Source organism: Podarcis cretensis (genome assembly GCF_951804945.1).
Source record: "Podarcis cretensis genome assembly, chromosome: 14".
In the NCBI taxonomy this organism is placed as follows: domain Eukaryota; kingdom Metazoa; phylum Chordata; class Lepidosauria; order Squamata; family Lacertidae; genus Podarcis; species Podarcis cretensis.
In genome coordinates, this window is record NC_137183.1 from 38,034,920 (window position 1) to 38,139,959 (window position 105,040).

At 46.3% G+C, this 105,040-nt stretch overlaps 3 protein-coding genes and 1 long non-coding RNA gene across 5 annotated transcripts in view; 2 read left to right on the plus strand and 2 right to left on the minus strand.

Moving 5' to 3' along the window:
- Positions 1–3,572, minus strand: part of METTL26 (methyltransferase like 26) — a 12,687-nt gene extending 9,115 nt beyond the window's left edge. The window contains exons 1-2 of the mRNA XM_079953608.1: positions 3,119–3,572; positions 273–435 (exon numbers count right to left, since the gene is read on the minus strand). Coding sequence (XP_079809734.1) covers positions 273–435; positions 3,119–3,324 — 369 coding nt within the window. The 5' untranslated portion in view covers positions 3,325–3,572. The remainder of the gene's footprint in view (positions 1–272; positions 436–3,118) is intronic.
- Positions 3,573–12,452: 8,880 nt separating this feature from the next.
- MCRIP2 (MAPK regulated corepressor interacting protein 2) lies at positions 12,453–20,901 on the plus strand. The gene is made up of 5 exons (XM_079952461.1): positions 12,453–12,912; positions 13,288–13,375; positions 18,219–18,346; positions 19,311–19,412; positions 20,440–20,901. Exons 1-5 carry the CDS (start codon positions 12,858–12,860, stop codon positions 20,508–20,510), a joined length of 444 nt encoding a protein of 147 aa, XP_079808587.1. The 5' UTR covers positions 12,453–12,857; the 3' UTR covers positions 20,511–20,901.
- Positions 14,287–18,082, plus strand: LOC307202492. The gene is made up of 2 exons (XR_013832913.1): positions 14,287–14,500; positions 14,703–18,082. It is a non-coding gene; the product is annotated as an uncharacterized lncRNA (long non-coding RNA).
- Positions 20,902–21,983: 1,082 nt separating the features above from the next.
- ABCA3 (ATP binding cassette subfamily A member 3) lies at positions 21,984–94,724 on the minus strand. Of its 2 annotated transcripts, none has more exons than XM_079952296.1 (31): positions 94,590–94,724; positions 73,060–73,153; positions 69,288–69,546; positions 68,812–68,939; positions 68,079–68,244; positions 63,310–63,569; positions 62,531–62,647; positions 62,256–62,376; positions 57,312–57,485; positions 52,774–52,955; positions 50,966–51,112; positions 50,726–50,855; positions 49,595–49,749; positions 48,875–49,030; positions 48,155–48,365; positions 46,237–46,387; positions 45,693–45,791; positions 44,708–44,900; positions 43,278–43,581; positions 42,252–42,525; positions 40,684–40,888; positions 39,310–39,529; positions 37,767–37,925; positions 36,349–36,521; positions 35,913–36,047; positions 34,752–34,946; positions 33,773–33,960; positions 33,180–33,350; positions 32,684–32,871; positions 31,504–31,577; positions 21,984–28,660 (listed from the first exon to the last, which is right to left on the minus strand). In XM_079952296.1, exons 2-31 carry the CDS (start codon positions 73,111–73,113, stop codon positions 28,529–28,531), a joined length of 5,121 nt encoding a protein of 1,706 aa, XP_079808422.1. In that variant the 5' UTR covers positions 73,114–73,153; positions 94,590–94,724; the 3' UTR covers positions 21,984–28,528. The 2 variants fall into 2 exon arrangements, with proteins under 2 accessions (XP_079808422.1, XP_079808423.1); XM_079952297.1 differs by lacking the exon at positions 94,590–94,724 and adding an exon at positions 90,123–90,243.
- Between the last annotated feature and the right edge of the window lie 10,316 nt (positions 94,725–105,040).

The window sequence follows — 105,040 nt, forward strand, 5'->3', positions numbered from 1 at the left end:
TGGAAGCGCAACGGAGCGGTCGTTAATAAGTCCTGGGATGCAATCAAATTCACATAAAATCACACTTTGCAAGAACTTCCTGTAGCACCACATTTCAAACTGTTTTTAGCATGGTGTTTCTGTTGTTCTAACCCGCCCTGGCACCTTAGGGTGAAGGTTGGGTAAATAAATCAGAACAATATGAAGTCCCAATCAGCTCAGTGGGCTTGACTTCCCAGCAGACACAGTACAGGCTTTCACTGCCAAGCGGGCTGACAGGAGTGTGGCCTCACCTCCGTGCAGCTCATGTCCGAGATATGAATCATGTTGATGTTGACAATGAGGTCCAGAGAGTCCGGGCGCAAGCCGCCCCACGTCTCCCAGCTGCGCGATGCATCCAAGTAAATGGGTGGTTTGACATTCGGGAGGCGGTACGCCCTGATAAATTCAGAAATGCTAGAAAGAGAAGGAAGAGAGCCAGACTGCAGATGGGGCAAGGGTCAACGGTAGAGCCGGCACCAGCAGTTTGCTCTCAGTAGGGACAGGGGTGCCATCAGGGTACAAGTCCAGGGCCCTTCTCAGCAGGAGAGCCTCCAGGCAAAGCAGGGATGGATGATCTCATGTATGAGACGCCTATTGCCATTTAAAGAGGAGGCCTTGCACCAGTCCATTAACTGCACAGTCTGAATGTAGGAACATAGGAAGCAACTTTTGGTCCACCAAGCTCAGTATTTTCTACAAACTTTGGCAGCAGCTCTTTGGGGGTTTCATGCAGCCCTACCTGGAGATGCCGGGGACTGAACCTGGGGCCTTCTGCATGCAAGGCAGATAATCCTGACACTGAGCTAAAGGCCCATTCCTAAAATGGCTTCATTGCACCACCAAACCAACCAGTTGAAAGCATAAAGCAAATCCAGCCGATAAATGAAGTGCAAAGGAGGTTGGTTGTGTTACCAGCAAAGCTGCTGAAGAGTTCAGAAGAACCCTTCCAATTAATCAATTAAACCTGCGTAAATTGTGCATAGGGGGGAAATGACCCACAGCCTTCCTAAAAAAAGGAAAAAGCAGCCAATGTTGCCCTTAAAGAGGGGCTTCTCACAGACAGAATGCCTCTTCCCAGATCACACTTGCCATCCACAGCTTTTATAAACACTTTAAAAATGAAAAGTACTCAGGCCTCTACCAAGGGCCACTGTGGGGCTGTCTCTCGCCCCCCCCCACTAGAAAGGGGAGGCTGACCTGTCCTCATCCATTGGCCAATTAAGCAGCAGCTCCTCTCCCTATCCTGTTTCCCTTTTATAGCATGTCTTTCAGAGTGTTAGCTTAATATATGAATGTTCTTAGGACATTTTAGGTACCAATGGAAACTTTGATTTCAGTGGAAAGAGCAAGTTGTGTGGGGTTTTTTTTTGGGGGGGGGCTGTTTCTGGATCAGAACTGCAGTGGGAATGAAGTAGTAAGGCCCCTGTACCCATCAACCCATCAACCCATCCTGCCAGGAACCCAATTCAGATCCTGTGACTATAATTTACTTTAATTAACAAAAAAAAAAGTGCCAACCACTAAAGCAATTGCTAAATACACAAGTGATGTAATATTAGTTTGGTACTAAATTCAAAGAATTGTAGGCCTGGCACTAAACTATGGTCTGCGCTATCCCCTAAACTAGGGGCTGGGCTGACTTCAGCCATGTGTGGTATCCTTTCCTGCCCAGCCCCACCTGCCCCAAGGATATGTTTCAGATTTGCAAAACCAGAATGAATACTGAGATTTGCTGAAGAGTTAACGTGTAACAGAGTAGTGCTCAGTGATCCTGTGCTTAGAGGCAAAGGAGATGCTTTGCTGGACCTGGTCAAGGTCCACTTAGACCAGCCTTCGTAGCAAGAATCAGAACAACCAACTAACCATGAAGCTGGCCAATCATTATGGACAAGCTCACTTTCAAGTCCAATTTAAGGGATACTTTTTAAATACTGCTTTACATTATTTTGCCCTCCCTCAACTGTCACCTAGAAACAGCCATTCCACCAGGCTTTTGGATTTGCTTCCATCCCTGCTGGTCATTTTTAGAACAGCAGCTTCAAAGCTGGAGCTTGAGTTTGCTTTTTTCCTCCTCCTTCCCCACTCTTTTTTCATTGCGTGTTATCTCTTTTTTAGTATCTGTTTTTTTTTGTTTTGTTTTGTAAACCTGAAGGGAAAAAAGAAAGAAACCTCCAAGATGCTCTTTCAGTTTAAGACCAGTTAAAGATGCTTAGAAGAAGAAAAAAACGAGCAAACAAATACAATAACGCTCACTACACGGGATTGTCTTTAAAGGAAGCTCAAAAATACCATTTCATACAGAACAAAGCTGCCAAGAAGCTAGAGACCAGACTTATTATGCCAATCCTGTATTGCTTAGATTGGGTGCCAGTTTGTTTCCAGGTTCAGTTTTAAGGCACCCTTAATTTAAATCCCTTTAAATAAATATTTTATACTGACCACAGCCCTAAAACCATTAATTTCCAGCATTAGTCTTACAGGCGGGCACAGGCTAATAAGACATTTATTTCTTAACTATTGTCTATAATGCAGAGAAGATTCTGTAAGTCCATTCTGCGGGGTGGGGGAGCGACAGAGAAGGGGAGAGACCGGAAAGCCATAGTGCCATCCTCTTATGGATGCAATAACTTCACCATGGGTGGGGAACTTCTCTCTGCAGACTGATCCCTTTCCCCCTAACCAAGCCCACCTGCTGCCAATCTGCTGGTGTCATTGGGTGACGTCAGCTCATGGGCGGGGTAGTGGTGGCGGTGGGGCTCAGTCCCGCCGGGCACGGCTGCTTCGCCGGTGTGTTTCCTGCACGGAACTCACTGACAGAGCAGACTCCCGCCCCCGCCAGCCAGCCAGCTGTGAAAAGTGGGTGGGAGGAGCAACACCCACCAGCCACATGGCACAGTCCGTGCATTCAATGGATATGGTGCACATGAGGCCTGAAGCGCGTCAAGAACACGTTTCAGACGACACCCAGGATGCAGGGAGGGTCCTCCTCGTGTCCAGACTGGACCGGCGGGGAATCCCGTGCAAGTCCACTCCGACGATCCATCCGAACAGCCTCCCAGGTCCGCCCCAGCAGCGAGGCTCCTACGCCTCGCCTTACCTCTCGATGCATTTCGGATCCACATCCGAGGGCTGCCAGAGCACGTTGGGCATCATTTGGGCAAAGTGGGCCGCGTGCTGCCCGGAGCCTGAAGCCACTTCCAGCACCTGGACTTGCGGCTGGCAGGGGTTCACGTAGTCCCGGAGGACTCTCAGGATAGGCTCCTTGTTCCTCTCACCCGCCGCTGCTACGAACGCGGCACTCATCCTGCAAAAGAGGGGTGAGGGGGTCCTTGGAAGGGACTTGCCGCTTGCAGAGCAGAAGGAGAGCCGCAGGGCGCCTTGCAACAGTTTGGCTGCAGGCAAGCAGCCTGCAAGGACTTTCCTTCTCGTCCTCTAGGTCTGCCTTTAAGGAGGCTCGCGCCCCCGCACCCAAGGATTGCAGGCTGGGAATTTTGTCCTCAGAGCTGCTGGGAGGGAGGGAGGGAAGGAGATCGAGGAAGTTAAATGAAGCCACAAAGCAAAAGACTACGATTCCCAGAATGCAGCGCGGGGGGGGGAGCGTGGCTATTGGTTCCACTTCTGCCCCTCCTCCTGGTATAGAAGGTTTTGTAAGTGGGTGCTTGGAAAGTCCGGAAACCAGGTTTATGGGGGGATCTTGATTATCAAACGATAGGAAGCGCGGGCTTCTTGAATGTGTGTTTGGACTTAGCAAATAAACCATAGATTTACTCCCTAGTAAGTACCTGCGCTGCTGTAGCTAATTCATGCCTTACAGGTTCCTTTGAAATTTCGGCTGCACAAAAGAAAAGGGATATTTCAAGGTGCGAGTCCGCAGGGCTCTTTATTCCTTTTTGCTGCAGTAGCCAGTGAACTGGTGTACTCCTCTGAGACATTGTTGTTAATAATAAAAACAATTTATATTATTATTATTAAGTTTTATTGTGTTGAAAGACTTCATATTCATTGTCTAAATTATAATACAACTACCCTATAAGATAGGTTTGTATTATCCTTTACAAATACTCTACAGAACTAAATTGTATTGGAAAACAGGTTATTCTGGATGTAATGAATGGGGGGTGAGCCCCGAATACAGGTAGCTTTTTCCCGTTCGTGTATACTCGAAAGTAATGCCCTTCTTCTGGGTTTAAGTGGGGGTTCTTCCCAGCTAAAGATGCACGTAGAATTACAGCTTTAAAATCATGGAGCGGATATAGACGCAAAGTAGGCGCGTGACACAAAGGAGGAGAAGCGGGAAACTGTTATCACGAGTTTGCGCATGCAAATATTATATACTTATAGTGTTTGCGAAGTAAAACGAAACCAAAAACAACAAAAAAATCCTGCGCCGCCCGGGAATCGAACCCGGGTCGCAAGAATGGGAATCTTGCATGATACCACTACACCAGCGGCGCGGTTAGGAAATTCTTTCTCTGGGGGTTCCTATCAAGCCGTAAGAGGGAGCCACCTATAGGTACGCAATGGTAAGTATCTTGTAATTTTCTCATTAGTTTCATGAAAAAATAACATACTCCTGACTTTTCAGTGGTTTTTTTATTTTATACCAAAAAAAAGGGCAAATGACAAAATGTTATTTTCTGAGTTTGCAAACATTTAAAACTTACTTCGTTAATACCAATGTAGATAAAGTCCATCATTATTAAACCCCATATTTTTCAGGGGGAAGGACAGTGGATGGAAGTATAAGTTATGTTAGACTTGTTGTTATACCCATTTTGCTGAAGGGACCATCCTGGAATGTCTTAGTATTATTATTAAATGTCTGTATCCCTTCCTTCCTCCCAAAGGAGCCCAGGACAGCAAAACAATACAGCTTAAAATAATACATACTTTAAACAATTCAAACTCTCCTAAACTTTTAAAAACTATTATGTTGTTAGCTGTTGTGGCTAACGTCATAGGCCAGTGGTTTTCAAACTTTCTTTTTCTGGGCCACAGTTTCGGAATAAAAAATTGCTTGCATCACGCCAAATGTTTTATCGGTAAGAAATACATTGGAAAAGAAAAAGAAAAAACTAGCAGTGCTTGAGAACACAGAACACAACTATTTTATAATTTGATCATGGGACATCCAGAAAGTATAAAACAATGCAGCTACATAAGAAATGAATTATTCCCAAAATATAGTTATAAACAAGCCTCTTACATATGTACCTTACAAACTAAGAGATGTGAGCTTGCTTTTTCCAGGTAACCTCATTTATATTGCGTCTGATTTGAGACAAACAAGCTCTCATCTCCTCATCAACACAAATAAGACTTTCTCTTTTCCGATCTTTAAAATTTGTTGGAATTCAAAATCCCCGCTCATGCTGTGGAGAATCATAGAAGAGTAGCCAATGCTCTTGAAGAGAGGCGCAGATAATGTTTCTGATGGTATATCCAAAAAGATTTATTTTGAAACTATAGGATAGTACATTGAAATGTTTAAATGTTTCTTTGACTGTCCTTGAATCTTCCTGCCACATTTGCCATCCTCTCCTGCCACATCCTTTGAGAACCACTGGCCTATGCACTTGGCTTCAAACACCAGCAGTGGGAGAGCACAGGAGCCAGAATGAAAAGTAATGTGTGCACAGCCATAACCTCTCAAATGGACAACCCTGCAATTTAGAAGATTGTCGCCTATAATGTAGGACACATGTTTGTGTCCCCCTGCTCCCAGAAGGGTGGAACTCTTGGATTAATTTTGCATCCGTATGAATAGGGGGCCCAATACATAAGAAAGATGATCTGCTCACAACTTACGAAAGCTTCCGCATACCTTGGGATAATCTGTAAACTGTTTTCACCTATGGCCCAGACATTGGTAAATCCAGCTCTGAATCCACTTCATTCATGTAAACAAGCTCAGCTTCCAGGAGGACATGGACCTTGGAACATTTCCAGCTACCGGTGCAATTATATAATTTTTAAAGCACCACCAACATTGCTCTCTGATGTGAATCCAGCAGACCCTCAAAAATCCATGCTGTAAGAATTGGTGTTTCATGAGAATTGGGGTGCTACTGCAAGCACACACACCCCTGTTGTCATTATGAAATGTTGAAGGGTATGTACTGGGATTTCCCTTTTCCCCAATTGCTCAAGGGTCAGAGTAGACATCTTTGCATCAAAATGCAAGTTCCCATTTCCATTTACTCCACATCCAGCAGGCTCCCATGGCTAAATTTTGAAGCCACATTCGCACAAACTTAGCCACAATCCATATTGATCCTGTAGATTCTTGACAAATACTGCTGTCTTTTTCTCAAACCAGCTCCAATCTGGTTAGAAAAGCAGATGCAGGGAGGTGGCAGAGAGATATTTCTAGATTTGTCTGGCAGGGCAAGAAACCTCAAATAAAATTTAAGATATTAACTGATGCTAAAGAAAGAGGTGGATTTGCCCTGCCAGACCTTAAGCTTTATTATGAATCAGCTGCATTTTGCTGGCTGAAAGAATGGCTGCTTCTTGAAAACACTGATGTGCTGGATCTGGAAGGTTTAAACAATGTATTTGGTTGGCATGCATATTTGTGGTATGACAAGGTCAAAGCACACAAAGCGTTTGAAAACCATATTGTTAGAAAAGCACCGTTTAATGTTTGGATGAGATACAAGGATCTGTTAGAAGGTAAAACCCCAAGATGGTTGTCACCAATGGAAGCGAAGGCTCAGAAAAAACTCAATATGGAGGCCAAATGGCCGAAATATTGAGAAATTTTGGAACAAGATGGAGACAGAATAAAATTGCAGTTTTGAAAATTTAAAAAATAAAGTGCGAGATTGGCTCCATTACTACCAAATAATGGAGGTATATAACACAGATAAAAAACTGGGCTTCCAGGTGGAAAAATCAAAATTGGAAACAGAATTGTTAGATCTCAAAACTAAGAACTTGTCAAGAATGTATAACTTGCTGTTGAAATGGAACACTCAGGATGAAATGGTGAAATCTGCTATGATTAAATGGGCACAAGATGTTGGACATAACATTATGATGGCTGACTGGGAACAGTTATGGACCACAGGTATGAAATTTACGGCATGTAATGCCCTAAGAGAGAATTTAATGAAAATGATTTACAGGTGGTACATGACACCAGTCAAGCTTGCAAAAATTTATCATTTGCCCGAAAACAAATGTTGGAAATGTAATGAGACTGAAGGTACATTCTTTCACCTTTGGTGGACATGCCCAAGGATTAACACATTCTGGGAGATGATTTATAATGAAATGAAAAAGGTATTTAAATATACCTTCCTGAAGAAACCAGAGGCCTTTCTCCTGGGCATGGTCGGCCAATTGGTGCCAAAGAAGGATAGAACATTTTTTATGTATGCAACAACAGCAGCAAGAATACTCATCGCAAAGTATTGGAAGACTCAATATTTACCCACCCGGGAGGAGTGGCAGTTGAAGTTGATGGACTACATGGAATTGGTGGAAATGACTGGCAGAATCCGAGACCAGGGAGAAGAGATGGTGGAAGAAGTTTGGAAGAAATTTAAAGATTATCTACAGAAATATTGTAAAATTAAGGAATGTTAGATGTTGGAATGAAGTTACATGGCTTTAGCAGAGATGTTATAAAGAATTAAGTACAATAGATTGTAAATGGATTAAAGGAAAAAATAATTTTAGAATTTGTCAAGTTAAATGATAGGACAGAAAATTGAGGACGATGGAAAGGATTTGCTGAAACAATTATTCGAAGTGGAATACAAAAAAAGGGAGGTGTGAGGAGGTCGCTGAAACAAGTAAAAGAAAGTCAATAACATTGAAAGTATTGGATGTTTTTTTTAATTGTTTTTGTTTTTTATGTATATGTAGTATTTTTGTCTTTGTATTGTATTGTATGGTTTTGTTATGTTTAATTCTTTTTTTTCTGTAACTTTCAAAACTTTAATAAATATTATTTTTAAAAAAAGAAAAGAAAGAAAAGCAGATGCAGGGTAATATGAACATTTGAGCCAGCTGCTTGGCACAATGCACGTTTAGCTGAATAGGTATGCAAAGATGACAGCTTTGTGGATAGATTTTGTTTGGGGGGGGGGGAGCTGTAGGGGCAGGGAAACCAAAAAGGCCATCCTTCTCAGTAGAAGACCTCCTCAGCTGCTTTCTGATGAGATGAAACTTTGTGCAAATGTGGCTTGAAACACAGCTGTAAGAAGGGATGACAATGTGATAGCTCAGTCAGTAGAATTATGAGATTCTAAATCTCTGGGTTGTGGGTTTGAGCCCCATCTCGGGCTAAAGATTGCTGCATTGCGGGGGGGGGGGGTGTCCCCTTCCAGCTCTACAATTCTATGGCTCTAGGACTTTGCTGTGTCTTAAATCCAGGGCCATCTTTAGCAGATGCAGCACCGGGGTGCAAATATCTGCCCAGCGCCCCCAAATTACAATGGATAATGGGGGGGCAAAGCTGCGCACTGCCAGCCATGGGGGGGGGCGCAGCTTCCATACTAAGCCTCTGCAGGGATCGCTCTCCTCCCATGGAGGCTTGGGAGGCAAGCTGCATGCCCGCCAGCCATATGGTTGACGGGGCGCAGCTGGCAAGCATACAGGCAGTGGCGTAGCGTGGGGGGTGCAGGGGGGGCCGGCCGCACCGGGTGCAACATCTGGGGGTTAGGGTTAGGGGGTGCAAATCCATGGGTTAGGGGGTGCAAATCCACGGGTTAGGGGGCGCAAATCCACGGGTTAGGGGGCGCAAATTACTTGCCTTGCCCCGGGTGCTGACAACCCACGCTACGCCACTGCATACAGGGAAAGGGGAGGCCACCAGCAAAACCGCGCAGCTCTCCCACTCATTGTGGTGTCCCTGAGAGGCCAGCACCCTGGCGCAATGCACCACTAAGCCCTATGGGAAAGACAGCTCTGCTTAAGTCACTAATGTGGACGTAACTTAACATGCGGCTTTTGTTATATTATTATTAGGATTGTAGCAGGAAGGGAGGTGAAACGTTTGCAGTTTCAAGGGGGAAACCACCCTTTTTTTAAAAAAAAACCTGCCACTTGTTTTTGAGTGGGTGTGCAGGGGAGTCACTGCATCTCGGCCAAAGTGGGGGGGGGCACTTCTTCTCAATGCAAAATACTGTACCAGTTTCAGAAGAGTTTCCTCAGCGCTGCAGAAGGGGAAGAAAGGCTTAAAATCCCACTACATATGGTCTTGTGAATTACCAGCTCTTCCCAGCTGTCGCAATCTACATTTTAAATAAATATTATTAATTAATTAGTTAATTAAAAACTGCTTGTGAGGTGCAAAGAGGCATCCATCTAATTTAACTTCTTCTGTAGTTTGGCCTCCAGGATTTGAATAGTAGTCAATTGACTAGAGGGCATGCAATGCAACAGCGGGAGGAAGGTGGCACCTTTCACCTACAAACAGACAAAGTCACCCTTGCAACATTGCCGACCTTTGGCTAGCTAGAGCAGGAATTCCCAAGGTCATCTCTGAACTTGGCTCACCTTGGAGCACATGGAGAAAGGTGAAGGCAAGGCAGAGCCCACTGGCTTTCCCATGAAGCACTTCTCTTAATATACATAGGAATATAAGAAGATGCATGATACTGGCTGAGTCATACTATTGGTCCATCAAGCTCTGTATTGTCCACACTGACTGGCAGCAGCTTTCTGGGATTTCAGGTAGGGTTCTCTCTCCCAGCCATACCCTGGAGATGTGGGGGCCTGAACCTGGGACCTTCTGCACACAGAAGCAGCTACTCCGACAGTGAGCATCTGCCATCCTTCCTGAAGGATCTCAGACTGCAGGAAACAGCAGCACAAAAGTCTAATAGGTTTTATTTCCAGCTTTGGTGAGAGTAGAATCCTCTTCAGCAGAAGCGCCTTTGGCAGAAAATGCAGGAGGGGAAAAATCATAATATTTTGACGAAGCATTGAATTTGATTAATCGTGTTTTTCCTTTCATTTATGTATTGCTTCCTACAAAACATCATGAAGCAGTTTTACAATAAAACTGCAAAACCATAAAGCAATGTCATGTATCAAAACAATGAAAATTATTTCACATATTCAGAGAGTGAGATAAAAAAAAAATCACTTCAAAGGTTTGCTGAAAAGGAAGGTATTCAACAGGCACCAGACAGCAGAGACTGCACTTGTCTGGTATATAATGGGAGGGAATTCCAAAGATATGTTCTGCTGCACTAAAAGCTGGTTCCTGTATCATAGGCAAGGTATCTCCTAATGAGATGATGTCTGCAGAACGCTCTCTCCTGTAGAGCTCAGTGATAAGCTGGCTATATTTTGTTAAATTTATATGCAGCTTTTTGGCCCAAAGACTCCCCAAACAGTAAACTGGTGGTGTAGCAAGAGAGGATAGTGTGGCAGGAAGATTCAAGGACACTCAAAGAAACATTTAAACATTCCAGTGTAATGTTGTATACTATAGTATCAATTGCTTTTTTTTTTATTTGCAGAATATGGATAGAGATATTTTCAAAATGAGAACAAGAACATAAAGTGATCACAACTAGGATGGCCATTCAAACAGAGTTTGAATACAGAATTGCCATTCAAACAGAGTGCTGGAAAAGACTAATTTATAATTATATTTTGGGAATGGTTCTTCAAGAGCATCCTACAGTTCTCCATGACATATTGCTGTGAACAGGGATTTTCAACAAATATGAAAGGTCAGAAAAGAGAAGGGCTTCTTTGTGTTGGTGAGGAGTTGAAAGATTGCTCGTTTCAACTTAGACATAATATAAATGAGATTACCCAACAAAAGCAACCTCACAGCTCTCCCTGAGTTTGTATACGTACTGAGGGCACACATGTACATATTACAGAGTGTGAAATACTGTTGCTTTCCTGCTATTGTCATCATTATCACAAATAGGATGCAACAAAATATTGCATGTCCCGAATTCCAGCCACTCCATTCCATTCTCCTCTCCCATTTCTTTTATTCTCCCCTGAACACAATCAGGCAGCATTCCATGGTCTCCAAACATTTTCAGCCCTCCCTGTCTGTTTTTGAGTCCCTCCTGTTCTACATTCCCCATGGCTGTTGTGTTTTGTGCTTCTGTGAATCATGGGATCATGGGAAGCTGCCTGCTACTGAGTCATACTGCTAATCTATTTAGCTCAGTATTGTCTGCACTGACAAGCAGCAGCTCTCCAGAGTTTCAGGCTGAGGATATTCCCAGCCTTACCTGGAGAAGCCAGGGATTGAACCGGGACCTTCTGCATGCAAACCACTGAGTTACTGCTCCCCCCACTGCAGGCCAGCTGATTCCTCCCATTTTGTGTTTGTGTGTGGTTCCATATTTTGGCAACATAAGGAATGGCACTCACAGCCTGAACATCAGAAACAGAGCGATTTTTTAATTATTATTTTGTGTTAAGAATACACAAAAAGCAAGCTGGTCTATGGGACTGTATTGCTTGACCCAGCAGGCTAGTTCTTAAGATGTTTTCACTGCACACAGGAACATTAAAGATTGATCAGGAAATAGGAAGAAATGTCTGCTGATTGGCACATGCATAAACATCCCTTGATTTCTCTGCATTCAGTTCCTCTACTCCAGCCTGGCTAGTAGAGCCAGTTCACACATTTGGCCCTGAATCAGCAAGTAGAATAACTGCTCTCTCTTCTCTAGGCATGGGGCAGAATAAGGGGGTAAAACAGAGCACAACACTTAGGAACAGAATGAAATTTTTAAATCCTCCTTTCCATTAAAGATAAATTAAAAACATAGCCATCTGTGACACTTTAAAGACAAACGCTTTTATTATGTGGCCCACAATCCACTTCATCAGATGTATGACGTGTTATCCCAGTTATCCCATCAGTGTATACCTGCAACTCAAGATAACACTTACCTGAATCTGCTAAAGTGGACTGTAAGACCTGAAAGCATATGTCATAACAAATGTGTCCACAAGACTCCTTGCGTTTTTTGCTGCAATAGTTCACACAGGAGGCTACTCTCCTTAAAAGCAGATATCTAGTATGTGTGAGTGTACTGGACTACAGCCCTGATGTGGTAGTTTTCTCCTTGCAGGGAATTATTTACATAATGAAACATCCCAGATATTATTCCTGGGCAGCTGCCATGAAGCGGTCCAGCCCACTTTTATGCAGCTCAGGATTGCTGTTGGGGTGCCGAGAATCCCAGAAAACTGCTGCACTCGCGTGCTCGTGTGAATCAAGCCCAAGAGAGCCAAGAGAGTAGCCTAGCGGCGCACCTTCTCCCGCAGTTTCAAAGCCTGCTGTGCAATTGCGCAACGCATGAAAAGGGACCTCTGACTTCGAAAAGTTCTTGCACCGTCATCGGCAGACCTCCAGGCTGAGCCAAGCGCCGCGCTGCGCCTTTAAGAGGCGCGATGGGCGGGAGGGCGTGTTGCAGGCATGCCTCCTTCGCTCGCGCTCCCACTCGCCTAGTTAAAGGAGAACCGCGCCGCGTCCAGCTGCCGCCGCCGCCGCCGAGAAGTTAAAGTCAAAGGCAAGCCGGGAAGACTTTGCCATTGCAACAGGCGGCAGCAGCAGCAAAAACAACACAACAACAATTGGGAAGGTTTGCAGAGGAACCACCATCAGCGCAACGTGGGGGAGAAAGGAGAGCGCACAAAGGCATCTTATTATCATTATGTATTATTGCTTTTGTTAAAAAAACACCTTGCCATGTAAAGTTGTGTGTGCAGGACACACACTTTTTTATTTTTTAAAACTAAACTATTCTAGTTGGGCGCGCGCGTGCGGCAGATCGGCCCCCCTTTTCCCTGCCTTGACCCACATTTCATTCATCTGGTGCTGCTTGGAGACGCAGATGATGTACACCATCACTAAGGGACCTAGCAAGTTAGCCACCCAACGGAGGACAGGTAAGGACGGGACAAGGAGGTGGGCGTTTTTGTGTGGGGATGAATCTGCATGTGCGTAAGTGCCTCCTCTCTCGCCCCCCCCCCCGCTGCCAACCCGGTTGTGCTTTGAGAGGGAGGGAGGAGGGAGCAGGACCCTCCGGAATCCTCCCCAGCCCGTGCCTCTGGGAAACTTCCTTCCTTTGCAAAATTGATCCGTGTGTGTGTGTGTGTGTGTTGGGGGGGGGGGGGGACGTATTCCTTCCTTTAAGCTTCGATCATTCAGCTCTCCCTCCAGGCCTGAGGGGGCTCCTCTGGGCGGGAGGCCGCGCTGCCCTGGCCCTGCTCGATCGCAGCCCCCCACCCCTTAAGGATGTTGCCTCGATTTCCCCCGCGCAGGTCCCACGCAGCAGGTGGAGAGCAAACTGGCCGACCTGAAATGCCGCCGGCGGCAGCAGCAACAGTTCAGCGAGTGGCCTCTGTCAAGGTGAGCGAAGGCGGCCCTGGGGTTCCCCCTACCCACGCGCAGCCAGGGACGGGACCGCGGAGCCGGGTCCCAATGGCCGCCTGGGCAGCGGTTGTGGAAATCCTGCTCGGGCGGCCGGAGAGGACGATCCGGAGCGGCGGTGACCTTGCGCGCCGCGTGCGAGGCGATCTCCTTAATGCGGCGCCTCCTCCTCCTCCTCCTGCTGCTGCTGGGCCCTTCCAGTGACAGCCGTCCTGGGGAGGAGGAGGGGTGTGCGTAATCGCTGCCATCCCGCCTGGGCCGACTTGCTTGGGGAGGGGGCGTGAGTGGGGTGGGGGGCATCGCCGCGGCATGCAGCCCTCCGGTGTTTTTTGGGGGGGGAGACGGGGGAGGGGGTGACCTTGTGGAAAGGTTACCGGGGTTGTCCTTGCCCCATGGCTCCCACGTGGAGGGCGGGCTGCTTTCGTAGGGAACGAGTAAGAGGCGAGTCGGGGGGGGGGTGGGCCTGTGCGGGTGGGAGTGGGCGCAGGGCCCGCTGGGTGCAGCAGGGGGCCAGTGGCACGTGCGTGCGCGTGTTGGGCTGCGAGGGGATCTCCTTCGCCACGGCGGGGGTGTTTGGAGGCGACGTCATTGGAGCTGGAGAAGGAGGGGGCGCGCGCGTGTTTCTAGATCGATCGCGAGCTCGTGCCCAGCGGGCGACCTTTCCCCTGGAAAGCGCCGAGGAAGCGGACACACCCCCTTGCAAGGGGGCGGGGCAAAGGAGGGGCGGGGCCAAGCCCAGCGGGACCCCCTTCGGAGTTGGTGCCGGCGCAGGAATCTGGAGCGGAGGAGAGCCTTGCCTCTTCCATCCTTGACCCCTCGGAGGCAAAAGGTCCTAGGAAACCGCGGAAGTGGTGCGCTCGCGAGGTTTTGTAGAACCGATCTTGTGAGCCCTTAATGTTAAAGCTAGCTCATATTCACTCTCTGTTTCTATTTATCCTGTTGGCTATTGCATTTAGCTCACACCCTTCCTCCAAGGGGCTCAAGGTGGCAAATTTGTATTTTTATCCCCCCTCCCCTATCATAATTAAATCTGTTACTCACCCTCATGGGTGTAGCCAGGGTTGGGGGGGGCAGAACCAACGTGATTTGGTCAGTTACAGATAGGTAGCCGTTTTGGTCTGCCATAGTCAAAACAAAATAAAAAAATTCCTTCCAGTAGCACCTTAAAGACCAACTAAGTTAGTTCTTGGTATGAGCTTTCGTGTGCATGCACACTTCTTCAGATACACTGAAACAGAAGTCACCAGACCCAGATTGTTGGTCTTTAAGGTGCTACTGGAAGGAGTGATTTGGTCAGTTAGATAAGTATTTCTATTGTCTTGCTTGATGGGGGGGGCAGCTGCCCCCCTCTGCCCCCCACCCCTTGGCTATATCCATGCTCATCCTTCACTGGAAAGTTATCGTCACAGCAACCCTCTGAGCTTTATGAGGAGCAAGGATTTGAGGAATAGAAGGTGAGGCTCTGAAGTTGTGGTCTGGCACTCCAACCACTAGAGAACTCTGCCTCTATTAGCCTGGTGGGTGGCGTCCTCTTTTACTGTTGAAATTTAACCCAGATGGAACTCCTCAGAGCCGGGACATTCCTGCTACACACACACATACACACACACGTCTTGGATCTTCTTAGAAAGCCCTGGAAATTTGATTTTTAAATGGATAGTGTTAATTTGTGAGTTTCGATCCATCAAAAATTGGGTGAAGTCATGTCAAAGTCACATTTTGGTCTGCCATCTTGATTCAGAATGGCGCCTGGTGTCCAAATGTTGGCAAAGACATCACCCCCACACTGGGAACCCTCATGCCAAGTTTGGTGACAATATCTTGAGAGGCAGCCCAACCTACAGAAAACAAACAGACAAACTGTTTCCCAAATATATAGTAGCCAGCAAGATGGATAGATAGATCGAGCTTGCATTACTCTGTCAAGGAACACTGATAGTGTATACAGGACTTCAGGCAGGGAGTATCTCCCCGCCTTACCAGGCAATGCCCAGGATTGAACCCACAACCAAGGATTGAACCCACATGCCAAGCAGATGCTCTGCCACTGCACTGGGGCCCTTTCTTCATTGCAGTTATCCTCCTTGTTGATTGCATTTCATAATGCAGGTAGCAGCAACATTAACAACTCACAACAAAATAGGCTCTTATTTTTGTTTATTTTTTAAAGTAAAGGGATCTGTGTCATTTGGCCAACATGCCTGGTCCGATAGATCCATTTCACCGATAACTGTAGCTATTCAGAGTGCATAGCCTGTGAGCTGAGGAGAGAGACTGGCAACTTTGAGACTGGCATAATCCTGTACCATAGGATGAAGGGGTGTGTCGTGGCAGCCCTGTTGCTTTCCCCAGCTCACCTGACATGGTCCACTTGGCTTGCACAAGTGTGTGCTTGTTAATTCTGGATTAATTATTTTGATGATGCAAAATACACTAACATGGGGTTAGAATCCTTGCTCCATACCTAAACGTATGTTGAAATAGTAGGATGAGATGGGGGAATAATCCTTACTCTTTCCCAATGGTGTGTTCATCTGTCCCTGGAAGTTTTCCTGACACACGTTCGTTCCACTGATCGCAAATGGAGCATGAGTCCAAATCGGTATTTGCCCTCAGTGAAGACTGGTCCATTAGGGCAAATGGGACCCTGCCCCCATCAAGATCAGTCTGTTTTAGCCACCCCCACCTGCCTGCCTCCGTACTTACAACCAGTACAGGGGCAGGTCCTGCCTGCCAGTTTCTTCCTCTTTAGTCTCAATGTTGCCCTTGTAGAACTTAGCGAGGAGCTGGAGAATGGGGACCAAACCAGAATGATTCATCTCCGCCTCTCATTGGCTCTTGCTCCCCCTACTGTTGGGCTCCCTGACTTTTGCCCTAGGAGCCCCAGTGGGCACCAGCTTTCCGTGCTCCCTATGCGCCTAACATTTGGGAGAGATAGTGAACTGGGCATGGAGGGAAAAGCAAGGAACGTGGCAGTTGCTCCATTTTTGGGGACTGCTGGATTTGGCCTGGGGACAATCAGGTCACGGTTGCGGTCTCCTGATCTAGAGAACTAATGGATTTGGAAGATGTTCAGCATTGCATCCTTGATACAGTACGTTCTTGAACACAAAGACAGCTCTTTCTTAAAAAAAATTAAATTAACGAGTTTCCTTGTATGACATTCTGGTTTTTTTGTATGAGCTGGGGGAAACTTGGGTGGCCTCCAGACTATTAGGATTTTGCAGCAGGGATTCAGTTGCAGGCCGTAAGTTTAAGGTTTGCTTAATTAAAGCACTGCAAAGTTCTATTTTTATAAACAGGCTTTTTGCAGTCAGGAAAGTGATGGGGAAATGCATTGAAAAGTGTGGGGTGAACAAATGACTAATGGGAAGACCTAAACCACTGTACAAGCAAAGTGGGCTGAATGGCTGTTGCCATATAACCACCCCAAAAGCAAATGAGAATAGACAGTCAATAAAGACTGGATGTAGTTTGACCACTGCATAAGCTTTGTGGAAGCAGATCAGGATGAAAACATAATAAATGGGTTATGTGGAGGAGCCTGGCAAATTCCTTATTCCGTCACATTGTTAAGGTTCCCTTATCAAATCAACTTCAGTTTCAGGATACAATGGGCACCACATGGCTCTCCCCACTTCCCCTTCCATTCTCACAACAACTCTGTAAGGTAGGTGATGCCCAGAGACTATTCCCAGCAAGGGCAGGTTTGAACCCTGGTCTGCCAGCTCCTAGTCCAGGATACAAGACACTACATGCCCTTGGCACACCTATTTGTTCCTTGTTTCAAATCTTCAATGCCCTGCTTTACATACACAATTTATCCCTGTAAAATTTGCAAGCAGCGATCTGTAGATCTTTGATTTATTCATGCTGGATGAGCAGATTGCACTATTTTTTCCTCAGCAGCTGAGTGGATAGTTGAGTATAATAGCTCATGACAGGAACCCCACCCCCACCCCAATCCAGAACCGCCTTGAGCCCAATGCCCGGGGCAACCACCAGGGTTCCCATAGAAATCTATTCTGCGGCTGATCTTTTTGAAGCATTTATAACTCACCCACCTCCGCCCATAGCTAAGATGCTCTGATTGCCCTCGAGCAAGTATTACGGTAGGTGCCAGGCCAGGTATTGCTTTGTAAGCCCAGCAGTTTACTGAACAATAAAACCATTTTTATTGGGCACCTGAGATGGAGTGTTATAAACGTATTGTGTGTTGCCTTCCCTCACCATGGGCAGGTTGCAGGGCTGCTGTTCTCAGCAACAGCCTTACAGGAGGTGTCAAATCCTTCTGTGCCTTATTTGGGCAGTGGACAAAGATAGACATAATCTCTCCTAGCTGGGGAGAAAGAGAATACTGCAGAGCAGGGAAGCACCACAAGCAGGTTCCCCCTCCAAGGGAGGCACAGGGAGTGGTGACAAGCGGCAAGGGCCATTCTAGTTGTGGCTTCCCCTTCTGTGGAATGCTCTCCCCAGCGAGGTCCACCTGGCACCTTCACTGACATCTTTTTAACACCAGGCCTTTTGACAGACTGAGATGATGTTGGTTTGTTATTAGCATCCTTCCAAGATTCCTGTGGGGATTGTTTGTTCTGATTTTATTGCATTATGTACTTAGATTTATGTCTTTAATGTGTCAGTCCCTTGGAGACATAACAAGTCTAATAATAATAAAAATAATAATAATGAACGAATGTAGTATTTGAGGTGTGTCTGGTTTCCTCACTGTACATCTTTTGGCAAATGCTTTGCTTTGAAGGGTTGAATAATAACAACCATGATGACTGTGGAGGAATAACATTCTCTGCCTCTGTTTTGGCAGCCCAGCTCCAAAGCTCGTGTTCAACAGGGTAAATGGCAAGAGACCCCCACTCAAGACCCCCCCTACGTTGGCCACAGAGGAAAACTACACCGTGGCACATGAAGAAAATGTTCGGTTTGTGTATGAAGGTAGGTGAGCTGCTCTGTTGAGCCCAGGAACAAGTGCTTGTTTTCCTTACAGCTGTGCTTGTTTTCCTTACAGCTTGGATGGAGATGCTTCTGTCTAGGCAGTGGTTGGATTAATTTCACAGGGCCCTCAGCAACACCTGTCTCACCAGTCAATGTGGGCTGTCTGTTGCTCTATGGATTGTAAGGGTTTGTCTACACTTCTTTTCCTGTACCTAGAAAGCATGTGTCTGCTCCACGACGTTCCCTGGGAAAACCCACTCTTTACCACTGAATCGGAGCAAATGTTAATCCGCGGGAAACCAGATTGGTGTTTGATCTGATTCAGTGGTAGAGAGCAGGTTTCCCCAGAGGAAAGTGGCATGACAAGCGGAAGTCTGGACGACTCCTGGGATAAGAAAACGAGCCGGCAGATGTTAGTGAAGGTCAGTCCATTAGGTCAAGTGGGGCACTGCTCCCAGCCTGCTTTCACCCAGCCTCTACCTCCTGTTTCCTTCTCTCCAACTGGTCCAGAGGGTGGCACTGACTGTAAGTCTCCTCCTGCTTAGATTCAGTGTTGCCTTTGTAAAACTCAGCGGGAAGGATGGGGACAAATCTAGAATTAGTTGGCTATGCCTGCATGTTATTAGCTCCATCTACTTTTGGGCTAATGCCCTCCCAGTCCTAATGGGTATTAGCCACCACTGTCTGACATCACGGTGACATCATGTGATTGACAGGTGAGCAGCCCCACCCACCTGTCAAACTTGATCTACAGGCAAAGGGTGATAAGGATCTGGCCCATAGGCTGGATCTGGTTCCCCACTGAAAGCTACGTAGTCTTTGGCCTGCAAAGGAGCCAAAGCCTTCTTCAGGAAAAGCGTCAGCAGCTCGAGTTCTTGTCAGCCAGAAAATGGGGCCTCCATGAGGTTTGCTGCTTTGGAGTGTCCTTCTCTCCTTATGTGCCCTCCTCTCTCCCACCCTCCAGCCTGGCAACAGGTGCAGCAGCAGCTGGATGGCGTCCAGCAAGGGGACAGCAGATCTGGTCCAGTGCAATACACAGAAAAGACACCTGGCCCTGAATTGAAAGGTAAGTAAGTGTGTGTGGCTTGCCTTCAAGGAGTGGCATGGAATCAAGCGCCGTGGGATACACAAGAGATGTCAGCCAGATCCTCAGAACCAAGAGGCAACCTTTAAAGCCCCTAGATTCTTCCCCAGCTCAGATTAAAAATTCCAAGCTGGAAAATAATTCTCAGCTTTCTTCCCTTGCCCGCACCCTGTCCCCCATCCCATGATACTTAGAAGAGCCACTGTTTAGTGGTAAAATGCCAAATTTGCATCTATATTCTAGTGAATCCCTACTCAGTTCACTAGGACATATTGCAAGGAGACCCCCCTGGTCCACTTCCAGAACCACGGTTCCCAGACTTCCCTGTGAACAGGGATTGGTTGTTAAACAAACAACCCCTCTGGAAATGGTTACCAGGATTATTGCACCTCTTTACCCTGGTCTTTGCACTATTATAAAAATCCCTCCAATCTCCTGTTTCTAGCATAGTAATTGGGTTGATGGATACAAAATAAGTTCCTTCTTTGTGTGGGCAGGTTGTGTTCTACAGCATTTTTATGTATATACAGTCGTACCTTGGAAGTGAAACGGAATCCGTTCCGGAAGTCCGTTCGAATTTCAAAACGTTCGAAAACAAAATCGCAGCTTCTAATTGGCTGCAGGAAGCTCCTACAGCCAATCAGAAGCCATGGAAGCCCTGTTCGGGTTCCGAAAGAACGTTCGCAAACCGGAACTGTCACTTCTGGGTTTGCGGCGTTTGGGAGCCAAAACATCAAAGTTCCAGGGTGTTCAACAACCAAGGTATGACTGAACTTTTACTTTACTTTATATTGGTTTTAATTTCTGTGGCCATTTTGAGTTTGACTCTTGTAAACAAAAGAAACTAAGTTATTTGAGAAGCTGTAGTTTTGATATTTTCTTAGCCTACGCTTTTTGAGAAACTGAAGTTTTGATATTTTCTTAGCCTAATCCTTCAGATTTTGCAGGCAGATTTTTCTTCTGCGCGTGCTCTTAAATGGACCCAATCCTCTCTCTCTCTCTTTTTCAGATTTTGTGCCCATAGACCTTGAGGACTGGTGGGCTCAACAGTTCCTGGCAAAAATCGAGAACGGATCTTAACAAGGGGTTATGCAGAAAGCTTAAAACAAAAAAGTTTTAAATTTACCGTAAGGAAAATATGCACCCGTCCAAGCAAAGAGAAAAGAGAGAGAAAATGGGGAACCCCTTGGCAGTCCCCCACCCTGGAGCCCACTTTTGGGGGCAGGAAGGAGAGTGATCGACAGCGAACTGCTTCCTTAGAAGCTCTGAATTTTTTTTCCACCGGAAGATTCAGACAGACTGAATGTCTGGAAGTGCCATGGCAACGTGGGTTTGGGGGGGAGGCTTAGGGGAGGGTCTGGCAACCCTGTCCTACTCCCACTTGGAGCTGGCACCCTCTGGAAAGCCAGCGCTGCCCTGTAAAGCCAAGACTGCATTCTCAATAAAAGCACCAATGTGCCAGTGGAACAAGGCCATGTTGCGTGGGGAGGAATTATGGCTGGGAGCGGGCCAAGGACGCCACTCCTGCAAAAAAGGAAACGATTACAAAAGCCTTTGCTGGTGGTGTTCTGCTGGCTGGCAGATCAAGGGCAGGGGGGGAGCTGGTGGCGCAGGGGAATTCAGGTTTGCTTTTGCCTCAGCTGCCAAGTGTTGCACTGCCGTTTGGGTCAAGGCAAGGATGTAGAATCGTGTAGTCCAACCCCCCTGCAGTGCAGGAATATGCAGCTGTCCCACACAGGGGATTGAACCTGCAACCTTGGCGTTATCAGCACCATGTTCTAACCAACTGAGCTACCTCTTCTGACAGTATTGTTGCTTTTCACTCTGTACGTCATCCAACTCCCCTCCCCCCCATGCATGTTGGGAGGTAATACAAGTGCTTAGGCAGGAACAACACAGAGTGCAAAGTCCTGCTCTTGCTTCAAGTTTTAGCTTAGGGGAGGATAGTTTCTATGTTCTTGGGTACAGTGGTACCTCGGGTTAAGTACTTAGTTCATTCCGGAGGTCCGTTCTTAACCTGAAGCACCACTTTAGCTAATGGAACCTCCCGCTGCTGCTGCTGCACCACTGGAGCACAATTTCTGTTCTCATCCTGAAGCAAAGTTCTTAACCCGAGGTATTATTTCTGGGTTAGTGGTGCCTGTAACCTGAAGCGTATGTAACCCGAGGTACCACTGTATTGTTCTATTTAGGAACATCAGGGTTTCCTAGCTGGATCAGGCCAAGGACCCATTTAGCCCACCACCGTGTTCTCACAGTGGCCCACCAGATGCCTCAAGCAGCACTTGAGCACAAGAGAGTTCTCACCTTCTGCTGGTTTCCAATAACTGGTACTCGGAGGCATTCCTGCCTCCAAACTGTGGCAGCAGAGCAGAGCTATGATTCTTGCAGAGCAGCAGCTGATGCCATGTCGTTATGCACAGCACACACAGAGACACACACCTGCTAAGTATGTTACACTCTCTGGGATGTCGGTGTGTATGCATGTGCTCGCACACACACAGATACATACCCCCCCCCCATCTACCATGACAGGGGGGAAATGCAGAGTCATTATTTTGAAAATCCAGTTTATTTTTTGAGATGGGGAAAAATGTCACCACTACAACTGACTGCAGTACATAAGAGCCATTGAAGAGCAGATGGACACACACTCACATGTCAGACATGGACTAACCCTGCACCCCTCCCTTTCAGAAGTCCCTGTATCCTCCTTAGTGTTTAAAAATGTATTTTCATAGGCAGGCGCGCACACACACACACACACAAAACCCAACACAAATAAAAAGTGAAATATTGGGGGGGGGGGTCAGAAAAGGGGCACATACATTGGGAGGATGCAATACCTAATGGGGGGCTTTAGTGGTTTTGATTAGTGCTCAGTTTGCCACTGTCGTCATGTGACCAAAAGCAGCAAGAGGCGATCTCAGCTGGTTTCGTTTGCCTTTGCAGCAAAAACATTTCAGTACATTGTGTTTGGGGGGTTGGTGCAACAACAGACCTGAGAAATTTCAGAGCACAAACTGGATCCATAAACACACATACAATTGTGCAAAAATGCAGTGACTTGTGCAAGACGAAGGAATTTGCTGTGTAAGTCAAAGTACTGAAAACAACAAAACTGTGACTATTTTGCACTCTCGAGACATCTAAAGCAGTGGTTGTCAAAACTCCTGATCCTCAGGGAACCAGTCTGCTTGCATGGAAGCCTTACCATTGCCCCTGTGAAGTAACTGAGTGCATACCTGGGAACATAGTGGGGACACACACACCCCCACCCTCTGCTTTACTTATTTATTTCAGGGTTCTGCTGCCATTCACAGCAACTGCGATGTGCAGGGGCAGAACCAATGAAATAAAAAAGGGAGAAACGCCTCAAAGTCCTCTGTGGTAGCACAGGGATATTGCTAATATTAGGTGAGCCACCTTCCAAGGAAGCCTGTTGGCCATTAGTGATCTCACTGAGGAAGGCCTACTGAATAAGGTTCCTCAAGAAACCCAGGGAGGTTTATAAAACCACAGATCTAGATCCCATGTGGATGGACAAGCAGGGGGGGTCCCAGGGGAGGGGAACAGCTGCAGAGTTTAGTGTATGGTAAAGCAAAAAGTGGACCAAGCAAGAGTGAACCCACCCCCTCCATAAAAGGTACATTCCACATAACACTTGAAGACTTGCACCAGTTAGATGCACCAGCTCCCTGGCAAATATCCACTGTTTAGAGGACCTGGTGGGTGACTGCCACATGCTTATAAATAGTGGTGGTTGCAGCCCATTGGGGCTGGTAGGGCAGAAGGCAGGGAGCCCAACAGTAGGGGGAGCCAAAGGACAGGCATTCTAGTTTTGTCCCCATCCTCCTCCTTGCAGAGTTCTAGAAGGGCCAACACTGAGACAGGAGGAGGAGGAGGAAGCTGGCAGGCTGTGCCACTTTGCTGGGCTGGATGAAGTAAGAAGGCTGGCAGCTGGAGCTTGGCAGAAGTTGACGAGGCAGCGCCCAGTTTGCCCAAATGAAGCAACCTCTGCTGTTGCCTAGAAAAGCCAGTGTTGAGTGTCTGTAAAAACCTGAAGCAGTTCTGAAAGTGGATCAGCCCTTATTAAGAGCAAAGGCTGTTCTCCAATCTGCTTGAAGCAGATCAGAGTTTCCCTTTGGCTTTGCAACTCTTTTATTCGCCAGAAAGCACCTGGGGGTGTGTGCAAAAAAAGGCCCAGGGGCCCAGGAGGGAAGGAAGGCAACGGAGCAAAGAAGCACCTGCACAGTCCTCTACTGGCTCTCCCTGCAAAAGAGGAGCTGCTTCTCCACCAATGAACCTTGCAAACTTCAGCTAAGGCCTGCACCAAGTAATGAGCAGCTGAACCTGGTGTTGGCCCTGTCTAGGTTAGGTGAGGTGGCTGCTGCTTCTGGTATATTTTTAATGCTTCCAAGGACGGTGGAGTGGGGGATAAGACAGGCGGACTGAGCATCTCCATGTCAAGAGAGGCCACAACAACCCCATACATTTAAAGAGCATGGCTTTCCCCCAAAGGATCTGGGGAACAGCAGTTGCTGGGAATTGGAGCTCCATGAGGATTAAACTACAGCTCCCAGGATTCCTGGAGGGAAGCAATGCATTTTAAAACGTATGTTGTGCATGCAAGCCATGGCTTGTGCAGGAGAACCTCTTGGTGGACTGTGCCTGGGTTCACTAGGAGGAGTGGCACCTTAGGCTGGCCTTGGCCAAACTGGACGGAATGTGATTGAACACGGAAAATAGAGACAAACCACTGGAAACAGACAAAAAAAGGACACCACTAATACACTCTTAAAAAAGAAGACAACAAGGAACATGCACCACCTGAAATAAGTAGTTTGAAGCGCCTTTCTTGAGTGGGTGGCTTTGTAAGCCAAAGGCAGGGGTGGTGATAGAAAGGACCGACTAGCTCCCCCCTCCACCCCATTTGCTCACAGACATCATAGGATTGGGTTTCTGCCACATGGAAGAGGCTAAGCAAATGATGCACACAATGCACAGAACTCTTGGATGCACCTAGGGCAGTTCGACTTGTGCCCGGGGGTGACCCAAAGGCACCCCTTGGAAAATGCATAGTTGGGTTATTCTGAAGAGCCCCGGTGGCCAACCTGATGCAGGGAAGTGCCCTAACCACACCGTGATAATCTCACCCCCGTATCTGCACCTTTCCCAGTACTAGAATAGCCTTTTGTGGGACGCAGCAACCAGAACTCTTATTTAAATAATAATAGAATTATAAAATTGTACAGTTGGAAGGGACCCCAAGAGTCATCCAGTCCAAACCCCTGCAATGCAGGAAATCTCAACTAAAGCATCCATGACAGATGGCCATCCAACCTCTGTTTAAAATTGTGGCCACATGACATCACAGTTATTAAAAGGGCCATGAGAAGTTTTGAAAACAACAATCCACAATGCCACACACAAGGCTGTTGAGTGGCAAAATTAGCCCTCTGTTTTCCAACTCTTTAAGCAATCTGATACAATCACAACCAGTGATGTTGGTCTGCAGATACACACTTTCTGCAGATACGCACAGACCATCTTCATACTGGTCCTACAGTGCAACCCGTTGACAAACAACTACAAGCACAAAGTAACCCCAGAATAAAGTACTGGCTCCTCCCTCTTTTCCACCTCCAGAAACCTGATCGCTTCCACTCCAGGGTCAGCTAACCAGTAATGCAGATGGCTAGCTCCTCAAAGATTGGCAATACACACGTCCATATCAAGAGGGGTCCAATTCTCCTTGGCCTGAAGAACCCATTCAGGCAGCTGTCAGTTTTTAAGCCAACTGAAGGCAAGTGCACATCTGCCTTAAGTAGTGTAGTTTGAAGGAGTACTTTTCTGGCACCAAACATGATTAGGAATCATGGCCACCCCCTCCATGGAATTCCCTGTATAGGAAGAATGGGGGCAGATGGACCACTGTGTGCCTAAAAGACCCAGATTCTGCTCCAATGACAGGCATAGCTAACACATCTAGATGTATTACATTAACGTGCCTACGTTTGCCTATTTCATTCCACTTCTGCTAAGCCATGTGCAGGGACGAATTATGAAGAGCACTAGAAACATCACCCCCCCAGAACTGGGGGGCCTGCATAGCCCGTCACACGTCTTCTGGTATTTCAACTGCATTTCCAAGCTTATTTCTGGAGCACTAAGGGATCAAAACGTTGTTTTATGGTAATGCAAATTAAGGATTCTGCAGATGTGGAATTCTCTTCCAGATATCAAATTTTGCTCGGCTGCAGGTGCAAGGAAATGCATGAACCCAACAAGGACTAGCCAATGGCTAAGGGTTGGTGGCCAGGAATTATCTCCTTGCTAGAGGGCCTGGGAATGAAGAACTAGGCCACTTCCTGCCTGATCTGCTGACAATCTCCGAGTCTCATTAAAACCTTGAGCACTGCAACTGCCATCATTGCCTTTGCAAAAATAGGATGCATTAAAGGAGGGACAAAATGGAAGGGTTTGTTGTTGTTTTTTTGCTGGGTTCCCCTCTGCCCAACTTGGAGCTGCAGATTTGGGTGGGTTTTGTTTTTTTGGTGATCTAGCAAGCAGCATACAGAGGGCTCAGTGCAGAGCAGATGCTTAGTTAGCAGGTGCTGTTCAAGTCTTGACAGGTGCATGCAGTTAGGGCCCACATTTATCTAAGGCAGGATTTTTAAAAATTTTTGCCGGGATGGGCACTTGGGCTGCAGCACACCTGGCCCTACAAAACACTAGTCTCCAGAGTTCCCCATTTGGACAAGCAAAATAGCCCCTTGCTAGGACCCTTCACTCTGTTCCTTAATCTTTCCTCAATGCAATACAAAAGGTAGGTTTAAACATGGTGATTTCTATAAGGCGCCCCCATGTGGGGAAAGCAAGGGACAACCACAATAATGTCTGCTATGACATGGTGGGATTTCTCTCATTTTTCCCCCCAAGGGGAATGTGCTAACTCACAGAGGTGATAAGGCTGCCATGGGGAGCCTGTCTTCCTAATGTTCTTGGGCTGCAGCTCCCATCACCTCCTGCCTGCATGGCCAACAGTTTTGGGATGATGGGAACTGGGGCATTTGGAGAGTCTCAGGATTCCCCTGCCCTGCATTGGGAACATCCTTCATTCTGGGGAACCAAGGGCTGAGCATGACACATCCTGGTCATTTGTTGAGACAAAAGCAGCACTACAACAGAACATATCCTACAGTGCAGGTGAGCACCTTGGCAGGTGCAGGTGAGCACCTTGAAACTGGGCGTGAACTTCCTCCTCACTCCAACTTCTTGGAGGGATTCAAAAGCCCTGGTTCCAGCAGAGCACCTTAATATAAGTGGCCGCCTGTCACCAACACCTTCACGGCCTATTCTTTCCAGATTTCTGAGGAGGAGGAGGACACGGAGATGCTTCCACCTGACAACAGCCTCCGCTTCTGCAAGGCTGACTTGGCTGCTACAAACCCCAAAAGTGCAGAACAATGTCCCCACCTGGGTCCAGAATCAAGCCGTAACAGAGCACATGATTAGTTGGTCCTGGAGCATACACAGGCAAAATGCCAGGCTGCCAAGTGGCAGTTCCACTTCTTTGCAATTGGCTAGGATTTCATACAGCAGAGAAATCTCCCATGATCCGTGGCTGATGGAAGCTTTTGGCTAGTTCTCTAAATCAGTTCTCTTCAGCCTTTGGTCCCCAGATGGTGCTGGACTCTGCCTCCCACCATCCCCAGCCAGCTTAACTAATGGTTAGGGATCATAGATTTGAAGAATTGTAGAGTTGGAAGGAACCCAAAGGGTCATCGAGTTACAACTCAATCATCCCTGACAGATGACCATCCAACCTCTGTTTAAAAACCTCCAGAGAAAGAGAGCCCAGCACCTTCTGAAGTAGCTGAATAAGCTCTTACTGCCAGAAAGTTCTTAGTCAGACTCTCTTTTTTTGTAATTTGGATCCATTGGTTCGGGTTCTACCCTCTGGAGCAGGAGAAAACAAGCTTGCTCCCTCTTCCATGTGGCAGCCCTTTAGATATTTGAAGGTGGCTGTCATATCTCCTCTCCCTTTCCTCTTATCCTGGCTAAACCTACCCACAACCTCTCACAACCGTTCCTCGTAAGGCTTGGTATCTTTATCATCTTGGCTGTCCTTCTCTACTCATCTTCCAGCTTGCTCATATCCCTGCAGGTGATAGGAAGCATAAGCAAACAACATCTGGGGATGACCAAAGGTTGAAGAACATTGCTCTAAACTACAGCAAAACCACCTAGAAGGAGATTCTCCATGAACATTTAAGGTTAGTGACATGGATGAAGGAATGTGCAAGGGTGGTGCCCGTGGGATTCCTACTATGCTAAACTCAGCCTCACAGTTGTCTGAAAAGCAAAATGCATTATCTCCCCCCCCCCCCGGCACCTTGTGGAAAATAAATAAATAATCCCAGATCTGATGGGAACCCCAGAGTGAGGTGGGGACCGTGACCGGTTGCATGCTGCCCTCCTTGTCTCGCTCCACCTGAGGAAAGCGAGTGGCGAAAAGGAAGTCGGGGTGGACGGATACGCCACACGGGGGACGTTTTGTTTCCTCATACAGACATGGGCTGCAGACAGACAGACGTGTGCGTTGCCAGTGCCTCATTTGCAGAGGCACACTGGGCCAATGACATAGATGTTGACCCAGTGGAAGTCCTGGAGGAGAGGATGCAAAAGACAGGGTCCACCAGTCATCCCAGCACCAGGAGTGCATTACCTGCGTGGTGGTGCAACACTGTCCTCTCTGGTTGGCTTAAAGGCGGAGGGAGAGCTAGTTAAGACCCACAGGCTGGCTGTGCTGCCTTGAGATGCAGCCCTTTGCTGCTCTTTCCCATGCCTCGCCGCATGCGGACGTACACCATGACACACACGCACACGCACACATCATGCATGCTCTTCCTCTTGATCCCGGCACTGTGGAGAGCAGGAGATCTCGCCTGCCCCCCCCCCCCCACTTCATTGAGAATGTCTGTCCTTTTGATGCATTGTTGAAGACATGGCTGATAATATAAATTACTGTCTCTATATATACTATGTATAGGCAGCAGGGTCAGTCCGTGCGGAGCAGGCAGAGGGGCTCCGCCTCATTTCCCTTGATCCTCTGTGTAGTGCTGGAAACGGGTGAAGCTCATGAAGACTTGCTCCAAGGAGATTTGGCTGACGGAATAATCCTCCACGCAGTACTTCTCTTTGGCTTTCTCTAGTGCCCCGAACACCTGGGAGAAAGGAGACAGCAAAATCTTGGTGAGAGGCTGAGGAGGGAAGCACCTTCCTTCAAGCAGCGCTTTTGAAAGGTTTGTAAGAGGCCTTGGGTTGCTTTTCCAAGATCTTCCCTTCTCCCCAAGAACAAGCCAGCGCCTCCTCTTACTATAATCTATTCTTACTGTAACATCCATAATATGGTAGGGGATGTTTTATCCCATGTTGGTGGTCTTTCAGCTGATTCCTTAGTGGCCCGCTGGAATGCGGAGTTAACCAGAACTATCAACTGTCTGGCTCCAAAGCGCCCTCTCCAACTGCATGGCCTGGATAGCCCCGTGGTTTTCTCCAGGGCTTAGGGTGATGAAACAATTGCTGAGATGGCTAGAGCGCTGGTGGTGGAAAACTCATTCTGAATCGGACCAGACACAGATTAGAGCACAATGTCAAGCCTACCAAGTGGCGATAGCGATGGTAAAAAGGACCTTCTTCACCGCCTCTATTGCATCTGCAGAAAACAGCAGCAGGAGACTCTTTTAGGTGGTTTGCAATCTAATGGAACCACCTTTGCCATCAGGGCCCGGTAAGGACCCCAAGATCTCCTGCAATTATTTTGCAAAGTTTTTTGCAGATAAAGTCGCTCAGATTCGGAAGGAGGTAGAGAGCAGGGCTGGGGTGGGAGAGTGCTAGAGTCCTGTCTAGTCAAGTTGCATGGGATCAATTCCAATCTGTTACCTCTGAGGATGTGGACAGGCTGCTTGGACGAGTGAAACCTATCCTTGCCCCTCCTGGCTCAGAAAAGAGAGCCAGGAATGGCTGGGTGATGGGCTCTGTGGGGTGGTGAATGCTTCCCTCTGTGAGGGAGCCTTCCCATACCCACTGAAAGAGGCGGTCATTAAACCACTTCTTAAAAAAACATCTTTGGACCTGGCCAATATGGCCAACTATCGCCCAGTCTCAAATCTTCCATTCTTGGGCAAGGTGATTGAGCGGATGGTTACTGAACAACTCCAGGCACGCCTGGAAGATGTGGACCATTTGGACCCCTTCCAATCAGGATTCAGGCCTCATCATGGGAATGAAACTGCTTTGGTTGCACTGGTTGATGATCTCCGGTGGGCTAGGGACAAAGGTGAAAGCTGGTTCCTAGTTCTGCTGGATCTCTCAGCGGCCTTTGATATCATCAACCATAACATCCTTCTGGACTGTCTAGGGTAGCTGGGAGCTGGGGGCACTGTCATACAGTGGTTCCACTCCTTCCTCCTGGGCTGTGTCCAGAAAGTGGTGATGGGGGATGAGTGTTCAGACCCCTGGGCTCTCAATTGTGGGGTGACTCAGGGTTCTGTCCTCTCCCCCATGCTTTTTAACGTATATATGAAACTGCTGGGAGAGATCATCAGGGGGTTTGGGCTGGGTGTTCATCAGTATGCGGATGATACCCAACTCTACCTTTCTTTTAAATCAGAACCAGTGAAGGCGGTGAAGGTCCTGTGTGAGTGTCTGGCTGGAGGATGGATAGTGGCTAATGGATTGAGGCCTGAATCCTGACAAGACAGAAGAACTGTTTTGGGGGGACAGGGGGTTGGCTAGTGTGGAGGACTCCCTGGTCCTGAATGGGGTAACTGTGCCCCTGAAGAACCAGGTGTGCAGCCTGGGAGTCATTTTGGACTCACAGCTGTCCATGGAGGCGCAGTTCAATTCCGTGTCAGCTCCATTTGGTACACAGGCTGAGACCCTACCTGCCTGTAGACTGTCTCGTCAGAGTGGTGCATGCTCTAGTTATCCCCCGCTTGGACTACTGCAATGCACTCTACATGGGGCTACCTTTGAAGGTGACCTGGAAACTCCACAACTAATCCAGAATGCGGCAGTGAGACTGGTGACTGGGAGTGGCCACCAAGACCATATAACACTGGTCCTGAAAGACCTACATTGGCTCCCAGTATGTTTCCAAGCACAATTCAAAGTGTTGGTGCTGACCTTTAAAGCCCTAAACAGTATCGGCCCAGTATACCTGAAGGAGCGTCTCCACCCCCATTGTTCTGCCCTGACACTGAGGTCCAGCGCCAAGGGTCTTCTGTTGGTTCCCTCACTGTGAGAAGTGAAGCTATAGGGAACTAGGCAGAGGACTTTCTCAGCAGTGGTGCCTACCCTGTGGAATGCCATCCCATCAGATGTCATGGAAAGTTTTTAATGTTTGATTCTATTTTTAATATTCTGTTGGGAGCTGCCCAGAGTGGCTGGGAAAACCCAGCCAGATGGGCAGGGTATGTATGTATGTATGTATGTATAAATAAAGAGATAGATAGACGATAGATAGATGATAGATAGATGATAGATAGATAGATAGATAGATGATTGATAGATAGATAGATAGTATTATTAATCACCTACCCTTCACCCAGGGTGGGTGACAACAAAAGCAACTTACAATCACAGAAATTTTAAGAAATTGAGACCTAATAATATTCATCTCATAGAATCATAGAGTTGGAAGAGACCACAAGGGCCATTGAGTCCAACCCCCTGCCAAGCAGAAATCCCAAGTGTCAAAAGCCAGGAGCTGTATAATGAAGGAGTCCCACAACTTAGGGGCTGCTACAGAGAATGCTATCTCCTGCACCACCACCCCAAGCTCAAGAGGGCAGAGGAAAATGCTTCTGGCCCTCAGAAGTTTTTCCAGGTGGAAATGTGGCCCTCGGGCTGCAAAAGGTTCCCCACCTTTGGTCTAGCAACCCTGCCCCCCCCCCCCCGAGGACCCCTGCAAATTATCATGAATGGACAATAAGGAGGACATTTAGGTGGGCCTTCAGAGATGGCCACTGCTGAAGCCCACCAGCAGATTCCCTTCAGCCCTTACCTGTGCCCAGCTGAGGTTCTTGTTGGTGAGGTGATAATGGACCATGCTCTGATGTTCATGCTTCAGGATGCTCCCTGGAAGAGGAGAAGCAGAGATATATAGCCAGCATAATAACACCAGAAAATTCCTGCTGGGATCGGGGCCAATGGCCCATGCAGTCTCACATCTTGTTTTCACAGTGGCTAAGCTGATGACTCGATGGAAAGCCTGCTCAGAGCAGCACTCTGGCCACCTGTGATTCCCAGCCACTGGCATTCAAGCTGGTTGGTGGTGAGGAGGAGAGGAGCTACAGACAAGTGTAGCTAAGATGCTGAGCTACAAATCAGGAAGCCTCTGCTTCAGGCTGCCATTCATTCCCCAAGTGGCCTTTGGAGACAGAAACAATGCTTCCCCCGCCCCCCCCCCCCCGTCCTGCAATCTCCCAGCTTAAGCTTTCCAACCCCAAATATGGAGGTAAAACAGACCAGCCTTATAGGGTTGTCGTAAAGATTTACAAGATAGATAAATAATAAATAAATAAATAAACAAAGTCGATTTCACGTGATGAGTGCTTTTAACTCTCAAAAGCCCTAAGTGAATCCTAAGGATCATAAACAAAGCAATAAGGTTTGATCAATTAATTATACAAAACTGATTCAAAAACATTTAAACAGCTAAAAAGATTCTCCCAATTATTCAGAAGGCAGATTTTTAAATATTTAGTTTAATATAAAGCACATACAAACTGCTTACACACACACACACACACACACACACACACACACACACACAGTAGCTCCATCTGAAAATGGGCAATTAATCTATGATCAATCATTTCTTTAATACCATATGCTTAAGCATTCTTTACTGCATTTGCTATTTATATATTGTAAAGCTTTATTAAAAATGGATGGAGGCATTTCCCCTTCTCTCACACAATAGAAAGAATGCCCTCTTCTAAGGCAATGTTGGTTATGAGACAACACGCATGTGCTTCATCTTGCTTCAGAATCACTTAAGTCACATGCAAATGTATGCAAATACATACGCAAATTCAAACACATTTGTATAGTAAAATTTGTACAAAGTCAACTGATTGTTTAACTAAAACTCCTTTGACTACATAAAAAAAGAGAATTGTTTAATTTCCTGGCACCCTAATTATTATGATTTAGGTCCTCATGAGCTTGTCTGTACATACCTGGGAAAGTCTTCTCCACAAATGTTTTGAAGGCCTGAAGGTTGTCCTCATCATCACTGTGGGTTTTTGCCAGCAGGGTGTACCCACTGCCAAATTTGCTCTTCAGGTGCTGTGGGCTCCCCAGGCATTTGAACTGCCCATTCACCATGATGGCCAGCCGGGTGCACAAAGCTTCACATTCTTCCATGCTGTTGAAAGGAGACAAGGATATAAATACTTATAGTCACTATTTTTTAAAAAAAGAAAACCCAAAAAGTAACTCAAACCAAATTACGTTAAAACGAACATACAAGCCATGGAACATGCAGTGGTCGTGCAAACATGCATACAGATTTGGGGAAGATGTGATAGAGGAGATTTCTGAAATAATAGGTGTACTGGAGCCCAAACTGTCTTTCATTAATTTTCAGTGGGTTGAATAAGCACTGCCCCTTTTCTCCCTCGATACCCCTTCCCTTCCCACCATGCTAGTGCAGGCTAAGAAAATGGTCCCAACCTGTGTGAAGTGATAATGATGGACTTCCCGCACTCCCGCGTCCTGGCAACTGCATCCCACAGCAGGCGCCTGGCAACAGGATCCATGCCGGTGGAGGGCTCATCCAGGAAGATGACAGGGGGGCCACCAATCAGGGCTATCCCCGCGCTCAGTTTCCGCTTGTTGCCGCCGCTGTGGAAGGAGAAGGTATCAATGGACTTTGCCTGTTACAAAGCCATCAAGGGATCGTTCTGCCCCGGCTGTCTTCACCCACCATTTACCCATTAACAATGGACTTGGGGCGAGACACTAAATGAATCTTTAAATTGGCAGCTAGGATTACCCCTTCTCTCGTTTTTTTTTAACGAGCAGCTGCGTGAGGAGGAACAGGGGGTGGGAGGCAAGCAACTCTTGTCCCGGGGGGCACATTCCCTTGAGAAGTTCTCCTGCACAAGCCTCTCTGAAATGAACAGGAACTGCACAAGAGCGAGAGGAAAGCTCTCCAGCTCAGGGGTGGGTCAACCTGGTGCCTGTACAACTGTGTGGTGAGGACTCTCTGGACTGGACCCACGGCAGAGGGCTGAGCTTTGGAGGCCAGCATCTCTCTGCCTCACCTGTACGTCCTGATGAGCTTGTTCGCATGTGGCTCTAAGAGCAGGCCTCGGAGCATGTTCTCCACACAGCTGCCAATGTAGCGCTCGGGGATCCCTCGCAGCCGGGCGTACATGCTCAAGGTCTCCCTCCCGGTCATGTGATCCAAAAGGGCATCAAACTGAGGGCAGTAGCCAATCCGCTGCTGGACCTGAATGTAAACGATAGACCAAAGTCAACAGAATTGCCCGAGAACCTCCCTATTGATGGTTTCAGTGCCCTACCAAACTCAAAACAGCCACTTCTGGACCTGCCCTTGATGAAGGTCATCCAGGCTGTTCTAGTTTGCTTCTGTTAATCTGAGCTTCGAAGAGAGAAGCCCTGAATGTGAAACAGGGAGGCCACAGAGCCTGGCACCCACCAGCGACTATAGGGTTGGTTCCAGAGTTTGGAGGGGGTGCAGGTCTGGTGACAAATAAAACTAAGGAATCCAGTTTGTTTGTATAAAGCAGAAGGAGCTGCAGAACAGAAGTGACAGCCAACAACTTGGAAAAAACGACTGGAGAAATTCATGGAGGATAAGACTTATCAATGGTTTCTAGCCATGGTGGCCTTGTTCTGCTTTCGCTGTCGGAGGCAATATGCCTCTAAATACCAGTTTCCAGGGATCACAAGTAGGGAGAGTGCTAATGCGCTCATTGTATTTATTTATCTATGTACCGCATTTACATACTACCTCCCCCCCCAACTCAAGGTGGCCTTGCCCTCCTCATTTGACAACCCTGTGAGGTAGGTTAGCCTGAGAGGCCGTGACTCTCACCCAGTGAGCTTCATGGCAGAGTTGAGATTCTAGCCCATCTCTCTAACCCACACTGGCTCTCTCATGGCAGGCTTGTGGTTTCCCAGAGACATCTCAGAGGCCATTTTGACGACAGGATGCTAAATTGAGACAAGGTCTTTAGCCTGATCCAGCAGGGCTCTTCCTACTGTTTCAACCCTTACCTTTTTGATGTTGGCCAGGATGCTGTGGCCATCCACATAGGCGTCTCCCGATGTGATGCTCTCATCCCCTGTCAGCATCTTGAAGGTGGTGGTCTTCCCTGCCCCGTTGAAGCCAAGAAGCCCGAAACACTCCCCTTTGTTGACTGCCAAGGATATTCTGTCCACAGCCAGGCATGAGTCCCTGTTGCTGTACACCTGGAAGAGCAAAACAAACAAACTGCTGGGTTGCAAGATGGCTCCTCCTCATTCCTCCCAAAGAAGTGATGCCATAACTTGTGTGACTGGTGCCCACTGGGACTGGAAGGGTGGAAGGCAGGGAGACCAACAGCAGGTGGAGCCAGAGCAACAGGAAGAGCCACCCCTTGATTGGAAGAAGCTGGGTGGGGAAGTGGCTGAAGGCATATTGAAGTTGGTGGGGCAGTGCCCCAATTGCCCTAGTGGACCAATCTCTACTGGTATCTCTCCACTTGGAAATGGGACTTCCTCCAGAAGTTGGGAGGACAAGACAGCAAACAATCATCTCACATTGCCTCCAACTGGGAGTATAAATAAATGAGAATAGTGGTCATGTTGTGGTTGTTGGAGCCTGGCTAGTCTTACAGCCTTGAAAATTGTCTGATTTGGTCACATCTACACCATACCTTTAAAGCACATTTAACACACATGGTGTTGGGCTTTTTCACTGACAGGACCAGTGTTGCAGAATGCCCTCCCTGTTCAAGAGGCCCCCATTGGTACTGGGATTCTGCCGGCTCCTGAATACACACATTTCAGGAAAACATTCCTCTGAAGTTGAACTTCCTGACTTAATTGTTGTAGTTGTTTTAAGCTGTTTTTATTGCTATGCTTTTTAACTGGTTTGTTTTATTGTGTATAGCAGGCTTCTTCAAACTCATCCCTCCAGATGTTTTTGGCCTACAACTCCCATGATCCCTAGCTAGCAGGACCAGTGGTCAGGGATGATGGGAACTGTAGTCTCAAAACATCTGGAGGGCCGAGGCTGAGGAAGCCTGGTGTATAGCATAGTACAATTGATTTTATACTGGTAAACTGCTTAGAAGCCATTTTGGCATGTAAGAGGTATAAAAATTAAACAACAACAACAATATCTTCAAAGAGAGGCTAAGCTTTAGAAACCACATAGGAGGGCCAGACGTTTACCTTGGTAAGCTCCTTGATGATTAAGGGACTATTCAGTGATGAAAGGGATGCTGTTGGTGACTCCAAAACCTTCTTCCTCTCATCTGCAACATCCCGGTCTTCTGGAAGGACGGGGACTCTGTTCAGCAGCATCACCTGTTGTAGAAAAAGCCAACAGAAAATAGACGATGAGCATACTGCAGTAATGCAAGATTCTGGCACAGCTGAACAAGTAATTAGCCTGGTTCACACATAATACTAAGCCATGGTTTGTTTACTCAACTACAGCTTAACCACCCAGAATTGTTTCTCCGAAGCTTGGTTTGCTTTCCAGCTGGTTCTGCCTTGTGACTCTGTAGCTTGATGAATATCTTACACTGTATACACAGCCCACTGGGAAGCTTGGCTTACAATTCTGTCAACCCAGGAACACTTCTTCCTTCCAGGAAATCCTTACCCACTTCCGCCTCCGATGCACGTTGCAGACAAGGTTCTTCAGTCTCCAAAGGATGTTGGTCTCAATGAGGAAGAGGAGGATGAGGAACACAAGCCCCTGTACAGCCATGGCAGTCAAGTATTTGCCAATCCCAGGGCTCTCCCATGCAAAGTAATTGGTTTGGAAAGTAATATCTGGAATGGTAAGAGAGAGAGAGAGAAAATACTGAAGGGCACTGTCCAATCCCAAACAAGTACTTTTAACTCCCCAAATCCCCTCACAGAGCTACAATTTTCACATGGTCTAGTCCTTCCCCTGCCCATCCCCCCTAATATTCTTATGAGGGTCTCTTCTCCAGTCTTCAGAGAGTAGGGGAGAAGTGGGGAGGCAGAAAAAGGTCCTCCTTTCCTTTTCCTTTACTTCCCCCCCTTCCACTCTGCAGTTTTAATCTGAAATCTTAAGTGCAGTACTGTGCCCAGACCTCAGAAACTGTTTGTGCTAATGAAATCCCCTGCTGCAAAATGCGCCTAGAACAATGGGAGTTTCAAACACTGGATAAGATGGAGACACTGCTGATAAGAGCAGCCCTGATTGAGACCTTTCTCTTCTGCAGTGCCTGAACATCAGGACACGGGTAACACTGAATATGCACAAGGGAAGGGAAGCAGTGAGCTTGATGCAAGGCTGTTGTTTTCAGTGGCAGTCCTGGGGTGGGGTGTGTGTGTAAAGACTGACATCTAATGCCCTTTTAAATGTGTTGCAGAAGGGGGGATTATTGGGTTATCTTTGTTTTTATTATGTATTTTGAGTTTTTTAATATTGCAATTTATGTTGTGAACCACCTTGAGATCTACGAGTATAGGGCACTATACAAATTTTATAAATAGTAATAGTAATAATAATAATAAGATGATGTTTTGGCTTGCCACGGAAGCCAGAGACGAAAAGATTACCGTATTTTCCGCCCCATAGGACGCACTTTTTCCCCTCCAAAAATGAAGGGAAAATGTGTGTGCGTCCTATGGGGCGAATGCAGGCTTTCGCTGAAGCCTGGAGAGCGAGAGGGGTCAGTGCGCACCGACCTCTCTCGCTCTCCAGACTTCGTGCAGCTCTCTGCAAGGCGCAGGAGCCCTACACTGGGCTCCCATGTCTTGCGGAGAGTTGCCTGCATGCCGAAGGCTGGGCACGCTGAGCTCAGCACGCCCAGACTTCGCGCAGCTCTCCGCAAGGCGCGGGAGCCCGGCGCTGGGCTCCCGCAGCTTGCAGAGAGTTGCCTGTTCTGGGGCCTGGGGTCGGGGGAAGCTCGGGCTTCCCCCGCCCCAGCCCCATACCTGGGGAAAAATAATTTTCCCCCTTTATTTCCCCCCCAAAAAACTAGGTGCACCTTATGGGACGGTGCGTCCTATAGGGCGAAAAATACGGTAATTCTGGATACTCACTAAACACTTTGCAGACAAGGAGAGACTCGATCGAGGAGGTGCAGAACTGAATGAACTCATAGTTCTGGTAGAATTTGCTGATGCTTTGTCCCAAGCAGTAATTGGGTAGGATTAAGAAGACTTTATCCAACATCCTTGAGAGATCCACCATTCCAAGTTCTGGAAGAAAAACGTGGGAAGGTCAGGGAAGTGGCCTTTGATAGTCAGGTATATTAATGAATCTGCCCTGTTCATACATAGAGGATGGCTATGCTTGTGTCTAACAATTCTTTTTCTCCTCCTCCTTTTTACATCAGGCTCTTTTTTCTCCTGCCCAGTTTTGGGAGCTGGGCTGCGTACTTTAAGAAACAGAGCACAGTGATTCTGAAAACAATGACAATTAAAAACTTTTAAAAAAGTAATTCAGCATTAATACACACATATTATGAATATACAAGTATACAAACATACATTCCATACAATCCTTAAAAATGTTCAAACATACCTGAATTATTTTAATAATAAAACCTTTTTTTTAAAAAAAAAAAAAAACTTTTTAAAAAGTAGTTAAACACATTCTTCCATCCAATGATCTGAGGGTTACCAGGAGCAGTATTTTGCAACCACCAAATTGGTGGGTTTGAAAACAAGCAAGGTGTTCAAATTCATCTTGAAGGTTAATGATAGGGACACATCACTAGGGAGGGCATTCCACAACTGTGGAACCACCAGCAAAAAGGCCCTGCCATGGGTCAGTGATAACCAGGCAGCCCTGGCTGCGACATCTCCAATCTCGGTTGTGATAAAGCTTTAGGATTTGTAGGTGTTTTGCTTTTATGGGGTTGGCTTATATACTTGCATTAGCCATTAGGAAGGGACATAATTATAAATATTTTAAACAAACAAACAATGAATGTTAAAATGTATTCTGGATGGTGTTAAAGCTGGACATTTGCCAGGACCCCACAAGATCAGAAGAAGGCCCACCATGCTAACAGCATTGCAAATTTCCACCTTGTAGAGAGTATCAAATATCAGATCTAGCCTTAGATATAGCTCCTCCAGACTAGTGTTTATATTGCAAATGTATTCTGCAGCATGGTCCTGACACAATAAAAGTGTGGGAAGGGTGGGTTTGTTCTGCTTTTTTTTAGTTGCAACAAGGCTACCTCATTTATTGCCATCCAGAGGGGCAACAGTGCAGTGAAAGTGGGACACACACACTCGCCCTAAACCCCAAATCCTTTGTGGTGTGAAAAGTTATAGGAGTTCAGCAACATACTGCGTAATTTTGCACTGATTGGGAATGACGCAGTATGACCGCCCCAAAACTTTATCAGGCACAAACAGCATTGGGGGGGAAAGGCTCGCATATGACTAGCCCAATAGCATTATTAGCAAAAATTGTCATAGAAAGGATGCCTGGAGTTTTCCTGCCTCTTCCAGGTTAGAGTGCCATGCCCTGGAAACAGCACTGACTGGAATCACGCTTTGTGTGCACAAGGATATTGCTGAGACTAGGAAACGTGATCCGCAACAGGGATGGGGGTCCCTGATCCCTTACCTTGAATGCTCATGATAGTGACTGCCAAGAAGGTGGCTGTCCCTGAGAAGATGTTGAAGATGGTGAGGCGTGTGTAGGCCGTAGAAGCCACAGAGAAGAAGAAGCTGAGCAGATACATGAGGGGGATAGTGGCCCAGCCGTAAAGGAGGAAGATCTGCATCACATCAACAAGGTGGTTGTCCTGGGTGAAGGCTTTCACGTCAAAGGCTTGGAATATCACCTGGAGGGAGGGATCAACCAATGAAGGGGGGGGGGAGTATTTCAGCAGAAAATGCACACAAAAATACACATTTTAGGGGGAGAAATTCATACTATTTAAACATTATTTCGGTCATGTAGTTTTTTTTTTTGGGGGGGGGGTTAATTGCAGAAGAATGAGCACATACAAGACTGAGATGAACTAGAAAAGAGTTTGATCCATTCATCCCTGTCAGGTATAGGGCTTTCCCATTCCTGATTCTTTTAACTGAAGATCATGCAACCAGACAGTTTGAAGGGATCCTGAAGGTCATCCAGCCCAACCCTGGAACTGCAGATGCCTGAAACTGAGTGTAGGATTTTCTGGATGCAAAATGTCTGTCACTGGCCCGGTTTGGGACTGATATGAGCACCATGGCTATAAGAGCAGCAGCAGGAGGAGGCGTATGAACTTACACCTCTTAGGAATAGTCAGCGTTCCTTTGCTTGAATGTTCAGCTTTCATTTGGGGGGGGGGAATGATCTCTAGGATTCTTTGGGGGGGGGGGCAGAATACATCCAGGCAGTATTCTATCCAATTGCTAAGTAAATGAGTTTTTGATTCAATTTTTAGTGATTGGTTCAGTCATTGATTTACTTAATCTAATAAGCATAAACAAATCAGAGTGTTTGAATTTATGTTTTGCTGGTTTGCACTGATTATAATGCTCTTCCCCACACAAATCTAGAAATTAGGAGCACAGGAAGTTGCCTTAGATTGAGTCAGGCCATTGGGTCCATCAAGTTCAGTATTGCCTACACCAGGGTTTCCCAAACTTGGGTCTCCAGATGTTTTTGGACTACACTGGTCCTGCTAGCTAGGGATGACGGGAGCTGTAGTCCAAAAGTAGCTGAAGAACCAAGTTTGGGAAACCCTGGCCTACGCTGAATGCCAGTGGCTGTCCAGGATTCCAGACAGGGAGTCTCCCCCAGCCCTACGTGAAGCTACTGGGGATCAAACCTGGGACCTTCTGCATGCAAAGTGAATTTCTACCACTGAGCCAGTTTGCTTATGTGCCTGATTAGCATGTCCCACCCCCGCCCCTCTGCTAGATTCTTTCAGCATACATCTCCTGGTGCATTTTTGCCAAACCACCAGCAAAGAACTTCCTGGAGACTGCAGTTGAGCTGACTTACCAGCATGAGCACACAGGGCGTGAGGTAGTTGATGAGGTCCCACAGGAGGGCCGAGAGCCAGAAATTGACGACATAGACTCCGCTGACAAACTGGACATGCTTGGCCTTGATGGCCCTCTCGCTGACGAGCAGGAGAGCGAAGGTGCTGGACAACGATGCCATTCCATAGAGCAAGTTGATTGCAATGGCGAAACCCGTCTGGCCTCTGATGGGACATTAAAGACAGCAAGGTGAGCAGGACCAGGGATGTTTATTTAAAGGAGCAGCCCACCTACCCAAAAGGCTTAAGGCAAGCAAGAGCAAGAAAAGATCCAATCAGGGGTTTTATAATGTAGAACAAGTATATCCTAGGAACTTCAGCGCAACAAGGTGAGCAACTGGCAGGCCCTGGACCAAGTCTAGCTCATGAAGGGGTGACACTTGCACTTTCTCCGTCTTCCCAATCCAAGGGGAAAAGGCAGGTGTGCAGGGAGCAGCAGGGATGAGAAAGGGATAAAGCCAGATTTCACCAACCATTGGACGCCATCAGGACTCCAACTCCCATCACCCCCAACCAGCAGGGATGATTTGGGAGTCATCCAGAGGGCACCAAGCAGGGGAAGACTGGAATAAGCCCTACTGGGGGTGGGGGCAATCCCCTTTCCCATCCTTAAAAGGACCCTCTGGAAGAACATTTCTATCCTGCTATTTCAGCATAAAGGCACCCAAAGCAGTTCACAAAACAATTTAAAAACAAAACACAATTAATACAGTAAAGGTAAAGGTAAAGGGGCCCCTGACCATTAGGTTCAGTCGTGGATGACTCTGGGGTTGCGGCGCTCATCTCGCTTTATTGGCCAAGGGAGCTGGCGTACAGCTTCCAGGTCATGTGGCCAGCATGACTAAGCTGCTTCTGGCGAACCAGAGCAGCACACGGAAACACCGTTTACCTTCCCGCTGGAGTGGTACCTATTTATCTACTTGCACTTTGACGTGCTTTTGAACTGCTAGGTTGGCAGGAGCTGAGACCGAGCAACGGGAGCTCACCCCATCGCGGGGATTCAAACCGCCGATCTTTCGATTGGCAGGTCCTAGGCTCTGTGGTTTAACCCACAGCGCCACCCGTGTCCCAAATTAATACAGTACAAAGTAATAATTTTTAAAAAGACAGCCATCCTTCACTATTTTTGCTAATATCAGGAAAGTCAGCTCTTCAGGTGCCAGGCCTTGCATAGCCAACAGAACTGCAAACGCCATGTGTAAGAGAGAGTGGTAGTGACAGACTCAAGAATCCTGAGGTTTGTACGGGGGAAATTTTAGGAGAAGGGGAAAGGGAACTCTCCAAAAACACTGAGTATGCTCTGTGGGCATGGAATGGTGGCTGACTGCTGGGAGGGAAATGGAATAGAGTCGCAGGAGAGCTGCTCTCTAAGTGGCAGCCTCAGAGGGTTGTTGTAAGGCTAAAAAGAGAGGCGAGAGGACTATGCACACCACTTTCAGCTCTTTGGAGGAAAGGCAACACAGTATATAAAGGAATTAAATAAAGAGTGAATTTATTGTTGTTCAAAAGAGAGGAAGAATCAACTCACTCCATGAGCTGGTCCTTCGCGGTCTCTGTTGTGTTGCGGGGCTGTGGGTAGTTAGCCACAGAGATTGAAGCATTGGGGTCAACCAGCAGCTTCAACAGGGCGTTGTCAACCAGGAGAAGGGCTGCGGCTGACGAGTGGAACGCCTGGTTGTTGAAGAGAGCCGTCACCTTCACGAGATCCCCGGTTTCTTCGAAGGAAGCTGCCGCAATGTAGCGCTCGTTGAAGGCTCCCCCTTCTTCAGCTGCTCGAGAAATCAGGTATTCCTGCAGGTCACCTGCAACAACACTTTCGTCAATGCAGCAGGCCTCCTAAGTGGTCCTTCCGTTGGCCAATCAGATGCCATTTAAGATGAACCATTACGAGATATTGCTACAGGTGTTTAGTGGAGGAAGGCTTTATCTGCAACCCTGAGGTCTAGAAACTTGCTGTTTGAACAGATATGGGGATTTCCAGGAAACCGAAAGGTGCCAGAAGCTGGAAACTAGGCCAAATTTTGGCATGATCTGAAGCCTCAAGTAAAGCAGAATATCTATAAATAATGTACATGAACAGCCTACTGAAGCTTGGTGTTTGCTGACAGCATCTTGTTTTTAAGACTCCTGCAGCCCCAAAGTTGGTTGGGTGTTTAACTTTACATGGAAGTCTATCTTCCTCCTCTTTTTGCTCCCTTACTCCACACTCCATGTGAGACTTCTTCCCCACAACCTTCCACCCTAATCCCTTGCTCCCCAGTCTCCCTATCTGCCAAATGCACCAAGGCAGGCACATACCCGTCACTATCATTCTCCTCCACCCCTTCCAGCATCTACTTTGATATTGTACATTCTGTGACTGGGCCTTCTCCCTCAGGTGCTTCCAATGCCCATGAGCATTTTGCCATATCCCAGCTGCTGAGCCACAGCAAGCATTTTGGCAGAAGCTCCTATTTGTTCTCCTGCAACCCGGAAGATTTGGAACATCTCTTCTTGCTGAAAGGCCTTAAAAACAGACTAAATATCTGTTCTCTGCCTTGGTTCGGATACTCACCCACTACCTCCAGTGGCCCTTGGTGCTGAGAGTCCACGATATCCTTATACTGCTCTCCTAGTCTCTGGGCCAGGGTGGATTCTTGGGAGACAGAAAAGGGCACTGTAGTCTGTCCATACGGATTTAAGGTCATCTTGAGCAGGGAAGAGTCTCGTGGGCCTGGAAAGGTCTTGGCCACAATCAGGGCGAAGGCAGTAAAGATCAGAGGCACCAGGAACTGTGCTGCCACCATCTTCCAGTTGCGCCAACTGTAGACAGCCCTCTTCATAAACATGGCATAGAACTGCTGGCAGCAGAGGTAGAACTATGAAGACAAAGAGCAGGCTAAGGATACTGATAAGGTGGGTCCCCTTGGAAGATTAGATAAACTTTGATATTAACAGGGCATTGTTGCTGTTATTATTTATATGCAGGCAGTGACCATTCCTTGTGGGGGTTCCATTCCTAGCCCCCGCGTTTGTCGGTGGAGCGTATATAAGCACACCCCACTCTGTCCTTGTTCTGCCTTCTTCTGGGTCCAAAGGACCTGCACATCAGCAATCACACATCCAATGGACACCACCTGTATTTTGTTTGTATACTGCTTCAATGTAAAAACCTTTGAGGGGTTTACATAAAATATGCATTAGCAATTATTGATAAAAATAGAAGCATTCCCCCTTTTCATTTAATATGTTTTTTTTTAAAAAAAATTAGTGATGTGTTTTTAAAACTACAACGCCATTCTTGGATATGTTTAAGTACACAGTTGCGCCTAACACTTCCAAGAAATTTCACACCAGCCATCAATAAGCAATATTATTATGAATCATAATAATTTTTCATAATTATTATTATGAATTTGTCTGGCTTTGTATACGTATGCAGTAGTAATGAACATTCATTTAGGTCATATACAGTGGTACCTCCAGTTGCGGACGGGATCTGTTCCGGAGGTCCGGTCGGATCCCGAGGTTTCCGCAACCTGAGGACTGCTTCTGCGCATGCGGCAAAACCCGGTCAAATACTTCTGGGTTTGCCGCTTTCTCATCCTGAAGTTTACGTAACCAGAGGGTTATGTAACCGGAGGTACTACTCTATTTGCAAAAGCAGTTTGAGCATGTGAAGAACCATGGGTGAGAATTTTAGTCAAATATAAAATCAGGCAGTTATCCTAGAAACAATGATAATCTTCCCAGGAGGCTGAAGACTCCAGTGTCCTTGGTGCTCTGGCTAATGGTAGAGGCTGGATTCAACTTTAGGAATAATTAGGAAAGGGGCTGGAAACAAAACTCCTCAGAACTAAGGCATGGCCACATTCGGGGTAGTACTCATTCAAGCCATGCAGTATGGTAGAGTTCCATTTTTGTCAACACCCACGATTAATCAATTGCTATGTTCACAAGGGCTGGCGGGTCCCCATGGCACCAGAGCAACCAATCAGAGCTCACCCCCGTGTTCAGCTTGATGTTGGAGCAATCTTCCGTGATCAGAGCCCCGCTGTCATCCGTCATGTCAGTCATCCCACTCAGGCTGCTGGAGTCATCCATGGCCCAGTCGTTGGATCGCCGTTCATGCTGGTACTGCAAAGCTGGCAGCTGGATGGCCTGGATGTCCATGCTGGAATCAACCAGCTTGCCAACTCTTAAAGGAAGAGAGTGAATCCATGTAAGCGAATGCCATCGGCATTAGGTGGAGTTTGTGGGTTTTTAAAAATTAAGTCACCCCAGAGGTTAGCTTCCAACAACCTCAGCGTCATACCTGTATACAAGTTTTAGCCATGAGCCTCTTCTGGAAGCTCACTTGCCACATTTCTGAGTCATGCACAATGTTCTGGACCCATTTCTGCTTGAAGCAGAAATGGGCTTTCACAGAGTATGCATTGGGCAGGTCTGATTGGTTGCCCCTTTCTTCAATCTTAGAACAACCCTCCCTATTTTCAAAGCACGGCTGTGCATGATGCTGATCGACCAGCTGTGATGCCAATCATGAAGCCACTGCCCCTCCTTCTCCATGCTTCCCCCCAAAAAATTGTACCAAAAGGTGGCAGGGCATGTGGGTTGCTCATCTGATGCAGAGGGAGAAGGGAGCGCAGGTTCCTCAGACTGCAGAGAAACAGGGATTTGACCAGAAGTTCATGGCATTGACCCATAATTTGAGGAGAAATGTTTTTGTGAAATTATTCCCGCCACTGCCAAATTTTGTTTTGCGAAATCATTTCAGCATCTTGTTTACTTGAGTCCCAATGAACTCAATGGGGATTTCTTCCAAACTGCACTGTTAATAGAACTGCACTGTTAATCTCAGATTCCCTCCCCCTCAATATACATCCGAATCTTATTTCAGAAAGAAATTAAATCCAACATGTTTTAACTCACACTTACTCCTGCTGAAAGAGCACGTTTACCTTCCTTGCTAGTTTCCCCAATGCCCTACCTGAGAAAAACTTCCTCCATAGTGGTGACTGAGGCTCCGTAACTGGCAATGCCCAGCTCTTCCCGGCGTAACTCCAACTCCGTGAACAGAGCCTCAAACCTGGAAAAGCAGCAGGAAACAGGAAAGAACTTCAGCATTCAAAGTGTATCCCTAACATTCCCTATATTACACAGAGGAAGCGCTTCCTACCCCTTTGGACAAAGGCCTGTAACCTGGGGTTCTTGTGGGGGAGTGGGGAATGTGCTTTCCATGCACTTCCAATGTACGGTGTGCACACAAGAGTTTACCAGCTGCGGGGAAAGCAATTTGCAAGGCAGTTCTTGCCAGTCCAATTTCACAATTTGGCCACACCCACTCTTGGCACGTGATCCTTGGAGGGGGAAGTCTTCGCCTAGAGAAGGTGAGCTCTCACTGGCTTAGACACTTGCCCCAAATTTGTAAATGCTAGAGAGAGACCCGGAACTGCAGTTTCACAACAGACAAAGCTCCCACACCGATGACGACCTGGCAAGCCATCATCAGTTCTTGCAGAGGGTGACACTACCTGTGTGTACTCTCTTTGGGAAGGATAAAGGACAGCTCCGCCCCAGCGTTGCTCTCCAGGGTGGCGTTGGGCACATAGTGATAGATGAGACGGGAGATTTCGCCAAGGTTGCAGCATGGCTCCTTCACCATCACCATGTGGTATCCTGCACCTGAAAGGGAACAGATGGGGGGGGGGAGTGCAGGAGAAGAGAAGAGATTTTTGTGTGCACATAGAAAGCTGCCTCATGCTGAGGTTGAATTTATTTTGTTCCACTTCCCTGACATTTTACCTAACTGTTAATTTCCGCATTATGATGGAGCTTTAATGTGATGTAAAACCACTTCTGGAAATCTAATGGAATACAGTGATTTCTTTGTTGTTTGATTCCATTAAAAAACTGTCTGTGCCCCTTAACCCCTAAAATCACTAAAGTGGTGAAATTTGGGGAAGGATATTGGCATACTAATTTTAATTCTCTGTGTTTGTTCATCAGGAAAACTAATAAAAAACAAAAAATAAAAATAAAAAGCGTATTGACATACAATTCTTTCCTGCCCTTTTCATGGGGGGAATCATGGGGAAACAAAAGCAGGTATATGAGGAAAGGGTTGGGGAGGAACACTATTGTCCAATTATGTTGGTTCTTATGTCACTGCACATCCACTTGGTGTGAATTTAATTTAGTGTGACATGTCAGTATATCAGTAAAAAAGCCACAGTCCCACAACAGGCACTGCAGTGTGAAAGTGAAATTGAAAATATTTAATAATAATAATAATAATAATAATAATAATAATAATAATACAGTGGTGCCTCGCAAGACAAAAAGAATCCGTTCCACGAGTCTCTTCGTCTAGCGGTTTTTTCGTCTTGCGAAGCAAGCCCATTGACAGCTTAGCGGATTAGCGCTATTAGCGGCTTTTAGCGGCTTATCGGCTTAGCGGATAAGCAGCTTAGAAAAAGGGGGGGGGGAGGAAAAAAAAACCCGCAGGAACTCGCAAGACATTTTCGTCTTGCGAAGCAAGCCCATAGGAAATTCATTTTGCGAAGCACCTCCAAAACGGAAAACTCTTTTGTCTAGTGAGTTTTCCGTCTTGCGAGGCATTCGTCTTGCGGGGCACCACTGTCTTGCGGGGCACCACTGTAATTTATTACTTATACCCCACCCATCTGGCTGGGTTTCCCCAGCCACTCTGGCTGGCTTCCAACAGGAGACTAAAAATACATTAAAACATCAGTCATTTAAAAAAAAAAACCTTCCCTAAACAAGACAGAAGTGCTAGCGTTATAATCAGGAAAATGAACGAAATATTTCCCATGTCTGAATGCACCAGACTGTTGGTCTATCTAGCACAGCACGGTTTAATAGGACTGCCTGGCAGCAGCAATCCAGGGTCTGAGACCAAGGATCTTTCCCTGCTTGAAGATGCTGGGGATTAGATCATAGAAATACAAAGGTGGAAGGGACCACAGGGGTCATCTAGTTCAACCCCCTGCAATGCAGGAATCTTTTGCTCAACCTGAGGCTCAAACCCACAACCCTGAGATTAAGAGTCTCATGCTTGAACATGGGACCCTCTGCAAACAAAGCAGATGATCTACCACTGAACTCCATCCAGTCAAGAAGCATTCAGGGGTGTTCAAACTACATACCAACAGGCTGCCCTGCAATAACAATTGCTACGCTGAAATTGCCAGGTGCCTGACAGGTTTTTTAATTTTTTTTAATGCAGAATATATACACACCATTGGTGAGGGCACCCACATTTAAAGCCCCTCTCCCATACAGGTCACTAGGCTCTTCCCCTTCCAAGTCTCATACAGAATGATATAATTCTGTGAATGCTACCAAAGGGGAATGCCACCCACTGCAAGGTCCTTATTTCTTTGTCGGCTTCTTCAAGTCAGGTGCTGGCACAAGGGGGATTCTCCTTACCGTATTTATGCTTGAGAAAGAGTGAAGACCCACAGCACTGGAGCTCCCCCTTCGCCATAATCGCAATGCGGTCGCCCAGCAGATCTGCTTCGTCCATGAAGTGTGTGGTGAGCAGGATGGTGCGAGTGCTCCGTTGCTGCTGCAAAAGCTCCCAGGTGGCCCGGCGGGAAACTGGATCCATGCCTGAGGTTGGCTCGTCTAGCATCACCACCTAGACAGTGCAGAGAGAAGAGGCCTCAGTGCAAGGTGAAACACAGCTTGCGTAAGATATGAAGGGCACATACCATATTTTTCGCTCTATAAGACGCACTTTTTCCCTCCTAAAAAGTAAGGGGAAATGTGTGTGCGTCTTATGGAGCAAATGCAGGCTGCACAGCTATCGCTGAAGCCAGAACAGAAGAGGGAGAGCTGAGCAGCAATCCCTCTTGCTGTTCTGGCTTCAGGGATAGCCGTGCAAAGCCTCTTCAACAACATTTGATTCAGAATAGTTTTTTTCTTGTTTTCCTCCTCTAAAAACTAGGTGCGTCTTATGGTCCAGTGCGTCTGATAGAGCGAAAAATACGGTGCCCAGAATACAGAAGAGAGACAGTGTGGCGCAATTGTTAGAGAAGTGGGGGGCAGCCTGAGGCCTAATTTCACACAGTGGCAGGGGGAAATGGAAGCAAATGGGGTGGCAGAAAGAATAACAAAGAAAGAAAACAGAGGACTCTCAAGACTCACTTTGGAGTCTCCAATGAGTGCGATGCCAATGGAGAGCTTCCGTTTCATTCCCCCAGACAATGCTTTAGACAGAGAGAAGCGTTTCTCCTGTAGGCTGAGGATGTGCAGGATGCGGGTAATCTCCTCTAGACATTTCTCCGCAGGAAAACCTTTCAGCTGAGAGGAAATAGAATGGAAAAAGAGTTAGCACATGGGATGACAAAAAATTTTTTTTGATGCTGCTGCTGCTTTCATTTAAATCAGGGTTGGGGAATGTGTGACCCATCCCTAGCTATTGGTCATGCTGGCTGGGACTGATGGGAATTGGAGTCAAACAGCATCTGGAGGACCAGAGATTCCTAAACCCCAGTTAGACAAAAAGGTTCAAAAAACCCAAACAGGTTTCTAGTCCCTGTAGTTGACAGCTGCTGACCCCAGAACCCTATTGCACTTTGTCCACATTGTGGCACCAGCCTGAAGGTGCATCAGTGCTGCACATAGGAAAAGCTCATGTGTGCATTCACAAGCCCAAGAAATGTGCATCCACCATCTGCATCTCCCTCCAGCCTGAGAGATAAGCTTGGTGTTTGCACGGCCTTTGCTTTTACAGAAGATTGTGATTGCCGATGTTCTAAGTGAGAATATACACCATTCATTTAATGTAGGGTATCTCCTGAAGAGTTACACCATGCTATGTAACAAAGGGTTAAAAGAAGCCTCGCAATATTTATCCGAGATTACCCCAGAGTAGAAGTACAGGTGCTCTTCCACTGTCATTTGGTCAAAGAGGACATCATGCTGAGGGCAGAGGCCAAGACTTTTCCGGATCAGATTCATGTCCTGGGAGATCTCATAGCCATTGATGTATGCTTGGCCACTTGTTGGAGGATACAGTCCTGGGGAAAAGGAACAGCCTTCAGATTAGCAGCCATTAGATTAGATGGATCCCCTAAAGTCCAAGAAGGTTTAAAAGGCATTTTATAGTATCCCTGCCAAGACTGTCCACAACTCTCTCTTGGGTGTATCCAATCCCAGTTTGCTGCCTGTGTGGTACATAAACTGAATCTCAACCATTTCAAACCCTGTTAATAGCTGTAACCTATTATCAGGTAGGGGACGCAGGTGGCGCTGTGGGTTAAAGCCTCAGCGCCTAGGACTTGCCGATCGAAAGGTCGGCGGTTCGAATCCCTGCGGCGGGGTGTGCTCCCGCTGCTCGGTCCCAGCGCCTGCCAACCTAGCAGTTCGAAAGCACCTCCGGGTGCAAGTAGATAAATAGGGACCACTTACCAGCGGGAAGGTAAACGGTGTTTCCGTGTGCGGCTCTGGCTCGCCAGAGCAGCGACGTCACACTGGCCACGTGACCCGGAAGTGTCTCCGGACAGCGCTGGCCCCTGGCCTCTTGAGTGAGATGGGCGCACAACCCCAGAGTCTGTCAAGACTGGCCCGTATGGGCAGGGGTACCTTTACCTTTACCTTTTTATTATCAGGTAGGGGTTGTGAATTCCCACATTTTGTAAGCAAATATAGCGCATTTCTCTATCTTCATTAATATGCTCCTTTTTATGCACACTTGCTCCTAACAGATGTGTTTTTGTAAATATAGCCTTGACTCATTATTCAGGCTCAGCATGGTGATGATGATGATCATAGGCGCCTAGGAAGCTGTCTTATGCTGAGTCAGACCTTTTGGTCCCTCTAGTTCAGTATTATCTACACTGACTGGCAGCCGCTGTCTAGGGTTTCAGGCAGGTAATCTATCCCAGTCCTACCTGGAGATGATAGGGATTGAACATGGGACCTTCCACATGCAAAGCAGATAATCTACCACTGTGCTACAGTCCTTCCAGCCTAGTCCCAACAGCCCAACCTCACCTGTGAGCATGGACAAAGTCGTCGTCTTCCCAGCACCATTGTGCCCCAGAAGCACTGTGATTTGCCCCTCATACATGTTCAGGGTCAGGTCCCTTACGGCTTCCTTGGTTTTGTTCCCCATCTTGAACACCTGAAGACAGCCAAGTGAGATGTATACATAAACAGGCATTCAGGTGCTCTTTCCATAAGCTGCTGTTGCACAACTCAGCTTTCAGAGTGCGGCATCCCAGAAGAACCCACCTTGGACAGGTGCTTAATTTTGATCCCTGAAACCAGGTCCGACGGCTCCTCTTCTATGTACTGGCTTTTCAGGGCCTTCTCTGGGTCCTCCTCCTCTTCTTTCTCCTTTCCCAGCACTGTCTGAGGACTCCCACACCAATATGAAGGCTAAGGAGAGACAAACAGGGAGGCTCTTATTGTTGCGAACAACTGGAGTTTGCCAATTATTTCATTGATGGGGTGAGGCAGCTTTTTCAGTCTGAGGGCCACATTCACCCTTCCAGGGGCCATATACCAGATGCTCAAAAGAATAAATTGCAATAAACTATTGACTTGCTTTTGTTTTAGTATGTATTTTGTGTTCTCATTTTGTATTTTTACGTTGTAGACCACCCTATGATCTTCGGATGAAGGGTGGTAAAGAAATCTCTCACTCTCTCATACTCTACTACTTATTTATGCCAGCTGAGGTCCTCTGTCTATTTTGTTTGGTTCCAATGAAACAGGGTGAACTTCTACCCTCAGCGCCAGCCATTCCCAATCTGGTGTCCTCCAGATGCTTTGGACTACAGCTCCCATCAGCCCCAGCCTGCATGATGCAAGAGTAAGAATGAACATCAGGGATTCATGAAGAGTCAATATTCATTTTAGCTATTCATAGATACCAAATGGAGCTCACATATATCCACTTGGTCAGATCAGGAAGCCTGGTAGCAGAACAAGCTGTTGCCACTAATTGCTATTATGATGTCTTCTAATGAAGACAGAAATAGATCAGCTACTATGCCTTGTTTGTTTGCCTAAAACAGAGGTTTTAAACCTATTTGAGTCCATGGCTCCCTTGACCAACTACATTCTTTCTGCGACACCCCTGTGGGGCTCAGGAGCCCAGTTAAATCACCCCTTGCCTGCAGAGCTGACAGCCTCTCACTCTTTTTCGAACAACCTCCCTTGTGGAGTGTTCCCTCAGCCTCCTCCCCTCTCCTTGGGAGTTGTCTGGGCAGCCGCTGCTGCCACCCCTCATCACGGAGCTACCCACCCACCCCAAAGAAAGGTGCTTCCTCACAGTGCCCCACAGAGGCCTGGGACGCATCCCCTAGCCAGCCCCAGAGGCACCATTTGCCTGGGGAGCTTATAACCAGGGCTGCTGCAACAAACAGAGGCAGAGATGCAAGAGGGCATCAGAGGAGGGAGGGAAGGAAAGAGGGACAGAGGCCAGTGTTGCCCACAGCACGCCCAACCATCATTCAAGGCACCCTAGGGTGCTACAGCACACTGGTTGAAAGCCACTGGCCTAAAACAATGGCCTGGCTCACAAGCCACACTGGGTCAAACCAAGTCCCGGCATAAACATGGCCATGTACTTCCTAGAAGAGGAGATCACAGTTGCTTTGCTCCTCTTCCAGTCACTCCTCTGCTGGTTTGGTTTAGCCTGCCATTCAATCCCAGAATCATGGTTTGGCTCTCTGGACAAATCATGAGCTGTAAACCATAAAAGAGACCTTGGTGGCAGCTTATGGCTAGTCCAGAGATAGTAAAACCAGGTGTCCAGGTTTGGGTGACAAACCAAGTTTCTCTGCATGTGTCTTCACAGCGTCAAACCCCACCACAAACGTTCCATTTCTCAGTTCCACAACTTGCTCTTTTTCTGTGCTCCTGAGAATCATCACAGCATAATCTGAGTACTGGATTCTTCCCCGTTATTAAGCTCCAGACGTTTTCAATTACCACTTGCGAGTTGTCGTCCAAAGCAACTGGAGGGAGCAGGTTGGCACAGGCTAGGCTACACAACAGCTGGTCATTGGGAGAGAGAGCAGCACAGGACTCACCATCAAGAAGAAGTACCAGGGCTGTGGGATGCCATACTCTCCTGGGAAGACGGCCTCCACATACCAGGCCACCAAGCCATACAGCACCGAGTCCAGGAGTAGCATCCCTAGGACATGAGCCACAGTGAAGTTATCGTCCACACTGACTGGTTTCAGAAGGTCCCTCCACTGCACCCCAGTGCCTGGAAAACAGAATAATAATAATAATAATAATAATAAAAATTTATTATTTATACCCCGCCCATCTGGTTGGGCTTCCCCAGACACTCTGGGCGGCTTCCAACAAAATATTAAAATACAGTAATGCATCAAACATTAAAAGCTTCCCTAAACATGGCTGTCTTCAGATGTCTTCTAAAAGTTTGGTAGTTGTTGTTCACTTTGACATCTGGTGGGAGGGTGTTCCACAGGGCGGGTGTCACTACCGAGAAGGCCCTCTGCCTGGTTCCCTGTAACTTGGCTTCTCGCAGTGAGGGAACTGCCAGAAGGCCCTCAACGCTGGACCTCAGTGTCCGGGCAGAACAATGGGGGTGGAGATGCTCCTTCAGGTATACTGGACCGAGGCCGTTTAGGGCTTTAAAGGTCAGGATCAACATTTTGAATTGTGCTCGGAAACGTTCTGGGAGCTAATGTAGGTGTTTCAAGACTGGTGTTATGTGGTCTCAGCATCCAAGTTCTGTTTTGCATCCAACAGCGCAAAGTGAGAGCAGGCTGCTAATACATTACTGAGACCTGAAATGTGAGGGGCCAGGGTGGGGAACAAGACATCCCTTTCTTCTGACCCTCTCCTCCCGAATTAGGGATCCCAAAGTTGTTTTTGTTTGAAATACTTAATGCTACATCATTGTGGAGGATATTTACTAGCTGGTTTGGAGTATACAAGAAATATTTCAACACAACAAAAGATTCTGAGTGTCCTAACCACATTGCATGCACTATCTTGGGTAGCTTTACAACAATCTTACGAGGTAGTCCTGTATGATGGTGGATTAAGAACCTAAGAATGTGAAAAGAGCCTGCTGGATCAGGCCAATTACCCATCTAGTCCAGCACCCTGTTCTCACAGTGGCCAAACAGAAGCTTGTGGGAAACCAGCAAGCAGGATTCAAGCATGGGAGACCTCCCCCCTCCTGCAGTTTCCAGCAAATGGTATTCCGCAGCATTTCTGCCTCCAACCGTGGAAACAGAGTGCACAGACTTCATGGTTATTGCAGATAAGGACCTGAGACAGGGTGGGTGGCTAAGGAGAAGATGGGGACAAAGCTAGGATTAGTTGCCATGGGCTCTGGATCCACCTGTTGTTGAGCTCCTTGCCTTCTGCCCTGCCACTCCCAATGGGCACCAGCCGCCACTGATTGTGGTGGATACTTGCAGACCTGATTGACTCTCCCTTGATCCTTCACACTCCAACATCTGCCTACGAGGGAGCCTCCAGGCCATTGCCTTACTTACTTCAAGTCCCTTCTCAAAAACAGTTCTTCCAGGAATCGTTCAGACAAGGGGCAGTCAACATGGTGACCTCTCATCAGCCCTGACCATCAACCATGCTGGCGGGAGTGAGTGGGGATTTGAACCCTGGTCTCGCAGGTCCTAGCCTGACACTTTAATCACCACAATGCCACAGGTGATTCCAAAAGGCATGTTTATCAGCTGACAGGCTCCTGAGTGTGCGATGGAAGCCACATTCCTCTCTGCCCCCACACCTGACATCACTTGCGACATCAGGTGCTGAGCAGATGGCCATGGTTTTGAGGAAATGGCTGCACCAACTAAACTTCTTTCCCTGTTTATCCCTGTCTCCATTATTCCTCCCTGTACTTTCCCTGTACGTGTTTTAGACTGGAAACCTCTTGGACTAGATACCTATCAAACCTGTTCTTTGCAGAGCACCATGTGAGGCAGTAAACTGCGGGAGGCAGTGGAAGACAGAAGTGCCTGGCGTGCTCTGGTCTATGGGGTCACAAAGAGTTGGACACGACTAAACGATTAAACAACAACAACAATGTACACAGAATACGCTTATAAATAAAAAATATTTTAGCCCACTCTAGCCCAATGGTTGCCATTAATTTGATTTTGAATTGATTTTAGAATGAATTGATTTTAGAATGTATTTCAATTAACTGAATGTGATTTTATATAAACTGTGTTATTTTTACTGTTGTTAGCCGTTCTGAGCGCGGCTTCGGCTGGGGAGGGCAGGATATAAATAAAATTTTACTATTATTAATTATTATTATTATTATATGCTGCACTTTTGTTTGTTTGTGGTTTTTTCCAGGAGAAAGAAAGAAAAATTGAAGAAATATTCAGCCCGCTTTTAATTCCAGCCAGAGCTGGAACAACAAGAGTATTGCAGCTGAACAAACATTTACCAGTTGCTCAATAACCAGCTGGTAAGTCATGTGAGTTGGTCTCACACTGACTCCTGCTTGCAAGAGATACAGCAACAGATACAGAGCCCAGCCCAGGACAAACCTATGGCTGCCTGTCTCCTGATGATAGTTAGGCAATTCACACCGTGGGTGAATACATTCTTTCACAGAGTACTAATCTCACCACCCTCTTTTTGGAGCTAATCACGACCAACGCAGCAAACAATCAACATTTCCTGCCATTCTGTTATGGTACAATCTGCATTAATACAATTAAATTCCAACTTTCCTCCAAGGATCAAGGTTACTGCTCCAAGGGGACACCCAGTGAGCTACATAGCTTAGTGGGGATTCGAACCCCGGTTTCCCAGGGTCCTGGGCCAGCGTTCTAACCACTACACCACACTGGTTGCTGCAACCCATGCCATGCCATAAAGATATAAGAAGAGCCTGATGGATCAGCCCAATGGCCCATCTAGTCCAGCATTCTGTTCTTGCAGCGGCCAACCAGATGTCAGTGGGAACCTGAGCACAAGGGCACTTTCCTTTCCTGTGGTTTCCAGCAACTGGCATTCAGAAGAATTGCCTATGGCGGAGTAGGGCTGGCCGATATCAGCCTTTCAGCATCACAGTATATCACCAACCAAACATCGCGGTCTGGCGATGTTCAAAAACAAGCTGCATTGGCCTCAGCAACTAGCAAAACTGACTGGGAAACTTAAGAGGAATGTCAAACCAAAAGGTATTTAGGGAATGGAAAATATATAAAGAATACTTGAAAATGTACTGTACGAACTTGCAGAAATAGAATGATACTGATAACCAAGAATTGTTCAAAATGTAATAGTGGATTATATATCTATACACAAAATAAAATAATGTGAATCTGTGCAAGGAATACAGATAACATAATGAGAATTATTGGAAGTTACATATTTTAATTTGTTATGAAAGTGTAATATATTGTATTTGCTTATGTTTGTTTTTCTAACTTTCCTTACTTTATTGTTTTTATTCATTTGTATCGTCTTTTGTACCATATGTTATGTATATTTGTCTATGTGAAAATTATTAAAGATTTTCAAAAGAAAAAAGAAAAAAAGGAAAGAAATTGCTGCAGCTCTCACCGTGGGAGCTGAGGAGGGTTCATCGCAGTGCCTAGCGGGCTGGGACAAGGCAGCTTGTTTGTACAGCTCACCTGGGGCACGGGAGGGCTCCCAATCCCCAGCTCAGTCTTCCCCGGTGCTCTCCCCGCTCACGGATGAGTAGGGAGAGCAGCAGGGCTCCTTTGGGCAGCTCTGCCAGCGATGGGGAGGCCTCCCCATCCCCAGCTGAGTCATCCCTGGTGCTTCCCCCACCCCCTCTTGCGCAGGAACCAGCGCTGGACTGGGGGATCCTTTAACTGCTCAGCTGAGGGGAGCAGCAACCACACACTCCTCAGCCAAGCAGTTAAAAGATGCAGAGGCACAAGCTGTTATCGGTGCCTCGCCAATGAAGCTTTTTTCTCCTTCTGCACAGTATGAGGGCAGAGTGTGATGGCAACACTCGCTGGAAGAAGTACAGGGGTACCTCGGGTTACAGACGCTTCAGGTTACAGACTCCACTAACCCAGAAATAGTACCTCGGGTTAAGAACTTTGCTTCAGGATGAGAACAGAAATTGCACAGCGGCAGCAGGAGGCCCCATTAGCTAAAGTGGTGCTTCAGGTTAAGAACGGACCTCCAGAATGAATTAAGTTCTTAACCCGAGGTACCACTGTAGCTAGCAGAGGGACTCGGAAGTGGTGGCGGTTTCACCAGCAATATACCACTGAGTGAAGCTGACATCATGGTCTACTCCTTGTACCAATCCTGGGTGATATATTGATATACTGACCAGGCCTACTGTCAGAGCACTGCCATCACGGCTAGTAGCCATCTATAGTCTTATCCTCCATGAACTAGACCAATCTTTTTTAAAAAACCACCCAAGTTGGCAGCCACATTGCCTCCTGTGCGGCAGAGTTCCATAGTTTAACAATGGGCTCTGTGCATTCCTGCACGTACACAAAGAGCAAAAGCAGCTCAACTGTTTCTGCTAAAGGAGGATTTGCATCCACAAAAACTGGCAGCCAGCCAAAAGGGTGGGATTCTCGCCTGGCCAGAAGCATCCTAGCCAACTCACCTTTCCCTTCGAACATGCCGATCAACTGCGCTCCCATAGCCATGGCGACGTTGGAAATGAGGCATGACGAAAGCTTCTGGTTGTGTGTCATCGTGTCGTAGCGTGGGGAGATGAAGAAGTATGGAATGTAGGAGAAGAAGTAGAGGAAGCCCCCAGCAGCTGCCGCCACGTTTGCTGGGAATGCAAACGAGAGAGACAATATTGAGAGAAAATAACAGCAAGGATTCATGTGCACTAACAAATTCAACAGGGGATCTTTGTTTCGTGGAAACCCAACTCACGGCATCAAAGCCAGTGTATGAAGGGAGGGGCAAAAGAGGGTCATGCGGTCCTGACACCATTTTTCCTAGGCTCCTTAAACTATGGCTGAAACTGTGGAGAAAAATGCAATATGAAGGGGGACCTGCAAAAAAGGTTTGCAGCATGGAGTGCTCCTGCTCAGGACCCCAGCAAGATAATTCCTTTTCCCTGGACACTCCATTGCAGTCTCCTTTTCCTTCCCTGTTTCCCCAAAATAGTCTGTCAGCATTCTGTGTACACTGAGCATGCTCATTACTCCTATATGTGGTTCCAACCCCCTGCGCCAGACTTATACTGTATGTCTAAATCTTTTTTTTTTTTTTAAAGAAATATATATATGTATACAGTGGTACCTCGGGTTACATACGCTTCAGGTTACAGACTCCGCTAACCCAGAAATAGTACCCTGGGTTAAGAACTTTGCTTCAGGATGAGAACAGAAATCATGCTCCTGTGGTGTGGCAGCAGCAGGAGGCCCCATTAGCTAAAGTGGTGCTTCAGGTTAAGAACAGTTTCAGGTTAAAAATGGACCTCCGGAACAAATTAAGTACTTAACCCGAGGTACCATGGTATATGGCATCTATAACACCTTTCCAGGAGTGTATCACTTCAGACTGCAGGTGGGGCAGTCTGAACATGATCTGAACACTCTGCCAAGTTAAAACACACATACACACAACTCTCTGCATTTGGAAAGCTAGCACATCAAGGAGGAGGTCAGGCTCCAACCCTTCTCCTTGACATATTCACATTCCATATGCAGGGAAACTTTTGACTGGACGCATGCTTGAAACACATTATATCACTGTTTATATAATAAGTAACAATGTTTTTATTTGTTAACTTTTTCATCTGTTAAAAACGAACAAAGCACAATTAAAAATGGCATTGCTTTGTGATTTGATGTGCAGTGTTTTCTACTAAGAAGAAAGTGTTGTGAATGCACAATGACAGGTACATTAAACTTGTAAAACTCAAATGAATTAGTGTCTGCTTGGCTGGAAAGTTTCAGTATAAATAGCATCAAAATGAAAAACTCTTGCATGGGTGGGCTGAACAAGGGTCTGCGTCTGCATTCCCACAGCGACAAACTCGTCCTGCCTCTTCCAGAGAGTGAATTACAGGCGCAACTCTGAAAACCAGGGGCAAACAAGACTTTCAAGTTAGTGACACACTAGACCTGGCTGTTTTTCACTCTGCAATCTGTTCCTAACATAGTCACTGCTTAGGCCTCAAATTCCTGGAGTTGCTTTTGACATGTAAACATTGCAATCCATTAAACTGCTGAAAGTGGGGATGGGGTGTTGCTGCTGGCACTTTCAACAGGGACTAGCGGCATTTGCAGCTGATTCCAGTGGGATTTCCAGGTACTGGGTACAAATCCTGATTTAGCAGGGACCGGCTGCACTCAGAAAAAGGACACCTACCAAATCAGGAGCCTCGTCAGGCCTGATTAGGCTCATGGGCTAGAAGTCCCCATCACCGCATTAAAGCGAGGCATACTATCCCAGGGTTGGCTTAGAGTATTACAATAAAATTTGTAGCGCTGAAAGTTCTGGTTTTCTTACTCCCTACATATAATTGCATTTCCTCCCCTTACAACTTGTGCTTTAAAGCTGTGATCCAATTAATACCATAAGCATGCCATGGGGGAGGGGGAGGGAGAACAAAGCTCAAAGCCCTCTGATGTTTCCACAGGCAGCTGCTTCAAATGCTGAAAGAGGCTAGCCACATTTCATTTCAGATTTGAAAGTGGAAAGGTGGCTTGCCTCTTCAGAATGCAGTGGCTGAGTCAAAGAAACCTCTTGCTCTTTGGCATCTTCCTGTGCGATGATAACCGAGGTCTTGGGACTAGTTGAAAACACACCAGGGACTAGCAGTGGTTCCCAGGGCAGCACTTACGAATTCATCTGAAAGGAAGCCATGTACAGCTCCTCTTCCTTGGTATTCTCCACCCAAACACCCCACTTAATAATAATATTAATAATAATAATAATAATAATAATAATAATAATAATAATAATAATATTTATTATTTATTATTTATAACCCGCCCATCTGGCTGGGTTTCCCCAGCTACTCTGGGCGGCTTCCAACAAAATATTAAAATACAATAGTAAATTTAAAAAATAATGTAAGTTAAATCTGGCATACTTTGCAATGCTCAAATCTAGCAATGCCATCATCTCAGGGACCCCACTTAATAACAACAACAACAACAACAATATATTATTATTATTATTATTATTATTATTATTATTATTATTATTATGATTAACAAAAAAATACAATAAATAATTTATTATTTATAACCCGCCCATCTGGCTGGGTTTCCCCAGCTACTCTGGGCGGCTTCCAACAAAATATTAGAATACAATAGTAAATTTTAAAAACAATGTAAGTTAAATCTGGCATACTTTGCAATGCTCAAATCTAGCAATGCCATCATCTCAGGGACCATTCCACACCCTGTTTTTTGGCACACTGCATGGAAAAAAAATTGATGGGAGTGGGGATGCATAATGTTGCAAAGGAGGGAAATTCAGTGTTATCAGCTACTGTGGGAAACAGAATACTGTACTGGACTAGCTAAGCCTTTGGTCTGACCTACAGGGCTCCTTTCTTATGCTTTATTTAGGGGAAGAAAGCTGAGCCTACTATTCAGCAGTACAGCAGCAAATACTATACGTGCATGGATATTATTGAGACCTCCCAGTTCTTAATTCACTTCTACGCCAATATGTGATGGTGGGGAAGCAAAAAGGCATCAAGGGACATGACAGTTAGTTTTGCAAAAAAAAAAAAAAAAAAACTAGAAAAAAAGTCCTGAGCTGCTTTGATGCTTGAAATAGCAACTTGAACAAATGAGCAGGGGAAGATTTTGCAGTTCCAGTGGCAACAAGCACTATCGAATACAAATCGAGCTGCCATAGGAACCATGGCTAAGTTACATGCAATGGGTAACCCAACCTACTTCCCTGCCTGGGACAATCCTGTATCTTGAGCGGGCCAAAGTAGTAGAAGAAAAAGGCATGTGTTTTTAGGTTTCCAAAGAGGCAGTCCACACCCCTGGGGAATTTCCACTCAGCTGCTCGTCTGTTATCAGCTATCATACACATCACTGATGCTCCTGCATAACCTCATAATTAACATTTCAAATCCAGAATATGACAAGACAAAGCGCCACCAGCTTCCTGGCCTTATGATCACCCTGGGAAACTAGGAGGGGGAAATTGCCAGGCCAAATGCAAAGCAAAACAAAACAAAACATGGCCTCTTGTACTTTCAACTTGGAAGCAATAAAGCTGTGGAATGCCGCATCAGGGGGCTGAATAAACAGGAGTTAACTGCCTCTGCAACTTAAGAGCACAGTCCTACCCATATCCGCTCAGAAATAAGTCCTACGGGATTCATTTCGGATTGCCTACAGATAAGTGAGGTTAAGCTTGTGGCTGACTCTCTTTGGACTGCAAGAGGACATCCTATCGTTGGGCTAAAAACAAACAAGGGATGTGCATGTGCTTCCGTTCCTCCCCACAACCTTGGGCCAAGAAAGGAACCATCATGTGAGCCCCAGAATTTTGAGTACCAGAACTGAACTGAACTCAAAGCCCTTCCAAGCAAAAATCCATGGCTGGCCACCCTCTCTTTCCCATCGCCTTAGCTTACTTCATCTCACTAGTGTCATAGCTGTCAACTTTTCCCTTTTCTTGCGAAGAATCCTATTCAGAATAAGGGAATTTCCCTTAAAAAAAGAGAAACATTGACGGCTATGACTAGTATAATTTGCAGGGAGAGCAGTCATTTCCTTCTTTTTCCCTTTCAAAACTACTTATTATCCTTAGACACCGCAGTATAGGAAGAAGAAATCACAGCCAAGCTATAAAATGCAAATCAAATAGCTGAAAACAATAAAAACCAACAGGAAATGGGACCAAAAAAAACACACAGGTGAGATTATTACACATTACAGCTGATAACAATTTGCGTGCCTTTGCCGGCACAACAAATAAACTGACATTAGCCTTTCCCTGTCTTGCTAACTGGACAAGAGAGTCAACCAAGGTCAATCAAATTGTTTTCTGCCAGGATGGTGGATGTCTCCCAGAATCAGATGTTGATGTACACAAAAAGGGTGCCCAGCCTGCACTGTGGTTCATAGGGTTTGATTTGCCTTTCGTGGTTCTTATATTATTGGTAACCTTCTCTAACAGGGCAATAATCCAGCATCTGTCATACCATTTATCAACAGAAATTTCATTATCCGCTTTCTAGTAATGTGAAATTGCGAGCTTAGTAGCCATTAACATAATATGAATGTGATCTTTATTGGGGAGGGCTTCATTAGGGAGGTCCATTTTCTTGCTGCCATTCTTGGAATATTTCCCAATCTCCTCCAGGCACCCTTGTTTATCTGCTTCGAAGCACAAAGGGATCTGCCAGCAGATCTGGGTCTACTTTCTGCCTTCCACTGACCAAAAGCAACGCCTGAAAAGCAACAAGCTTTTCAGCAAATTTGGTAACAAACTTTTCAAACACGGGCTAAGCAGCAGCCAGCAGATTCTGCCAGCCTGAGAGAAGCGGTTATGCAAATCAGTCACTCTTTCACCCTGACGGACAAACAGCCAAGGACACTTTGCTTACCTTTAGAGAAGAAGGTGCTGACCATGAAGCTGAAGGAGATGGATGCGATGGAGAAGACTGTCAAGAAGGTAAACACCAGAGTGGGGTCACTATTTGTGAGCACCGCTCCCTGTTTGCTCACCTGCAAAAATCAATACCCTGCGGTTAGTCCCATTATCTACTCAGAACTCAGCAGCAACTGACAGACTGAAGAAACCTTGAAAATGGAAGACACTGAGTGTGCTGCTAACCCTGATGTGCGTGTTAAGTTTCAACACCAGCTGGGAGATGCTCACCTTTACGCAGAAGAGGATGGTGACAAAGAAGTTGGAGACCAAGAGGAAGAGGAAGAACATGAGGAACCAGGCACTCCAGTGCAGCCAGTTACTGAGGCCCATCATTCGCATGTACTCCTGCGGATGCAAAAAATCAGCATTGGGTTCTTCTAACATTGACTCCTTCCCAACATTATTCATCCCTTGAATCCCATAGCCAGGAGCACTTATGAACGTTTACAGTTCTTTTCAACAGATAAGGGCAATCAGCAAACACTGGACACATTCTTCTGCCCGAGTTTGTCTTTTCTAATCTTTCAAAACCAGCCATACCCCTTCAGTTCCATGCAAAAGATTGGTCAATATAGATTGCTCTTCAGTTTTCCTGCTCGATGTAAGATCACTTACTGTTTCCAAAACATATGCAAGCAAGAAGCGAGCAGCTACCTGCCTTTTTATGCGAAATATGACTGCTTTAAATGTATAGTGCAGATGGGACCTCAATCTCTTTCCAAAAAATGGATGGAAGCCAAGGGTGGTATCCAGCTCAGTTCTACTCAGAGTACACACACTGAAATTAACACGACTAACTCAGGTCCAGTGGGTTTACTCTGAATAGGACCTAGCTGGAACCAACCCTATGATTCTCCAGGAGTAATAAATTCTGGGATTAGAGTCCCAAAGTCAATAGGTGTTTGGTGCAACTGCAAATTCAGTTATATACCCGGCAGATGCAGAAATCCACACAGATAGACTTGCTGCCTAGCCTGGACTGTCAGAAGCACTTATCACTGCATTACCTTCAGCTTCTTCTCTTTCTCATGCACCACAGCACGGACTATGTTGAGCGAGGTATAGGTGAAGCTCAGCATGAGCAGCAGGGGAAGCTGGTTCTGAATGGCCAGCACAAAGAGGTCATTGACGTAGGGTGGGTAGGGAAAACGGCGAATGACCACCATGAACCTTTCCAGCAGACTTTCCACAGAAGTGTTGGTGTGGGACTGTAGGATTGCCTTGTCCACAGCATGCTGCACTGCCAGGAAGCCTTCTCGGTAATACCCTAAGGAAGCAAGAGGAGGGGGTCAGAAAGGACATCACAGGAGTTGTCTGATACTGAGGCCACATTCACACCACAAATCACTATCATACCACTTTAAACAATCAGGGCTCTTCCCTCCAACCCCCCACCAAGCATTCTGGGAACCACAACTTGTTAGGGGTGCTGAGAGTCCTTAAGAGACCCCAGAGTGGTTCTACAGCCAATCCCTCTTCACTGTGAAATCTGGGAACTGTAGTAACTCAGTGAGGGGAATAGGGGTCTCTTAACATCTCTCATCACTGCTCAGTGGTGCAGTTTAGCTTGGCATGGAATCCTTTCCCCTGGGTGGGAAACGGCTGCAAGTGTAGATCAGGTGTTGCTATCCATGCTGCACCCCCAGCAAGTTACTCATTGCTGCTGCAGGCTGGGGACAGCCGTGGGGGGGGGCAAGTCTGGGCCCTCGGGAAGGCACTGCTTGCTGCCTCCTGCATTTCTCCTCCTCCTCCTCCTCCTCCTCCTCTTCTTCCTCCCCCTGCGTGTTCCTCTCTAGCCTCCTTTCTGCCCCCCTCCAGGCCTGGATTAAAACAGCTGGACGCCCAGGGCTAGGAGGTCTCCTGATCATGAGAAATAAAACCTCGTCCTCTTCTTTATCTGCTCAATGGAAGTAGAACATTGCTGAATTTTCAGCATTAATTAAAATATTGTTTATACATTTATAACCTTTAATAAGTTTACAGAAGTATGGAATTAATGAAGACATTCACACAGAACATTCATAGGGGAATCATACCTATATTATGACATTTCACTATATACAAAGTCAGAACAGTTTCCTTCAAGCTCTTTTTGACGCAAACTTCTCCATTATATCATTAAAATCAGGAAGTTACAGTTTATCATTTTCGATGCAGTAGAATGCTTAGATCAGACAACCATTCTGTTTGTAACCATTAAATACAAGAACAATCTGAAAATTGCTTCCACATTTGGAAAAGCGGTCCAAATTTTCTCCTGGAATATTATTTGATATATATCTTGGTGGCTTTTCAGCATGAGCTTGTACAGGTGTACAGGTGGGAGTGCAAAAGTTCATCTTTGGATACTCTTGCACCAACATCTCAATGCCATGCAGCTTCAACAAAAATGAAAAATTGCCAGTCACACTCCTATTCACTGCTGCTCTGCTGCCTAGATTGCCTTCAAGAGCATCCATGACAGGGATAAATGAATTTACCCTAAACTTATCTCTTGGAGAAAGTTCATCTAGGACTATGGGTGCTGTCCCATAATTAGGTTCCCCTCCATACTTTCTGCCTTCTTTTGAAAGTTTTGTACTCTACATCCAGTACAGTAAATTTTGCTTGCTATTCATTCTCATCACAATTTGCCAAGTAACTCCCTGAGGTATGTGCCTCCAAGTAATCTTGCTATGCTTTGATTCACTCTTTGAGTGTTGATGAGAGCATTTGACCACACTTGCTTAAGTATGTTAGCATAGAGTTCATATGATTTTTAGAGTTTGCACAAGATAAGCCTGATGCCAATCAACGAATCTAGTAGAAGCTAAAGCTGTAGTTGAGGAAGTTTAACTAGAGAAAAGTGTGCACACCGAATTTTCCCCTGTCTCCTGCAGTGACCTCAGGCTGAGAAGGAGGGGAAGGAGGAGGCGCCATTTTCTTTTTTGCCTCAAGCGGCAAAACATCCTGGGCTGGCCCTACTCATCATCCTAAACAAATTACAGTTCCCAGAATTCTCTGGGGGAAGCCAAGGCTGTTTAAAATGGTATCATAGTGTTTGGGTCCTGCCTGATGGTTTCCCACAGGCATCTGGGAGAAGGGGATGCCAGACTAGATAGGCCATTGGCCTGACCTAGCCAGCTTTTATTATGTTTTTATAATAAGAACTGCTCCATAAACAAATCAAAATGAATGCTCAATAAAAATGAGATATAATCTAATCCCTGCATAAACTTTGTGTAAGCAAATCAGGATGAGCGCTGAATAAACAGGTTACAAGGAGGTCAGCGCCTCTCAAGAAATGACCAGGCTCCCATGCCCTGTATCATTAACTGACTTATTTTAACTGTGGGGCTATCTTCCTCCATTCCCTTCCTCTTGCCTTTGCTTCACATGTCTATTTACACTACAATCCTACAGGCAAGATAGTGCAATTATTGTTAGTAATCAACAAGGAAGGCTAAGTTATAGTAGGATGTCCAGACTCTAACAAAATACGGGAATTTATTTAAAACAAGCAACAAGGCTTCAGCCCAAACAAAGCCTGTAAATCAGGCAAATACATCTCACATGGCAAACATCTGCATAACCTCTTATGCCAGTTACTGAAGTTCAGTGTGGAATTACAGGCCTCTCCTAGCCGCTCCCACAGTTTAAGGCCTATTAGTTCCAGCACTCTCTATGATCTCTGCTCACCATTATAATTACATACTCAATTGCCAACCTAGTATTTTATTACAACAACAAAGTAATGTCTCACCATTTACATCACCTCAACAGTTTATACTATTGGTGGTATATAAATATTTCTGCAAATGCATACATACATGTGGACATGAGACTTAAAAGGTCACATCCACACCAATGCATTTAAAGGACATTTAACACAAATTTAAAGTGCATAAAGGTAAAGGTAAAGGTACCCCTGCCCGTACGGGCCAGTCTTGCCAGACTCTAGGGTTGTGCGCTCATCTCACTCTATAGGCCGGGAGCCAGCGCTGTCCGCAGACACTTCCGGGTCACGTGGCCAGCGTGACAAGCTGCATCTGGCGAGCCAGCGCAGCACACGGAACGCCGTTTACCTTCCCACTGGTAAGCGGTCCCTATTTATCTACTTGCACCCGGAGGTGCTTTCGAACTGCTAGGTTGGCAGGCACTGGGACCGAACGACGGGAGCGCACCCCACCGCAGGGATTCGAACCGCCGACCATGCGATCGGCAAGTCCTAGGCGCTGAGGTTTTACCCACAGCGCCACCCGCGTCCCTTTAAAGTGCATAGCTTCCCCCAAAGAATCCTGGGAACTGTAGTTTACTCATTCCAGAGCTGCAATTCCCAGCACCCTCAACAAACTACAGTATCCAGGGTTCTTCTGGGGAAGCCTTGGGTGTTAAATGTGCTTTAAACGTATAGTGTGAGTGTGATCAAAAGCTGCAATGCGCTCTCTGGGATCCTCAGACCTCTTGGAAACCTAAATTCCTACAAGTTAGAATCACAGCTGAGATATTATCTGTAATATCTTGAGCGGCCTTGAGTCCATGCCAGGGGAAAGGGCAGGGTATAAATCAATATCACCATCACCATCATCTCTGTATTTTCTTTCCAAGCCCCCTATCCTCCTACCCCCATAAATTCCCTTTTATTGTTGAAACGACATATCCATGCAGTTTGCAGCTAGACCTAAGATGTGCATATTAGCCGCCTAATGTCATCGTGTCTTTGCAGCAGAAGAATTTCACCAACCCTGTTCCAATTAGGAGATGACTAACATGAAAACATGCCAAGCCTAGGTGCCAGCAGTTCTGCCAACTCTCTGCAGCCATTTGTTAAGCTGCTAATTAAATGCATTCCACCGCTCACTCCTCCAGCGTAAGTGAGCCAAGGAGACAATGAAAGTGGGTTTGAGAGAGAGGCAGGCGATGCACACAGCTTGTCCTTTAAATGATAAACAAGCAGGCATCTGGAAACGAGACCTCCTGCTTCTCACAGCCTGTGCTGGCCAGCGATGCCCTAGTTTTGTGCCAGTGCCTGCCACCAGAGACTTCGTGGAGCAGCGTGGCTGTGTGTGTGCAATGCAGAGTGGGCCTGCTTTTAAGCAGTTTCTAGTTGCTTTGGAAAAAAACAGTCATTTATAGATTGTGTATTTACCCAAAAAGCCTTGCTTGCCATCTGATGAGGGGAGCCCTCACCCACATCTATAGCCACACAGTTCATTAAGTTAACAGCACAATTTGTTCTAGGAAGATCATACATCAGCTATGACAGCTGAATGCAAATTCCATTTTTAAAAATAGTGGGTGGGTTTTGTGTGGGAGGGGGGAGGGAGGAAAAATGGAGGAATAAACAAGGATGATATGTTTTTGGATAATATGTCTTGTTATAATTTTGAATAATTAAAAAAAAAAGTATTAGCATGCAAGGTCCTAAATGGCCTCCGATGCAAGAACCTAAAATAACAACTTCTTCAATAAAAACTGCAGAACAGAATACATACTCACACACCAAAAATCAGCCTTTGAGGAGGGACCATCGTTCATGTCACAGATAACTTTCTTTGCACACAAGACGTCCCAGGTTTCATACTTGTAATCTCTGGTTTAAAATGTACTAGGCGGCATGGAATATGAGAAGCCTCTGCCTGAGACTCTCCTGAGCTACTGCCAGTCAGGGGGAGGCTGTGCTAATCTATGGTGCTCAAAGAGTCTGACCTGGTCTAAGGCAGCTTCCTCTGTTCCTGTGCCTTGATGCCCATGTGGTTAACTTTCCCCATGAACTCCCAGCCCAGAGATTACTCACCTGGTGTCCCTCCATCGTGCAAGTTGGGTTCTCTGGGTCCTGGTAACTGGAACAGCGGGAAGAGGTAGCTGGTGTGCCAATCACGGTCCAGGTTAGGGTTCAGGCCTGTCTGCTCACTCCGAGGGGCATTCCTAGGGCTGTATTTGAAACGTAGTCGGTAACTCACCTGCAAGAAGAATTAATTTTTTTTTAACCCACATAACAATATAGAAAAATGGGCAAAAGCCAATCTCCCAGCAAATAAATCAGAATGATTACTCATTACAGTGGAACCTTGATCCCCGAATGGCTTAGTTGCTGATCAATTGGTTTCTGAATGCTGCAACCTGGAAGTAAGTGCTCCGGTTTTTGGAACGTTTTTCAGAAGCCGAACATCAGTTGCAGCTTCTGTTTGAGTGCAGGACGTTCCTGCAGCCAATCGGGAGCTGTGCTTTGGTTTTCAAATGATTTCGGGAGTCGAACAGACTCCTGGAATGAATTAAGTTTGACAACCAAGGTACCACTGTAAATAGCCAACATCATCTAACCTCCCTGCAACAAAGCAAAATGAATGCTCACTATAACAGGCTATCTGGAAGCACCTGCTAATTAACTGTGCATTAACAGCTGCCACTCACTGGCCAAGTTAAATTTTCCAAGATGGCTCCCAGCCACACTTGCCCACAAAAGTCCCCCACCCCTGCTTTATCAACTTGAGGGACCCTGGGTGAAACCTGCCTCCGTAACACCTTACCTGCAGTGGCAGGGGCTCTTGACTGTGAGCCAAGAGGTTTTCGAAGACAATGCCAGCCAGAACATTGCCAGAGCGGTTGTCAAACCTGATGTAGTCTTCAAAGGCTTTCTCAGAAGGGAAGCCTCGAACTGCAAGGAAAACAAAATACACAATGAGTGTGCGAGGTGGGGGGTGGGGAACAGGAGCGGCAAGGTGTTTCATTCAAGAAGTGGTGACTGGTGTCTATGGGTTTTTGTAGGGAGGAAGGCAGAGTCCAGCAGCAGGTGGAGCCAGATCCAGTGACAAGCAGAGCCAGCTAACTCCAGACTTTCCCCCATCCAGTGGCAACTGGTGCCCATTGGGACTGGTTGAGCAGAAGGTAAGGAGCCCAACAGTAGGCGGAGCCAAAGCCAAAGACTAAGAAAGAGCACCAAGGGGGCGTTATGCTACAGAGGAGCAAACATTTGCACATGCAGACAACCTGCCTAGTTCCTGACCTTTGGTATTGATTTCCAGTGCCTTCGCCACAGTCTCCACGACGCTCTTCACAGCCGTGTTGTTAGCGGGGACATAGGCCAGCTCCAAGTTGTATGGGTGCCAATGAGGGGAGACAGGAAGCTTAGACACCGGAAGGCTGTGATAGGTGGTAGCATTTGGGTGGTCAACCGCCTGTACTCTGTGACGGAGGGCAATGAGGATGGCAGCAAACAACAATGGCAGGCAGATCTCTATGATCGTGACCAAAATCTGTCGCTTCTGCAAAACAAACCAGGTATATGTGTTTAGCTTGGCATGGAATCCTTTCCCCTGGGTGGGAAACGGCTGCAAGTGTAGATCAGGTGTTGCTATCCATGCTGCACCCCCAGCAAGTTACTCATTGCTGCTGCTAGAACTTAAGAATTGACATGCTGAGCCATCAATGAGGGGCTGTCTGCTAGCAACCGACATGAGAACAGGCCTTCTCAGTGCTGGCTCCCTGCTTATGGAATGCTCTCCCCAGGGAGGCACATCTGACACCATTGTTGCCTATCTTTAGGTGCCAGGTCAAAATGTTTCTTTTATGCCAGGCCTTTGTTGTTGGCATTCGTCTTTAATTATCTATTGTGCCCTTCAGTGGGTGTGATGTTTTAGCCCTCATTTTTTTTATAAATTTGAATGTGTTTTTAGCTTTAAGTGTGTTTTAGTTCTATGTTGCTTTTATTGTATGTGCTATTTTGTTGTAAATCCCTTTGAGTTACATTTTGTAAAAAAAAAAAGTGACTAAATTCATTAATTAAAAGTATTAATAACGATGACGACGACACAACTTTCTGTTTCTGCAGTAAATTATTTGCCAACTTATTGAACTATTTCTAAAAAGCAATTCCAGGGCACTTAATTTTCATCTTGGCCATTTCTCTTTCATACCTGTAATCAAGTGAGATTGAGACCATGTCCAAGGGATCACCTCTAGATCAAGTCCAAAGAGCACTGTAGCATCTTTGGGACCAATAACCTTTTCAGCTTAATAAACTGAGATATGGGTATGACTTGCTCCTCTGCATGTAGCCATTTCGTGCCTCCTTTGAGCTAGCAAACAAAGTACAGAGAGCCAGTCTCTGCTCATATGCCTTTACAGCAACTGCAGATAGAACTTGCCAAGGCATCTAGATCTTCACCCATGGAGAAGAGCTGCCAATCCAGTCATAAATGCTGTAGACATGCGATCAGGAGTGACCACAGCTTTTGTAATTGCCTTACATATGTATTACTACACTCTACATATATTACTACACTCTACACAAGACTTTGCAAGCAGGTCAAGTTACAAGAAATGGGGCTCTGGGGGTGGGGTTGGTTTGGATGAAAAAGGTGGGTGGTATGGGTGGATTTATTCATTAAGTAAAGTACAGGCAGTTCTGCAATCTCCAAAACAAAAACGATAATGGTTAAGCAATGAATTGCCAAGGAAATTCATAAAGCATTTAAACCATTTGCCTATTCCTCCTCTTTGCTGGGTCAATGTGCAGTGTATGTAGGATTTCTTGTACCTATCAGAGTGGGCCAGGAATCCCATACATTCACATAATGTGCTGGGATCAAGCGGAACCTTTTCCTCTGCAGTCATAATGCAATTATCTCACCTGTGGCTTGAATCAGGATAAATCACACGGACACACTACTTGAGCCAGTTACCTAACAAATGTCAGGATGTCTGTGTATTGTGGGATGGGTGCATGAAGCATTCTCCCTCCTCCCCTTGCAGCATCCACATGGCACTGATAGCATCAAAATGCCACCCTGTAGCACCCCTCCCATGAATCAGAATTTACCCTTTCCATGGAAAATCCAGTAAGCTCAAGAAACTTGTTTGCCAGTAACTTGTTTGCAATAGGTGAATGACTTGTTTGAAGTATTAAACCCTTGCCTGAGGTGCCTTCTGTGAATGGTCATTGCTTATTATATAATTGTTACTGTCGAACTTCAGTCTTAATAATCTGGATTGTTGGTACTCTAGGGTTTGGCAAATTGCCCTCCTTGACAAGAGTGCTCATAAACTAAAAGTATCTAAATGGCAGAACTCAAATGAACCTCCCCCCACCCCATATGGCATGACGTAATTTCTTATACAAAAACTGAGGCACATACTCACTCGGTAACACTAGTATATATAAAATGTCTGGCTCATCTATGACTTTATAGAACCTTTATTCTCAAAGATGGAATTCACAGGTGGAGAATACATTGATTTTTACATATCTTTATTATTTGTGAAGGGAATATTTGTATGAGTTAATATTTTATTATCCCTTTGGAGATATCCCTTTGTACTTTTGCCCTTCCTGGTTTTGACACTTTATGGTTGACATTTCTCTCCCTCTCCCAAGCATGTGTATTTATACTAGCAACACAGGAAAATGCTTCATGCATTGGGTAATTTAAGCTATTCTCCACTAATTTTGTGGAGATTGTGGAGATTGTTGTTTAAACCAGTGGCTCCCAAACTTTTTCCACCACTTGAAAATTCCTGAGGGTGTTGATGGAACAAGGAATAATTTTTCTGCCTGTTGTAGCAACTGTAATGCATTGTGCTAGATGCTGTATGATTTTAATTGCATTTTTATGGATGCCACTTGAATAAACCCTGTGGTTTGGGAAGCCTTGGTTTATGCTACCTTTGTTTCATATTCAGTGTACAATCATCGTTGGGAGGAAGTCACAGCTCTGGAGTGGAGCACATGCTTTGAGGCAGAAGGCTCCATGTCCCATCCTGAGCACCTCCACTGAAAAGGATTTCAAGCAGCAGAGCTTGGAAAGGTTGCACACAACCCTTCAGAAGCTTTGCCAGTCCCCTGGTCAAGGGGGACGGATGGTCAAGATGGACTTGGTATAAAACCAGCCTTCTATGCAAACTGACCTCTGATACAGTGCAGATGAGGCAGATGAGTTGTGCAACTAACACAGTGATGCGCAATTGTGGGCCACCACCTTATGACCTAGTGGGCTCTTTGATTCGCAATGGAAGATCCATTTACACCTGACAGGTGCAATAAGAGAGAGACTAAAGAAGATTAACCTTGGCAAGGGATCATAGGATTAGTCCATGGCCAAAATCTCAAGTAAGCATCTTTCAATCCAGCCCACAGAGACATATCAACATTTAATACAAAGCAAAACAAACACACCTTAGTTAGATATGTTTGCATTGCCCAAGTCTTGTACGAGCTACACAGGAAGAAACACCTAGAATCATAGAGTTGGAAGAGACCACAAGGGCCATCGAGTCCAACCCCCTGCCAAGCAGGAAACACCATCAGAGCACTCCTGACATATGGTTGTCAAGCCTCTGCTTAAAGACCTCCAAAGAAGGAGACTCCACCACACTCCTTCCTTCCCAACTGTTCGCATTGGTTATTTGCTTTGCTTTGCTCTTGAAATAACGCTTTGTTGAAATTTTATTATTTCATTTTAACGCTAGATCAAGATGGCGAACAATTCCCTAAGTGGTTTAACAGTCAATCCCTCTTCCCAATGAACTCTGGAAACTGTAGCACTATGAGGGGAATAGGGTCTCCTAACAACTCTCAGCAGCCTTAACAAACTACACTTCCCAGGAAGCAACGACTACTTAAAGTGGTATGTCACAGCTTTAAATATATGTACTGTATAGTGCAGATGGGGCCTTAAAGCGAGGTACATTGGCAGCAAGGATGCAGAGGTGTGACCTCTACATCTCTGTTCTCCATTTCCACCCTCTTGCCCATGTTGTACGACTCTCTGTAATCTTACCTGCAAGATGTAATTCTTCCAGAGAAGAAGCCCAAACTGCCGTAGCAGAACCATCTTTCACTTCGGAAGGGAGGAGCCACAAGCTTCCAGGACTCTGAAGAAGAAAATGGTTTGAGCTTTCAGTTAATCATGCAAAGCAAATTCACAACCAGACAGTCATCTTATAGAGAGACCTACTCCAAGAAGTGTTCTGCTGTCTCCTGTGTTGGAAGAAATGGGCAAAATTACAAAACAAAGAGTTGCATGTCTCAAGAAGAGCCTAGGATTAGAGCTGGAAAATACTCTAGATACTACACTTGATCTTAGCCAAAAGAGCTGGAAAATATTCTAGAAGTCATTTAGCTCAAACTGTCATCACCTTGGCTACTGGAAGATTCAGGAGAGATAAAAGGAAGTAGCTCTCTTCACATATAGTGCACAATAAACCTATGGAACTCACACCTTCAGGAGGAGGCGATGGCCAGCAATTCAGATGGCTTTAAAGGAGGATTGGACAAATTTGTGGAGAGTAAGGCTACGAATGGCTACTAGCTAGGATGACTATGTTCTACCTCCACTGTCAGAGGTCGTATGAGAGAATAGCCCCTGCTAACTCCAGCATGAAAGCCCTGAACAATAGACTTGGGTGTAGATGCATAGGAATCCCGGCAGCAAAACTGATGCAACAAAATAGCCTGCTTTAATAGGAAGTAAGACAAGGCAAGTCTGAACTCGCCCTGTATTCAGGAGCTGGCCAGAATCAGATATCAGTAAATTCCCTTTTGGAGATAGATGTTTCCTAATTCAGACAAGGACTGAGAGAGAAGATGAGAAACAGAACCTGCAACAAAATGCTGCAGTTTAGATCACACACATCATATGGGGACTTCTGGCGAGGAAAAACGGTGGGCACCATGGCAGCGAGCAGCTCCTGAAGCCAGCCAGAGCCAACTGCGCTACCAGGCTGGCTCTGGGCTGCTGAGGCTGCTGCTGTCACGTTTCCCAGGGACAGATCTGCAAATCCGGGGACTGTCCCCGGAAACCGGGGGCGTCTGGTAACCCTATACCAAACATGCTGTGACTTCATTGGGTTGGTCTGTTCTTTGCTGGGAGTGTGTGAGAGAGAGACACCCACCCCTTCAGGGTTTTTTCCCCCTGAAGGATTTTTGTGCTTCTGTAAACCTAGGGACGCGGGTGGCGCTGTGGGTAAAAGCCTCAGCGCCTAGGGCTTGCCGATCGAAAGGTCGGCAGTTCGAATCCCCGCGGCGGGGTGCGCTCCCGCTGCTCGGTCCCAGCGCCTGCCAACCTAGCAGTTCGAAAGCACCCCCGGGTGCAAGTAGATAAATAGGGACCACTTACTGGTGGGAAGGTAAACGGCGTTTCCGTGTGCTGCGCTGGCTCGCCAGATGCAGCTTTGTCACGCTGGCCACGTGACCCGGAAGTGTCTCCGGACAGCGCTGGCCCCCGGCCTCTTGAGTGAGATGGGCGCACAACCCCAGAGTCTGTCAAGACTGGCCCGTACGGGCAGGGGTACCTTTACCTTTAAACCTCTGGCATGGGACGCAGGTGGGGTATGGGACATGGGTGGTGCTGTGGGTTAAACCACAGAGCCTAGGACTTGCCGATCAGAAGGTCGGCGGTTCGAATACCCATGATGGGGTGAGCTCCCGTTGCTTGGTCCCTGCTCCTGCCAGCCTAGCAGTTTGAAAGCACGTCAAAGTGCAAGTAGATAAATAGGTACTGCTCCAGCAGGAAGGTAAACGGCGTTTCCGTGTGCTGCTCTGTTCGCCAGAAGCGGCTTAGTCATGATGGCCACATGACCCGCAAGCTGTACGCCGGCTCCCTCGGCCAATAAAGTGAGATGAGCACTGCAACCCCAGAGTCGTCTGTGACTGGACCTAATGGTCAGGGGTCCCTTTACCCTTTACTAAACCTCTGGCATTTTGCTGAACATCTTCCTTCTGTCTGGGTGGTGTCATTTTGGCTACATTAGGATCAGCGCCAGCAGAATGAGCTTGTTACAAGTTACGTACGATATTTAATCTCTGGAACTTAAAACATTACACCAGTCCTCCATGACAAGGACTGCTTCTCTTCCAGAAAGCGAAGCAGAGAAGAACTCTTTGGTCACATTCGCACTATACATTTAAATCACTATGATATCCCTTTGATGGTCATGGCTTCCTACAAAGAACTCTGGGACCTGCCGTTTGTTAAGAGGGGTGGGGATAAGTTGTTAGGAGACCCCCTATTTTCCATCAGAGAGCTACAGTTCCCAGAGTTCCCTGGGAAGAAGGACTGAGCATTAAAGCACTATATAAGGGAACACTGTTTCCCAAAAATATGTATTTAGCTTCTCCTACTGAAGAGGCTCTTCCCTAGGATGCAGATTTGGGGTTGGAAGGTACTGGTGAAAGCACTCTTGGGTCTCAAGCTATTTGGGGCTTTGTACTAACACCTTGAATTGGACCTAGTAGCTCAGAAACAGTTGGAGTAGTGGTACAATGACAGGCAGTGCTATGATCTCCATTTGCTGCACAGTGCAGTAACTTGGAAATTGCATTCTGCAGTATCTCCAACTTCTAGAATATCATCCAGGGAAGTCCCATGAAGAGTGCATTACAGTACCTGAGAAATTACTAGAGCATGAATCTCCGAGGCTAAATGCTCTCAGTCCAAGAAAGGCTGCAGCTGGTGAACCAGGCAGAACAGGGCAATGTAGGGAAATCCTTAAGTCTGAGAACTTCTGATCTGGGATGCTGTCTAAAAGACTGCACTCAAAAGGTCAAGGGGAAGGGGGGAGACATTCAGTCCAGTCATTCCAGATGCTACATTGATCAGGATCAAAGCACACCATACATTCATCCCACCACAGAATACATTTGTACCATCTGTACCATTTTGCATGTGTCTGTGTCTTCTATATTTATGCAAAAGGGAAATAAAGTGGAATTCTATTACCATGGGCTTTGATTTCAGCACAGGCTCCTTTTTTTGCACTGTGCTTTGCAGAACCAATAATAAGAGACTTTATAAACTCTGACGGCCTGAGAGACAGACGGCACAAACCTCCACCAAACACATCTTTGCACAACTAGTCTCCATGTCCGGAGGCAACAACAAACAGCCATCAAAGATAAAGGTCAGCAACAGTTTCAAAAATAAATAACAAGAGACACAACAGATGAAAACATCTCGCTCCCTAAAAAGGTACCCGAAGCAAGGAAATCTCTTGTGGGCCCCGAAGCCACATCACGGAGTGTGTAGGAACTATACGTTGTAGACCATAATGATATATTTTTATGATACAGTGGCATATAAATATTATTTTACAAATTCCATACTGGCATTGGCCCATGTGTTGCTACATCCTCAGCCTGCCTACTAGTGGCAAGCTCATCTAACACCAGCGTCACAGGGGAGAAGGGCTGCAGCTCAGTGACAGAGCCTCCGCCTTGCATGCACAAGGTCCCAGGTTCAATCCCCAGCATCTCCAGGTAGGATTGGGAGAATTCTCTTGCCTGAACCCCAGTAGAGATGCTGCCAGTCAGTGTACACAACACTGAGCTAGATGAACCAATTGTCTGACTCAGTATAAGGCAGCTTCCTATGATCCTATGCACTACAATAACCCAAGTATTATTTTGAATTCTTAATTAGACGTTGTAAGAAGAAAAGAAACCTCCTACACCTTTCCACAACAACAGAAACCGCCCTCTTGTCTTTCAAGTCAGCTCAGGGCAGCTTACTGAAGGGGAAAGAAACACAATAGGCTAAGAACTTCCTTCTGAGTAAGAGGAGACAGCCCAGGGCTTGGGCAGAATAGGCTCCAAACAACACCTCTATCTTCACCTGTGAAGTGTCCTGCAGACCAGAAAATGCTCTTTGCATTATACAGTGGTACCTTGGGTTACAGACACTTCAGGTTACAGATGCTTCAGGTTACATCTCTACTAACCCAGAAACAGTACCTCGGGTTAAGAACTTTGCTTCAGGATGAGAACAGAAATTGTGCAGCAGCAGCGCGAGGCCCCATTAGCTAAAGTGGTACCTCAGGTTAAGAACAGTTTCAGGTTAAGAACGGACCTCCGGAATGAATTAAGTTCTTAACCTGAGGTACCACTGTAAAATGCTTTGCGGCAGGAAGTTCTCAGGTGGTCTCCAGTGGTGTAGGAAGGGGGGTGCGGTGGGTGCGAGCCACCGCGGGTGTCATCCCTGAAGGGGGTGACAAAATGGCTATGGGCTATGTGACACAGTGACTTGGGCATGTGCAGGCTCCATGCTGCCCAAAATGGCAGCGTGGGGCTTGCATTAGCCCGCCGCCTCTCCCTCAGCCACCCTACAGCTGGGGGGGGGGTGGTGGTGACAAAGCTTGATGCCCCAGTGCACCCTGCCCAATGGGTGGCTTGTCCCCATCTCCCCATCATTTTCCTTATTGCACAAAATCCAGTCTTTTGGACGAGCAGGGTTCTTTCACAAGAGCTCCATACAGTGGTACCTCGGGTTACATATGCTTCAGGTTACATACGCTTCAGGTTACAGACTCCACTAACCCAGAAATAGTACCTCGGGTTAAGAACTTTGCTTCAGGGTGAGAACAGAAATCGTGCTCCAGCGGCACGGCAGCAGCAGGAGGCCCCATTAGCTAAAGTGGTGCTTCAGGTTAAGAACAGTTTCAGGTTAAGTACGGACCTACGGAACGAATTAAGTACTTAACCCGAGGTACCACTGTATTTGTTTTAAGTGTGCGGTTTGAGAGTACATTCACACCATACTTCTAAAGCACTACGATACAACTTTAAACTGTCATGGCTCCCCCTAAAGAATTATGGGAGCTGTAGTTTATTAAGGGTGCTGAGAGTTGTTGGGGAACCCCTATGCCCCTCCTAGAGCTCCAGTTTCCAGAGTGGTTTAACAACCAAATGAACTGCAGCAACAAGAGGCTGTTTGAACAAAGTCCAACATTTATCTTATTATTTATGCTGTCTGTGTCAGCTCAGCTGAGAACAGCTAAAGAGCTACTTCCTAGCGATACGAAATCTAGAAAGGCAGCACCAGTCAGGATCCCTTTGAAAGTGCACCTTTCTGGAGTGGTGGGACAGATCCTGGGTGAAAGGCAAAACACAGGTTTTAAAATGGCAAGGGCTCAAGCAAAGCCATGCGCACTGGCAACACCTGTGCAACTAACTGGTCTAAATTGGACCAGATGTCTATAAAGCAGAGTACTTTCTTTGAACCCTAGCCCAGAAGCCTGTGACATTGTGTTGCAATTAAGCAAGGCTAAATAATGTACTGTAATCATGCAATGCAATTTTCTCTTACCAGACTGCAAATCCACAGCATGGATGTAACACCCGCTCAGGTGACACATATTGCCAATAAGAGCAATATTACAAAAAGTTTAAGGGAAGAGCCACTGAGGGATGAAAACCTGGTTGAAGTAACACCAATGGGAAAAGCTTTGTGGTAACAGCAGCCTTTAAAACTTTGCATCTGCTCAGCAGTATTTTATCTCTTATTTTGAAGTTCGACTATACTTTCAAAATGACTATGCGGTGGAGCAGGAGACTGGGATAAATGAAGCAGGTAATGTTTAGCACCCATGCACTACATTTGCCAGCACTGACAGGTTGCAAAGTTTTTAATTTTGATTGTTTCACATTTTTAATACCAGAGCCTTTCCTGATCCCAGTATAGCTATTTTATGGCCTATGAAAGTGAAGTGCTTTGGTCTCTCACTATAAATCACAACGACTTCCATAATCTTCCTAAAGACATTTGGGGTAAATAATTTTTCTATTTCGCAGCTGTTATGTTTCAGCATACTGTGGGTTGAGTACAGTGTTTATTTTCCCAGAATATAATTCTAAGGCTCTTGCGTAACAAGTACTTAAGGGGTTATAAATCCTAAGGACTTTGCTGGGTTTGCAGGTCATTAACCAGTCGGAAACTGATACAGTCCCCTGAGGTGTGCCAGAGGCAAGCTTCACCTTGCCCACATTATTTTTTCACCAACACAAAGGGATAGAAAAACTAAAAGAGCAATAAATAGAAACTATTTTCTAAGAAGGGAATACCATGAAGATGATGCTCAAGATTTCAAGGCCAGGAAGGGATGTGAGGCCTGCCCTAAAGCAGCTTCTGATGCAGACTTGGCTGATATGTCGGGAGAGTTCAAGGGGCGGCCATTTTGAAGTCAATCCAGTGGTTAATTTTCATGATTGAGGTGGGATGAGGATATCATCCCACTTCTTTTCAGGCAGACATAATTTAATTTGGCTTCACTATCATCTCACATTGAGCCATGCTGCTGAGTGACAACATCCCTCGCAAATTCACCAGATTTTTTAAGGTTGAACTTCTGAAGGGTTTATGGGGCAGGGCTAAATAACAGTTCCTCTGTCTTGTTCCTCTGTTCAATTTATTGGCCCTTACCCAGCCCATAGCCACTTCCAGGCACTGATTTAGGGATAAAGTAGAACCCTGAAGGAACGCCAAATGCAGAAATTCACCAACAGCACCTTCTGAGCCAAACGTTACCCATATAGTAAACAGGATTCCCCCCCCCCCTTGTGGAGCAAATAAGCAGGATCAAGGTGGAAAAGGGGAAAAGTCAAACCCGCCTTTTCCCAAATGTTACAGTCCCATTCTGACTTCCCCTTGCCCTGGGACTGTTTTTACCTTTTGGGGGGGAAATCCCCAGGACAGAAGAGCCAGCCAGCCCCAGGCCTTAGGTTTTCAGCATTCAAGAAGGATTTATTTTCTTTCTTTTTAAAAACATGGTTACAGGGAAATATTAAAGCATGCACCCCCACCATCTGAAATGGTCTAGTCTTGGGAGGACTATATCATGCAATTTCTCTAAACAAGTAGACCAGCACTAAGTCCAACATTACAGATCAGGGATGGGGAATTTTGATCACTCTGAGGACTACATCCCCTTTTGGGCAACACAGGGGCTACGTGGCAGTGGTGGGTGGGGCCAGAGGCAAACATAGGCAGAGCAACAAATACTGCCTCTGTACAGTAGGCTAGTTCCTACACACATCCCTTTCTGTCCTCTAACCAGGGAGGTAAGAGGCATGATCAGAGTGCAAGGACGAAATCCAGCCAGGCAAGAACACACAAGGAGGGCAAAACAGGACTTGGTATAGGTATGGCCTGGGACAAAGGGGAGTGGCTAGGGAGGAGGTGTGGCCTCAGGAGATTCCCAAGGACCAGATAAAAAGGACTGAAGGGCTGCATTTGGCCCTGGGGCTGAAACCCTCCACTCGTATTCTAGATCTCAGCACAGCTATTTCTGGAGTTCTCATAAGAATGGAATGGTGCTGTAAAAAGTGAGTGAGAGAGCTCCTTTATCTCGCTCATGCATTTTCCCCTCTCTACCTGTTTCCCAAAACCAAAATAGCCTCATCTTTGCTGCAGGAAGAGAAGTTGTCAACTTAAAGGGAAATAAAGGAATAGCAGCTTGCCCAGGCCCCCCCTAACATCAGACAATTCTGCTATCCTCCTTTCACAACACAAAGCTTTCCTCTTATTGATTTAAGCGGGTACCCATGAACCGACAAGAAGCCTTAATGTTACCTTTTCCTTGTCTGAAAACCAAAAATGCCCTCATCAAAGAGATGGGCTTCCAGAGACAAAACCACCATAATCTCACTTTAAGCCTCAAACCACCAGAGGCCCAGGAAACCAGACAAATCAATGAAAGGCTAACAAAGCACCATCTCTGATCTTTCACGAGACAAGGATGCTACAGAGGCATCAAGGGATGAAGGAGGAATTTGATTCAGTTTGCATTTAAAGGCAAACCTACTGAATCCAGATTTGCTGAAACAAAACACGAACTTAAACACAGCCATCCTTTAAAATTCACATTTATCCAAATGCTGAAAGCAGAATGCACAAAAATGCATCCCATCCCCTGTTTTAGACATGATTAGGAAGGGGGAAAGAAATTTAATGGTTTCCACTTAAAGGTGAACCTATTTAATTTTCACTTCCTGAAATAACACACTAGCTGAAATACAGACATTCTTTGAAATTTGCACTTACCTGAATTTTATAATGCAGTTCTCCAGCTAAGTAGAGTGTACAAATATGCACAGAATGGGGGTAAAGAGTGCATAAAAATGCATATATCTGTGAAAGTAACATACTAAAAAGCATTACAGTAGGAAAACTGGTTTGCAAAAAAAAAAAAGTGTGTGTGTGTATAAATTAATACTATAATGCTGGTGAAATTTCATAAGGACTTTATTTTATACTGCAAACCGATGTGGAAATGTAGAAAACTCTACTTAAGATTGGAAAAATGAGAAACTGAAACAGACAAATCCACCAACTTCAAAAGGCAACACTTTGCAGGTCTTTGCAGCCTGAATTGATTTGATCTATGAAGAGATTCCCATGGCAAAGAAGCAAAAGCAGAAAGAGCAGCTATCCATGCACAAAAGAGCCTTTTCTGTGGCAGCACCCTGGTTGTAGAATCACAAGAACAGCTCCACCCCTGATGACAACAGGAGTCAAATAAGCAAGATTTCCACAATGGAGGTTTCCTCTCAATGCAAAGAGGGATGCCATTTTTACCAGGACTGTGGCACAGGGTGGAAGGAATAGACTCTCGCTCCTCCATGGTTCTGATTCTGCTCCTTCCATCCCCCACAACTTCTGTGTGGAATTCACACAATTAACATCACATCTACTCAGCCCTGTGGCTCAAAAGACATGCATAAGAAAGCAACCTCGATTATGCCCTGAGTTCCGTTACCTTGATTCATTATGCACATGAACATGCATAAGTTTATACTGCATAAATAATCAGTTCTGCTAGTAACAAGGAGAGGTTAAGAGATATGTAAAACCCTCAGTATTAATAGCTAGAATCCTTTCCTATGCAGCTCACCTAAGATTTTAACGAGAACCACCCATGCAGGTCTCTTCATCAAGCTAACCTTTGCAGGACTGAGGACTAGAAACTTGCCTTTTAGAATAAAAGCAGTGATGCTCAGGTGCTGCTGTTGTGGGTATGTAATGCATCTCTGCATGTAGTCAGAGGTTTCTACACAGCCATACACAGACACAAACTTCTCCAATCTCTATCCAAACAAGCAAGAGGCATTATTGCAATTCAGAAATGCACTCCAGCCAGTCAAAAGGCTCAAAGAAGGACTGGTGAGGAGTGGAGGCTGTGAGGGTCCAGAGGGTTGACATTTGGAGGGCTGCATTTGGGACCTGGGCTTGAGATTCCCCACACTTGCTTTAACCAAAAATGCCATGTGTCGAAACCTGGGCAACTACTGAGTTATGGACCCACCAGCTGGGACAGTGGGGACAGATCAAGCTAGAGAAAAGAGCGGTGCTGCAGCTAGGTAATTTTAGACTCCCTACTTCTTTAGATGGTATTGTTATTTATTGATTTATATACAGCTTACTTGCCAAACTTAGTTATGTTTTTAAGTAATGTGTACAATTTCACATTTGGGGGGCTCATTATGCTGAATGAAACTTGACCTTCTGTTGCAGAGTTCCATAGCCGCCTGACCAGGAATTCTCATGGGCAAAGTCTTCCATTTCTGTCAGCCCTAAAGAGGAGATGGATCCGCACTCCTTGGTCTGTCCCTTGTGGAGCTGGGGATCCTGAAGCCCTTATCTTCTTCCCCAATGAGACCCCTCTGCCACTAGATTCTCATTACTGATCCAGCAGTTGTAGGGAAAAGTACTGCCCCTTTAACTGACCAAGTATTCAGTATTCATGAGGTAAGCTGGGGCTTCTAGCAATTGAATACCTAATCATGTGATAAAGATCTGCCAGTTATTACAGGACATTGCTGAGACAACATCTACTTTATGTCTCAACTGCAGACTCACCGGCTGTGGTCCTGAAACCCATACCATGATCCCTCTCCAAGGTGCTGATCTTGCCTTGCCTTGCCCCCTGGGAATGACTGGCCTCCCTTTGCTTGGGCCATCACTTATCTACAGTGGTGGGAACCCCTGTGGATTAGGACACAAAGTCCTGACCTGACAGCACCACTAGGAATGAGACACATGTGCACTGCACATGTTGAATAGTTCCCCTCTCCTTAGCCCTTCATAGCCATCCTCTGGGCTCACCTTTGCCTCTCCACATTATGTGTAAGCTCTGCTTTCTCAGCATCAGTAACACACTGATGCAATAGCTAGAAATCCAAAGGCTGCCATAAGGGCATACAGCACTGTATTATTCTGCGCTAGAAATAAATCACAAAAAATGTGTTCCCTGAAAGGAATTAGACCATTTCTCTACACAGCATTTGATCTATATAGCAATCTTGGAAAAGATAGCATTCAGACTGAAACAGGGTAAAGCAAAGCTGCAAGGACTTCATTCAATCTACCATGGATCAAAATATGTACATCTCTTAGCCAGAAATAGCCAAGTCTGTGTGAACATGATAGATTATGCCTACAGACTTTTGATGACTGTCCCACTTCCTCTCTGTTACCTGTGCAGCTGAGTCAAAACAATAGCTTTTTAAAAGAGAGAGAACATTTATTATATATAACAATAATGCATTAGATCCTCAGCTACACCAACGTTTGGTTATATGCCTTTTCTTCTTCATATCTGTAGTCTTATCTTGAAAATCAATAAAAATACATTAAAACACAAAATATGAGTTCCCAGCCACATGGCTGGCTACAGATGCGCTCTGCTGCCAAGCTATCGCATTGCAAGGAGGGCAAGCAAGTTCAAAAGCAGCTTGTGGAGAGACAAGAGGTTCCTTTAAAGCCCTTGCCACGTTCTTCGCTCTTCTGATGCACCGTTTCCATAGGAACTGGGGCTGCAAAAAAGGCAGCGTTTCAGCTCACTTTGATGCAGCCGTAAGGTCTGGAGAAGCTGGGATTCTGACCTGAACGGTTACACCAGACAGCCTTGCATCATGGGAACCTCATCTCTGCCTGTTTTAGCAGCATCAGGACCACTTCCTGTCAAGTTTTAGGGGTTGGGAAGGCGAAGGCAACCCTGAGGCCAGGTAGCCTCTCACAAGGCACCAAGAGCCATCAAGGAGAAAATAATGGAGTCATTTAGCAACACTTGTGTACCGTGGGTTATTTTGCTCCCTCCCCCTTTTGGTCCCACGGGCCTTGAGCATTTAACAGGGTACAGATAGAGCATTTAATGTGGCACAGATAAGAGAGGTCAGTGCAAGCATAGAAAGCTGCCCTTACAATGAGTCTAGACCATTGGGCTCATATGGCTTAGTACCATCCACACTGACTGGCAGCAGCCCTTCTGGGTTTCTTTCTCTTCCTTGGAGATGCCAGGGACTGAACCCAGGACTTTCTGCATTCATTCATTTAATAGAATTTATACACCACTCGATTGCTGAAGAACCCTCAAAGCAGGTGCTCTTACTCAGAGCTTTGGGCCTTCTGAGTAAGCGTAAGATGAGCTTGCCGCCACCACCACCAGCAAGCAGGCTGAAGAGGTAGAAACATTATTTTACAGGGGGACCCTTGAAAAACCCCAGCAAATATGATGGGAGGGACATCACTTATGTCTGGGGAATTTCAACAAGTTAGTACACATTGTACTCAAGATCTCTGGAACAGAAGGAAAACAGGGATTCTTTGTTCTGCTTTTAAGAACACATCTGCTTGGGAGAGTCAAGAGCCATGCGGTTGCCACATAAGAGGCAGAGAGTCAATTTCCCCTGGTTTTGCTAGAGACTTCCTCTCTGGTCTTCGGCAACAGACCCTGTAGTGACACACTTCCCCTTTTGCCTAAAGAGCCAAGTCCTTAGGAAAGGTACAGGCTCCCTCACCCTCTCCAGCTCTCTCATCCGGCTCTCTTAACAATAATATGGTTAAAAACAGGGGCAGTTTGTCCCTTATCACCAAATCATTTATTTCTGTATTAAATTTATATCCGGCCCTTCCTCCCAAAAGGAGCCCCAGGCAGCAAACAGCAGGAGATAGACTTTAAAACAATTCCAATATATAGACAGTCTTGGAAAGATCTCAACTTAAAAGGCTTGTTGAATGCCTTCAGTATTTGCTGAAAAATTCCATGCCTCTAATTTTCCAAGGGCAGGTACCGCAACACTAATGGTCCAATTCCTGCTACATTGTGTGGAGCAGACGTCCTGATAAGATGGCATCTGCAGGAAGCCCTCGTCTGCAGACCACAGTGATCAATTGGTTATATGATTACAATGTGTGGGACAGAGACTGTTAACGCCCCAGATGTAAGCAAAGATGAACAGTCACAACATCTGCCAAAGAGAGAGACTTAAGATCTGGAATCTTTTTACATCCATTTGTTTACAGAGACCAAAGCTCTAGATCAAGGATGGGCAACCTGTGGTGCTCTAGATTTTGTTTGACTCCAACTCCCATCAGCCCCAGACAATGTGGGCACCGGTCACAGCTGATAGGAGTTGCAGTTCCCAAAAATATATGGAGAGCCACAGGTTCTCTCCATCCCAGGCTTAGCTTGCATGCTTTGGTATGTGGCATGAATAAAAAGCAACAGGAGGACTTTTGGTTCAGAGATAGCTCTTTAGCCAGTTTTGTGTGAACTCTCCCCAGCAGAGTTGGTTTTGCTAGCATAACACTCCATCATCAAGATCCATTACGCTGGAGATAAGCAACAGCAATGAACGGATGGACAGACAGAATTTTCCACTAAGGACACAATTTCTTTCTGTCCTGCTGGTCAAACAGGTTTTGTAGGTTTCTGGAACATGACAGAAACCTGCATATAACCTGTCAACAAAGATGAGATGAGGCCAATCCCTCCCTCTCAGGGGAAAATAAAATCAGTTTCCATCTTTACTGCTGTCTAAATTTCACTTAAGAGTCACACAGCACACTACATAATTACAGTAGTACCTCTGGTTAAGAACTTAATTCATTCCGGAGGTCCGTTCTTAACTTGAAACTGTTCTTAACCTGAGGTACCACTTTAGCTAATGGGGCCTCCCACTGCTGCCATGCCGCCGCTGCATGATTTCTGTTCTCATCCTGAAGCAAAGTTCTTAACCCAAGGTACTACTTCTGGGTTAGAAGAGTCTGTAACCTGAAGTGTCTGTAACCTGAAGCGTCTGTAACCTGAGGTAGCATTGTACTCACAAAACTGTAAAGGGAATAGGCTTTTCAAACAATGTGGCTCCAAGGAATGTGTTCAGCAAGAACTGCAAACTGATCCAGAATCAATTCCCACTCAGCCATGAACCCTGGACCAGTCACTGCCTCTCAGCCTAGCCTACCTCACAGGGCTGTTGTAATGATTAAATGGGAAAACCACGCAGGCCTGTGCAGAGCTTGTTTGAGGCCCCAGGAGGGAATCTAATTCTTGGCCTGACATCGTAAGTCCAGCAGGCCCCTGGCGGGGGCACCCAGCTGGCTTTTCCCCTTTGAGGTCGGGGACAAGTGTACCCAGCTGCCCCTGTCTTCTCTGCACAGGCCTGGAACCACATGTACTGCTTTGCGCTCCTGAGAGGAAACACGTGGATAGTCACAAGTAAGAGAGCTCTGCTGTCTTGTTTGCAGGCTCTCCATTGGCGCAGCTGATGGTCCACTGTGAAAACAGGATGCTGTGGCTAGACAGGACCTTTGGCCTGATCCAGCAGAGTGAGAAGCAATGAAAGCACTCCCAGTGCCCACGTAAGAAAAGAGGAAGATGTAGCTAAATAGAAAGTGGCACAATGTGGTTACTGTTGGAGACGCTCGGCAATACAGTGGTACCTTGGGTTAAGTACTTAATTCGTTCCGGAGGTTCGTACTTAACCTGAAACTGTTCTTAACCTGAAGCACCACTTTAGCTAATAGGGCCTCCTGCTGCTGTTGCGCCACCGCCCCGCGATTTCTGTTCTCATCCTGAAGTAAAGTTCTTAACCCGAAGCAATATTTCTGGGTTAGCGGAGTCTGTAACCTGAAGCGTATGTAACCTGAGGTACCACTGTACAGGGGTTTCCAAAATGTTAAAGGTGCTGAGAGTTGCTAGGAGACCTCTATTTCCCTCCCAGAGCTACAATTCCCAGAGGGGGTTTAACAACCAGCCCCTCTTTCTAGGGAACCCTGCAGACTATAGCTCTTTTGAGGGAAATAAGGGGTGTGTATGTTTCTCTCAACAACTCTCAGAACCCTTAAAACAAATCAGAGCTCCCAGGATTCTTTGGGGGAAGCCATGACTGTTTAAAGCAGTATGTTAGCGATGTGAATCTGTAGGTGCAGATGGGTTCTGAGCCAGATTTTGACATTGGTGCAGCAACTCGGAAAAGCAAGAGTGATAACTGCATGTACACAGGGATTGGCACGCAGGCTAAAGAAAAGGAAATCAAAATGATTTATTCAATTAATAAGATTTATGTCCTGCTTGATTGTGAATAGGGATTTATCTCAGGGGTTTATCAACAAATAAGTTGTACACCTTCCTCCATTCGCTGAAGGCATTCACTAGGTCTGGTATAACTTACGCTCTTGCATTATGAATAAAATTGGGAACAAATCCAGGAAGAAATAAAATGTTCTCCTGAACACTCTTACTATCCAATGACATACCTCTCAAACACATACTCTCTCTCAAACACACGCACACAAGCTGTGGTTTAAAAGGGACAGCAAATGAATAATTGCCACTCCAAAAGTAGTATCTGGAAATCTCCTGACAGCAGGAGGAAGAGATTAAAACTGTCAGTCGCGCAGAGAAGTAGGTGAGGTGTTCTAAGGCCAATGGGAAGGAGATCTTAAGGGAAACCTGTAACAACTTGCTGAAATATCCCAGACATATTTGCTGGTGTTTTCCAGGATCTTTTTAAAAGAATATCCTCAGCCTGCCTATTACTGGCAAGATCACCTATCACTGATGTCACAGTAGGGAAGGCCCATAGTTCAGGGGCAGAACAGCTGCTTCACATGCAGAAGGTCTCAGGCTCAATTCCTGGCATCTCTAGGTAGGGCTGGAAGAATGTCCCATGCCCGAACCCCTGGACAGCCACTGCCAGTCAGTGTAGACAATACTGAGCTAGATGGACCAATAGTCTAACTCAGTATAAGACAGCTTCCTATGTGTTCAAAGGACCCATCCACGTGGCTGGAATCAATGTCACAACTCTTGCAGAATCAAATGGGCTGGTCAGGAATTCACACCAAAGAGCTTGTCGCTCAGGACCAAATGGCATGGTGTATTAAATATGTTATTGCTAGGGAGGGGCAGATCATTCTGTTTCCAGACTTGCATCACTCGTGATCATGTGCTCACCCATAGGTATGCTCCATCCCATCTCTGCGCATATAAGAGTCTCTCTCTGCTGTGAACATACCCTGAAAGAATATTCCACATCCATTGGTCCTAAGTATTACGTATTTTGGAAAGTGGTTTGCCTGCCTGTCTCTCTGTCCATCCATTCTCTATGCATTTAGATATTGTTGCCCCGTTTGGCAATGAGGTTCCCCGGTAGAGAAACTGGTTTCTGTCTTTGTTTGGAAACTGGTAGACCCTCCATATGGGGTTTTTTAAAAACCCTAATTAAACAACATCCCTCCCCCAATAATTATTTGACCCAGATGCAGATTGGGCCAGTCCATGGCTCCAGATCGGGACCCTAAGTCAGGTGTGCACAGTCCTAGAAACTAGCAAATGACACTTTCTGAGCCACACCAGGTGCTTTCCACTAGTAGTATGTAAGGGGAAATTGTATCTATCACTCTGCATACTATAATTTCCAAAACAAGACATCAAGCACAACCGCTGCATTTTTAAAGGATGTAACTCAGGTCTAGACAGCTGGGGGGCAGAGGGCAGACAACCCAACAATCAGGTTTGACCTTACATTCAGTTCGCTGCTCTATCATCACAGGCTCATTTCTTTTTCAGAATATCAGAATGATGCTTTCAGCAAATACCCAAACAGCATCTGGAGACATCAGCTGGTTCAGAATATGGCAGTCAGATTACTGACAGGGACCCATTATATTAAAAAAAAGAAGAAGCTTGTTTTATCAGCATTAAGAGATCTACCATGTGCTCCCAGGTGTAATTCAGAGTGCTGATGATTGCATTTGAGTTGGAAATGATTCTGGGGGTCATCTAGCCGAAAGCTACCTGCACACAATCTTAATGGAGGGTATGGTACAACTGCACTACCCCTGGAAAATGGCTGACCAGTCTCTGCTGAAATGCCTCTCATGTTGTGGCCCCTGTATCCAGAAGTGGCCTGGACAAAGAATTTATTCAATTTCTTACTTTTCCTTCACCACAAGGTCCCATGACATCAATATATATATACATACATACACCCAAAGTGGAAAAGCGTTTTAGTGATAATTATAATGATAAGATCAATTACCAACTATTAAATTAAATGATGATTTAAATGTCGTAACATGTTACCCACCGGAAGTGTTACAATGAATGTGGGCTGCGTGGTGATAGATTAACTTTTCCAGTATGTCCCTGCCCATATGAAAAGTTTCCCTTTCCCAGTATGTCCCTGCCCATACCAAAACCCCACCCTTAAAATGAAACGACAGAAAAATAGAGCTGAAGGCATCTACATCTGTGGAGATTGAATTACCCTTCAATTATTCAGCGTGGGGGTGAGGTGGGGGGTTGACTTTCTGCAGTCTAAGAAAAACTGGAAGAACCACTGGGAAGTTAAGACACGAGTGGACAAAGCACGGCAATTCTGCATTAAATGCCTGGTAGAGAAGCACCTGAGCTAGACTTGAGTTCATGAATGCTTATGCCAGGGGTTGCCAGTGTGGTGCCTGAAAGCACACATGTACCCAGAGAGGCATTCCCTGGTGGGTGGTGTGCTCACAACAGCTTCTCCAGTTTGCAAACATGCCCAAAAAGGTTAATGACCCTTCACTAACGCCATAATGAATTTGTCAATAACGCATCACAAGACTCTTTAGTTGCTTTTGCTACACATACTGGCATGGCTACTTCTCTGGAAATTGTTTTATAGTGTTGTTGGAACTGATTTATTTTGCTTTTTTATATATTAAAAAAAAACCCGGTTAACTGCCTTGCACAGCTTCTTTACAAAATGAGTATTTCCCGACCTATTATTTCAATTTGTAGTACCAACCTGGAAAATTCTCTGTGGTCTCCCTGGGATGCTTTGAATTCCAGTGGCTTTGAAGTCTTCTATTCCCTGCACTTTTGCATGCCTAGCTTGCTCGCAAGTAAAGAGCTTTTGCAGCAGACGGAACTCCAAAGTAAAACTGCAGAAATCTACATTTCCTCCTCCCCCAACCACTGTGCACTGCAGTATCAAGATAACTCGCCCTGGAGTAACCTGCAGTAAAAAGGCAAAAGGGAAATTGTGCCAGAGGAGGAGGAGGAGGAGGAGGAGATGGTGGTGATGATGATAAGCGCCAATGCAAACCACGGCTCCAGACCAGGCGGCACATTTGAGATGGGTTTTATTGGAAATTATGAAACCAAGGCTGTGTGGAAGAGCCTGGAAGAGTGCAGATGGCATAAGACACTTGACATTTCAGAGCGCATTGTGTGTGAGAGACAGTGACCTCATTCAGAGACCTATTGCATCCTAATGAATCCCACAAGGAGGAGGCCCAACATTACCTTTAGTTAAACACCACGTTCCACCTTCCTCTCCTGACAAAAGCTCTCTTTTATTCCCAAGGGACTTGTTCCCTCTTAAGAGCCCAATCTTCTAGCTGTTAAATATTGATCCTTTCATCAACGCCCTCTTCACATTTCCCAGAGTGTTTATTCAGTTGTGCAAGCCACTGAACCCAGCGACAGAGTGCTGGCTCTCTGGGGATGGGTCTCCTCAACCTGAAGCCTTCAGGGTGTGCCAATCCGTTCTCCACCCCACCCCATTTGCTAAGCTCACAGAGGCGTCTGACCTGGAGCCTGGATCCATAGAGCTCAGTAGGGCTACAATCCATCAAGCACAACCCCCTCACATACATCCAAATCAATCTACACTACAAACTAGGAGCAGAGCATACACCATGCATTTAGAGCACATGGTCTTCCCCCAAAGAATTCTGGGAATTGTAGTTTGTTAGGGCTGCTGGGGACTGTAGCTCTGTGAGGGTGAAACTAAAGTCCCCAGGATTCCTTGGGGAAGCCTATGTGCATTAAATGTATGGTATGGATCTGCTCTATTGCAAAAGTCCACAGAGACAGGCAGAAATCAAAATCTCTATATGAATCTGGGAGAATGGAAACTATATCACCTGAAATTCAAAAAACAGGAATTAATTTTTTTTAAAAAAAAAACACAATTACTTTTGATGCCCTCCATGTTCTCAGACTCTCAAGGGCTTGGAACTATTTTGTAAACAGAGAGCTTTTCTCTGTTTGCATCAGGAGACAAACAAGGTAGATAAGCCGATCTCTGGGCCGGGGGGTGGGGTGGGCTTTCTGCAATAACCTCTGCTATTCCAGTCTAGAATTTTAAACTCAAATAAATAGAGACAAAGTGCAAACTAATATTACCAGACTGGAGCAAAGTTCATATGGGTAGATAGACAGACAGACAGACAGACAGACATATACACATATACACAGGGCCATTGGCTGTCCTGGCCTGAGATGAAGGGAGTTGCAGAAACAACATCTGGAAGGCCACCAATTCCCCATTCCTGATACATGTGTGTTTCCTTTGAAGCTAATAAATGCTGGTGGGGACCAAAAACACCATTGTCACCAAACCTACAACCAGGTAAGAATCATGGTTGGTTTCCAAACAGGGAAACCAATGGAAATTCAAAACTGTCTAGAAATTTCACCCTCAGACTCCCTGCCTATTATCTCCAATGAATGGGGGCAGGCTTTGGTTACTCAGCAGTGAGAAAAGAGCTTTTCACAGGCTCTTCAGAGTCATTCACTGATGTGAACTGAGCCCTAGCATTATAGATATTGAGACAACCAGCACAAAACATTCCAGGACCCAAAGTGCAAAAAGAAGACGAAAAAGACTACATTTCCTGCTAACACAGGAGCTGATCCACTTAGAAGTTCTGCTTTGCAAATCCCCACTGAATTGAGTGGATGTTGCACAAGAATATGGTCAGGAAACATAGAACCCATTTCCCCAAGAAACTTCTCCTACACAAGTCTGGTTGGAATAAAGCATAGTTATGCTCCTGCTGAAAGATCTGAACAGAAAGCCTGGAGAAAGGAAGGTAGAAAGCTGTATACAGTCAGACCATTGGTCCATCTAGCTTAGTACTGTCTGCACTGACTGGCAGCAACTCTCCAGGGTTTCAGGCAGGGAACATTCCCTGCCCTATTTGGAGATGCCAGGGATTGAACCTGGGACCGTCTGCATGCAAAGCAAATGCTCTACCACTGAACCTTGCCACCCCACCCCCAAAGACCATAGCTCAGAGGTAGAGAACTTATGTTGCATGCGGGAAGTCCCAGGTTCAAATCCTGGTAGTTACTTAAGTTTAAAAAGGCCAGTGGACTAGACAGAGAGGCCAATAGGGCTGCACCTGGCCTGCAGTCAAGTTGTGGAAAACCTCTGCCAGAGATGGAGAACTGCTGCCAGGGAGGATAGTGAGCTAGATGGACACTGTGACCCAGTCTATTCCTCTCACTCTGTTGCCATTACAACACCCAACCGCTCCCATCTGAAGCAGCCACTGTGGCCAACCACCTGACCTTAAGAGCAGATGCCAGGGCCCAGGCAGAACTCTAGGGACACAGGAAGCTCTTCATAGCAGCTCAGACTATTTGTCCAAGGACTGTCAAATCTGTCTAGCAGCTCCCAGGCAGAGAAGAGTCCTTCTCATCAACTGCTGTTGTGACATCTTTTTTAATGGAAGCTGCCAGGGATGAGCGATGGTCCTTCTCCACAAGTGTTATGGTCCTGAATAAAACTTCTCCAGCACGTACCTTACATAGTCCAGCTACTCCACCTCCCGGAGAATCCTTCTTCCTTACAGAAGTGATATTCTCCTCCCACCCAAAACAAGTATCAAACACAGAACTGGAATTATACCTCTATTCAAAATATTATATTCTTCCTCAGCAGAGCTACTTTCAGTGGTGAAGTGGTGGGACTGGAGAGGGAGAAAGTGAAATAAAGAGGAATAATTCCCTTTGAGTTAGTATTGATATTGCTGAACTAAGGAACTCACATCTTATCTGTTACCAGCTGCAAAGATGTTAATGGCTCAAAACTTGAAAGTTGCATTACTCCCTTCTTGGAAAGAACAGCTTTAAAGAAAGTTTGGGATTTGGCTGTAATGGCAACAGTAACCTCATATCTAAGAACTGCAAGAGAACATATAAATAAATTCTGGGGAAACTGGTTGCCCTGTACAAATATTGTCAATAAAATAATTCCCATGAATGCAAATTCAAGGAGGTTTTGATTTTCTGGCAGGAAATGTTGTAATTTTATATTAAGTCATATTTTCTTACAGGATATTATGGTTTGATCCTTGCAGCCACCCCCACCCCAGAGTGGCTTTGTTCATTGTTGTTAATAACTATCAAATGGTTTTAAAAAATAGAAAAAAGGAGTAAGAAAGGCAAAAGGAGAGGAAGCTGACACCTAGTGCTACCCCTGGCCCTGTGGTAAGGACAAAGGCAGACAGGCAGAGGCTGCTGGGGCACTGCCCCACTTGCCCATATGCACCAGCCTGCACTGCAAGTCGGGGAACGGCTTTGTTTACAATCCAAGCCAAAGTCTTTAGCCCTCTGGCTAAAGGGAGGCTAAGCCAATTCCCCCAAGGTCCTACCTGGGTAGCAAGGAACTGGGTCGACACCCCATCCCTGGATGAGGTTCCCACGAGCAGAGGAGGGTGTGACGTCATAGGGAAGGGTGCATGATTCATGCGCAGCTTAGAAAATACACCCCCCTCTCTTTGAAAGCGAGGGCGCCCGTGGGGGAGGGGGGAGGGGGAGAACTTGCACGCCGACGACCACCTCTGAACCCCCTCAATGCACTGGGGGAATTTCTGGACAGCAGGAGGAAACACGAACAAAGCACAGAGGAGGAAAGCGATGCTCCACGGAAAATGAAATGTCTCGTAGGAGGGCGGGCAGGCAGGAAACAGAAGCAAATTACCTAGGGGAAAGGAGGGAGGCAAGGAGGAAAAGAATTTTGGGAAGCCCTTTGTATGCTGGCAACGCAAGGTGGGTTTTCAGAACGGATAGGGGGAGCAGAAGTGCGGGGAACGGGAGGGGGCTTTCCTTTTGATATACAGCACACAGCCTCAGTCCTGGATGGAGAGGGTGAAAAGGCGAATTCCTCTTTATGGGAATTCAAGAGCTTTCGGGACCAGCGTATTACAAAAGCCACACACACACACACAAACACATAACAGCAGAACAAAGGGGAAATCACAGCAGCTGCAAAATCCGCTGAGGGGGCGCGCACACACAAGCAAAGGAAAGGAAGAAGCAGGTGGGATCGAGGCCGGGCAAGGTTATCTAAGCAAGGCAGAGGCAAGGCAGGCCGCCCGGGAGTGGCTGTGCCTGGGACGCCGGGGGAGGCTGCATCGCTGGCTGGAGAGCCGTCGGCAGGAAAGGCGGACGAGGCGGGTGGTGGGCCGGCGCCCCTTACCTTCTCAGCACAGCTCTCGGGGTCCCGCAGGCGACGACTCCCCTTTATCGGCTCCGGACGCTGCCGGCAGCGTTGCCATCCTGGCTCTGTTGGCTCAGGCCGGGGAGGCGGCCGCTCGTTGCCAGCTGATGCGCCCGGGCGCCGCCTCCCGTGACGCGCCGAGAGGGGAGGACTCTGGAGAGGGAGGTGGGTGGGGAAGGAGGGGTCAGAGGTGCTGGGCCGCAGGCTTCTCCTTCCCGTCTGCTCCGCCCCTTTGGGTTGCTCTTAACAAGGGGATCTGCCGCAGAAAAGCTCGAAGAGGCACGTCTGTAGGAGCTTTGGGGACACTCCGCAAATACCCACCCCCAGAAGAGAAGGACTTCTTGAGCAAAGCTTGCAGAGCATGCAAAAGGTCGCAGCTTTAAACCCAGCTGGGTTTTGGACCCAAAGCGCCTTGTGAAAGCTGACTGGCCATCGAAATTAGTGGGTTTATTATGAAATGGGTGCTCATTATACATGCATTTATTTTGTAGCGTCCTCGTCCTCGTTGGCAGAGAAAGTTCTCTCCCCCGCCACACAATTTTTAATCTGGATTTACCCTTTCCCGGGGAAATTCCATGTTTAAAAAATCTGTTACCAGTGACCCACTTGTGCTTTGTGAATTATTTTATTAAGCAGCAAACAGAGCATGTGGCCTTAAATGCAGGGAGCGGGGGACAAACACGAGCCTGCAGTCCTTAGTTGGATCCCACACCTTTATTTTTGCTTGCAATTTGCATAGGAAAGAATAAAATTCCTGACACGCGCAAAGTTGTTGAGCTTTTTGTAGGAAGACCCCCCAAAAAACCTAGTTTTAAGATTTTGGAGCTGTTTCCACTGCTTTTTCCATCACACATTGCCATACATCCGGGTTTTCACAGACATTTTGCCTATTCGGCAATTCCTCCCCCCCCCCCCCCAAAAAAAAACCTGGACATGTCAGGAATTTTCCTGACGTATGGCAAGCCTAGGAAATAAGAGTTCCATTTGCAACAATGTAAAGTCGTTCACTCGTTCTCTTTCCTCCACCCGCGGCCAATCCTAAGATTACCAACTGACGAAGGCGGGGGAGAACCGAATTGCCCCGCTCTTGCGCTTTAAACAGCAGTTTTATATGACAGATCACTCTTTTAGTCCCTGTTAGCAGTTGTGCAGGGGTGTAAGGATATCCTCTGCAGGCTGCAGCAATAATATGGATAATCTAGCCATATGACATGCCAGTGGAACAAAAAATCATTCGGCACCAAGCTTATTAAAATAAACTATAATCACAGATACTGGGTAATAAAGTTTTCACCTGCAATTTTTCATAGAGCGTTGAAAGATAGCTCACTAGCGCCCCTAATGGTCATCAAGACCTAGGAAGCTCCCCTATTCCATGTCGGACCATTGGTCTATGTAGCTCAGTATGGTCCACACTGACTGGCAGCAGCTCACCAGGGTTTCAGGCAGGGAGTCTCTCTTAGCTTTACCTGCAGATGCTGGAGGCGGAACCTGGGATGTTCTGCACTCAAAGCAGATGTTCCACCACTGAGCCATGGCTCTTTCTATTGCTGTTATGTAAAATACACACCTGTTTCAGAGTGAGGGGAGTTAAAGGTGGCGAAATGAAGAGACATTTCTACACACACCTCCTTCTACCACAAGTGCATATATTTTTTAGTAACAAACACATGTTTGATCTTGTTTCAGACACACAATTCTGCCTGCATGGGAAATATGGAGAAATAGGTAGGGTTCTCATTTGATAGAAGAAAGCATGCTCAGTTAAACAAGGAGGTATCTCAGCAGAAATAAGCCTTGCTGTGTTCAAGGTGGGCTCACTACAAGGTAAGTATGTCTAGGATTGCAGCCTTATAGCACAATTCTAACTGTGTGTACTCAGAAGTAATTCCTATTCAATTCGAGAAGCTTATTCCCAGGTAAGCAGGGTTAGGATCGCAGCCTTAGTCAGTCAATGGGGGGAAACAACAGTTCTGGAGCAAAGAGCATACTTTGATTTCCATAGGAAATGGCATTCCCTCCTTGGAGTATGAAAATGGGGGTGGGCAGGCAATGGCAGATTAGATGGGAGCAGTGGTTGTTAAGCAGAGGCTTGACAACCATATGTCAGGAGTGCTCTAATGGTGTTTCCTGCTTGGCAGGGGGTTGGACTCGATGGCCCTTGTGGTCTCTTCCAACTCTATGATTCTATGATTCTATGAGTGGTGCAGTAAGCCCCCAACATGCACATTTAACTTGTGTGCATTCAGCTTTACACACTTGGGAAATTATTATTATTATTGTAATTAAAAGGGGGTGGAATGCAGGTGGAAACTAGACTTTGGCAATTGGTTGTGTGTACAAAATCTAGATGCCATCTTTTGGGTCCCCTCTAAACCTGTGATTTATTTATTTATTACATGGAAGATGTTATTTCTGCTATAATAATAATAATAATAATAATAATAATAATTTTTATTTATATCCCGCCCTCCCCAGCCAAAGCTGGGCTCAGGGCGGCTAACAACAATCAAAATAATCCAACGATTCTAAAAACATTTCATTATAAAAATTAATTAAAATCAAATTGATGGCAACCATTAAGCAAAATTCTGTGCAGATTGCCAGAGGAGGGGGGTCAGGCTGCGCCCTGACCAAAGGCCTAGTGGAACCGCTCTGTCTTGCAGGCCCTGCAGAAAGATGTCAAGTCCCGCAGGGCCCTAGTCTCTTGTGACAGAGCGTTCCACCAGATTGGAGCCGTGGCCGAGAAGGCCTTGGCTCTAGTTGAGGCCAGCCTAACCTCTCTGTGGCCTGGGATCTTCAAGATGTTTTTATTTGCAGACCGTAAGTTCCTCTGTGGGACATACCAGGAGAGGCGGTCCCGTAGGTACGAGGGTCCTAGGCCGTATAGGGCTTTAAAGGTTAAAACCAGCACCTTAAACCTGATCCTGTACTCCACCGGGAGCCAGTGCAGCTGGTATAGTACCGGATGAAAGTGATCTCGCAGCAAAGACCCCATAAGGAGTCTCGCCGCGGCATTCTGCACCCGCTGGAGTTTCTGGGTCAGTCTCAAGGGTAGCCCCACATAGAGCGAGTTACAATAATCCAGTCTGGAGGTGACCGTCGCGTGGATCACAGTGGCTAGGTCAGGGTGAGAGAGATAAGGGGCCAACTGCTTAGCTTGGTGGAGATGAAAAAATGCTGCCTTTGTTATAGCTGTAATCTGCGCCTCCATAGAGAGGGAGGTATCGAAGATTACACCCAAACTCTTAACGGACGATGCTGGCACTAATTGCACCCCCGCAAGAGATGGGAGTTGCCCCCTCAATCCCATATCGCCCCGTCCCAGCCAGAGGACCTCTGTCTTTGAAGGATTTAACTTCAACCGGCTCCCACGTAACCATCCAGCCACAGCTTCCAGACATCTGGTCAGTGTGTCTGGGGCCGAGTCAGGATGGCCATCCATCAACAGATAGAGTTGGGTGTCATCGGCATACTGATGGCAACCCTGCCCAAAACTCCGGACAAGCTGAGCGAGGGGGCGCATAAAGATGTTAAAAAGCATCGGGGAGAGAATCGCACCCTGAGGCACTCCACACACCAAGGAGTGGCGTGATGACAATTCCCCCCCAAGCGCCACCCTCTGTCCCCGACCAGAGAGAAACGAGCACAGCCATTGAAGGACTGTGTCCTGAATCCCCACGTCGGCAAGGCGGTGGTCCAGGAGTTCGTGATCGACCATGTCGAAGGCTGCTGACAGGTCTTGAAGAATCGGAACCCCCGACCCGCCTCGATCCAGCTGTCTATGAAGATCATCTGTTAGGGCAACCAGAGCCATCTCGGCCCCATGACCAGCACGGAAGCCGGACTGGAATGGATCCAGAGCCGATGTTTCATCCAGAAACCTACCAAGCTGTTCAGCAACCGCTCTCTCAATCACCTTACCCAGGAATAGAAGATTCGAAACCGGGCGGTAATTGGATAGATCTAAGGGATCTAATGATGTTTTCTTTAAGAGCGGGCGCACCACTGCCTCCTTCAGTTCCCCTGGGAATATCCCGGTGCCAAAGGACAAATTGATGATATCACCCGGGGGGCCCGCACCTCGTCTGGACACGCTCTAATCAGCCAAGACGGGCACGGGTCGAGAGGACAGGTGGTGGGCTTTCCAGCTCGGAGGAGTCTGTCCACATCGGCTGGGGATATCTGGTCAAAGTGGTCCAATACAGTCGAGGGGCCTCCAGTTCCTTTATTGTATCCAAATTAGCAGGGAGGTCATGGCGGAGCAACAGGACCTTCTCCGCAAAAAAGCTCGCAAATGCCTCACAGCTGTATGTCAAATTGTCATTTAAATTTGACTGTCCTTCAAGGGACGTTAAATACCTAATTATACTAAATAATTGCGCTGGGCGAGAGCTAGCGGAGGCAATGGAGGCCGAGAAGTAGGACCTCTTAGCGGCCTTCACTGCCATCTCGTAGGTTTTCATAAAAGCCCTATAAGATGTTCTTGAGGCTCTGTAACGGGCACCCCGCCATACTCTAGCCGTCTGAGGTCCTGCTTCATTTTCCGAAGCTCCTTGGTAAACCAGGGAGCCCGGTTTCTGCGGGGTCACAGAGGGCACTTAGGTGCGATCTCATCGATGGCTGCCAGGAGCTGGGTATTCCAGCCCTCAACAAGCTCAGTCAATGAGTCGCCAGCGGGAGCAAGGTCCCGCAAGGCCTGACGGAATCTATCAGGGTCCATCAGCCTCTGCGGGCGAGCCCAAATTGGCTCGCCACCTAAGCAGGGTGGGGGTGGAAAATCAATCCTGGCTTTCAGAGCATAGTGATCAGACCATGGCACCTTCATCAAAGGAGACATGATGACATCTATACCGACGCCAAAGATCAGATCCAGCGTGTGGCCTGCTTGATGTGTGGGGCCCAAAACAAACTGGGAGAGCCCTAGTGTCGCCATGGAAAAGGAACTGCCAAAGTGACCGAACCAGACCCTCTGCCCAATGCACTGCTGGCATATATATCACTGTGCCTCCCACTGCCAACCTGCAGGACCAGCCTGGATGGATATCGTGCGGGATGGTACCAAAAGCCACTGACTGATCAAGGACATGCCACAGCGTTACACTTAGGGAAGTAAAGAGGCAGCCATTTCTGTCCCATCCTGTGTCTATTGCAATCAGCGCTGTTTCTGTGCTACCCGTTTGGCTTCCACTAACACCTACATTGTTCACCTGGCTATCCACTATGCCGAAAACTAGCATAATTTATTACGCACCCAATTTCAGTTGATGGGAACTGTGTCAAAAGCACAGCAGAGAATAATGAAATGATTTACATAATATTTGCAGGCCAAAATGATAACCAATGCCACTCATGTTCACTTGTTTGGTTTACGTTCCTCATCTCTGACAAACATGTAAACTATGGAAATTTCCGCTCCCATTTCTGATGGAATTCTCCAATGTCCCTAGTTGTACTCTCTTCTCTGTCTCTCTCGCAACAGAGTTCATCCATCACACTCCATGGTGCAATGGCAGGAAATTAAAATATTTACTTGCACAAAACATTGGGTGATGCTCCCACCTGACCCACCTCTTGGCACCTGAAATCGATGAGAGAAGTTATTGTTTACTTATTAGATTTATATTTTCCCTTCCTCCCGAAGGGTCCCAGGGTGCTTAGTTTCATAACATTATTTCCCTGCCTTTGGGTGTCATTTCTGTAATCGATGGCTGATTCTCAAGTTACAAGAAAAAGGTTCAAAAGCAGATGTAACACAATCTCTCCCATAGAGATAGGTGCAGGTTCTAGTTGTGTATGAAGCCCACACTTCCCTCTTTGGAGATGTCATAATTCAATTCACAGGAAACATAGGAATACAGAGCCAGATCATTGGCCATCTAGCCCAGTATCATTTTCTGTGCTGACCTGTGAGTTTCAGGGTTTCAGAGAAGGAGTCTTTCTCAGCCATACCTGGAGAGGCTGGGGATTGAACCTGGGACCTTTTGGATGAAAGGCCAATGCTCTACCACCGAGTTACAGCCTTTCTTGCCCATAAACATGCAGCAGTCTTGAAGGCTGGATCACACATTTATGTCAATGTCAATGTATCTATCTACACAAGGGACGCAGGTGGCGCTGTGGGTTAAAGCCTCAGCGCCTAGGGCTTGCCGATCGAAAGGTCGGCGGTTCGAATCCCTGCGGCGGGGTGCGCTCCCGCTGCTCGGTCCCAGCGCCTGCCAACCTAGCAGCTCGAAAGCACCTCCGGGTGCAAGTAGATAAATAGGGACCGCTTACCAGCGGGAAGGTAAACGGCGTTTCCGTGTGCGGCTCTGGCTCGCCAGAGCAGCGATGTCACGCTGGCCACGTGACCCGGAAGTGTCTCCGGACAGCACTGGCCCCTGGCCTCTTGAGTGAGATGGGCGCACAACCCCAGAGTCTGTCAAGACTGGCCCGTACGGGCAGGGGTATCTTTACCTTTACCTTTACCTATCTACACACAAACACACATTGCTCTTAAAATCAATTTATAACGCTTCACTATATAGAACTATATAGAACAATGCAATACACAATTGATACTAAGGTGACAATTGATGCAATCCTGTGCCTACTTACTTGAACTCAGTGGGACCTACTTCTGACCCTACACATCTAGGATTGCACAGGGTACGCAAATGTCAAGAAGGTGAACAATAACAATCCATCAAAACGTAACTAAATAATTTAAAATGCTAATCCCATAAGAAAACAATCGTTCCTAGATGCCTTGAACAACAGCTTTTTGTCCGTGTGTGTGTGTGTGTGTGTGTGTGTGTGTATTTACCACCACTCTTTGCAGATAGTGAAAACCTGTTCACAATGGCCTCAGGCTGGAGGGGAGTTGTATATATAAATAACCCTATCATTTCCTTGGTTTATTCATATGAGGCATCTAGAAGTGTGTGCTCTGCAGAGGTTTGGGAAACTCAGTCATATAATGAATGCAAGTGGGACTCCCAACAAAATATTGCAGTGTAGGAGACTCCCAGACCCTCCAAGTGTCCCTATTTTCCAGGGACAGTCCCAGATTTGCAGAAGTCATCCTGTTTTCTGATTTGATCCCGGAATGTCCTGCTTTTCCATAGGACGTCCCTATTTTCATCAGAGAAATGTTGAATGGGTATGGAGTTATACGAGCATCCTGGCTGAGAGGGCATTTGAATCCTGGTCTCCCAGGTCCTAGTCTGACACTGTAAACCATTGTGCCATACTGACTCTCTTTTTTGCACCTTCTGCAAACCTCAGGGTTCTCCCAAGCATGCCAGTGCCTCCCATCTTATCTGCTGTTTTGGCAACAAACCAAAACTGTGTAAGTTTATTTTTCGAGGGAGTTTCAATGAAACTTTACAGTTGCAATGCCAGCAACGGACAGAAGATGGTGATGTGATGTCACAAATCTAAATAGAATTTCCCACACATTAAAACATAATAATAGTGGGTTTATTTGTTTGTTTTTAATGAAACCACACACACCGATGTTTAACCTATCGGGATTTTTACATACCAGTTATATAAGCAGCATCCATGACTCCTAAAACATGGTTCCTATTACGACTCATAATTTGACAGGTGTGGTTTAGGCACTTTGCACACTGGACCAGAAACTGTGTGTAATATTCTGCAAGGAATACTGACAACATTCTACTCCTCTTCTACCCATCTTGAATTCAGTAGTGATCATTAGTTTTCAGCCATGTTCTTCATCATGTTTTGAGTTGGAAGAAGTACTAGTTCCTTAGGACAGATACAGAATAAGAACGCTATCCTCTATCGTCATCAGTCTTCCATGGGAATTTCTTGCTCAGTCTGCTTCCTGTGGTTAAGTGAGGCTTTAGAGGTTTGCCCTGCATCAGATTATGTCTTACTCATCTGCCAGTTGGAAGTAGGGCTTCCTTTCTCACATTTGCCCATTCCTTCCCTACACTGATAAGATTATTCTGCTTTTCCTGCTGGCCGACTTACCAACACTCCGAATTTCCCTGAAGAAGGCAGCGTGGATAACACTTGCCTTAAATCTGTCCATAGGGTTTGAACAAAACACACCACCACCATCATAAAAAGAAACCTCCAGTTGGAAAGCAAGCAAAACAACTCAATTATGTTGTTCTTCCCCAATAAGCCGCTGCAGGAGCCCGTCTCGTTGCCTGGAGACACGCCTCAAGGGACTGGCTTGGAACCAATAGAATAGTAAGCACTCATGTACAGTAAAACAAAACAGGCTGTTCTTCAGAGCTACATGCAGAGAGGCTGTGCTGGCTAAACAGGGTCTAACACAGGCATGCCCAAAGTCTGTTTCAGGGGCCTAATCCGACCCACCGGTTGATTTACCGGTAATCTGGGCCCCCGCGGCACTATATGTCCTGTGGTAAAAGCCTTCAAAAAGCTCAACAACTTTGGTCGGCCCTCACGCATGTGCACTTCTTCAAATCTGGCCCTCTTTGAAAAAAGTTTGGGCACCCCTGGTCTAACAGGACAAAATTCGACATTCTCATCCCAATAAAAGACAGGTCTTGGGCTATGTTAACAAAAAGCAAAGCAAAACAAGCAACAAAACCAAGATGTTCTTGGGCCTGAGAACAGAAAAAAGTGGCAAGTTGGTTCTCTAGATGATGGGGATGTGAATGATATCCAAATGGCAACACACTCTTGGGTGCATCGTTCCTTCTATTACCAGTGTTCAGGTGTGAGTGCCAATCTTTATATAGCCAAAGCAGGACCATACACACACAAGAGGAAAGATAGCAGCAGCTTTGCAGAAGTACAAAAAAACCATTTAAGGAAAAACCCAAGGGGGACCCTACCCGCTGTAGTCTCTCTCCCACCCCTGCTCTGCAAAAACAACCACCACCCAGCCCATTGAGGACTGGGTATGTTCAGTGATCACATAAAGCTGACTGACTGCTGGCAGGGGCAGGAGAACAGAAAACTGTTGGGAGGGGAAATGGAATGGAATGTGCTGGAATAGGGCACGGCTGGCTGACATGATCAGCGAACAGTAGAACTTCACCCTGCAGCATTTTGTTACAGGTCCCACCTTACAAAGTCTGAAGGAGATATAGTATTGCAATATAAATTACATTCAACTGCTCTGTTACAATAGTGGATTTCAGCACTTCATAAAGATTAATCTATGTCCTCCTATTTAACAAATACTTTCACCATTACCTCTCACTGCATTTCAATTTGTCGCTTGTCACCCTTTGTCCCCGGGGTGTTCTTTGCAGAATACAAGACAGGGAGACAGACGCACAGACACACACACAACCCACTGCTCCCTACAAGTAGTGCACATACAGAGATTGGGGGGGGGGAGAGGAAGAGGTTTGAACACCAGAGCAGGGTGCTGTTTTGTTTGTTCATGGTTTTTTTACAGGAGAACAGGAGGAGGAACAGGAGGAGGAAAGGGGCTCCAGAAGTCCAGACTAGTAAGGAGCCAACTCTGACCAGCCTTCTTAAGCAACCTACCAGATTTGCTGCTTAATCTTTTTTTATTATTATTGCCAGTCTGCTCTCTTGATAGTTGCTGCTGCTGGAGGAAAGAGAAACTGGAGGCGGAGTAAACGCTGCACACGGTTTCTCCATCTTTTCAGCCACAAGTTGTGATTCCCAGGTGGCATGGAGGAGCTTAGGTGGAGTTAGCAAGGGCTGCACAGGAGGAGGCTAGGCTCCCCCAGCTTTTCCAATACTGTGCTTGATTCACGATAAATTGCCAGGTCTTTTTTTTTTTATGGTTATCACAATTTTCTCTAAATATTGGTTTTAAAAATATATTGATATCTTGCACAGGCCTTCCCCTCACCCCAATAGTATGAAGGATAAGAGAAACACACAACAATTGTTGCAGGAATTTTCTTGAGTTTTTCAGAATCAAAGCTGGAACTGAAGTCCTAACCAGGGATGCTGCCCATCATGAATAACAGATGAAATGAGTTGCTCCTGGAATGTCCTGGCTATATCTTAGGGGGGGAAATATCCTCACTTATTCTGAAAGAACCACTGTTGGGCCCTTTCCACATCCTTGCAGGGTGCTTCTGGGTGAAGAAAGATCTAGGATCTTTTAAACTGTGCAGCTAGTTTGGAAGTATCCTCACCACTTTCAGTACAAACTTTTTCATCTCCCCCCCCCCAAAAAAAAAGCTCTGGGAGGGGGCGAAAATCAGCTTTGCGAGTCTGCAGTGTGATCCAATTTAAAACAAGTAAAACTGGCTGTGTGAAGGCCCTAGTGGCTTGTGCCCAGGATCTCAGCAAAACACCACTCCCTCCTATAGCCTCAACAATATATATATATATATATAAATACGTGGTTTTGCTGTTTTTAATAAATAAATAAAAAGTTGACAGGCGATCAAGTGTGCCATTTTAAATTAAACAATAAAAAGTCAGAAAGCTGGCCTGGTGCATGAGTGGGA

Excerpts from the sequence above, each read along its gene's own strand:
- MCRIP2 (XM_079952461.1), top strand. The coding sequence starts at position 12,858 with ATGATGTACACCATCACTAAGGGACCTAGCAAGTTAGCCACCCAACGG. Across the intron at positions 13,376-18,218 it reads AGCGAGTGGCCTCTGTCAAG|CCCAGCTCCAAAGCTCGTGT; the intron begins GTGAGCGAAGGC and ends CTGTTTTGGCAG. Across the intron at positions 18,347-19,310 it reads TGTTCGGTTTGTGTATGAAG|CCTGGCAACAGGTGCAGCAG; the intron begins GTAGGTGAGCTG and ends CCCACCCTCCAG.
- ABCA3 (XM_079952296.1), bottom strand. The coding sequence starts at position 73,113 with ATGGTTCTGCTACGGCAGTTTGGGCTTCTTCTCTGGAAGAATTACATC. Across the intron at positions 39,530-40,683 it reads CGCCCTGTGTGCTCATGCTG|GTGATATTCCAAGCCTTTGA; the intron begins GTAAGTCAGCTC and ends CCCTCCCTCCAG. Across the intron at positions 36,048-36,348 it reads TGCATCGGAGGCGGAAGTGG|GTGATGCTGCTGAACAGAGT; the intron begins GTAAGGATTTCC and ends TTTCTACAACAG.